Raw genomic sequence first — 144179 nt, 5'->3', positions numbered from 1 at the left:
GGGTGTGCTCTTCAGAAACTCATTTAAAGGACTCCTTTTCATTCGGTGGTCAATCTCGATGACTGGGAGTTCGTCAGTAGTTCAAAGCATCTACTGTAGGCTACAAGTAGGCTATACGCGAAACTGCCAGGATTATCTAACTCTATTGTTGCCTCCCTGATGAGGTCTGATTGCCATCGTATATCAAATTACCGTCTTCATTATAATAATTCTATGTATGCTATTAACTAGTTTTGATGGCTGCCATGTCATCTGATTGTTTTTATCGTTCTCAATACTTTCAGTTCTTCTAACTTGTAACGCTACCGTACCATTGTCTGTAAACTTGTAACAGTAGATAGCCTATTTATTGAGATTTTGTGCATTTGCAGTTTGTGTATTATTTTGTTATTTTTTGATGTTATTTCGTTGTTGTTGTTCGTTATTTGTGCATTTGCAGTTTGTGTATTATTTTGTTGTTTTGTTTTGGATATGGACAGCTTTGTCTGATGCAAATAAATTATTATTATCTCTCAAACTGTTGCAACCGTGCCAATTTTTTTTTTCAATGTAGGCTGTTGTGTTCTTAGCTCATTCAATCAGAGTTATACTGGAATTCTCTTTTATTATAAAATTGCACAACCAAGATATAGTGTGAAACCTGCAAAGTAAGCCCAAAACGAGAAGTGCCAATTAACAAAAGCAAGCGGATGAATACTAAGCAAAAGAGAAGACCTGAGAGAAACGAAAACAAAGTAGCCTACATCGTTTCAATGCAAATAATCTAAAATGCGTAACACCTCCCCAATGAAATTTATGACCACTCATAACGAAGAGGTGGTTGGCGTCTTCTCTTTGATCGCCTTAATGTTTGTTCTTGATGCGATGACGATAATGGATCGTCGGTCGCTATCGGTGTCGATGAATCCTCGGTCGCAATCGGCATCGATGGATTCTCGGTCGCAATCGGCGTCGATGGATCAGAAACCTCGTCAGCTGTCGATGAATTGGGGACCTTGTCAGTTGTCGATGACGACGTGAAAGTAGTCTCTCCTGGGTCCCCGTCTTCCGGTGAGATGTAACGCGGACGTAGCTGGTCGATGTGGCGTCTCCATATTGGACCTCGAGGGTCCACTCGAACCTGCAAACTATACGACTCCCGTGTCGCTTCACCACGAGGGCAGGAACCCACCGAGGGTTTCGGCTTTGCCTGGAACCAAAGTATAAAGCATAACAAGGATCACCAACATCGAAGTTAATTGTTTTCCGGTTTTGTTTCCGAGGCGAAGGACTCGTCGATGGTTTCGTGATCTGAGCTGAGGAAGAAAGTAAAATATCTAATTTAGTGCGTAGTTGTCGGTGGTTTAATAACTCACTGGGAGAGTAACCACTGGCATTAGGCGTACGGCGAAACTGCATCAAGAATTGAGTGGTGGCACTTTTAGGCGGTAACGACGATTTTCTCAAGGCCTGCTTGAAAGTGCGCACCAAACGCTCGGCAGCACCATTCGTAGCTGGATGGTATGGTGCTCCAGTGATGTAGACTATACCCCTAGCCTTACAATAATTTTTGAAGTCTTCTGAAGAAAACGTAGTTGCATTGTCTGAAACAATGGAGTGGGGGTATCCAAAATGGGCAAAATCCTGCTCTAAAAGATCAATAGTAGCAGACGTCGATACGGAAGAAGTTGGGTGAATAGAAAGATACTTACTATAAGCATCGGTAACAATAAGCCAATTAGAACCTAAAAAATTAATAGCGTGATCGACATGAATTCGACTCCAAGGCTTCTGTGGAGCTATCCATGGGTGGATAGGAGCCTTGCTTGGTGCAGCTTGATGCTCACCACATGTAGTAAATGTTCGGCAGAGGTCGACAATGTCCGCATCGATATTGGGCCAGTAGACTGCTGTCCTGGCCAGCTGTTTCATTGGCTGCATGCCGAAATGACCTTCGTGTAAAAGAGAAAGAATATCATTGCGGAGTTTAAAAGGAATAACTACTCTAGAACCATATAATAAACAACCATAACATGTTGTTAGAGAATCAGCAACTCTTCTAAACTGTTCGATTGGATCGTTAGAATTTGATTTCGCAGGCCATCCTTCTTGTGTAAAGCGAATAATTTTAGACAAGACTGGATCCTTGGAAGTTTCCTTGCGCAAAGTAGAAGAATCGGAATGACTAACCTGCGAATCCAACGTATCAATTGCGCAGACAATATCAACATCATCTGCACTTTCCTCCCCATCAAAAATTGTGTCATCGTTGGACGGAAGACGGCTCAAGGCGTCAGCATTTTGGTGATGCGTTGTTTTGCGATACTCTATAGTATAACTAAATTGACTCAAAAACAACGCCCGGCGTGCTAACCGGTTAGCCGCCAGCGAAGGAGTAGGTTTATCTGGACCAAAAAGTGAAAGTAAAGGCTTATGATCCGTTACCAAAATAAAATTCCTATCGTAGAGGTATTGGTAAAGTTTCTTCAAAGCGAAGATGATGGACAAAGCCTCCTTTTGGATTTGGCTGTAGTTTCTTTGAGATTTTGTCAAGATTTTCGACACATTGGCTATTGGCCTTTCGCTTCCGTCCGGGGAGCGGTGAAACAGTGTGGCGCCAATGCCCACGCTTGAAGCGTCGCATGCAATTCCTAAAGGAAGCAACGGGTTAAAGTGTACGAGAACATCGTCTGCGGAAAGAAACGTTTTTAATTTTGCAAAAGCGCATTTTTCTTTGTGTTCCCATCTCCAAGGAACACCACTCTTGGTTAAATGATATAACGGTTGCGCTACCGTAGAAAAATCTGGGGGCATAAACTTAGAATAAAATTGAACCGACCCCAGAAAAGAACGTAAGGTGCCAACATTGAACGGAGCAGGCATGTTCAGTACAGCATCGACTTTAGGACCCTTTGAAATCCCCTGTTTAGAAAGAACATGGCCTAAGTACTCGAAATTTGCCTGGGCAAATCTACATTTTTCCTTCCTACATCTAAGACCTTTCGAAGATAAACGATCGAGTAGTCGTTTAAGGTTCTGGAAATGCTCTTCCGCTGTAGCTCCACTTATCAAAATGCCATCCAGGTAGACTGCTACACCTGGAAGGTCACTAGTTAGATCATCCATTATCTTTTGGAAATGGCCTGGGGCAGAAGAGATGCCAAACGGCATAACATTTTGCAGTAAAACCCCTCTATGGGTACTTAATGCCAATATTTTTCGACTCTTTGGACCTACTCTAATCTGGTTATAAGCATCTGCCAGGTCAATCTTAGTGAATCCGTGGCCACCCCCTAGTTTACGCATTAAATCCTCTGGAAGAGGCAAAGGGTGCCTGTGAGTTTTAAGTTGTGGATTAACCGTTGAAGAATAGTCACCACAAACCCTTTGGATTTCTTACCTTCGCTAGAAGCCTTGCGAACTGGTACTACAGGAGTTGCCCCAGTCGCAAAATTGTACACTGTACAGGTGTCCAGATACCTTTTTCTATGCGTCACAATCAATGTGCAAAGCCTCGCGATGGACTGCTTTGTGTCTTCGACGAGCGTGTTGTTTTGATTGTAAAATTCTGGTGCGATGTGTTATTATCGGTTATGACCTGAAGTAACCTTTGATCGCGAATCGTTGTTATGTAACGTAGTTCTGGGACATTCTGTTGTTTTCACAATTGCCAATATCGTTTGTCATGATGTCACAAGGATGTTTACCAATGGATCTCTGATTGCGAAATCATTATTATGCAATGTATTTTCTAGAATCATTTTTCCCTACGTGTCAATCTACAGGCTTCGGCTTGTTTACGATTTAATGCAACTTGACAGAACCATGAGTCCTATGATGTAACATTACGTAACCTTCTCGAAGTTAAAAGACCGAACAAATCTTCTATAAATAGTGGTGCAATTTGTGTAATGAATTATTATGGGAGTTGTATTATGATGAGTTGATTATTATTATGAGTTGGTGATGAGAGATCATTGTTGTAGTAGTAGCAGCTGTTAATAGACGCAAAGATTATTGTTGATCGAGAGTTGAAGTATTGAATACGAGTAAAGCAAAGTTGCTGCTAATATAATTTCTGATTGAAATTAGACTCGTATGAGAAGCTGTGAGTGGATCACGTTAAACTGGATCAAAAGCCGCAAGCGTTGGAATCTATTGGTGTTTACTGTTACTTTGATTAATTGCTGGAAGTGGTGAACCATTCGTTGGAGTCCTTCAAGCGTTTTCATATATATCATTTCACTAGTAGAACTATCCGTGAATTTAATTGACTGCTTTTCGGTTTAACCCATTAAACTACGTCATTGAACCTTTCCAAGTCTTTTTCCTGGTAAGATATAGAAAGAAATCGTGACACTATGCCGGCGTCTTAGGCAAGAGCTAAGTCTTCTTGAATGGCGAAAGGCACTGGTCTGGGCTTTGAAAACACTGGTTTACAATCAGAGTTAAACTCAATCTCTAATTCGTAATCCTGAAGACAACCTAACTCAGGTTTAAATAAGTCTTCGTATTGATCACATAACTCGGAACATGATTTTTGCAAGTTAAAATCTATGTCGTTGTGCATGTAAGCATGTAAAGTACAGTAGCATGTAAAGATAAAGAAAAGAACTTATCTACCGAAATATCTAGTGCTTGAATAGCATCACGCCCTATTAAGTTAAGGTTAGGGATTTCACATACCATAAATTGAACTGTGGTCGTCTTTCCCGATTTGTTGCAGCTCGCTTCGGCAGTGAAAGATCCAATAATAGGCATCGAGTGCTTACTTACCGACTGAAAACGTAGCTGCGGAGTCTGCAAGATAGGTTTGCCTAGCTGCGACCAAACTTCAGAAGAGATGAAATTTCCCCCTGTAGCTGTATCAATCAATCAATCAATCAATGTTTTATTTGTCAGTAACAGGAACATAGGTACATGTTTGAAATATGCAATATACACAGTACAAAAGTTACACAAGTTCCCATACCGACAGGGAGACAACGAGACGACCATACGGTCTACTAGTCAATTGCCACCCTACGGAAATTACGATTTTTCCATTTAAAATAAGCTTACAAGAGAAAAAATAAAATAATTGAAACGTTCCCGCGCTTCAACAACAGCATAGGTACGCAAAAAAACATATTGATGATAACGTAGGCCAAAACACAAATATGAAGCAAGCAGAGAATAATTAAGTTTCCGAAGAAACTGACAAGTTGGTTTCCATAACATATCACTTACGATGCACTGTAGCTTTGTAAAATTAATGTTTTGATCTCTTTTTTGAAACAATGAAATGATAAGTTTTTAAGCCTACTTGGAACCTCTGACCAGAGCATTGGTCCCAATACCTGCATGGACTTCTTGCCAAATTCTGTGTTTGATCTATTTATAAAATAGTTGTTGCTTGTTTGATATCTTGTGTTATGCTGATGAATAGATGAAGCATTTGTAAATAAATCACAATACGTAGACGGATACTCATTCATATGAACTTTGTACATATGTTTTTTTATTTCAATGTTATGTATGTCTTTTAGTTTCAAGATGTTCATTTTGAAAAATAAAAAATTAGTGTGAGCATAGTAATTTTGTTTCGTAATTATTCTTATAACCTTTTTTGTAATTTTATTAAAGGATCCAGTGCACTGTCACAGGCCTTTCCCCAGCTTGAAATACAATATTGCAAATGACAGTAAATCAAAGCGTGATACACATCTTTTAAAGTGTCTGTGTTGACATAATTTCTGAGTTTAAGCAACGCCCATGAACCTTTTGCTACTTTTCCGCAAATTTTATCTATGTGATATTTCCATGTTAATTTGTTATCTATGTAAACGCCAAGGTATTTTATTTGATCTTTTTGTTGAATGCTTGTGTTACCAATGTTAATGTTAAAATTTTTTATGTGTTTTTTATTTGTTATTAGCATGTATTCAGTTTATGAGAAATTTAACGATAATCTATTAAGCTTCAACCAGTTGTAAACTTTTTGCATTTCGGCATTCACATTGTTCTGCAAATTTATTTCACATTTGTCGCTCATCGTAAGATTGGTGTCGTCAGCAAATAGTTTAACATTCATGTTTGTTGAATTTGGTAAGTTATTTATATACAGTAAGAAAAGAAGGGGTCCCAATGTCGATCCTTGGGGCACACCGCAGGTAACCTGTCTTGAGTTTGAAGAGATTCCATTGACGACCGTGTGCTGTAGACGATTGCTGATATAGCTTTTTAACAATTGTAATGGAAGGCCCCGAAAACCGTATGTTTGCAGTTTCTGTATGAGAATAGTGTGATCAACTGTGTCGAAGGCTTTAGCTAAATCAAGAAATACAGAGCAAGTTGTATCGTTATTATCTAGGTTAGTTAAGATGTTATCACAAACGTTTGACACAGCTAACGAAGTGGAATATTGTGGTCTAAATCCATACTGATGTGGAGTGATCAGGTCTTTTTTTGTTAGATAATTGTACATTTGTTCATACAGGCATTTTTCGAATATTTTGGTGAAGGGGGACAATAGTGATGTGGGCCTATAGTTGGAACAATTTTTCCTGGAACCACTTTTGAAGATTGGGGTAACTTGAGCGACCTTTAGTACATCAGGATATACACCTTTATCGATACACTGATTGAATAAGTTGGTGAGGAAAGGGGCGACTATTGGTGAGGATAGTTTGACAAATCTTATAGGTATTCCATCATGTCCTGTACTTTTAGAGACAGAAAGATTATTAAGATGTTTTAATACTTCTTCTTGATTGACAGGTTTTAGGAAAAAGGAGAATGGGACACTTTGCAATTTCAATAATGAGCCAGGAGACGGTAGAGGGATTTTAAATGCCATGGAAGGACCAATTTCTGTAAAATAATCATTAAAACAGTTACTTATTTGTGCAGGGTCAGATATTTTTTCATTGTCAGTGCTAATTATTTTTTCTGGTATTTGAGCTGTGTGCTTATGTTTGTACTTGATGATGTCATTTATGGTTTTCCATATTTTTCCAGTGTTGTGCTTGCTTTGCGTAATAAGAAAACTGTAATGCATTTTTTTTGCTTGCTCTTTGGTATGAGTAAGTACATTTCTGTACTTTTTGTATGTTGCTTGTGCAGAAGTGTTTGTTGGGTCTTTTATTTTTAAGAGATATAGTCTGTTTTTAGTTTTGATGGAGTTCAAAATTCCTTTTGTTAGCCATGGTTTGGTCTTGAGTTTTCTTTCTCTTCGAGACAACAATCGTAAAGGTGCGTGCTTGTTTAAAGTTTCATTAAAAGTGTCTATGAAATGATTAAATTTGCTATGAACTGAATCATTCCTTTCTGTGTATTGGTTGGTCAAGCTATTTTCCAGATCACAAACGAATTCATCAGCAACAAAGTTTTTCATGTTCCTTACTTTTTGTGTATATTTTTCTTGTTTTGGTTTTACAGAGTTTATCACAACTACAATCGGAAAGTGGTCAGAAACATCGTGAATAAGAACATGGCATTGAATTTTATTTGATTGGTCATTGCTGTATACATGATCGATTAAAGTTGAACTTGTGGAAGTTACACGGGTTGGAGATTGTACTAATTGATTGCAGCCAAAAGAGAGAAACGCATCACAGTATTTTTTACAGCAGAATTTTTTGTCTTTGCTAACATATCAATATTAAAATCACCACATATGTAATATTCCTTTTTGAAATTATTTAACGAATCAATGCACTCACAGAATTTGGTTTGAAACTCAATTAACTTATTTTTGGGATGCCTGTATACTACACCAACTGTGCACTGTCTACTGTTTGATAAAGTAATATCTACCCAGAGATCTTCACATTCCTGTAACCCTGTAAGTTTAAACTTAAATTATTAATTTGATTATACTTTATTGAACTGCTTACGTATAACCCGACACCACCTGCTTGTATTTTAGCATCAGTTTGTTTGTTATTAAAGTGGGCAAAATTATAGCCTTGCAAGCTAACAAAATGCAATCGATTTTCATTCAGCCAGGTTTCTGACACAGCAATAAGGTCCGGTGCTTCTTGCATTTCGACAAGCAATGATTTTAATTTTTCAAAGTTGCCAACTAGGCTTCTCATGTTTACATGTAAAATCGATAGCTGGTTCCTATTAATATTGTTAGTTAAAGAGAAGGAGTTTTTTGAATAAAAATTTTTACAATCCGCAGACATTGCAGCAAACAAAGTACAGTAGAATTCGCCTATAACGGCACCTCTAGGGGATTGCAAAAAACTGACGTTATAGCCGAATTGACGTTATAGACCAGGGGCGTGCAACTGTTTATCGCAATGGGCCACAACGTACAATTATAATGATGCTGAGGGCCAGTCTATCGAATAACACATGAATTTATATAAAAAAATTATTTAATAGAAAAGTACACACAATCAAGTTACACATTGAGTGAGTGATTAATGAGATGTCTGATATCTTCTCTGTCCAGAGATCTTGCCAATGTCAGCTTTGACGGAGGAAGTGGCAACTCGAAGTTGACTTGACAAGTGCTCATCCGTAAGCTGATTCCTGCATTTTGTCTTGAACAGCTTCATTTTTGAAAAAGAACTGCTCTCATAATGCAATGCTATCATGCTATAATAATTATCAGAGTGTTTTGCACGCTTGATATTGTACTCTTTCATTACTGCTATAGTGTTTTGACAAATCAGGCAAACAACATCTTGATTGTGTTGAACAACGAAGTAATTTATACACCACTCATTGTTGAACTTCCGCCTTTCATAATCAACCTTCCTTTTCTTACTTGTAGACATTTTTACTATGCTAAGCTTTTTGTAGAATAAATATTAATATATTCACCACACTGCACCCATAAAGTAAGATTTATGTTACTGAATTATTGCCAGAAGAACAAGGCGGTTTTCTACAACGCTTACTAATGACGCAACAATAATGCTAATGATGTAATAATGCTAAAAGTCAATAATGCTAATGATGACGTTACAAATAACAACATCCTCCGATCTAACAGTGAAAAGTATTTAAAAATAATGGGCTACTTGATAAAGAATGTGCGGCCACGTAAATGGGTACCGCGGGCCGTGCTCTGGCCCGCGGGCCGTATGTTGCACGCCTCTGTTATAGACGAACTACAGCAAACTATACCAAAACTGTCTCTTGATTAAAGAAAGAGGTGTATAATCCAGTCAGGTTTACTGTGTAGCCTACCACCAAACTGACAAAAGTCACGCAGAAAGTACAGTAAACAAAGGAATTGTTTAAAAAAAAAAAAAACCTACAGCGAAAGGTACAGGAAATTTGCGCAATACAGCTCGTTACATTCAGTAGTAGAGAAGTTAGTTGTCACGTAGAGAAGTTCATTGCACGTACGACTGTTGCTTTGAGTTGTTTTGCTGTAGAGCTGCTTTTTACACGTGATAGTTTTTCACGGGGGAAAAAAGTTAATTCAGTTAATTAGTTCGTACAGTAGCCTACTGCACGTACAACTGTTGCTTTGAGTATTGTTTAAAGGTCAGCTGTAGAGCTGCTTTTTACACGTGATTGTTTTTCATGCGGGAAAAAAGTTAATTCAGTTAATTAAAGTCCCTGCTGCGAACGACGTAGCAAAATAAAGGGAAGACATTTTGCAAGCAGCAGCAGCGCTAACTGGATTACGACTGACCGTTCGTGGTGAAGGTGATGCCTTAAAGTGACGTTATAAACGAACAAAAGACGTCTGAGGACCAATAAAGGGTGCTGTTATATGCGAATTGACGTTATAGGCGATGCTGTTGTAGCCGAACTACAATGTACGCAAAAGATAGGAATTCTGCCGGGACCGAGCGAAATGTGACGTAATAGGCGAATTGACGTTATAAACGAAGCCGTTATAGGCGAATTCTACTGTATGACCAACAGATGAATACACGACCAATAACGCAGGACACGAAAGATTACAAAATGACTTTGCAACAAAACAGATAAAAAGCAAAATCACCAACACCTGCATTTATAACTTGTAGTCAGGATAATCAAAGAATTCACTTATGTGTGACGAAATAGGACGGTGACCAACAAGCACCGAAAAAGAACAAATAACAAGTCTGGTTTAAGTGGTGTGAGAAACACTTTAGAAAATAAACAAAACACTATTATTGCGGTATGAAATATTTAATTTAGCAAGGATTTTGGAAATTGACTAAGTAATAATTTTAATTTGAAACTAGGAACTAAATTAAATTACGGTACTTTAGTTGATGAAAGGTAACTCAGGGCAAAATTCCGTCAAGCAGTGATATAGAATCAAATGAATTGTGTTAAAATGACCTGATTAAAATATGCAGCTAAAAAAGAGAATCAAGACTGGCGAGGATAATGGATATATTTACGTAGACGTAGCCTAAGTTAGTCGGTTTATGATATCGATCAATGTCGGAATACGAAATGTAAAATACGAAAAAAAAATACGAGTTCGGAAGGTGAAGATTTCAAAAATATTATTATTACGTCACAAAGGATGAAACTTAGGGGGAAAAATATTAGTCAGTCTTGACCTAGCTGTAGCTGAATCTGATTACTGTACTTCAAAATTGTGTAGAACTACAAATTAATAGAATAACAAACTAAAATTAAACAAAAAATGGAGTGGTAACGTACAATAAACTGTCCAGATTTGATCTTTTTTTTTTCTGAAATTTGATTTGTTTCCAATAAATTAACCTCTTTGGTGTTGATGGTTGAGCTTGTGCTGAAATTGGTCTTGGTTGGGTTGAAGGTTACTAACGGTTGGGTGAAAAATAATAGCTGGGTTTAGAAAATGTAAGAAAGTCAAAATGAGTCCTTTTAACTTACTTTGCTTTGTCTTCTAAACTTGAGGATTTTACTGGCAGCTGTGATTTATCTTTGTAAATGCAAAAAACAAAAAAAAACAAACAATGACTGCTGACTTGTTAGCTAGCCTAACTGAAGGTCTTTTCAAGTTTAATTATCTCTGCAACTTCCTGGCTGATTTTGATAATTTTGGTGTTGATATGACTACAATCAAATTTTCTTCTTGGTTCTTCTAGAATTAGCTTTTCTCCAGGCCTTAATTTTTTTATGAGTCTATTTTTTGATTTGGGCCTGGAGAGAGAAATTTTTGCTGCTTACTTTGAAAAGCGCGGGAACTTTTTCCAAGTTCCATTGTATCAAGTTCCATTAATCAATCAATCAATGTTTTATTTGTCAGTAACAGGAACATAGGTACATGTTTGAAATATGCAATATACACAGTACAAAAGTTACACAAGCTCCCATACCGACAGGGAGACAACGAGACGACCATACGGTCTACTAGTCAATTGCCACCCTGCGGAAATTACGATTTTGCCATTTAAAATAAGCTTACAAGAGAAAAATAATAATTGAAACGTTCCCGCGCTTCAACAACAGCATACGCACACAAAAAAACATATTGATGATAACGTAGGCCAAAACACAAAATTCCATGAAGCAAGCAGAGAATAATAAAGTTTCCGAAGCAACTGACAAGTTGGTTTCCATAACATATCACTTACGATGCACTGTAGCTTTGTAAAATTAACGTTTTGATCTCTTTTTTGAAACAATGAAATGATAAGTTTTTTAGCCTACTTGGAACCTCTGACCAGAGCATTGGTCCCAATACCTGCATGGACTTCTTGCCAAATTCTGTGTTTGATCTGTTTATAAAATAATTGTTGCCTGTTTGATATCTTGTGTTATGCTGATGAATAGATGAAGCATTTGTAAATAAATCACAATACGTAGACGGATACTCATTCATATGAACTTTGTACATATGTTTTTTTATTTCAATGTTATGTATGTCTTTTAGTTTCAAGATGTTCATTTTAAAAAATAAAAAATTAGTGTGAGCATAGTAATTTTGTTTCGTAATTATTCTTATAACCTTTTTTTGTAATTTTATTAATGGATCCAGTGCACTGTCACAGGCCTTTCCCCAGCTTGAAATACAATATTGCAAATGACAGTAAATCAAAGCGTGATACACATCTTTTAAAGTGTCTGTGTTGACATAATTTCTGAGTTTAAGCAACGCCCATGAACCTTTTGCTACTTTTCCGCAAATTTTATCTATGTGATATTTCCATGTTAATTTGTTATCTATGTAAACGCCAAGGTATTTTATTTGATCTTTTTGTTGAATGCTTGTGTTACCAATGTTAATGTTAAAATTTTTTATGTGTTTTTTATTTGTTATTAGCATGTATTCAGTTTTTGAGAAATTTAATGATAATCTATTAAGCTTCAACCAGTTGTAAACTTTTTGCATTTCGGCATTCACATTGTTCTGCAAATTTATTTCACATTTGTCGCTCATCGTAAGATTGGTGTCGTCAGCAAATAGTTTAACATTCATGTTTGTTGAATTTGGTAAGTTATTTATATACAGTAAGAAAAGAAGGGGTCCCAATGTCGATCCTTGGGGCACACCGCAGGTAACCTGTCTTGAGTTTGAAGAGATTCCATTGACGACCGTGTGCTGTAGACGATTGCTGATATAGCTTTTTAACAATTGTAATGGAAGGCCCCGAAAACCGTATGTTTGCAGTTTCTGTATGAGAATAGTGTGATCAACTGTGTCGAAGGCTTTAGCTAAATCAAGAAATACAGAGCAAGTTGTATCTTTATTATCTAGGTTAGTTAAGATGTTATCACAAACGTTTGACACAGCTAACGAAGTGGAATATTGTGGTCTAAATCCATACTGATGTGGTGTGATCAGGTCTTTTTTTGTTAGATAATTGTACATTTGTTCATACAGGCATTTTTCAAATATTTTGGTGAAGGGGGACAATAGTGATATGGGCCTATAGTTGGAACAATTTTTCCTGGAGCCACTTTTGAAGATTGGGGTAACTTGAGCGACCTTTAGTACATCAGGATATACACCTTTATCGATACACTGATTGAATAAGTTGGTGAGGAAAGGGGCGATTATTGGTGAGGATAGTTTGACAAATCTTATAGGTATTCCATCATGTCCTGTACTTTTAGAGACAGAAAGATTATTAAGATGTTTTAATACTTCTTCTTGATTGACAGGTTTTAGGAAAAAGGAGAATGGGACACTTTGCAATTTCAATAATGAGCCAGGAGACGGTAGAGGGATTTTAGATGCCATAGAAGGACCAATTTCTGTGAAATAATCATTAAAACAGTTACTTATTTGTGCAGGGTCAGATATTTTTTCATTGTCAGTGCTAATTTTCTGGTATTTGAGCTGTGTGCTTATGTTTGTACTTGATGATGTCATTTATGGTTTTCCATATTTTTCCAGTGTTGTGCTTGCTTTGCGTAATAAGAAAACTGTAGGCTAATGCATTTTTTTTGCTTGCTCTTTGGTATGAGTAAGTACATTTCTGTACTTTTTGTATGTTGCTTGTGCAGAAGTGTTTGTTGGGTCTTTTATTTTTAAGTGATATAGTCTGTTTTTAGTTTTGATGTAGTTCAAAATTCCTTTTGTTAGCCATGGTTTGGTCTTGAGTTTTCTTTCTCTTCGAGACAACAATCGTAAAGGTGCGTGCTTGTTTAAAGTGTCATTAAAAGTGTCGATGAAATGATTAAATTTGTATGAACTGAATCATTCCTTTCTGTGTATTGGTTGGTCAAGCTATTTTCCAGATCACAAACGAATTCATCAGCAACAAAGTTTTTCATGTTCCTTACTTTTTGTGTATATTTTTCTTGTTTTGGTTTTACAGAGTTTATCACAACTACAATCGGAAAGTGGTCAGAAACATCGTGAATAAGAACATGGCATTGAATTTTATTTGATTGGTCATTGCTGTATACATGATCGATTAAAGTTGAACTTGTGGAAGTTACACGGGTTGGGGATTGTACTAATTGATTGCAGCCTAAAGAGAGAAACGCATCACAGTAATTTTTTACAGCAGAATTTTTTGTCTTTGCTAACATATCAATATTAAAATCACCACATATGTAATATTGTTTTTTGAAATTATTTAACGAATCAATGCACTCACAGAATTTGGTTTGAAACTCAATTAACTTATTTTTGGGATGCCTGTATACTACACCAACTGTGCACTGTCTATTGTTTGATAAAGTAATATCTACCCAGAGATCTTCACATTCCTGTAAGTTTAGACTTAAATTATTAATTTGATTATACTTTATTGAACTGCTTACGTATAGCCCGACACCACCTGCTTGTATTTTAGCATCAGTTTGTTTGTTATTAAAGTGGACAAAATTATAGCCTTGCAAGCTAACAAAATGCAATCGATTTTCATTCAGCCAGGTTTCTGACACAGCAATAAGGTCCGGTGCTTCTTGCATTTCGACAAGCAATGATTCTAATTTTTCAAAGTTGCCAACTAGGCTTCTCATGTTTACATGTAAAATCGATAGCTGGTTCCTATTAATATTGTTAGTTAAAGAGAAGGAGTTTTTTGAATAAAAATTTTTACAATCCGCAGACATTGCCACAAACAAAGTATGACCAACCCAGATGAATACATTAAGACGGGAAAAGACTGTTCCAGACGGTTGTTCGCCTGGTCAAACGTCATATAAAAACCGTTCAAGTCTACTGAATCTTACGTCATGGAAATTCCTAAAACATGAGCCAAAATTGCACCATCGTCCGTAAGACTCGTGTCAAACCTGTTTAAACCTGTTTCAGTTGAAACCTGTTTGGACATGAAATGTTGCGTCGCGCTACTGCTGGCGTGCCTTTGAGTTATCACAAATTTTTTTGATTCATTCTCGAAGTTGTTTGTTGGAAGTCGGTCGCACATTTAACTGGTTTATTTGGTGCTTGCTAGCTGGACAAATTCTCCGTCTTTTATCCAAGTAATCTGTATCGTAGTGACAGTTTTAGAGGTGTATCGCGTTGCACCCCATTTCGATAGCCGCGGGCTAATTTTACAGAAATACACTGTTTGAAAAGAAGTTCAAGTGTGTGTTTCTTCGGTCATTATATACAGACGAACGGATTCGGGAACTTTATGTTAAAATTTTCCCACGAAGAGATTATGGTTTACCGCTGTGACCATAAAAAATAAAAGACGAGTTCTTGTCAGTTGGTAGGTCAAGAAGAAATTAAAGCAAGAAAAATAAAAGACGATTTTTGTCAGTTGGTAGGTCAAGAAGAAATTAAAGCAAAAAAAAATAAAAGACGATTTTTGTTAGCTGGTAGGCCAAGAAGCACTTGAAGGCATAAAAATAAACGACGTGTTTGTTGTCAGCTAGTGCAGAAGAACTACTTAGAAGTACAAGAAATAATAAAAGAAGATTTGTTGGTTGGTAGTCTACACTCTTACAGAAGCAAAGAAAAGTAAAGACATTTCTTCTCAGTTTGGTACTGAAGAAAAATAACTTTGACATTCATTGGCAAGAAAGAAGATTAAAAGACAATCCATCTGTGCTTGTAGATTCAAGTGGAAGAATCCAAGCAAGTTTTGTGGACTTTAGGACTTCATACTCGTACAGCTACGGTATCGTGCATTTAAATTCTTTTTTGAAACAATGAAAACTATTAATACTACAAAAAGTGCTCAATGCCAAGCAAAAAGGCAAAGCAGAGCGAATTAAATCAAATGTAGTTATTACTATCTGAAGCCTTTAAAAATTGTTTCACCTAACGGATCATCAGAAGGTCTGTAAAAACATGTAAACAGTAAAGAATCGATAATTCTGAAAAGATATTAAATATTACAACTGTAATTTATTACAGTTGTAAATTACAGTTGTAATATTTAATATCTTTTCAGAATTATCGATTCTTTACTGTTTACATGTTTTTACAGACCTTCTGATGATCCGTTAGGTGAAACAATTTGTAAAGGCTTCAGATAGTAATAACTACATTTGATTAAAATCTTTTTTGTATTTTTACGGTCTTTGCAGTTAAGTTTTTTATAACTACTGTAGCCTAATAATTTTGTGTGTTTGTGTAACTTAATTTTTTTAATTGTTAAATTTAGCCCCAACATTTAATATGTCTACACTCGGTGGCGACAAGGACTCGACCGCCGTAGACTCGACTGAGTTTAAGCCTGATGATGTTCTTTGCGGTCGGGCAGGCCATTCTGGGGAGGGACCCATTAACGATGAGGCTAAGTCAGTTCGAGAGGCCCGGCATCTTAGACGGGATATTTTGACTCAAATTGGGAAACTTTCTGTGGCCCTAGGTTCTTTGAGTGATAAGCAGGAACTGTTAATTTTTAGATCTAAGTTATCTACTTTAGAAGAGGAATTACGGCATTTCCATGCTCTTTTGACTAAAATCTTTAACTCTGCAATCTTGGCAGAACTTCGTGATAGGGTAGATCCCGAATTTAACTCGTTAAAAAATAACTTTGAACAAAAAGAAAGTGAGTTCTCAGATATGTTGGATGCTGACATACATCCTGAGGATAGCGCCTCAAATGTAAGCACTAGGATGTCTAGGACTTCGTCTCGGATAGTGGCACAAATTAACCTGCAGCTAAGACGAGAGGAGCTCCAGATACAAGCTGAGGCCGAAGCGAGAGCTGCTGAGGCTGCCGCGAGAGCTGAGGCCATTCGAGCTGAGGCTGCCGCGAGAGCTGAGGCCGAAGCGAGAGCTGCTGAGGCTGCCGCGAGAGCTGAGGCCATTCGAGCTGAGGCTGCCACGAGAGCTGAGGCCGAAGCGAGAGCTGCTGAGGCTGCCGCGAGAGCTGAGGCCATTCGAGCTGAGGCTGCCGCGAGAGCTGAGGCCGAAGCGAGAGCTGAGGCTGCCGCGAGAGCTGAGGCCATTCGAGCTGAGGCTGCCGCGAGAGCTGAGGCCGAAGCGAGAGCTGCTGAGGCTGCCGCGAGAGCTGAGGCCATTCGAGCTGAGGCTGCCGCGAGAGCTGAGGCCGAAGCGAGAGCAGCTGAGGCCGCCGCGAGAGCTGCTGAGTTCGCACTCAAAGACGCTCAGTTGAGGGCTGAACAACGTAAAGAGGTAGTTTTAGCTGAATATCGATCAGAGGTGGGCTCTCGGCGTAGCTCTAAGAAGGGCTCTTCTAGGCATTCCAGAAATGAACATCAATCGCAGTTTAATTTACATAACCTTTTCCAAACGCCCGTTCAACCTGTGAGTGGACCAGGGCAATCCACACGTTTTCCAGCTGTTTCAGGAGGTCTCGGGGCCGCGGCTAAGGGTCTTCCGAATGCTGTAGAGCCAAGGTCTGCGAATTACAACCGAACTCCTCCCCCAGAGCGTACAGGTCACGGGGCCGCCATTAGTAGTAATGCTTTGCCCCCTTCACAGTTTTCTGCGCCGCTAGGTTTTGATATCCCAGCTACACGTAATTTGGGTGGTTGTGAGAGGCGTATCGCGTCTCCTGATTTTAACGTGTGTGAGGATCGTGATCGGGCTGTGCACGTGACTGAGCCCACTCAGCCCCTTAAGGGATATAGCTTGTCTTCTCCCGCTAAATCGAGTTCTTAACAGCAGGATTGCTTTTTTGAATACCAAAATAGTAGGACGTTTTTCGATAAGGCGGCCTTGATTGGTTACGATGGTAATAATATGCCATTTATCTTCTTTAAAAATCGTGTTACGGCCTTAATGGCAGCTTCGCCCTTTAAGGGGACTCGTTTAACTTTGTTACAAGCAGCTTGTGTTAGGACAGCTGCGCAAACGATTGCTAATTTGGTTTCTGACACCCCTGGCTTGTCAGAGGAAGACAGGATAGAAATGTCGTTAGCTCGCTTGTCCCAGCGTTTTGGGGTTCGTGGAGGTCTTTTTGCAGAACCGGAAATTAGAAAGTATCGCTATGGTAGCAAATTGACTTCGACCTCTTCCAGTGATCTGAAAGAGTTTAAAGATGAATTATCGCAGTGTTTGCTTTACGCGCAAGCTTATGGTCAGCGTGACAAATTGGAAGGACGTTTTGTTTTGGATTTGGCTAAGCGACTCCCGTTTGACGCTAAGCAGCGTTATCTTGACTTTTTAGGTGATCAGTATGGTGGCACTGATGAGCCTACTATTCAGAGTTTGTTCGATTTTGTTGTACGAGAGGAAACGCGTAAGTCGACTGATTTTGCTATTATGCTAATGGGCGATTCTGGTGAGTCGCAGCATTTTAAAAAGTTTGGCAAAGGAAAATTGCCTTCATGTCCGGTTAGGCAGACGTCCGAAAAACCCCACGATGATGTGATGTCAGGGAGTTCGCAGTACTCGACTGTTGTTGGCGCACCGCGCGCTGGTGAAGCCAGACGTAAAAACCTACCGGCATGCATTTGTTGTTCGTCACGTGGTCAAGTTGAATATCATTTTTTGTCTAATTGTAAAGAATTTTTGCGCTTGACACCTAAAGATCGGAGAGATGTCATTGTGAAAGCTGGCAAATGCTTGAATTGTTTGCGCCAGCATATGGTTAAGGATTGCGTTCATGCAAATAACTGTCGTAAGTGTGGGCCTAACAACGATAGGAAACAGTATTTTCTTCTGCATGATTTTTATGTGACGTCACGTGATTCTCTGGATTCTGTTGGGAAAGATGATGCTCGTGCCAGAGTTCCTGTGCGTAATGTTAAGGTTGGAAATGTTAAAGCAGCCTTTAACCGCGTTACTGCTGCTCGTGTTTTGAATCCAATGACTGGCAAATCGAAGTTGGTGTATTGTCAGCATGATCCTGGTTCGCAGTTGACGTTTGTTTCGAGTGATTTGGTGTGTGAACTTGATCTTAAACCGTACGATAAAGCGTCGTTTAAAATGGATACCCTGGCTGGTCAGAAAGCTACTTGTGCTGACCTTGTCAAACTCAACATCCAGTCGTTAGAGACAGATGAACTGTTTTGTGATATAACTTCGGTGGTTAACCCAGCTTGGGCTGACGATGTTAAAACTTTACCGCATAAACAAGATTTAAATGGTTTCCGTCATTTTCATGACGTGAATATGTTTCATTTGAATGATTGTAGTACTGTAGATGTACTGATTGGCAACGACAACGCTTATTTGATGTGGGCAAAAGAAGAACGTGTTGATGAAAATCGTAGTGAACCGCATGCTTTACTCACTCCTCTCGGTTGGTTGGCTTGTGGTGGTAAGTCACCCTTAGAGGAAAGCGTTGCTAACGTGTGCAGAGTGCAGACGTCTTCAGAGTCGGATGTCATCTCTGGCTTTCAGCGTAAAATTGAGTCTCGTGATATGGAAATAGCAGACCTGAATAAAGTCATTCAGAATTTGACGTTGCAAAATGAAACCTGTGAATTGTCTCGCAATGATAAGTTGGCTAGAGAACTTGTCGAACCGAATATTGAGTTGAAAGATGGTCGATTTGAGATACCTGTTCCGTTGAAGGAAGACATTGATCTACCTAACAATTTTGTGTTGGCGTCAGATAGAGTTGCTGCTTTAAGGAAGAAGGCTTTAAAACAACCTGAACTTCGTGATTTCCTTACTGACACCATGAAAGATCTTAAATCAAATGGCTATATTGAGCGTACTGGTGAAGCAGGAAATGTCAAGGGATTTGAATGGTATTTACCATACTTTGTTACGTCACAATTAAAAAAGCGCATTGTTTACGAAGGCAAGTCTGAATTTCGAGGAACTTGTGTTAATGATGTAATGTTTTCGGGTCCTGACTTGTTAAACCCTCTGGTAGATGTCTTGGCTAGATTTCGGCTTGGTAGATTTGGTCTCATGGCTGATGTGACTAAATGCTTCTTTCAAATAAAGTTACCCGAGTTGATAGAATCAGCTGAATTTCACAACGCCCTGAGACAGAGAGAGATAAACTGGGAATTTATACCTCCGTATGCTCCGGCGCAAGGTGGCGCCTGGGAGGCAATGGTTAAACAATTTAAAATTGCATTTTTCACATTTTGGACTCTTCAATTCGTAAGCCCAATTTATTGAACTGCTTACGTACACAGGCAGTGCCGTTCGGATCGTGAACGAACGCCCTTTGGTACCTTTGAGTGACGACCCTAGGGATTTTACTGTCATCACCCCTGCCTCACTTTTGAGCCCATACTTAGACCCATACTGTGCTGTTGGGCAACCACATGATCGTGACCAATTAAGAAGGGATTATCGGTTCAATTTGTCACTTTCTCAGCAGTTTTGGAGTAAATGGATCGATTTTTACTTGCCAGGTCTTCAGGGCCGGAAAAAATGACTAAAAATGGCCGAGAATTTGGAGCCTGGTCAACTTGTAGTAGTAGGTTCTCTCCAGGACATTGGTAAACGTGGGAAGTATCAACTTGGGAGGGTGCATGAGGTAGTTCCACAAATTAGGAAAGAGAAGCCTGTGGTTCGTAGAGCTAAAGTTGCCGTCTGCAACTATGATGAGAGTACGGGGAAAGTGAAAGTAGACTATGTGTTGAGGGATATTTCGTGCCTCGCCCCCGTAAAGAACACCTAAGTGTTAGGGTTTGAGCCTGGTTTTGTCTGCGGTGGCCGACACTTGTCTGAGCCCAGAACAGTCGGTTATTATCGCAACCATTGTAGATAGCGTCATTTTTTGCGTGTACCTACTACCTATGGTCATGTATCGTCGTGTTTATTCTTATTGCTGTTCATTCTTTGCATGCCCTTTGTATTTGCGTATTAACTTAAACGTGAGTGATTCAAACAATTTGTGTATCATGTGTTTTTATTCATTGGCTCACAATTGTCGTCAATTCTTTTTTAGTTATGCCATGTCAGACTGTCATAACTAGGGGCCGCTATGTTCCAGACGGTTGTTCGCCTGGTCAAACGTCATATAAAAACCGTTCAAGTCTACTGAATCTTACGTCATGGAAATTCCTAAAACATGAGCCAAAATTGCACCATCGTCCGTAAGACTCGTGTCAAACCTGTTTAAACCTGTTTCAGTTGAAACCTGTTTGGACATGAAATGTTGCGTCGCGCTACTGCTGGCGTGCCTTTGAGTTATCACAAATTTTTTGATTCATTCTCGAAGTTGTTTGTTGGAAGTCGGTCGCACATTTAACTGGTTTATTTGGTGCTTGCTAGCTGGACAAATTCTCCGTCTTTTATCCAAGTAATCTGTATCGTAGTGACAGTTTTAGAGGTGTATCGCGTTGCACCCCATTTCGATAGCCGCGGGCTAATTTTACAGAAATACACTGTTTGAAAAGAAGTTCAAATGTGTGTTTCTTCGGTCATTATATACAGACAAACGGATTCGGGAACTTTATGTTAAAATTTTCCCACGAAGAGATTATGGTTTACCGCTGTGACCAAAGACTTAATAAAAATTCGAACCTCGATTTTAGGAACTGTACTCGACGAATTATGAACAGTATTTACCTCCTGTAGGTTATGTAGTTGACCTTAGAAGAATCAACTTGTGTGGTCTTTTTACGACATGCGGATTGTACATGCCCTGTAAGTTTACAGAAATGACAGACCGCGTTTTTAAATCTGCAGTTGTTAGCAAGGTGATTAGAACTACCACATCGAAGCAATTACTTTGCTTGTTTGCATTAGCACTGACCACTGGAGCTTTCTTGAAAGAATATCGTCTATCGGTGCCTTTAACTTTATGTACCACCGACGGTTCAGTGCCAAACACCGTCTCCTTAGCCACTTTGGCAGCGTCTTCAGTTTCTATGGCTATTTCAAGAGCACGTGAAAAAGTAAGATCGTCAGGTTTAATTTTAAAGAGAGCTTTAAGAACCGCTTCGTTTCCTACCGAGCACATAAAACAATTACGCAAAGCTTCATCTAAAGGATTAGTAACAGAAGAAAAGTAGCACATGGCAGCGGCTTGTCTTATTCGTGCACCCAATTCTGGAACAGTCTCACCTGGTTTCCGCTTCAAGTTGCTCCAGAAGCGAAATCGTTCACGAATAACGAAGCGCTTAAGCCTGGTCTACACTACAAAATATTTTGAGCTGAGCGTGGCTCATTCTTTGTTTATTTAACACAACGCTTCTCTCGGCAACAACGCCGCCGTCGGCCTGAAAATGTCTGGTCATCGCGAGCTTTTTTTACGCTCTGGAGAGATTCGCTTGACCAAGGTTCTGGCGCGCAAAATTTAGTTTGAGCTCAGGTCTTGGCATTTTGTGGAACTTTGGTGGAAAGGCAGTTTCAGTTTTCTGGAAGGATGGTAGGCCTACTCTGTTTCAGTTAATAGGTTAGTTTGTGTGTGTAGATAAAAATTAAAAGGTTAGGTTTAAAAAAGTCTTACATTGGCCTACTTAGCTGTTAGTTTGGTTAAGGTGGCACTTCACTAGGCTTTTGGTATGATTAAAGTTAGCCTTCCAGTTAGTATGGTAGTCCTACCTCTTAGACTGATTCAAACTATCTTGAGCTGTTGGTCAGGTTCAGGCAGCACTTCACCAGGCTTTTGGTCAAACTTGGGTTGGCCTACCTGCTAGCCTTGCATTGATTGCAGGGTTCAACTCTACTAGTTATAGGATAGCTCTAGGTCTGCAATACTATTCTGGATTATTTTCAGTTGACCTATTGCACTGTGTCAGTACAATGATGGATGCGTTTGATTGATAAGTTTAAATCATTTGAAGGCGAATTTCCAGTCAGTGACGTTGTTAGCGCTTGAATGCACACGGTCGCAAGATCAAATTTGCCAGTGTAGACAGTTTTTAGTCACTCGAGGCTGGACAATGCAGGCGTTTGCGCTTTTCAGGCTTGTAGTGTAGACCAGGCTTTAGGGTCGAACTGTGCCTTCATGTAATTCGAAATTTCCTCCATTGTAAGTTCATTGATTGGCTTTGCTGTAGACTCTTGTGCGGCCAGATTGAGGATCATCTTGTAGATGCTGGCTGACTGGTTAGTGAGGAAAACTTGAGCCTTCTTATCATCAGGAACGGATTGTGCTTTTACAAATGTGCAAAAACGGGACCAATAATCAGACCAAAGTTCTAAAGTTGAATCAAACTCACAAAATGTAGGAATAGCTTGAGATACCCGATTTTGGTTTTCCGATTCGCCAGGAATTTTGAGGGCTGAAATTAACTCCTTCAGTTGTTCTTCATGATGACGTTCTTGCTGTTGCATTTGTTGTCGCGCCTGTTCTTCTTGCTGTTGCATCTGTTGTTTTTCCAGTTCTTCTTGTTGCTGCATTTGTTGTCGCATATGTTCTAGCTGCGACTGCATTAATTCCACCACCTTTTCCACCTTGTAAATAATTGTAAAAACTAAAACTTGTAGAAATTAAAACTTGTATAGGAACCAAAACTGAACACTCTGCGTACCACCGTAAGTTTCTCGTTCAGACGTTCAGCATCCCATCCTCGTCGCCAAATAACTCTGTTGTGTTCTTAGCTCATTCAATCAGAGTTATACTGGAATTCTCTTTTATTATAAAATTGCACAACCAAGATATAGTGTGAAACCTGCAAAGTAAGCCCAAAACGAGAAGTGTCAATTCACAAAAGCAGGCGGATGAATACTAAGCAAAAGAGAAGACCTGAGGGAAACGAAAACAAAGTACATCATTTCAATGCAAATAAACTAAAATACATAACATAGGCTAATTGCTAATTTCATTTACTCTGCTTGTGTGTTAATATATGGCGCTGTTAAAACAAAATAAATTGACTTGACTCGTTCGAGGATAAAGATTTCCATAATCAATCAATCAAGCAAAAGGCAATCCGCATTTTAGCTACAAAGCTCAAAATGAAAGTAAGCCTTTGAAAATGAAAATTTTAAATCCAAGGATAAGTACCGTACAAGAAATATCTTTTTAAGCTTGCAGTTTGTACCCTTTTGTTCATTTCCCCGACAAGTCACACGACCACTGAAGTTTGTTTAAATCCAGCTGTTACTGGAAGTTACTTTGGCCTTAAGTTCAGTACCGTACGTACCGTACCTTAGAATTTTACTATTTTAGTTGTTTGAAAGGGCTGTCTTTGGGGAAGCTGGAGAAGTGTTACAGTTGCTTTGAAACAATGTACAAAACATAATGTTATAAGATTAACGGCGGTATGAAAAATAGCAACGATGTACTAGTTTAACAACAGTGATAATAATTATTGACTTAATAACATCTTTAACACAATTGAGATTTAACATAATCAAAGTAGACTAGCTAATTTAACAATGAACTTATGAAAATATGCATGAACATGTGGCTATTATTGAGCAATATGTATGCAGTGGCGTAGCCAAGGGGGGGGGGTTTTGGGGGTTACCACCCCCCCTTTGGCACGCGTGTGACGTCACGATATTGAGAATGATACTTTCAGTCTAAAAAAAAAATTGCCTAATTTTAAACAAAACTGGATTAAAAGAGCGAGTTTTGCCAATACCAAACATTCAAACATCTCAGCCAGGAATTAGCAACAAGAAAACATAGAGACTTAGCTTTATTTCCGAAAAATGCCGAAGAAAACATGATCTTATTCTTTTGCTATGCCACCGGACAGCACCATTTTACAGGAATATTCATACCCACATTTTTGTTGAAAATGTTCTCAGAATGCACCAAATTCAAAGTAATTTTTCAAAATTTTTTGGGGGAGGCCTCCCAAACTCCCCGCCGCTGGGTCGTCAAACCCCCCCTTTCAAAATTCCTGGCTACGCTACTGTATGTATGGTATACATTAAAATTAAATTGGTCAAATTAAAAAAAGTATTCAGAAGGTCAGATTAAGACCAGTTTAAAGCAGTTGGAAAAATAAACATGGCCTTGATAAATCTGGTTGAATGTGGTAGGCCTAGAAAAGTTTGAAAATCATGCATGAAGCATTAGTTAAAACATTTGGTTGTTGTTTGTATTTATGTCACAGATAGACAATTGCTGCTTTAAAAAATAGATTTTCAAGTGAAAACTCTTTTTCTAATCTACAGTTTTTTTGAGATTACATTGTAATTGCTACTTTTAATAGTTGAAATGTTTCTGAATGTGCAAAAACAGTTTTTACTGTTTTTTCTTGGCGTATTCATATATTCAGTTTCTGCTTCAGAATATGTTCCATTACTTCTGTGGAGCAACATAAAGTAGGTTCCTACAATCAATCAAGAACTGCTGTTGTTATATTTGTGTTCAAACAATAGGTCTTGTGTGTTTTTATCATTTAGACTTATTTATAGGCTATAAAAGTAATTATCATGGTAAATTTTCTGATCTTATATTCAAGTTACAGTAGACCGAGATGTTTCTCGTTTTGCTGCTGTAATACAACTTCTTTTAATGAGATGCAACTTAAAACTTATATTTTTGCAGCGATTTATCTTGCCAATACAAGCCTCAAGGACCTGGTGAGACCATTTCCTCAATATTTACAAATGAATACGTCGATTGCTTATCAAGAGGAAAGCCAGACCAAGTTTTGGTTTTTGTGTATGACAAGGTATTAAGTTAGAAGATATGCTGATTTAAATATTGAAACTTAAACACTGAATCTAGCTTTTTAATATTGCTGGTACAAAAATCACATGCACAGTTGCACACATGGCATGAGAGGAGCCCTGTGTCACAAAGAAAAATATTGACTCACCAGTTCTCTTATGTGTTAATCAGACACCAAAATATTGAAATTATCTGAGTTAGTTGTAACCTATTTTTTGAGCTTGTAACAATGTGATTTAAAGAAACAGTCATCTTTGCTCATTAATCTCTTTTGACTAAATCAAGTTATTTCTACTAAACAGGTAGTATTACAATACTATGAATATATGTGATCCAGTTAAACAATATATATCAAGTATGACATATTGCTTTATGTCTGTTTTTTAACATTATATTAAGACATTGTTTGGCAAATATGTATTTCAATGTTTACGCATATTTTTACAGTTCAGTGTAGGAGATATTTCAATCTATGGTCAATCAAATGACAATGAGGCATCTGCATTCTACAACATCAAGGTATTGCATTTCTGTTGTGTTCAATCTGCTTTTTTGCACCAAATTGGTGTAAAATAAAGTATTATTTACTTCACAATGTAAATATTAATGATCTGTTTTAGCCTGATGCTGCAAGTTCGCTGTGGTAATAGCAACTTCCACTAGCTTTCGGAGCACGGTTCCTTAGTCATGCGCTAATTGTGCTATGACGAATGGTTTTAGAGTCAGTGTGTTGATGTTTTATGCGGTTCTTTTCTTTCGCTTGAGGCTGCTGTCTGTTGAGTTTATGTGTTGTCAGGTGATGTCATTGTAAAACTTTGTCAAATTGGTTGATTAATAGAGTAGGGTACTTCTTCCCTTTTGGCACATTTGTTGATCTTTGGGCTCTGTTTACTTATGAAAATGGCCTCTTTGAAGTGCTGTTGCGATTGCATATATATGGTGTCGTTCTCTTTCGCAATGATTGTAAATTAAAAGTCGGAGAGACACTGTTGGTGATGATTAAAGATGGAACTTTTATTGGAGCTAAGGTGTTCCTTCTAGTGGGAGTGGAGTGGCCGGATCGTGCTGCTCATGTATTTTTCCCTGCACTTCTTGCATTTGATCTTGCAGACACAGTTTTTGGTTGTACACATGTCGTTTCGTAATGAGCATTGAGCAGTCTTGTAGCTGGCAAGGTTCATATTTTTGAAGGTCTTTCGGAGGGTTTTTGAGCGTCGAAATAAGCTGACTGGCATATCCAGGTCTTTGAAGACTTTCTTTACTTGACGGTCTGCATCGTCGCTCATAAAAGAAAATTCAATGTGCATTGGGCTATATGGTGTTTGGGGGGAGGGAAGGGGTATTGTCTATTTTGCTGGTGTTGTTGTCGTCAGGGTGGTTGCTTAAGAAAGTCCTTGGGATATCTGATTGCGTTCTCCTCGATTGTCTTCTTGAATTCCATCAAGTGAAAATGTCATCTGTCATTATTAAAATATCATTATTATTAATCTGATGCCAACAAAATGCCACAATTTGTGCTGCATTTTTTTCCACTACACTTTGTTTTATACCAACACCTTGATGATGATGTTTATCGACGTTTACCAACGTTTACCAATACCAATGTTTACCATGTTTACCATTTACCAATGACGTCTACCAAAAAAAGCATGTCATCTTAGCACTGTCACTTTGGTATGTGCCAGATTGGAATGGTCACATTATTGTAACGTTGTAAGACTGTGTTATTGCTTGCACAATTGGACATATATAACTTTTTGTGTGAAGTGTATTGTGCTGAGTTTAAGATTGCTTTTGACAAAACTGTATATTTGTTAATTGACAGGTGATGCTTGCACATTATGAAGTAGGCTATTGAAGTTAATGGAATATGTCTTGCTTTGTTAGCTTCCTCTACATATTGCTAATATTATATTTAATTAAATTTGCTGTTCTAGATTTCATTGCCATTTATTCACATTTATCTTTTTGATAGGTTTCTCATTTTTGTAAATTGTTATGAGGCTTACTTCTTACTTTGTTCATCACTTGTCTATGACTAGACTGTGTTGTGCTGCCTTAAACGATCCCTCAATATCAAAATAAGTATTCTAATCCTGCTCATGGCAAACCGATAAGACAAAGATGCTGTAGACTTCTTTTTTGATGCGCAACAAGTTATGTTTGTGACGCAATTGATAAACTATTTAACTTGCATTGCATGTATGTTATTTGTTTAAGCATATTAATAAACGAATGCTGATTGCCAGATTTATGAACTGTTTTGTTTAAGTTAAAAAATACCCTACAATATGTTTTTGATTTTTTTTTTCAGAAATACACATCGGAGTTCCCATCTCGTATGATATCATCCGTTCAGCCATCTGAAATTGTTGAAGATTTATTCGGACGAATGCAGCATGTGACTGATATGGCCAACATCAAAGTTATCCACCTGCCTTCATTTGACAGATCAACTCAAGCTTCCACTGCATCTGGCCTTCGACAAAATGGTGATTTTTAAATTTAATACCATTGCATCATTTTCAGCTTTTCTAGATTTTCGACTGCGAAAAGAATGAATAATCGTCAGTCAGAAGAACGTATTGACATCGTTTAGACTTTGAAAGACTATTCATACGATTCACATTAAGCAAGACGAAGCAGAGGATATGACAGTTGTCACTGCGTAAAACTATTCTGGTTTATAATTTTTTATGTTTATCATTTTGCAGACCAAAAAATTCAGGACACAATTTCGAAAATGAAGGGAAAGTATCTTGCCATTGTTACGTCAGAAAATACACCGGTATGGTATTGTAGTTACTTTGATTTTCGTGTCTTTCCATTTCGGTTGTATTGTCCCTGACAGCAAAATTCGTCATTTTTACATTGATTCAACGTCTACATGGAATAGCTCGTCAGTTTAGTTTGTTACCGAACTACATTTTTCGTTGGTAATGCAGCACAACAGATTTCAAGCTTAAAAAACGACGGAAGATACGGCAATCTATTGTTGCTGGAACCAGGCAGTCCAATTAGTTTAGAAATCTTAAAAATGCGATTTTATTGTTCAATCGAGCTCACATGGAAATCATGACCTATAAGATTTGTATATCTGATATGACCAATCTGAAGACAGGCTGCTCTAGTAGTAGTAGCCTTTCATTGAAGTCGGAGTAAACAGCATTGCTCTGCTGCGATAGAAGAAGTTAAAACTGATCGTAAAGAACTAAACTTTGACTTGGACAATTTCAATTATTTCTTCATAATCTCGATTAAAATGAATGAGACTGCAGGCCTGGCTGGAAGTCGTCTTTTTTTTAATCCAGCCAGCATATCAATCTTTTTACATTAATTTATCGCCTGTAGACACACATCGATAGAGGGTTGATTTGCTAGACTTGCTTGTGCATCAGCAAGCAACAACTCTGTAAGAATAAAACGCTACTGACGTGGCTTAAATCTAACATAACTATGTCATAAATATATTGTGGCCGCCGAACCTGTTAATTTTTTCAGGATGACAACAAGGATTTTGCCTTTGGAGAAGGCCATGGGAGGCAGCTCTTAAGTGCTGATGCGGATGAGAAAGAAAAGAACGTCACTCAGTTCATTGTAGGAAAATGCATTTTCATGAGTTTTAAAAGTGTCACATTGACGGTTGCTGAAAGATTCGTTAACAAGGCGCCAAAAAAACGCAGCAGCCCGCTGGTGTTGCAAAGACCAGTCCCTGTAGACGAAAATTGCTTGAAAAACGAATCTGCGGTGGTGTCCGGGAACGTCAGGTTTGTTCTTTACAGACAGCAAAATCCCTCATTTTTACATTGATTCCACATCTGGGTTGCGTTGATTGACAACTTATAATGAATTATTTCATAAATAAAGGATTTAAAATCCCTCAAACGAAAAATGAAGGATTTCCCTGTCTGAGTTGCGTTTATTGACGACTTTAAATATGTTCGACATCCGCCACGCCCAGGAGTTTCCTCACGGCTGAAATTTTCTGTTTGAAACTTTTCATTCTGCAAAAGTTTGTCTCACGACTCATAAAACAACTTGTTTTTACTTGTCAGACATTGTGCAGCCGATCTAAACTAATCGACAATTTTTTTGCATTGATTCAACGCCTGCAGACATTGAATCAATGTAAAAAACGGTTGATTTTCTGTCTGGGATGCTTCTTGTCAAGAATAGCAAAGTCTCCTGTTGAATGTCATATATTTTTGATTAAATTTAAATTCTAACATTTGTGTTTTGTTTAGTATGACAATGGATTTTGTTGGTGCTGATGGAGGCCCGTTTACCAAAGTGTCTGTTCAGTAAGTCCTGCTTAGCTATAGAATTGGTTATCATTCATGCGTAACAAATATGGATATGAAACGCTGTGAAAACTTTTTTTTTTAGCTCAGACTTCAGTCGAGACTTAATTTTATTAACCTTTATTGTTGAACATGAAACGCCGTTTGACCACTGTTTTTTTCTCATTGAGGCTTTGGTCGAGACTTTATAAACAGATGCTACTGTTGGATTTTAGAAATCTCCGAAAAAGGCTTTCTCCGAATTGGGATATCTCCGAATAGTAGCACACTGGAATTAACAATAATGATACAGTATAAAGTCTGCCAAACAAATAAGTAGGAAAATGACAGCAGAACCAGGCAACACATGATGCACGTTTTCTTTTCACTGATATATTTGCGGCCGACTTGAAGTAAATGCAACGCTTGTGTAATCTGTTCAAATGATTCATTGTGTCCGTTGCAGGATGCTCTTCCAGAAAGACTTTTATCCCGTTTCTGCAATGAAATGGTGGACCCTGGCCTCCGTCAACGTCAACTACACCGGGAACGCAACCTCCGGAGTTCCGAACGGAGCTCAGGACTTGTCTAACAAGACATTCCTCAACATCATAGCCGCACCGTTGGGTTACTCTTTCGCTTGTGCATCCACTGAGGGTTTGTCATACGTAGATGACATCACCAAGGCCCCTTCTAAACCTGATGCTACGGTTATACTTCACTTTGACGGCTGGCAGGTAATGCCTTGGACGATACTTGTTCTTTTTGTGGTTTGCAAGTGTGTTACTGTTAACAAAATACACACGAGTGTCGAGTGTGTTCATTAACACGGAATGGCCCGTTTCGGCGAGTCTGATTCGGCGAGTCTGATTCGGCGAGTCCGATTCGGCTAGTCCGATTCGGCAAGTTCCCTATTCGGCGAGTTTTTTAAATTTTTAAAGGAAATTATCGGGCGATTTTTTGAAAGGTTATCATTGCCGTTTTAACGTCGCTAAACGTTGAAATCGTGCAGATAAAAATAAAATGTTTGAACTATTAAATTAAAATTCGTCATGTTTATGTCGTACTTTTGAATAGTTAAAATGATTACTTTGGATCAACAAATGTGCGGATAGCTTTTATGTCTATAAGTTAGTACTTTTGAATAGTTAAAATGATTACTTTGAATCAACAAATGTGTGGACAGGATGGATTGAAAGGAAATTTTCGGGTACCGTAGCCTGGTACCGTAGCCTAGTTATCCCGACCAGCAAAAATTTGTTCCAAGAACCCAGTTAGCCTAGCAGTTCATTTTTACATTGTAGTAACAGAATGAAAAGGCTAACCAAATGTGTGGCCTACAGCTTGGATTGAAAGGAAATTATCGGGTACCGTAGCCTAGTTATACCGACTAGCAGAAATTGCCGTTTTTACATCGTTTTAACGTCGCTAAACGTTGAAATCGCATAGAAAAGAGAACTTTTGCTGACTAGGATACGTTGAAAGTGAGAAACATTCACAGAAGCCTTTCGATTTGTTCCAAGAACCCAGTTAGCCTAGCAGTTCATTTTTACATTGATTCAATGTCTGAATATTTAATAATATTCAATCGTTCGTCGTCGTTCGTATGAAGCAGAAAGTTTGTGGTCCGCCGAATGGAAGGACTTGGAGCCAACTTTTCGTCAGATTGTCAAGTGTGCGGAGGCCTGTTATTCCATTGGGAGGGGAATAGATGGGACACCCAAAGATGATGTGGTTAGCTGTTTGCTCCGTCGCACCGCACTGACAAGCAGCAGAGTCCCTTATGCCCCAGCGTGTCAAGCAAGCATTGAAGCGGCCAACTCCCGTTCTTATTCGGTTCAGTGTCACCCACTCCCTTCTCTGAAGTTCAGCACCAAGTGGGAGTGAAGAGGCAGGAGAGACACCGAATAGAACGAGGCGAGACTTTATTTTTGGCACAGTGCTCAATTCCTCGGACCAGGCATCTGACGTGCTGAAATCAGCGAGCTGAAGTTTTGCAGCATGCCTTACAAAAGGGCACCGTGATGGTAGGCGTTGTATGATTGGGACATTGAGAGTGGATACGCAATCGTGTAGTATGTGGTTGGGATCAGCACTGGCTTTATTTACCAACGAAGACACCAGCGCTTCTCTGCGTACATTAGCGGGTAGGATACCTGCCAGCACTGGAAGGTATTGCTGTGGTGTTGGTTTTAAGCATCCAGTAATAATGCGCATTGTCTCGTTCAGGCAGGCGTCTAATTTTTTGGTGTGCTTGCTGCGACACCATGCCGGAGCTGCGTATTTCGCGGCACTGTAGGCAAGCGCCAGGCCACCTATGCGGAGGGTAGATGGTTTTTCCCCCATGTTGTGCCGGCCAAGCACCTCAAAAGTTCATTGCGTGCAGTTACTTTTGCACGCAGGCCCTGGATGTGCTGCTTGTACGTCAGTTGCCTATCCAGTTTTACCCCGAGATAAGTTGGTTGACTCTTGAACGGTAACTGACAACCATTGACTTCGACCTTCAATTTCCTGTCGACTTGGTGATTATTGAGATGAAAAGTACTGACGGTAGTCTTTGTAGCACTGAGTTGCAGTCTCCACGTATTTAAGTATTCCGAAATTCTTTTCATATCTGACTCCAGTGAGTGCTCTACATTGGACCAGATTCTATTATTGGCTAGTAGGGCTAAATCGTCGGCATAACCATATTGCTTTGACTTGGTGCAGGGGAGGTCGCTGATGTAAATATTGAATAGCAGTGGTGACAAGGTTGATCCTTGAGGCACGCCGTTTTTCAAAGAGCGAGGTCGACTACTCTGTCAATCACTGGTGTAAAGTGTGAAGCGTCTATTAGAGATCATCTCCAAAATGAATCAAACTGTGTGACGGCTAGGGATAAAACGAAGAAGCTTGAGAGTCAGTCCACGATGCCATACCGTATCATAGGCTGCAGTTAGGTCAACCAGTACCAGGCCAGCTTTCTCTCGATGTTCGAATGCATCGTCAATGTCGTCAATGAGTTTCACAACTTGATAAACTGTAGATCGTCCATGACGGAAACCAGCTTGTTCCTTCGGTAGTTGAGGTTGAATGATAGGTTCAAGACGTAAAAGAAGCAGTCGTTCTAGGAGTTTAAATGGGACACAAAGGAGAGATATTGGTCTATAGCTCTTGGTGTCATCGGCAGGCTTTTTTGGTTTGAGAATAGCCATCACTGAAGCTTTACGCCATATTTTAGGGAGTTTCAATTGCTGAAAGCAAGCTGTATAGAACTTAGCTAGCCATTCTAATAGATTGGTAGGGCAATGCTTGAGAAACTCAGGAGGTATCTTATCCGGACCCTGAGATTTACCAGTCTTGATGAGTTTTATTGCATCACGCAGTTCCGTGATCTTGAAAGGAGAATCAAGATAAATGTCAGAGTTGTGTGTCGCCCAAAGCTGTTTGATCTCACGGTTGACTGCTCTGGACGATGTTGCGTCAATCTGTTTACATCTTCCATTACGAAGCACTTGTGTCGCGATGGCGTTTGCCGAGACAGGGCACCGCTTGGGAGCAGAGGTGCGTCCAGAAAGACGGTTGAATGTCTTCCATGCCAAACGACTGGAATGAGTAAAATCGATGCTTTGGACAGTTTCCTCCCAGCGCTCTCTGCGATTCTTATCAAGGTATTCCGTTAGGTTATTTGCTCTTTGAATTGATTCACTGCCAGGTTCAGTCTTTAGGAAATCATTGTACTTGTACTGACATTCTTTGTCCCAGGTAGGGATATATTGCTTTCTTCGCCCTCGTGAGATACCGGCCTTACCTGCATCTAACAGGAGTTGGCAGAATGAAGTGTAGGCTTCATTTATGTCCATGGTTGCTGGTTTTGGTAAACTGGTACATTTGCGTTCAAGATACTCCGTGAATAATGTCCAGTTGGCTTTACGGAAGTTCCATCGATTTACTGGTTTTGACTTTAGTGGCATAATGGGGTGTGCAGGGCTTATGAAAGAGGGTCGGTGTTGGGATTTAGGAAAAGGGTCTAAAACAACTCTGCAAGGGAAGGAGCCATTGAGCTTAACAAATGCAAGGTCAGGGTTTGAAGTAGTTCCCCATCTACTAGAATAAAAACTGTCGGGTTGTTTTGGGTCGTAGAGCAATTTAGCGTTAATTATGGAAGCCCAGTTCTCTAGTGTAGAGCCGTCACTATTGGTGGTAGCATAACTCCATTCCGTGCTGTGCGAGTTAAAGTCACCAGCATAATACTTGGTGAGTCATAACAGTGAATAGAATCGGCCAATAGTTTGGTCGAGGGTGGTTTATAAACGTTAACCACTGTGATATTGTCAACTTTTGTAGCAGCCCACTCTATTTCATCAGATTCCTTGCTGGAGGCGAGGGAAAGCCATGTCGCAGAGCTATGCACAAAAGTAGCAATTCCGTGAATAGCGCTATGGGTGTAGGCGGCCAGTTCATAACCAGTGATTTTAAGTCTGGAAGAATCCACTGCGTGTGTTCCTTGTAGTAGGATAACAGTGGCGTTGGCAGTTGTGTTGATCAGATGTTCAATGACCGAAATTTTGGCTGATGTTAGACCTTCTACATTTAGCTGTAGCAGCGTGATGCCTTCCCTTACGGTGTTAGAATATACCTGCCCTAACACGGGCACATGCTCAGGGGAGGCGTCACGCTTATCAGACTTCTTTGTCTGTGACCTGCAATTTTTGCAGTTTCTGCTTCTGATTGTCGTCATTAGCCTGAAAAAGTTTCCAGTTACCAGGATTCACCACGCGGAGGTAGACCACATGAATCCCATGAATTCAATCGTTGAATTTGCAGAAGGCGTCGTTGGATTTTCAAAAACTCGCCGAAAAAGGCTCTCGCTGAATCGGACTAGCCGAATCGGACTCGCCGAATAGTAGCAGACCCCATTATCATAGCCTACTATTTTAACCGCAGTACTACCAAGTTATCTCTTGCAAACAACAACAAAGTGATCTATCACAAGTTGTTCGTGGACGTTGGCAGTTCCAGTACATGCATCTTTTGTTCATCACAATCTTTTTGATGCATTTTCACAGCAAGTAATTTTAAACGCCATGGGTTTTGTATTGTGACAATTCATCATCAGAAAGCGAGAAAGGCACATTTGCTTTTGGATTACCAATCCAATTAATTATCACACTATAACGTTTTTTAACGAAAATTTTGATTTTATTGCAGGTTCAACCGTTTCAAATGCTACCAAACACCACTTTCGGTAAAGCTGTTGATTGTGTAGGTTGGTACACGGAGCCTATAATCAGCGGCCTACTTGTCAGCCTCCTACTGGTTACCATACTGGCCTATGGCATTTGTATGGCATCCACTGTCAATACAATGGACAGATTTGACAATCCGAAAGGGAAGACTCTTATAGTTCAGCAAGATGCGAATTAAAAGTTTTTGTTGTTGTTGACTTTTTCTTTTCTTTCCTGTTAACGTTAAATAACGCGTAGTGTCAGATACAAAAGTTATGTAATTTAATGTTGTGAAGATGTGATTTGTTATTCAGTGCTGTTTTGACGTCTGCAGTTGCAGACGTTGAATCAATTTAAAAAATAACGGATCTTGCTGTCCGGGATTGAGCATCTTGATATAAGCCGTCCACGTCTGTTGTCAAAACCACTCTCTCAACAACCCGGCGAAAACATAACCGTTCAGTCAGTCACCTGAAACTGTTTTCATACTTTAACATCACCGCACAGCGGCGTCATCTAGCGGTGTTAAAAAGTCGTCAAAATGAAACAGCACACCAATGACCATCTCCCACAGGCATTTGGAAACAAGTTTTCGACTACCAAAAAGTGCTGCCTAAGACACGGCATGGACAGCATATGGCTCTCTGAGCATAGACCAGTGATGAAGTCCAAGGGGTTGTCAGAGTGAATAGTAGACATGTTACACTGAATGATTTCAAGAAATTCTTTTAAAATTTCAACGAAAACGCTGGTTGGTTTTGAATCTTTATCCTAGGACTGACAAAGCCTTGATTGATTATTCCTGGTAGTTTCACATCTTTGTATAGGCTTTTGACGCAGGGCCGGTTACCGAGATTGACAGAGTGAAGTTTTCGATTGTTGAAATGTTGTTGCCGGGGAATTATTTCATCCATTAGATGTCGGTGAGAACGTACTGATGGGGCACACAAATCTGGTATTCATGCTTGCTTATTGTGTTGCAAGTTTTATACTGGAAATAGTGCTAATATTTATCTAGTCGTAAACATCAATTTAACAGTATATTAATGGTCTTCATGCAAATGGTAAATATTCTCATTCCAATGCCGAAAAACTCTCCGGCTGTTAAGAGAATTGGACGGGTTGAACTCTTGTTGTTAATTATTTTATCGTGATGCTGTATTTTATGGAATTGTTCTTTAATGATAAAAAATCTGATACACGTATTTGAAAAGTCCGTTAGAGATACAACACATATCTCAATTCCTGTACGCAAAAACTTACACCAGCGTATTCAACTAAGAAAGAGGCCTCTCTAAGTACGATGGCATTATCCATTGTCAGTATTTGATGACATTGTCACTTATAGAAACAAGAATCACTGGCTTTTAACTTTCGCATTATTGGTGTTTTACATTATTGAGATAGGGAAGAAGGAAGCGAAAGATTACGAGGTCAGCTTCCACCCCTACTTCAATTTGATGTTAATCTTTTCACCTTCGCACGTCCACTACTATTCTGTGTTTTGTTTATGTTATTCGTACGCGGCTAAAATGTACTGTTGGTGTGGTACCTTGCTGATTTCATAGTTTGCAGGGTATAGCATCGGCAGGGGTGGGCACGGGTTGCTTTTAGACCCTGGCCCGGGATGCTTTTGTGGCATAGAACCTTCCAAGGGGTCTTGGACTGGAAGAAACCACCGTATGTTGTCGTTGGAGTGCGTTGTCAAACAACCCATTTGTTTCGGGACACAGCTTCTCCTTTTGGACGAAAATCATCAATTTCACCTTTTTCCTTGATGATTTTACTTAGTATTCTCCTCTAGTTTTTTTTTAAAATGGGTTTTGTTTGATAGTTGTTTTGACTTGGGGCCCCGTGTATGGGCCATGCTCACATGTAATTTTGATTAGAAAATGAAATAGTCTTTTGATTTTCTGGTGTAATGTTCATCGCTCTAACAGTTGTTAAGTAAGCTTTCTGTCTTTAAACATGTTTCCAACATGAAGTTTAAATTGTGTTGTTGAATTGGTAAAGGCGATGTTCCAAACCATGAAAATAAATCCACAATATTATGTTTTTGCTCACTGGAGTAATCATCCTGACAGTACGAACTTCTTAAAATAGAAAATTGTTATTCAAGCTTGTCGTCCATGCTTAGCGTTTTCTGAAACATTATAAATTGTTATCTGTGGTACTCGGGTTTCCAATTGGTGAAGGGATTGTTCAAGTTTCCAGTAACTCATGAGCTTTTTGCATATGGAATTGTACAATTTCACCCACACGGGAAATCGTGTGAATATTCGGACATTTCAGGACAGGTAATATCGTTTTCTGTCCGAATTCTAGGCCACTTTGCAACCCTAACCATTCCACGCAGCAGCGGACCGACTGCCATTTTAACGATAAGCTTTAAAGTTTAAAATGTAGAGTCATTGTAGAGTCAGGCTGCTGTTCAACAGTACTCTCCTTTTTCTGCATCCACGTGATACAAACACAGCTGCAGCAATAGTAAGCCTATATGAAGGACGGAATACAGTTTCTATTTCTCTTTTACACTGTTGAGGTCTGCGCAGGCCTGACGTGTTGTTGATGGAATGGGCCCTTCATAGCGATAAGGTAATTTATCCGATGCAAAAATAGTGGCTGGTATCCTCTCCCCATCACACCTTGCAGCTTTTTGTGCAATATTAATACTGTTCCCAGCCAGCAAATCAGTCCTTTTTATGTTGATTCAACGTCTGCAAACGTTGAATGTTAACCAATGTTAAAAAGAACTGATTTACTGGATGAGTTGTTTTTAATTTCATCCTGGTATGTATGAGATATTATGGAAATTGTTGCATAATGGTAATAAATGTCTTTGAACATTCATGCAATTATAACTTTAGCTGACAACTAGGCTAAACAGCGGGAGTTTTTTTGTAATTTTGAACTGCTTCTGCTGGTGAAAGTTTAATTAGGCAATCAAAGTGCGGGGAAGCTAGCTAGCACTTGGGAACAAAACAAGTTACTTTGTGCAGACTGCAAGTTTAGCTTGAACTCATGTTTATCTGGATTCTCTGTGATCGATCTACTGCCAGTTTTGTAAATTGAGACTGTCAGGATCAAATAACGTGCTTCGGCGGTGTTCAGTTGACTGGACGTTTCAATATTTACTTTCGATTTTGTGGCATCGGCAACAACAGTCAGCTTTCACAGTGTTGGTAATTTTGATAAAGTGTGGTTGCACACTGCACAGACTGTTGACATGTCATATAAAGATAGGCTGCTCTAGTTATCTTTACAAATTTTCTTATTAAATTTCGCAGTTTGGCATTTCATGAGCTCTAGCGTATAGTGGATGGTTCCCTATTTCTTTTTTGAGCTGAACAAAGTCGCCGGACTCTTGGTCTGGGAGCACAAATAAACTTTGTATCAAGTGAGCGAGACATTAGAAAGCTTGAAAAGCACAAACACTTCGGCGCGGTGAGTGACTTATTGTATTTTCAGTTTAAATAAGATTTTGCGTGACAACAGGCGACACAAAGTAAACGTGCTTTCACGACAGCAGTAACATCAGCAATATGTTGAAAATGAATCTGTGATACTGTTCCATTTAATTTTTCTACAAATAAGTGACGAGACATGGCACAAAGCAAGAATTAACGATCGAACTTCAACGGAATTGAAAGTTCTGACAGATCGCAAGTTTGGTGCTTTAGCCATCTTTTGTGAGCTGCGGCTCAATGCGACAGATAGAGCAATTAGATTTTAGAAAAAAAAGATTATACAAAAGCAAAAGAAGTGACAAACAACAATACAAACCTAAAAGTACAGTAGCCAGTCCAGCACAAGCGCGTTGTCGATACGCAACAAAAAGAGCATACAATAAAAAAAAATGGAGTTACCGATCCAGTGGATATTGAACAGCTTATATTATAAGCTCAGTGCAATTATAACCACACTATACATTATACAAGCTTTACAGCGGCTGCGCAAACCATTAGATGTTCTGTTTTAACTAAACATAAGTAAATTCTTGACCGTGAGGAAAAGTTTTATCAAACTGGGATCCGAGATTTATGGAATGTATTCTTGCGACGTCCATGTCGTCTTTGATTCTAGAAGAATTCAGTAATTTTGTCTTATTTTTTTGAGCTCTGAAAGAACTTCTCAGTCGTTGTAAAGGTGACTTTGGTGTCTCAGACGCAGCAGCAGCAGTGGTCAAAAATCGCTCCATGGCTTCTGAGCCTGGATCATATTCTTTCGTGGCAACGTTCGGGAGAGTGGGTGATGTTGGAAGTAGGTCTAGTTCAGGATGAATCTGTTTCTTGCTTTTGTCTTCTTGTATCTTAGGATATTGATCTCTCGTATTCTTTTTCGATGCAGACGGCTTTACTTTGTTCTCTTTTGATTCATGTGTGTTCTTTTTTGATTTCGAATCTTTGCATTTTGACTTAGCAGCCGATAATGTATCACCAGAAGAAAGGTCGGCTGTAGTTTTGTTTTTAGCTCCTGCTGATGCAGATCGGGATTTATGTTCCTTGGACATATGCGCATCTTTCTTCCCTTCAGCTGTAGTGCTCCGAGTGTGTTTTTCTCGCTTTCCCAACAAACTTGCTTTTATCATCGCCACTGTCGATTTGTGACTTCGTGTTGGCGACCGTTTTTGCTCGGTTGCGCCACCTCTCGGAAGCATATTATCACCAATTTTTTCTCGACTCGACGCCTGCTTATGACCAAGAACGTTACTGCTGGTCTTAACCTGCAAAAAGTAAAGCTTATTGAAAAACAAATACAGTAATATAATAGCAGAGTAGAAGAGCTGGTCTGAAACATACATTTTTCAAAGGACAACTACAATGCTGACTACAAAACAGGGGTCACCCAGACAAGATGTTACAAACAAATGGCAATGCCTTGTGAATGCATGGCACAATTAGAAAAAATTCCAAACACTCAAATAACTACTCTGATACGTCTTGGGCTGCCCGGGCTGTTCGAACAAGAATATTTTGACCCAAAAAGACTGTTTCGATGCAAACCTCAGCTGTCATGGTTTTGCATTGTAAAAAAAATTCTAGTTGAAGAACGTCGTTTTATATCGAACAATGGCATTTGTTTCGAACTTTTGCTACTTTTGCATATACTTTGCATATACTTTTGTGCACTACGTCACCAAAGTAAACACAATGCAACCACAATACCAACTGCATTCATCAATATGTGCATTCTTACCTTGATGTCATCGTTAATCGTCAGGTCTGCAGGCCGATCTATCATGTATTGATGAATTGCGCTTGATGAGCTTGATTTCTTATGATGAGGTTTAAGCTGGCCAAGATCGTTTGGCTTCACTGGTCTAAAAAAATTATCCACTTCAATAAAGTGATAAAATACTGGTTTGATGCAGCCTAAAGCTGTGTTGTTTCTAAAAAATGCAAACTGCAGATATTGCAAATACTTTCGTGATTTACTTAAAATGCGTACATGCGTATTCGAATGACCAACCACCTTACCACTTAAAAATACATGGACGAGAGAAGCAAAGTCACTACTAGTCAAAGAAAATCGGTTAGTGCTCGAAAAATTCCTGGGATAATAGAAAATTGTCCCTTCATTGGTCTCCATTGAACCGTTAAGTGCTTGAAAGATTAAACAGGTGCAAATTCATTCATAATATCAAAGCTGTGTCTTGTGGGCTAAATTTTTGTACAAAAAACGTTTTGTGAACACAGAGAGAACTGTTGTTACCCATGAAACAGGGCCATAACTTTTTTCAAATAGGCTACTTTGCTCATTCAACGATATTTAAGTTTGGATAAAGACAGCTCACACACACGAACAAAAATGTTCGACACAGTCATGAATGACAATCTTTACCTTGTTGATGACAGTTGTAAGTATGAAGATTGCTGGTAGTCTTCTTTTGTGTGCCTTGCATTGTTGTTTGACACCTGTAATCAAGATAAAAAGTCGTGCAAACTGTGAGACTTAAACAACACGCTGTTTTTGCTGTTTATACTGTACAAGTGATCCAATGGTTAACATTTACTGACAAGGTATAATTTTAACCGGCCAAAAGCAAAGAAATTTCATCGGTATGAAAGAATACAACAGGTGTGCGAAAAGTAACTTAATGGAACTAATATGAAAGCATTTCTAATGTAGGGGTACTGTTCATTTTAGAACATACCGTACTTAAAACAATAGCAAACGTTTCATTTTAGATATTTGCTAAATCATTGCTTGTTATACCTTCACGTCTTGTTGTATTTTGTTGTTGTTTTTGTTGCTTGGAAACGTGTTTTGAAGCCCTCCAATCACATCTGCCATTCTATCTGATCGGTTGAACGGGACAGGAACACATTCCAAATTTTGTCCATGATCGGAAGAAAATGGAAAGTTCATCTTGTCAGAAGACGCTTGGCGGCGTCTCTCTTTTCCGTTGGCTGCGTATGTGTTTTTCTTAGGAATTTCACTAAAAAGTAGTTCTGTACTTTTGAAAGGTTGTTTTTTCCAAATATTATGGTTTAAATTGTTTTCTTCAAGCACTGCATAACTTCTTTGTTGGTCGTCTGTTGTGGTAATCGTAGTTATGTCTTTCTTTTTCTGCTCTGACATGCGATGGAAGGACGGAATGTGTATACCAGCTGAATTAACACCACCCGATCCTGGCTTCAAGATACAATTGCGCTCATATTCCAAGCTATTTGGCATAAACTCCTTCAAAAATCTTTGTTTGTTTGAAATAAAACTTGTTGGTAAAGACACACGACGCTGAAGTTCACACGCAGTGGTTCCGTCATTGGGGAAATCGTCTTGTGTACAAGAAACAGGCGAAGATTTTGTCGCTAGAGAAGCGGAACTACCAGATAAAACTGGCGTAAAGGCTGATCTAGCTTTCGATGATATTTTAAGTCCATTTAATGAGCTTACTGGAACTTCAGGAGGTCCAGTATCACAAGAAACACCTGGAAGAGATGGCTTCGGACGAATCAACGGCGCTTGAAAAGCATCGTTTGTCAACTCTTGAGAACCAAGTTCCGCTTCTGAAAGAAGGCTGATGCGTGAACTTCTTAGTTGTGGTGGGTTTTCATTCACTGCAGAAGGAGATTGTGGAAGAGTTTGAGGAGGAAAAGGTTGTTCTGCATAAGATGAGGAGCCAGTTTTGTGATCTTTTAATCGGTCAGTTGCGCTATTGCTTGAAGCTTTGAGTTTCGTTTTTCTCAGAGAGCTTGATACAGGCTTGACTATCTTAGACAATTTCATGTCAACTTCTCCATCAAATATTTCTTTTGAAACCGTAGCTGCAGATGGAGAAACAGAATAACTGCTGGAAGAAGTTGATTTTGAAAGACGGTTAGAAACAGAAGATGAAAGATACTTGGGATTGTTTGGAATGTTAAGTTTATTAAAAGATTTGTCACAAGCGTTAGGACTGTCTATACTTCCCATTGCATCCTTTAAATCAAAAATTTGAAACTCAGTCATCATCCGCATGGACCTTCGCCGAACCATCGACGACTCATCAGCGTCTGCCGTTTCGCTTGCATTGTCTAACGCTGACGACGATGAATTCTCAACTGCAACTGAAAATTTTTCTCGTAGTAATTTCTTAGTATTTGTCGTCTTTTGAAATCTCGTGGACACATCCGAAGGCTTTGAAACTTGTCCAGTGTAATAGAATATAGGACCTTCTTTGCTTTCGGAATTCGGTGTATACTGCTTGATGGAACTCACTCCAAGCTTGACTCGACTTTGGACAGGGGACCCTGTGTCATTACTTGTTTGAGAAGAACGCTTAATAATGGAGAGACATGTTGGAGGCGTGGGACGAACCGAACGCGAGTGCTCTTCAGCTCTGTTCTCATTTTTCTTCATTTCTTTAACAGTACTCTTGCTGGATTGCAATTCTGTAAGCCTACTTGCCTCCTGAAAATGTTGTTCATTTAGCAATTGTTGGTTCTCAGTGAGCACTTTAGTAGTTTCTTCAGGTTTGACCTTCTTTGATAGGCAAACCTGATTCGAAGGAGTTGCTTTGTCGGGTTTGTCAATCAATGTGAATACTGTGCGTTGTTTTGGAACTGGACGGTGACGTATTTGTGGATCTTCACTTTCACCATTGCTGGTCATCAGAGCTTTAGGAACAACTGTGCTCTGTGGTTCATTGTTTTTGATGACGATACTGGGGCCATCATATGATTTCATCTTCTCTATTTTTGGTAGTTGGAACGACGCTTTAGCGTGGTCTTGGCTGTTTGAAGTCCCCATTAGTGAGCTCTCATCATTAATATCCTTTAGTGATCCACCATCATTGCAAGAGTATGCTTGTTTGGTTTTAGTTTCAATAAATAGTGGCAAAATCGTGGGTGACATAATTACTATGTTGGGTGATTTCCCAGATTCACACGAATCAGTTAAGCCATCTTCTGCCGCTGATGAGTCTTTTTTTACTTCCGGCTCACTTTCTTGCTGGACAGGTGATTCGCTGATTGGTGATGCTGGTGTAACTGCCTGAGAACCCAGATCTCGACCTTGTTTTTCACGTGGAGATGTAATCGAAGACCCTTGGTATCCGGAGTCGATACTGCATTCACTTATATGCAGAGCTGCATTGGATTTGCTGAGAACAGGAAGGATACGAAGCTGGTCATTATAACCTTTAGATCTATTATTGTCGCTTTCGGAGGAAGACTTAACAGATTTGTTTGGGTGTTTATTACTCGATTGGGTGTGTGGAAGAGACATTGTAGATATGGGACCCCCTGTGTTAGCAGAAAAAGCATTGTTCTTGTTACTAGCGCAGAAAGGATCAGATGTGGGACGTTCGTTTGTCTTGCTTCGTTTGACAATATTGTTGTCTGAATCCATGGCAGGTTTAGGAGGTTGTGGAGTCCTCAGTCGGGCGTCCATGACGTTTTCGTAACTTGGAAGGATCCGGGAAGGTATTTTTTCGGACTTGTCTTGTGACGAAGGAGTCGTTGATTGGGAAGCGGTGGTTTCGCCTTCAGGGTTGACTTTTGTTAAGCTGCCATTTTTTGCTACAGGTAACCTGCCAACAAAAACAATATAAAATGAAAGTTGATACATTGATTAAACTTTACACAAAAGTAAGCAAACCGATCAGCTAGAACAAATAAGTTACATTAGTTTAACGTCATAGATCCTTTTTTTTTTTATCGAAGTCAAAAATAAAAAATAGACATGTCAACAAACCTAACATGGCTCAGTGAAGAATTATTTGCAGAATTGTGATTGGTTGACTTCTCAATAAACGTTCTGTAGGTGGTTTCAGGACTTGTTGTGTTTCCTTCATTCATTCGAGTGATTATTCTCAGATCATGAAACATCTTTTCCATATGATCTTTATATAGAAGCGTAGTCGAACGCAGAGCAAGCTGAAACAATTACAAAATCAATGATCATTAAATAAGTAAAATGTTAAGCTGCCAGCTTAACCATTTTGAATTAAATTTTTTTCCACTTCATCCATCGAAGTGTAATACTATATTCAACTAATTCTTAAAAATAGTTTTGTGAACACTTTTGGTTAAAGTTTTTTTCTACTTCAATCGAAGAGTGAAAGTAATTTTTAAAATAGTTTTGGGAAAAAACAAATTCTTACTCATCAAGCTAGCTAGAATCATAACAACAAAAAACTGATCATTCAACGGGTTATAATGTTTCGTTACTTGCTTCAACAAAGACCCAAAAACAACAGGAAATAGCAGATAAGCCATTGGATTTTCACGCTTTCAGCCATTTCCTTTTTAGCCGTTATTTGACTCTTTGAATTGCTATTTTAAGTTAAGCATAAGATCTTTGAATTTTTTTTAACAATTTTTAGATCGTCTACAGACTGTGATGAAATCTGATAAAACTAAAAAGACCGAAGTGATTAATTTTCAGTAAAAAGACGTTAAACAATAAAAACTTTGCAAGTGTATAAACAGAGAAGTTGAACCTGGACAATCCCAGACCACAAAATCCGTCATTTTTACATTGATTCAACGGCAGACGTTGAATCAATGTAAAAATGACGGATTTTACAACCTAGGGAGCTTTCTGCCACTTTCATTACCATTACATAACAAGCGTGGGAATCTTGGACAATGACAATATAAAACCCCCATACAGACATGAGACGGTCGCTGACCTACTTAAGTAAATAAACATCTTGACAAATGCTTTTATGGAACAATAACAGGCTTCCGTCGGAAAACTTTGAGTAAGTCCATTGCTCAAAGAAAACAGCATCTCATGTTTTTAAAACCTTTGTGGAATTTTTTAGCAGTTTAAAGTTTTGCCAATTCATATAGTTTGTTTAGCTCGAAATGGAATCAAAAGTTGATGCTGCCATGATAAAAATATATTGAACCGTCATAATATTGTCATCATATTGAACCGTCATAACCATCTATTTAAAATAGAATTTTTATGCATGTTGATAATGCCGGAGTTTGCTTTATTTGTTCGTTTTACGTATTTTTCAAATTTTCTTTTTTACATGTGCTAGCTGAAGATGCTATTACTATAGCGAAATCGATTCTTACGTAATAAATAACACTAAGAGGTTAGATTGTTGTGCAAATGCCAGCATTCGATGAATGCAAAATAGCAGTAGGGGAAGGCGGGGCAAGTTGGGCAGGTTTTTTTAAAATCTATTTTTTTTTTTATTTCACTAACTTTTTCGAAGACTCAAGTATTGCTTTTCAAAAACATGCTAATAAGCCAAGTTTTTAGACAAAAACTGGTTGGTTTTATTTATTATTTTGCACTGTATTCAAGTTTAAGTAACGATTGCACAACTTGCCCCGGATTATTTTTCCGGGGCAAGTTGTGCAGCACCATGGGGCAAGCTGTGTAGCACCATGGGGTAAGTTGAGCAACAACAATCGTTCGTTTTGACTAGGGAAAAGTTGAGCAACATATTACGGCCAGCAAAAGTACAGACAATTTAACAAATCAGCTATTTTTACATTCATTCACTAGTCATTTTTTACATTCATTCACGTGGAAGACTTTGAAACTATGTAAAAATGGCTAATAGGCTAGAACGTTTGTAAATTAACAAAGGCGGTTTACAGGAACAGTTGCACAACTTGCCCCGTCATCAATTGCACAATTTGCCCCATTCACACTTTTTTTAAAGAACGAAACATTTCAAGAAAACTAACAAATGTACGAAACAATTTTACTTGCGAAAATACAACTAGATCATATGTCTACTGACCCCTACTGCTAAAGTTTGACTAGTTCTACTGTGCATCCAAAAAATCAAAATTTTGTTTGCATCCGAATTTAGATCCTAACACCTAAACACCTTATATCGTTGATCAAGCCTAACCTGCCCAAAAAACTAATAACTGCGATTCACGTGCTTCAAAAGCATTATAGGTAAAATATAATAATGGCGTTAAAGATTCATTACGTTATTTATTTCCTTTCAAACGGGGACTTGCACAACTTGCCCAGTTGCACAACTTGCCCCGCCTTCCCCTACCGTCATACTGATAAATATGTTTACAGTAGTTTTTGTAACTCTATTTGAGGTCTCAATGTTTGCAAATGTAACTGGCATTGCTCTCTCTTTAGCAAACAAAATCTGTAGCACGCTAACACAAATCGTCGATTTTGCAGCGATCAGGGTGAGTGTGCTCAAAAGATTTTCCAATGTGGTTGAAATTTATGATTAGAATTGACAGAGCAACTCATTTTTTGTGGCTTTGATAAAAGGCAAAGTAATAAATTTAAATCACAAAACCGAAACACTAATAAACGTTTTGCTGAGTCGTAAACTGCAACTGTTTCATGTGATGTTCAATTCAGAAGAATGATTTTGCATTTATTTTGCAATTTGCAACAATCGCATAAACAACTTTCTCAAAAGCTACGACCTTTGATAACAAAACAAATTAAGTGAATCAGCTTGAAGCGGCGCTACATACAATGCCACACCAATTAGAGTTTGAGGCGCAATCAATAAAACATCATTGCAATACAGGAATAAATAATTGCTGTCTTTTGCCAAGACAGAATCATCTTATTTTTGTTTTCAAACGTCAATGCAATGCTAATACTAATAGACATTGGCTGCCTTGGTACACTTGCAGTGAAACAAACTCATCGATCCTTACGGTTGATCGCACATTCAAAAGAGTAATACATACTTTCAAGTAAAAACTTTGCAAAGAGTTGACGACTACATGCAGCTGCATGTTTCGATCAAATTGTTCGTTCAGGCTTCCAGCGACATGTTTAACTTTTGTTGCCTCTAAACTATTTTCGTGGGAATTGAACTCGGCAAAAATGTGGTTTGCACCAAAAAGTTGGTCACGTTAGCTTTCTCTTACATTGACATATAAAAGACGTAACTAATTCTATCAATGATCAGATCTGATTGATTGTTCGTTCAAGTAAATACAGCTTGTGAAATAGACCACCAAACAAGTTTATTTTTGACCTGCGCTGGCGACAAGCTCTGGGGAGAAAATCTTTTAGAGCTCAATTAGTATCTTTCCCTATTTCCTTATCAGGACTTTTCTGAGTTACATGATTGATTTTAATTATTCGCATACGCATGGTGCCTTTCCGTTCTTAACATAATTTTGTATGTTTTTCAACAAATATTCTATTGTCCAAAAGACGCTCAACTGAAAAGAGTGCTGAAAAAGCAAAACACAACCAACAGTAACCTTTTGGTTAAATTGAATAACGCAGGAAATTGTTTGGCCTGTAACTCAATTAAGACTATAACAATGTTACTTCAAGCTTTCTAGTACAATTCCCGAAAAAACTTTACATTGTGATTACGTTACAAGTCGTTACCACACATTTTCAGTGTTTACAAAATGCATTGAACCATAAATAAAGTGATTGTTTGTGGCACAACACTATCAGTTGTCATAAATCAAGTAAATTGGAGACTGACGTACATATTGGATACGACCAGACGTTACGTAACCAAACACAAAAAATCTTCCACACGCAAAACCTCAATTGCATTGGACATGAATAGCCTATAACCTTGGTTCCTAAATGCAACCTTGAAAGACTACTTTTTTATTGAAAAAAAAAAAAAAAAACTCTGAAGAGCTTGATTGTTGAAAAACTGAGCCAATCGGTGAAAAAAGATCAAAATGCAGAAATAAACGCGAATGTTTCTAAAACTAACTGATTGTCAAGTGGTAAGCCATTACATAACACTCTTCTTTTCTGATTGGCTTCATGATCATATTTTTATTTTTACTGTTGAAAAAAATAATTAAACCCACGAAATATAGGCTACTCATGTATTATGTCGAGTTGGTAGAGCAGTTTGAGATTTTTTAACCTGCCAAACACAACCAAGCGTTGTTTATTATTGTACTGTTGAAAAAAAAATTACGAAGACCAAATGATGTGACTTGTAACAGGTCATGCCTAAGCTAGTCAAATTCTAACCTTGATTTAATGTTTGCAGACATTAAATCAATAAAAATGACCGATCTTTTTAGCTAGATCGTAACGAATTTGTTGCGATTCTGCCCAAAAGTTCTTGGTTTTAATTTTATTTTTAAGAGGACTTTACAAGTAAAATCTTTATGCTGTGGCTTCGATTACGTGAAATAAGTTTTGAACGGGCCCATGCAAGATATAGATGGAAAACTACGTCACACATTGGGAACGTCATACTGCAAGTGAATGACTTTAACCTAACTAACAATTTAGACATTTTTACATTGATTTAACGACTGCAGATGTGAACCAATATGAAAAGAAATGGTTTGCAAGCTGAGGAGGGACTGTTGTTTATCGAATCGGCGATCCAGATCGATCCGTTTATGCTTTCAGAAAGAGGATTGTGCGATCAATAAGTTTGATTGATTTAAACTTTAAATAATAATAAAATCGATTGAAACGCATCGTTTCAACCGTTACTTAAGAACAAAATAACGTTTACATTTATAGCTTCTAATCCCAGTCAGGCAGCCACCATCGGTGACTACTGATTGATTTTCAGTCTTTTCTATTTTAAAAATCTTGTTTTGTCGCCTAATTTCTTTTAAAGCTTCTCCCACATAATAAATCAGTTGTTTTTTACATCGATTCAACGTCGAATCAATGTAAAAAACAACTGATTTGTTGTATAGGATACTCTGACGCCGAGTTTGACACAACGAGTTAAATTAAATTTCGAAATCATGTATTCTCGTATTTTTAAATAGATAAATAGACTGCCATCGCAGCCATGATTGGCATGTCAAAAACTACCAATAAAAAGTGTTTAAGTCAATAAAGATGGTACTGCTATTTTGCATTCATCAAATGCTGGCACCAATTTTTTGCACATTTGCTTGGGCAAGCACCTTGAATGGAAGATGTTGACTTCATTGAAACGTAAAGTTTTGAACATGGTATTTTTTGTAAGCTTTGTTTAGTGCCGAGAAATATTCATAAGCCACCGTACTGTCCAGTGTAGGTAGAACTATGCAATTTAAATCTTAAATTACTACAATTATGGGCTATAAATTCCGCTCTCCGACTAAGTAGCCCACTCAGTAAGAGCTCCAATGAAGTTTGAAATATTGTGCAAGACTGTGCAAATCAAACAAACTCATTTGCGAAATTGTAAAATCAAAATCGGTTTTAAGAAGACTGAAGGCAGTTAGAGAAGCTTGTGGAAATTGTTGTTAAGTGACAGAAACTGTAAACACAAATGCAAAATGCTTAAACAAAAATCTATAAATTCAGGAGCACATGTCAATGCATGGCGCTTCTTAAATTTGTGTACGCAAGAACGGGTAAACGGTTTCTAATTTAACCTGTCAATAAATATTGAAAGAGAACTTTGCTTGGCTTGAAAATTAGACTTGCGAGATTAGAACGGAATTTTTAAACTGATAAAGTTATACCAGATCAAGTTTTTATCTTAATAATACACAACAAATTCCTAATTCCAAGCGTTGTGGCGTCAAGTTGAGCCCAATATCTTGTGTTTACCAAACACAATATTTTTCCGTATTAGGTCAGGTAGGAAGTAAGCTTGTACGTGGTTTAGCAACACATCGCTTAATCGCTTTCAATCTGTACGTCCATCACATCAACGATGCGTTAAGACTACGGATAAACCATTAGGTAAAAATAGCACCAAATTCTTTAGTTTTGCATGGAATTCAGCTGCATTGATTGGAATTCTTAAATTCTAAATTACGAAACAGTATGTCAAACAACTTGATACCAACCAGAAGCCTGAAAGTTTTTCGTTTAACTGAAACGACGACTAGTTAAACAGCGGATAGTCACACCGTGGATTAACAAGCAATGTCTTCTCTGTATTGAGAATATTTCAGTCATTCATTTTAATTTCAGCATTTCGTTTCACATTTTTTGTTTGAAAAAATTGCCAAATAAAACGCTTTAATTACACGCGCGTAGCTATAAAAACTAATCTTGTTTTCTGCAAAAGCTTGATATGTCGTTATTCAGCCATTTCTTATCGGATAATCGCCGCCGAAGCCATATAATCAGCTCCAAAGTACTAAACACGCCTCATAAAATTAGATGGCAATTTCGTGGTAACGACTTCAGCACTGACTTTTCAAGAAGCACCCGAGACAAACTACTCAGCGATTTCGTTCAGAAGAACTTTTCGTGTTTGTCCGAGCAAGCGGTAATCTTCCCTGACTTTCATGTTCAAGTGTGAGAATCAAAGTAATTGTATCATTTAGAAGACCTCCCACATTTGGCATTAGGTAATGGAAGGCATTGATTGGTCATGCGGCGCCAAATGAGGTACATAAAACATGTTAAAATTCTTTCAAAAGCTTTAAGCAAAGTTAAAAACCAGTTTTTTTATCACTGAGTTTTGTTGATTTTAAGCGTTTACATCATTGGTTATTTTAAAAGAAAGAAAAACTTATCGTCTTCTTTTTCTTCGTGTGAGCCTCTGGGGCCGAGGGTCTATCTTTTTACCACCCCAGATTCACGATGTTCCCGGACTACACTGGAAGGTGCTTGCCAAATAACTGATATGTTTGTGTTGTTCAAGTTATTACTTTGGAAATATAAATGACCTTTAAGATGTTGTTGCAAAATCTTCATGCAAGATCTCGCAAAAAATATTTTTTCCAACTGAAAAAAGCCGTTTTATTTTTGAGTGGCTTGTTTAGATGTTAGGGAACGTTAACTGAAATATTTTTACTGTAGAACATGAACAAACAAGTTTGCAATGTCTGGAAATACATAAATAACCCAGCGAACATTAAACTACAACAAAGTAAAGTTCCATAAATAGCCTACCTTACGCAGATTGAATCAATTAGCCTTTTATCACATCCACTTGTTTTTTCCAAAAAAGAGTAGGCTGAGTTAATTTTACAGGAAATGTGCATAAAAGTTCAAAAACAGGAAAAACGGACTGAGCTACTTATAGATCATTCTTTTAAGTTGCAAAAGGTGATGATACCTAACGCAGTTTACTGTTGAAGGCCAAAACTATAAATGAGCGGTAAACGTGAATATTAGTGACATGGGAACTCGAGTTACATTTAAAGGAAGTTACGTCAATTTTGGTCTGGATTGAAAATGTTATGGGTGAGTGAGGGTGAAGGCAAATTCCCTTTATCTTTCTGACTGTCTGGCAAAGCGATGACATAGTCGCAGTGCCACCCATTTTAACCTCACCCTAGGGTTAACTGAATGGCGCCGTGTGAAATCCGACACAATATTATCAAAGCAAAGAGATCAAGACTTTTTGTGAAAACAGAGCTTGTTTGTCTTTGATAGTAACAAGCTAAATCTGTATATTCAGAAATATTCTTGAAGCTAGACCCAATTCAAAATTGCTATCCTTCTTGCTGCACTTACTTCGAGTTTGATTTTACAAAATGTGCATCATTGCAGTTAAACAATTGTATGTTTATTTGACATTTCTGACAGGTTTATTGACATTACCACTAACAGACTGTGATGAAATGGTCTAGGGCTCTAGGAAGCCAGAGATGGCGGCTCTAGGTCGACAAGTAGTTTTCATTCAGAACTTTTGCAGATAAATTTAAAACTAAAACGACAAGCCGTATATAGCATTCTCTGGCGTCGTGCGTGTGGCGCCAATCGCTTTAACCAAGTGTTTGTGTCAAAATATACAAAGTTTCAACGCAGCCATGAGTTCATATCCGATTTTTAAGTTTTGTGATTTACCGGTAGGCTTTCTATTCAAGTTGTACAATTGTTTGTTTTCAGTTAACGTTAGCCTACGTTGCATTAATGTCAAAACGGCAAAAATATGCTGTATATACCAGCAATATAATCGTAGAAGGAGTAACGCTACAAACAATTCTTCAAATAGTAAAACATCCCGCAATTCATGCATATCGCCGTTTTCTTGTAGAAAATATCACTGAAAAGCTTCAAGACCACTAACTGGAACGCAAAAGCGGATAACTTGGATTGGTTAGGGTCACTGCGATGTCGCTCTCAAATTGTAATTAAATTATCATTTTCATGTTGAGTACATTTCTAAAAGCGTCCTACGACGTTAAAGTGATGTAAAAGTGGAAGTGTTTGCTAGCTGCTCCGATACTCATTGTTCTTAGCAGGCATGATAGACCTGAAGATTAGGCAGCGGTTGGGCAGTGAAAATTATACCGACACTCTTGATCGAATTGCTTTCAAATGAAGTTTTGCGAGGAAACGTTTTGTAAAAATTCACTATGCCATGTAGTCAAACCCGCTTAATAGGATTACATGGAAAACATCGCAGATTTGCTCGACTGAAAGAGAGATGTCACACATTGTATGTGCAGAACACTGGTACAAGATTGCATAGAAAAGTAGATTTGAAACCAACGAAATGCGGCCGGCTTGGACGAATATCCAATTAAACTTAGGCCCATCAAGTGAAGTTAACAGTATGTTTATTTCTGGAAATTGTGAAAAGGAGTTATCTTTATCAAAGTCCTCAGCAAATTATCCTAGACCAACTTGGAAGATGAGTAGTAAGTCATAATAAAAGGAATAAAATGGTCCATGAATGGTCTTGTTACTTTCGTGTCATAGTCTACCTATTGAAGACAAAATGTCAATGCATCTGTGCATATTATTCCTCCAATTGCTGAAGCTTGTGGTATTACAAAACTTCATGCTAAAACGACCATTTGGCATCACCTGTGGTTGTAGCCTGTAGCACATATTTAATGATCAGCAATGTTAGTAAGGACCATGGCGGACGTGATCTCTTGTTCTGCGGATGTGTTTCAAATTTGGTTTTCAGCTTACAGTAATTGTGCAGCTAATGAGCTTTCGAAGCAGCCATTAATCATTGCATCTTTAGTAAACAATTTCAGACAGTTTTGCTTCTTTTCAATGAATCAAAAGCTTTTAAATCAAGCTAAAATGATTGAAAGAATTCTAAGTGAATAGATATGTGTGTGTGTTCAACATTTTAAGGTTTGCAACCCCACTAAGCGATGAGGCCGCTTTCATTAAAAGTTTTTCGCAAGTCTCGGCCTACAAGCAACAAGGTTGCTCGGCAAAGAGTGTGAATGCACAACTGTAGAGTCCCATAACCCCAAAGTCATGTAAAAAACATATCTAGTTTTCATCCACTAATTCAGAATTGGCGCTTTGTTTTGCAAATTAACAAAAAACGTTTAGAAGCAAGAGAAGCTAAAAGTAGTCCAAGTTGAAAATTGAACCAAGTGACGTTGAAACATAATTAGCATTTTTTTTTAATTATCCCTTATAAAGGTTTTAACACTCCGCGCACCATTGCTAATTAGCAAGTCTGCAAAACTGTATTGTTCAGTGTAAACTCTTTTATAGATACAGTATTATAGAGCAAGTATTGATTGAATGAAAATATAAAGTTTGCATGCACCTGCAGACATTAAATTTAAAATGTGACAAAATCAGTACAAACCAAACAGGGTTAAGAAAGCAAACGCAATTTTAAAGGTTTGAAATGAAAGCACACAGAATTTTTGATCAGCTTTGGGAGTGTTGTAACATGTATTTTAGTTTTGACCTCTAGCTTCAATTACTGACATTTTATTTGAAGTTTTAGGTCATTCTCAGTAAGTGGCAGTTGTGAAATAAATAAAACCTTAAACCCGGGTCCTGTGAAACTACTAATTTTCACTCTCAAAAAAAATACCATTCCCTTCATATTTGTAGTTATATCGCGGAAAAAGGAAATTCTTTAGCTGTAAATATTTCCTTATCCAGTAAGTTTGACATTCAAAATACTTTAAAAAAATTTGCAAATTTTTTCTGCAAACTGAAGAAGAGGACTATCTCTCTTAAAATGGTCAAAACGAATTTGCGTTTGAAGAAGTAGCAAAAATTATACGCAACATTACTAAACATTTTGGCAGTCGACGTAATGCAGCTATTATTCTATTATTCTAATATTATTAATTTAATTCAGCTTTAATTCAATTTTTAAATCAGCTATTAGCTATTATTCTAATTTGCAAACAAACCTATTCACCTCAGGACAAGCATTTTCTAAAACACTTAAGAACCTTGAAACGAGTATGTTAAAACACTTTAAATACTTGTGAATTGCAATGAAAACTGAAAAAATAACAACTCACCATTTCTTCTCTTAACTTTTGAATGTGAGAATTGAGTTTTTCAACAGATGGCGTCTTGGTGTAGATTTCTGGGTCGCTGGATACGCTGTGATGATATTTTGAGTCCATTCGATCTTCAACAACACAATCAGAAGGCTCGTGGCAGTTTTGCAATGGGTGGTTAAGGCACTGAGCGTGCAGCAAAGAATTGTTTGTATGGACTTCACTGTTAGTCATTTGCCTGAATTTTAGCTGCGATTGATTTTCGCCATTGATGAGATGATTATTACTGCCTGCGATACGGTCAAAAGTAAAATTAGCTGAGCCTGAGCGATCTTCAAAATGATTGCTGACATTCTCCTCGTTTCTGAACGAATATAATTGCTTTGCCTCGGCTTGGCGGCAATGTTCAATAGCGAGATCAACTTGACTCATGCGTTCGGTGGCCGATCTTGGCTGCTGAGTGCAAACTCTATTGTTTTGTCTTGGGTCGTGATACGAAGGTAAAAATACATCTGAACTAGTCGGATTTATTCTTTCTATGCAAGCAGTGTTTGAAGAAGCGGAGTGTGGTTTGTCGTTGCAACAAAGTCGTGATGCATGGTCACTGGACGGCTTAAACGATGAGCAAAAAGGATATTTTTCATACATTTCACTTTGGTTCAGTCCATAACCCTGAATCGGGTATTCGTTTTGTGCTGCCGATTCGTACCAATCTGCGTCAGAGTGAAGAGATTGGTTGAAGCAATGTGGACCACCACTGTCCTGCAAAGCAAAGTGATTACCTTTACTGTGTGGGTTGTTTTCTCCATGGCAAAGCTCTCTGCCTGTAATATTTATAAGCTTCTGTTGCGTTTCTTGGTTGTGAATTAAATAATTGCCACAGGAATGAAACCCGTTGTCAAATGGCGGCGACTGGGCTTCTTGCAAAACCCATTTCTTCATGTTCCTGTTGGCCGCATAACTTTCGCCTTTGGGTTGAGACTCAGTACTATTACTGTTTTGAGCCCAGCAATGTCTATTGAAGTTTTGACTTTGTTGTTGGTACCCACCCTCGGGATAACAGTCGTTCGCATAATGACCATTCACATCGCTTGGTGAATTAAGCTGAACGTGTTTCGCTGCAGGCATCTTGTGGAAGGGGGGGGTTTGAAAGAAAAATTCGAACTCAAAACCAATGAAAATGTGTTCTGGAAAATGCAATGTTTTGTTACTGAGTCTTTGGAAATGCTTGGTTCTACAGAGACGACGTAACGACTTTTGGTAGTGATCAAATTACACGCAGTGGAAAACAGCACATGCTTAATAGTTACAAATTTATAAAATGTGAAAAAACCTGTAAAATAACTTTGTATTTGAATGGTTAAGTGTTTGTGGTTGCGGTGATCTAATACCGCTTTGTGACTAAATATTTTATCAGCATTTTCAATGGCAATCCATTTCGGCAGCTGCTGCTGGCCAACGGTAAAGCGCATAGGTTCACCATGACTCACCAACGTCAATTCGATCATTTGTTATGTTACGGCAACATCATTTGAAAACGCTTCATAAACGATTAAAATGTAGGAATGTGGCCGGAACGCTTGTGACACACAGTCATATTTTGCAGCAAGTTAAATTAGCAAACATTTCTAATGGTAAAGAAATCTTCTAAGAGACCTTCTTCAAGTACACGCAACTATTGTAACAAAAACTTTGTTTGATCATTGCATGGAGCAATAAAACAACGTCATGTTCTTACGTTTGTTTAAAACTATCATTTTTCAGCGAACATACCACCAAAAATTAACGAATTTAAAGCTTTCCTCTTCGTACTGCCTTGCACATTCGTGTTATTTTCGTGTCACTAAACAATTAGACACGTCATTGACTCACCAGCGGCATAATCTGCTATTTTCTAAACTGGTTTAAATGCCCAAAGTGCAGAGTTAATACGGAAATGCTCTCCTTTATGGCAAACGAATATGCTATATTTTCCTGTACAGGTTCACAGCCACTTTATAACGTTTTTTTTCTTCTCATACTGAATTACTAAACCTCAACATCAACAAGACATCGCTGAAATCGATAGTTTGCTACGAATTAGGCTAATCAAAAACTGTTTAACATCTAGCAACTGAAATTGGAAAATAAGTCATTGCTGCCATTTACCGTAATTACATCTCTAAAAGTCAATTTTGTCGCACTATGAGCGCCAAAAAGTTCTTACATTGTATGAAAGCAATTAATTCGCAATTTGCTGCACCGAGGTTGATCGATTTAAAATTTATTATAAACTTAAATGAGGTTAAAGCACAAATTAATTTGTGCTCAACATCACCGAAAAGCGCCAGCTAAATTAAGCAGTAAATAATTTATATCAATCACATTGCAAGAAGAACACAAAACTTAAAAAGATTGCAATGGCTGAAAACTCACACCTGACTAGCAACATCTCTTGAGCTGTTTTTTCTATGCTGCTTTTCTTACAAGTGTTGATGCCTGCAACGAACGCTCTGTATTTACATGGCGATAACCTTTTTTCTGCGCTGTTTTGAACTGATTCAAAGGAGACAATACTTTTGTTTGCTCTCTGACTGCATTGGAAGCACAGTATTACAAGTAAATGGCATTTTCTCGCACTGATTCGAAGCAATGAAACGATTGATCGATTGTCCAATTGAAGACCTGCGTTGAAAAACTACCTAGGCTATATCACATTTGTGGAAATTGAGTTAGTACCAAAAATAAGTGGTCAATGCCTGTACCCGTGCAAAATTTGATTTGAAAAACTACTTAATTTTGCTTAGTAAGAATTTTAACTTGTTTCCTCTCAGCAGTCGCATTTTGGTCTCAGATAGTTCTTCAAGTCAGGTTTTCAATTGTGAGACACTTTGAACCGCTTGAGCAAGGTCTCGACTTTATCGACATAATCGAACTTTCGTATTAGTGATATATTCTCTGTAGCCTAATTAACAACGAGGTTTTATTTATTTATTTTTTGTTATGATTAGTTGGGCTTGAAAGATCTTCTGCGGTTTTTAGTGTTTTAGTTAAACACATTAAATTCTTAAATCGTGCAATTACATTTCCTGTGCCAGCGCCTATGTCAAATTCACTTGCGGTTTTAGAAGTAACGGAAAAATCACGCAATGACGTAATACTCCAAAATCAAAAGTCTAGGCCAGTAAATAAGACGATTTTAATATTTTGTCCTGATCAAATCAACTAAAAGTAGATAACTTTCAGTTTTAAAATTTGCACAGAGAAGTCCATTTTATGCAAGTTACAAGCTTGTGCCAACAAAATACAGATTTTGCTTTTTTCAATTAAGCTTTTATTTGCGAAATGTTCTAGTGGTGAGTTTAAAGTGCCTCTGACAGGTTGGACCCAAGTATAGCAACTTTGCTAAGCATTTTCTAGCGCAGAATTATGCTTAGCGAACTTTTTAATCTTAACCTCGAAGATCGACTGGGTAGGGCGAAATTTATACAAAACGACAGTTCCGCAGCGCCACCACAGGCGAAACTCCATCTTTTACTGCTCTGGGACGACTTTGGTGGTATTACGTCATCCTGGGTGGGCGTCGTTAGCGACGAATAAAACAAATGCTTTCTAGATGTAATTGGTGGATCACAGTTTGGTCGGAGTTGGTACAAGCGGTTGCTTTTTTCAAAGATTTATTGTTTTTTGCAGTTTAATAAAACTGTACTGGATACGTTCCTACAAAACCTAAAATATACTTGAAGTGAAAAATGAAGAAATCGTACGAATCATCATTCATATTTAATTCATCATCATTCATCACTATTCATCAATAAATAAAAGTTCTCTCTCTCTCTCTCTCTCTCTCTCTCTCATAATGTGCCTTAGTTGGCCATTGAAATCCGGTGTAACGGCCATCTGGACTTTAAAATTGTTTCGGATTCGCCAAACAATGCATGACGGCAGCACAATCCGATTGTTGCTTCCGAGAGCACCACCTTGTAGTATCCACTCCAATACATGCCTGTAAGCGACTAATTACCGATACTGTCTGCAAGGAAATAAAATCACTTTGTTTAGTGTGCATTCTTTAGCGTTTAGAGTATTTTTAGCCTAATGTAGCATCCTTACTCTTTCGATAGGTCTCCGTTTTCTCCTTTCGGTTTATTGCTTTTTCTCCAGTTCTTCCTGCTCCTCATAAAAAAAGTCCTCAGAACTGCAGGATGTAAGTGTGCCTCAAAATCGGTCAAATTGGTGACACAGCTAGATGCGTCTTTCTTCAAAAGTGCTTTCGTCTGTGGCACTTCATGGCAACATACACATTCATTGGGCTGGGACATAGACTCGCACTTGTGGCAAACGCACCACCTACAGTTCCCAGCACGCCACTCATTGCTGAGAAGATCCAAATCGGTTTGGTGGTGTTAACAAAATCATCTCCATTGAAATGAAGAGAACATATACGACTAGTTTTGTATGGTCCATCCCACTTTCGAACACTTGAAAAAAACTTTGACTATTTTCTTCTCTATTTTCTTCTTCTTTTGACTATTATCTTAAATAAAAAGAAGTAGCGTGGTTGATTTAACGTTGAACTAATTGGACGAAGAAGATGAAGAAGCAGAGCACATGCTTTAATTTATTGATGAAGTGTAACTGTAAGGAAAATTAACATAAAATAGTTTGGTTTCCAAACTAATTATGAAACTTGGAGAAAAAGAAGAAATTTAAAAGAAAGCATTACCATCTGTTATGCCACGACCGAGAAGGGACAGTTGTGTAGTTACTGGTATACATTTACATACAGTATCGCTTAAGATTTGTCGTCACCTTTTCGGTCGAGTCCAACCATAGTGTCCAACCCCTATGATTATTATCACCAAAGATTTAAGTTTGAAGATAAGTGAATCAAATATGAAGTTAATAGCTGACACCAAACCTTCTCTTTAAACTTCAAGGTTAGAAAACTTTTTAGGGTTTTAAGTTTGAAGTTATAAAAAGCAATTCTCAACGAGTCTGAATGTGACAAATTTAGTAGTAGCCTACATTAACAAACTGCTTTAATAAAAACCATCACTCTTTGCCCACGCAACTTCATCATAATTTATAATCTGCACGAGCAAGCTACTTACTGAATGGAATTTTTAGATTTTATTGAAGATTCACTCATATTAAGCCAATGCAGGTTGCAGAAACACTTTTACAGTGGAAATAACCGCATTTTTTTGCAGATTTAAGAACCCATATAGGCTACTGTTAAACCACCAAATTGCACATTTCAGATCAATAAACAGCAGCCAAGGACATCCTTTCCAAAAGAAAGCAATATGCAGTGTTTTGCCACATGAAAGTTGTGGTTAGTCTTTCAAGACAAACACTTTCTGCGGCAGCCCAGTTAATTTTTGCAATGATGCAAAGGTAATATGACAAAAACCGTAATACCAATCAAAGTGAAGCAAAATCAATAATTAGATGTCCCATATCTCATTCCCACAAAGCAAATCAGTCTTTTTTTACATTGATTCAACGTCTGCAGACGTTGAAATTGCTGTAATTGAAGATGACAGATAAGTCCAACTGATGAGACCAACGACAACTAGTGACGGCCTCTTTGAAAGTGGACGTCGATTGACACGAAATTGAAGAATGGTCTCCACCACAGAAGACAAAAACATAAACTAGACACAAACACCACCTCACACATTATTTCAACTATTCACCATAAAAATCGCTACCTCAAAAACCTGGCGGTTTAGATGAATATCTTCGACAGGCTTTTATTATATCAAAAGTACATTTATTAAAAATAAAACTGACATACTCAATATAAACTGATTGTCCTACTTTGGTATCATGCACGTTATAATGTCCGCGTTTTGTTGCTTCTACCTTTTTCTAGACCTCTGCTCTGTTTGGCATATGTTGTTTTTTTTTCGTTGTGATGGTCAGAAGAAGAAGTTCTTCAGAAACAAAAACAAACTGAACTGAACAGTGTCAATCACATTCCTTGCGGACAACAAAGCTTCGGCTAAAACTGATTCTGCAATCATATACAATTTTACTATTTATTTAGGTTTGATTTATGGAGGCCTAGCTATGCAGTCACTTTCTACTTTGCATTGATTGGTGCTATTGCTGCAGCAAGGTTTCTGTATTGATTTTCAGCACAAACATCAAACAAACAACTTATTCGGAGGGCAACAGGGTCCAATCTACTATAATCGCAATAACCAATAAGTGATAATGATATTTAAACTTTGATGATTACAGAATGAAGCCAAGTGCTGAGTCTGATCCAGTTTAAACGACATGATGACAAGTAGGCTCTTTAACCTGGAAGAGTAAAGTGTTGAGAACGTTTTGAGAACATTAGAAATCTGCTACTGTCTGTTCGCTTCAAAATAAAAATAGCGTTCAACAACAGCAATAATAGTAATGAATAACGATAATAAGATAATTAATCAGTGCATTGATCATTGATGCTTCTGAATTCTAACAGATCAGTTTCGATGGAAATGTTTCATCGTAAAAGTTGAAACGAATCACCAGATTTTAACTTCAAGAATCACATTACGTTCCACACACCAAATCAGTCTTTTTTTAGATTGATTCAACGTCTGCTGTAAAAATCAACCGATTTGCTGTGTAGGAAAATGTTTTTTTTTTTACAAACAGAACATTTGAAACCAATGATTTTCCAAATTGCAACTCAGCCGGAAGAAAGCCTTAAAACGTGAAACTTTCAGTTTTTTAATCACTTTAAAAATCCACTAATCATTCAGCACAGGCCCGGATTTAGGGGGGGGCAGAGGGGGCATGTGCCCCGGGCCCCCCGACTTTTGAAGGGCCCCCCTACGTGGAAAAAATGTAAGTTTGTGTTATTTTTTTCCTTTCAGCCTTTAAGGACTCTGCAAATTGGTGTGTAGTGCTGGAGTAATGCTATTGTAGACGTGGAGGTGGCTTTTCGCGCCGAAGGCGCGAAAAATTTTTTACAGGGGGGCCCCCCGATCTAAAAGTGCCCCGGGCCCCCCATCAGCTAAATCCGGCCCTGATTCAGCAAGCAATCCTTTTACGAATTAATTGTTGCATGATATGTTGATGAACCACTTGTCGTTTCAGATTACTAACTTTGTAATATGCTGCTTGAGACTCAGATTTAACAATAATTACAAGCTACTGCACTTTCATCGCTTCTATACAACAACATAGTAAGCTCTTGAATTAGTTGCGTTCATTTTGCCTGAAATCATGCTAGGCACTTGATGTAATCATATAAATGACTTTTGAGTTCTTCCTTGTTATTCCTTGTTATATGTTATTCCTGAAGAGGACATCGTGTGATGTCGAAAACGTTCGATATTTAATTGTTGCGTAGTTTTGTGTTTTTTGTAAATATATAATAATCTTTAATATGTTAAACTTAATAACGTTGCTCGGCTTCGTATGCCTATGGTTCAACTTTTGAGTTCGCTTGATAAAACTTAAAGAAGATATTTCAAAACATATTTTTAGTAATAATGTCACAAAAAGTTTGTTGAAATCTGTTTTTCAAGTGACCAGGTTGTTTCCATGTCATTTGCAAAATAGGTACGCTGGTACGGTATGTAGGGTATTACCCTATTGCGATGCTGAGACGTATTACAACTCACTTAGGTTAGGGCTCAAATATGGCGTCAAAAAGCAAAAGCTGTTACGATTATAGTAACGTTGCACTGCCTCAAATGCGATTTTGGACAAAAGTTTCTTGAAATATGATTTTGCTGAATGTTAACTTGTAATCGATATTGAAGATATGCGAAAGAACGTTGCGTTCAAAATGCAAGTAGTGCTTCTTTGATAAAACAACACATTTTGAAGCGCCGAGAAAAACAAGACCCTTTGACTGCTAACAACCCAGACAGCAAATCAACCGTCTGCAAACGTTGAATCAATGTAAAAAGCGGTTGATTTGTTGTTTGGAACTAACGAGAGCACCAACCCATCCAGCAAATCAGTTTTTTCACACTGAATCATCATACACGTCTGCGGACGTTCAACTGATTTAAAAAAAAAATGATTTGCTGGCTTGGGGGCTGCACGTTGCACTTACTTATACGAATGGATTGTTGAGCATATTATGGTTGCAGGTAAGTTCACGATCAAATAGTCAACTCCGTGAAAAGCGCAAAGGCCAAATACTTTCGGCTTATATATCATAAGCCAGCATAAGGACAGTGTCATAAACAGAGCGACTTAATCTCTTTAATCACAAAAAAAAACGCACTTAACAAACCTTGCTAAAGTTTGCCGCTTTAACTCAGGAAAATGACACGTTTTCGTCACGGTATAACCGCTACTTACGTCACGAGTGACGTAAAATCCGTTTCCGCGGGTCGCTAATGCAACAAATAGCGCTTTGCACTTCACTGTCGTTCCTTATAAGGGCTCAAATCTATTTTAGTGGAGGTACCCGCAGAAAAGTGGATTACTTCTTTCGGAAAAGCTTCCCAAATTGAATCAAGCACTTTATAAAGTAAATCAAATTAATTCTAAATCCTTGCTTAAAATTTAAACACGGTGTTTCTGTTCATTTCAAGCTAGTAAAATGCAGCAATCATTATTTGGTGTTTTGTGTTGTATATACAATTATACATATGCGATAGTTATCAGCTCAATTGCTTTGTGATGCTTTATTAAAAAAATTTTAAGCTTTGTACTGACAAAAAGTTTGTTTCTTCATGAGGGCACTTCGTTCTTTTGTCCTAGCTAAACCCAAAAACAAAAAGAGTTTTTATTTATTTAAATGATTTTACAAGAACTTCAGTAAGGTTTGACATCTTTACAACATTACATCAGTGATTCCAGATAATGTTCCAAAAATCAACCTTTCCAAGAGGCTTTTGTTGAGCATGTAATTTTTTCAGTTTTGTTTAAGTGATTCTACAAAATGAAATTGATTTTGATTGTTGCTCGCAGAAAAGCTGTGGTCACAAAGACATTATCACGTAGGCTGATATTCAGCTGCTGCTTGAAAATCGTCATTACCCAAGCAGCAAAATCCGTCATTTTTTCACTCAGAGACGTCTGAGACGTTGAATCAATGTAAAAATGACGGATGTTGCTGTCTGGGTAACTTTTTACAGTATTGCGTTCGCTCAGTTGTTCGCAGTAGCACTCTGGCAAGGGTAAAAATTTGTTTTGTGTTTAGAACGACTGTTACAAACAGTTTACCTACTGTAGATTATGGATATGAATATAATATGACACATTATGTATACATTATGTCAAAGCTTCAACAAAATTAATTTTAATTCAGCGACACCTGCCACTACTTCAACTTAAGTGCTTGATTGCTGTTTATGTCAAAGTGAGTAAGGCACTCTTTCAAATGGGTAATTCTCACAGTAATCTACTAAATGACCGTAATGATGGCTTGTAGATTTATATAGCATAGCCTGAAATTTTATCTTCAGTGAATATAAAAACATTCGCACTTTTGAAATCTGCAAAGTACCTTTTGTATTAAGGCCTTTGTTATTTCTCCCTGCGCAGAAAAACTGTAGGCTACTGATTGACTCCTACTGTACTTTAATGCACTTCTGTGCGGAGAAAAGATTTTAAATTAAAACGTTCAGCCTTGGTTCAGCAAATGCAAAAATACAAAGAGTCATGTGATTGAATTCTTCAAATGATTTTCAGAATAAGTGATTGCCAGGCGTCAGTGAATAAAGAACGGCCAAAAATTACTAGTTCCAGATGGCAGTTTTGTATTAAAATCATACAATCACTTCTTGAAATGGCTGGTATGGTTCGAAAGTATTTGCATAAGACAATCCACGTATTTTGAAAATATATTTCAAAAGTTAGACCAAGCTAATTCTACCTATTGGTATATTCTACTGGTAGCCTATACAAAAACACACGACCGACTGTATTTTCAAGAAAAAGGGAAAGGCCTTCCCTCATCAGTGGGCTACCACAGGCTGAAAATGATGATGATGAATTCTACTTAATTATTTAATAGGTTGAGTTTCGCTTTTAGCAGCAAAAAGTTTCGCTTTTTACTTATCTACTTTAGCATATTTTCAGCATATAGTATCTTTCCAACTCCAATCTTTGAATTCGTGTTGTCCAGCCATTGAGTAAGAAGTAAGAATAGGCCTAATCCTGAAATCTTCTCACAATTTTGAGCAAACCAAATAGTCTTAAAACTTTTAAAAGGCATTCAGTGAGTGAATGGATCCAAGGTAATGTAGGCTACTCGGCTGCACCCAGTGACGTACGCAAAGAAGGGTTTGGGAGTTAAAAACCCCAACTGAGATTGAGATTTGAAATTTTTGTATTATTTTATGGCTTATCATGGCTTTATTTAAATGTATCGCTCTCTATTTTTCTTAGTTTTTATAAAATCAAGTTTTGTAAACACGTATTTGTGCTGTGATGCAGCAATTATAGCCAAGAAACTATCTGTGAGGAACAAAAAAGGAAATAATTGAGTAGCTGGCATCAAAATTTCTAAATTTTTTGCTTGCTTTTTTTATTTACAGTATAAGTTTAGTACAGCAGTGCTTGAAGCTAAACTGTAGGCTAGGCCAATTGGGGACCCAGGCTCACCACCAGCTCTTGAATAACCGGTCAGTGTTTCGCTGATAGCTAACTTAATTTTTAATAGACGACGATTTCCAAATTCCTCCGTTTGATTGGACATTTCCTAGGCCCTAGCATGAGTAACTTTAATGTTACGTTGAAACGTTTTTCAAACAATGTTTTGTTTCATTTTGATGGAAAAAATATTTTATCTTCTTTGATTTCGTGATATCAGCAGCTTGGTTTCGTTATGCGTTGAAAAGAAATATGAAATGCCAATGCATGACAGTCGTAGGCTACAAGGTAGATAGCGTCAAGACAAAAATGTGTGGGATTGCGTAAAAACTGTTCATTTTTAGATAAACTGACTGCTTTCACTCAGGGGTGTTTCAAACAAGACACAGCTTATTTCAAATTTGTTTTATTTGATAAATAAATAATAATTAATCGGAAGGTTCGTAGAGATTTTTATCATCTTTAACCCATCTTTTTCTGCCCCAAAGTAAAAGCAAAGCACGGCAACGAGTATTTTAAATTCCTTTTTGCTACAACAGGTAGCTTAATCTTAACGTAACTCAAATGAAAAATGTCTTCGTACTTCACAGGAAACACCGGCCAAATTTGGAATCAACAGTGGATTGCATTCACGATATAGGCTAGATTGCATATTTGCATTAACTAACAAACTTTTAACAAAAGAAAACGTACGCTAATATTTGTCAAGCTTTCTCGACCATCTTGTAGCCCTAATCATCAGCACAATGACAAGTGCACGTTTACTGACCTGTCATAGGCCCACTTTCGTTTCATTTGTGAAATTAATTAAAGTATTACCATAAATTACTACCATGTGAAATAAATATTGGTTACGATTAGAAAGGTCTCATGAATTTTTTTCGAACCCCCCTCATGAAAAATTCCTGCGTACCCCACTGGCTGCAACTCTACACGGCTACATTAGCACTGTCTGCTTTGTAAAGAGCTGAGAAGCAATGCATGACTTTGTCTGAGATAGATACAATGCTATGTTGAACAAAAACTATTATTATTATCATTAGACTATTTTGTCTTTTTAGAGTCAAATTATTTCACCGATTGCGCTTTGCTTCTCTAATTTCTAGTATACGTGTAAAGTAATTGTTAAATTTCCATCTAGCACAGAATTGAAAGTTTTTTTTATAACAGTTGCAGCTTTATAACTTAAGGTACAAAATCTTCGCTTTTCATTTTAGTTTCGAAAAGATTTAATTTGTGCAAAATAAAGTAATAAAACATTTTGGCAAGCCACACTGCACACGAACAGTTGCATAATGAAAAGAAAATTATTGATGGCCACGTTTATAAAAACACAATAAACAGAACTTTAAACATAAGGTACGCACTGTATGACCGCCCTGGGCGGGGATTTATGTGTTTTTGTTGTTATTTTTGCTAGCTTTAAAGTAGGCATGTTCAATCACACAGTGGATGAAAATGTGGAGTGAATGCAAAAACCGCTGTCATAAAACCACGTTTCTTGTTCTTTTCATCTTAAAAACATTTAAAAACATCAGTAACATAGGCTTAGGTTACAAACATGAATTAGGATCCTGCTTCAAAACAATATTTAAGGATTTTAGCAATTCATATCCTGGCCTGTTTGTTGAAACGACTTGTTTTTAACATATCCTGCTCGCTGATTCATACAATATTCACAAAGCCTCTTTTCTTAGAGGTGTGAAAAGATGTTTTGATGTGAAAGGACTTGTTGAGGTGAGAATAAGGGTATACAGCAAATGATAAATATTATTATTTAAAAAGGCAGTCGTCATATGCCGGAAATGAGCCAAAACATGTTATGATATGGTGAAAATTTATTACAATGTCGAATGTACAACTTGTGAACGTTTTTATTAATTTTCACATTTTTTTACTCACACCGGTCAGTTACAAATAAACATTCACGATGTAGTCTTCGCCTACGTGCTTCAGCCTACCATTGATCTGAACCACAAATTGTAGGTCGTGGATTGCATGGAAGGTCACGTTACACTTTTTAGGACAGCGTTTCAGCAGATGTGATATTAAAGAGCTTGTTTATAAATTGAACACATATTATCTTTTAATACGCCCAATCGTTGTAGGCTAGTATTTTTCCTTGCACTTTTTTCATAATTTGTTTTACTGAAGCCTTACAAAACTATTCTTCACAAAAACTTTGCAAATGATAAGGTGTAGTTAGTTGGTTTGGTTTGATTGTGAATGTTTATCCTCGGTCCTGGTAGTTTCGCATACTTGTAGAGGCTCTTGACACAGAGCCGGTTACCGAGACTGACAAAGTGAAGTTTCCGATTGTTGAAGTGTTGTTGCTGAAGAATTATTCCATCCGTTAGGTGCCGCTGAATGGAGAGCAGTCCTGAAATGCGTTGCTCAAGCGCACACCCCGAGAGCCGCGTGATCTTGAGCCGGGCGCGTAACCATTGAGCTAACCGGGTGGACTAACTGAGCTAGTGTTCACAGCTGATGTGTTGGCAACTTTTTGTTACATATTTCTCTCGCAGCACCGACAACGACATGAAATATGAAGGAGACTTACTATGGAAAAGTTACTAGAGTAGGCTAGTTTTTATTGTCAGTGTTCGCGTTTGACTCGAACCACTTCAGTGCGTTGATAGCATTCTGACGTTTAAAACACTCGTTTGAATTATCAAGTAAACAACAAAACAAGAAGGCCTAAGTAAAACAAGCAAAAGGCTGCTGCTGCTTCTTCAGGAGGACTACCTGGAAGCACAAGAAAACGAAAAAAATGAAATTAATTTACCGTTGACCGGTAAAATCAACTGTGAAAATGTGCATATCATTTAAAACAAGAACTTTTTAACTTCTTTTTTTAAAATGACTTTCCACACTCACAGTGCACATTTTTACAATTGATTTTACAGGTTTGACTGAGTTTTATGTTTTCATCTACTTGTGTTTTTCCAGACGCTGAAGAGGCAGCTTTTACGATCGCAAAAGCTTTATCAATGATTTTTACAATTTAGTTTAATTTTAATCACTTGCTAATTGTTATGTATAATTGTTCGGTTGCATACTAAGGGAAGGATCTTTGTGCAGCTCTTCATGCTCCTTAAGTTCTGTTCTGTTTATCGATTTTAAGAGACAACAGTGCCTACTTTATCATTGAGACAGCACACATTGTTCTGTGGTTAATTAAGTCCTGTTTAAATTTCCAGAATTATGTCTCCTTCGATACCTCAGTTGGTAGAGCGGTGGACTGTAGCGGTATAGACCCCAGAAATCCATAGGTCACTGGTTCGAATCCGGTTCGAAGGATGTTTTTATTCTTTTATATTCTCAGAATATAATTGTGTGAAGAATGATAAATGGCGTGTGAGAACAATCAACTGAGTCTTAAGGCATCAACAGTTTCTTGGAATGCTTTATCTTGTATATGCACGAGTTCAGTTTTTCAAAATGAGATCTTTAGCGTCATCAAACGATTGTAATTATTTCAAAATTTGACCGCAAGAATGTGATAGATCTAACGCAAGTCACGTTTCAGCAGTGGTGAAAAACTGAGGCCAATTACTTCAAATGGGTGAGAATCAAAATTTCTGCGGTAATTTTAAGAGGCTGTTATGTTGTAGGTTTGTTAGGCATGCTCCAGAAAAAATGGGTTTGAAAATATATTTCAATCAAGCAATGCTTACAATTTTGGATGTGTAGAACTGTCAGAGCATAACTTTCTAGATTTTGCAGCTGGAAGACACAACACTTCAGCTACTTTTCTACCAACGTGTCACTGTGTCTGTGAGCACAATTTTTCTGCTTTAGCATTTTTAAAATTGAAATATTCGGAATTATTATTTCAATCTTGAGTATGATATTCAAGTTCCTCAGCCAAAAAGTGCAGTTTACAAAACTTTGAACATAATTAAGCAGTATGTAAATAATAATTCGCACTGAGCTTCAACGTGATCGCATAGCAACCTATTGTTAGAAAAACAATTTCTTTTTTTTAATTGTTTTTTTAATGATTTTGCAACCTTACAAGAGGATTTTTTCTTCCTCATGCGAATTTTCGATTATTTTCTTTTGGTTATGGTAATGAAATAGTTGTTTGTGCAAGTGCAAACTTTTTCCATTTCTAAAGCTTTGTAGTAACAGCACCTTTAATAGTAGGGTATCCCTGATGAGCAAAGACTTGGATAAAGTTTGCCGATCACGCAATCCCTGCGTTTCAATAACATCAAATACTTCAGCAAACTACAAAATACCAACAAAAACTTGCATTTTTGTTCATTTATTGCACTTTGAATTACATCCACTCAGACGAGCGTTCAATTGCCTATTTTTGTTCATCTTCCTACACCAGATGCAAATATCAGGACGTCACACACGTCTCCAAGAAAAAGACTTTGTGGTAGGCTTCATAAAATCCTCTCTCGGATATCAGAGCCTACTTTCTTTCTACGTTTAACTTTGAGGGTAGCCACTTTAACAAGTCGAAATTCTGCCACTAAACCTGACTAGAATGAAACCGCCAACCAATCATAAGCTACGGTTTAAGTGACGTAAAAAATGGCGAAAAGAAGATGATAAAAAGCAAATTAAGTGATGGATTTATTTTCTCTGGTTGGCTTAGGGGTTAGGGTTAGGGCTAGAAAGTAGTCATTTCATTGACGCGGGTTCGATTCCCACCACTGCTATTGCTCTTTTTCTTCTGTAATTACCAAATAAAGTTCAAAACAAGCATTAACTCTCTGGATGAGTGCTAGAAGGGTCACAATTGGACGGTAGCTTCTTATAACATGTTCTGATTGGTTGGCGGTTGCATTGTAGTCATTCGCAGTGGCAGAATTTCGACTTGTTAAAGTGGCTACCAACTTTGAGACTCTTCACGTGCGTAGCTGCTACAGTACTCTCTCTGTTGTTTTAAACACTCAATTGCACTTGCCAAGTTTATTTAGAGTTACGACTGACTTACAATAGGTTTTTAGAAAAGAGTAATTCAACGTCTCCTTCGATAGCTCAGTTGGTAGAGCGGTGGACTGTAGTGGTATGAATCCCAGAAATCCATAGGTCACTGGTTCGAATCCGGTTCGAAGGATGCTTTTATTCTTTTTATTCTTTTTATTTTTAAAATATAATTCTGTGAAGAATGATAAATAGCGTGTGAGAACAATCAACAGAGTCTCGAGGCGTCAACAGTTTCTTTTCTAGATCCAGCTTGGGAAGATCTGCTCATACCCCGATGAGCAGTTTCTTTGAATGCTTTATCTTATATGTTCACGAGTTCAGTTTTATCAAAGTGAGTTCTTTAGCGCCATCAAACGATTATAATTATTTCAAAATTTGACCGCAAGAATGTGATAGATCTAACGCAAGTCACGTTTCAGCAGTGGTGAAAAAACTGAGGCCAATTACTTCAAATGGGTGAGAATCAAAATTTCTGCGGTAATTTTAAGAGGCTGTTATGTTGTAGGTTTGTTAGGCATGCTCCAGAAAAAATGGGTTTGAAAATATATTTCAATCAAGCAATGCTTACAATTTTGGATGTGTAGGACTGTCAGAGCATAACTTTCTAGATTTTGCAGCTGGAAGACACAACATTTCAGCTACTTTTCTAACAACGTGTCACTCAGTCACTGTGTCTGTGAGCACAATTTTTCTGCTTTAGCATTTTTAAAATTGAAATATTCGGAATTATTATTTCGATCTTGAGTATGATATTCAAGTTCCTCAGCTAAAAAGTGCAGTTTACAAAACTTTGGACATAGTTAAGCAGTAGGCTATGTAAATAATAATTCGCACTGAGCTTCAATGTGATCGGATAGCAACCTATTGTTAGAAAAACAATTTCTTTTTTTAATTGTTCTTTTAATAATTTTGCAACCTTACAAGAGGATTTTTTCTTCCTCATGCGAATTTTCGATTATTTTCTTTTGGTTATGGTAATGAAATATAGTTGTTTGTGCAAGTGCAAACTTTTCCCGTGTTTAAAGCATATAAGTAGATATGCAGAGTTGGGTAAGCATAAGTGAACTTTCTCAAAACTTTGTAGTAACAGCATCTTTAACAGTAGGGCATCCGTGATGACTAAAGACAAAGCTAAAGTTTGCCGATCACGGCAATTGCCGGTGCGTTTCAATAACATCAAATGCTTCAGCAAACTACAAAATGCCAACAAAAACTTGCATTTTTGTTTATTTATTGCACATTGCATTAGCCTACATCCACTGAGACGAGCGTTCAATTTGCCTATTTTTGTTGGTCTTCCTACACCAGATGCTTGTTTTTGTTTTTTGTTTTATTATCTTTATCCTGCATTGCAGGAAAGCGGACTTGAGCGCTATGCATCGGTGTACGCCTTCCGACGTACACCTGACCCACGCTGCAGCCGACTGCAATGTCTGTTTCCGGTTGTCTACTCTACTTATGACTGAAATTTGGTACTACCCATTACTCGAAATCGATCACTGAGTAGAGCAATTATCGTAAAGTTTCTTGCCCAGAGAAACAACAGCAAGTGCGGGTGGCTGGAGTCGAACATGCAGGCTCTCGACTGCGAGCCCAACGCGCTAACCACACTGCCACTCGGCCAAATACCATGACGTCACACACGTCTCCAAGAGAAAGACTTTGTGGTAGGCTACATAAAATCCTCTCTCGGATATCACAGCCTACTTTCTTACTACGTTTAACTTTGAGACTCTTCACGTGCGTAGCTGCTACAGTACTCTCTCTGTTGTTTTAAACACTCAATTGCACTTGCCAAGTTTATTTAGAGTTATGAGTGACTTACAATAGGTTTTTAGAAAGGAGGAATTCAACATCTCCTTCGATAGCTCAGTTGGTAGAGCGGTGGACTGTAGTGGAAACAATCCCAGTAATCCATAGGTCACTGGTTCGAATCCGGTTCGAAGGATCTTTTTATTTTCTTTAGAAATATAATTCTGTAAAGAAAGATAACAGCGTACGGGCCAAGCGTTCAGTGTTTGCAAAATGAGTTCTTTAGCGCTGTCGCACGATTGCGGTCAATTCAAAACTTGACCATAAGAAAGTGATATACTTGACACAAGTCACGTTTCAGCAGTGGTAGGAAAACTGGGGTAGCCTAAATTACCCCATATGGTTTAAAATATAAATTTATGCGGTTAATTTTGCGAGGTTGTTGTGTTGAAGATTTGTTAGGCATACTCCAAAGAAAACTAGTTTGAAAATATATTTAAATCAAACAATTAGGCTTAAAAATGTTGATGTGTAGGACTGTCAGAGCATAACTTTGTAGATGTAAGCAGAGTTTGTCTGCTTTTGTATTCTTAAAATCAAAATATTCGCAATTGTTTCGATTCTGAAGGTGAAATTATAGCCTATCTACACTGTAAAGTAAGCAACGATCATATTGCTAAAAGCGAACCTCAAGCCATTGCATATTAAAGTTGTTCAGCCAAAAAATGCAGTTCACAAAACTTTGGACAAAAGTAATCAGTAAATCGACCAGTGGATCGACCATTATTCGGACTGAGCTTCAGTGTGATCGAATAGTAGGTTATTTTGAGAAAACAGAATTTGTTTTTTTATTATTTCTTTCGATGACTTCACAGCCTCATTTCTTTTCCAAACAAAGATTGTTTCTTCTGTAGCCTGCACAAATTTTCGATTATTTTCTGTTGATAATGTATTGAAATATAGTTGTTTGTGCAACTGTAAATTTTCCCCATTCCCAAAGCATATAAATAAATATACAGAGTTGTGTAAGCATAAGTGAACGTTCGCACAACTTTGTAGTAACAGCATCTCTAATAGTAGGCCATCCGTGATGAGCAAAAACACAGGCCAAGCTAAAGTTTGCCGATTGGATCCACTCAGACGAGCGATCAATTTGCTTACTTTTGTTCGTCTTCCTACACCAAATGAAATTATCATGACGTCACACACCTCTCCAAGAGAACTACCGCTCCTTCGAATTTAATACTTTCCTTACTACGTTCAACTTTGAGACACTTGGTGTAGGCTGCAATTATAGGCTACATTGTATATACAGTAGATGCTACTCTGTTGTTTTAAATGCTCAATTGTGCTTGCCAAGTTTATTTAGTACTACCACTGATATGTACTAGTTTTTCAAAAGAAGTAATTGAACATATCCTTCGATAGCTCAGTTGGTAGAGCGGTGGACTGTAGTGGAATAAACCCTAGAAATCCATAGGTCACTGGTTCGAATCCGGTTCGAAGGATATTGTTTTTATGGCCAGTGAAATTGCTTCAATTGAACTTTTCTGGAGAATTTATCTTTTGTCCCAATGAACAACTATCGGATTTGACATATTTACGTAAATTATAATTCAATGCAATAAATAAAACGGATTCAAAATATTTATAGATCAAAACTAAACAATATTTCCAACCTGTTTTACACACCATTGATTCCTCATCAGGAAAAATAACAATATCTATGTAACTACAATATCTATGTAACTACAATATCTATGTAACTACAATATCTATGTAACTATCTATATATCTATGTAACTGTGCTTTCTGTTGTTTAATAACGTAGTTAATAACGTAGTTAATAACGTAAGTAGTTAATAACGTAGTAGTTAATAACGTAGTTATTAAACAACAGAAAGCACATAAAACTGACTTTACTGGCTGTGTATGTGTAAGATCGGATTAATGTAAACAGTAAACACCTACACATCATTGTGTTTCTTTGAAATCACCCCCTTAAGGCTACTTGCTGAATTCGCCCTATTTTGAACGCAGTGTATGTAGCCTTGTGTCGTGTTTTCACGCTTCCAAAAGAAGTAACTTAGAATTGACGCAAAGTGTTTTTCCTGTTGTTAGAAAAACTAAAAATAGTTTGGAAACTATTGCAGCTGTTAGAACATCACTTCCTTTTATTCACAATCATAACAGCCTAATATTTGTTAGTTTACTTTATGCCATAGTTATATGGATATAGTCACTTCAATACAATTAGGTTATCAACCTATCAGTAACACAATCAACGCGGTTCAAACAAAGATTACAAACTGGTAGAAATCGCATTTTGTAATTTCGGCATACCATTAAGTGTTTTTCCAAAACACATAGTTGGGTGCTCCTGAGAGGTGTCGAACCGACGTCCTTGGAATGTCAAGCAGACTCTTTCATTACTTGGCGACGCATCCAGCATCTTACATTGATGAGACTCTATTGGTTGAAATGTGAACTCATATTATCAAGATTATGTAAAGCTGATGTTGTTCTACAGTACGCCTACTATACAACTGCTTTCTAAAATAAACGCAATAGCTCAGTGGTTCCTAACCTTTTTTTTTATCCGGTGGACCCTTTTAGTCGATATTTAAATCCAACCCCCCCCCCCCCCCATAAATTTAGTTTGTTAAATACTCGTTTACATTATTATTTTAATCTAAGTCCTGGAAGACAAAGTAAACTTTTACTAGCAATAAGCTTTTTAGCCTGTAATATTCCTTTTCATTCTAAAATTATTTAATTAATGAAGAACGTTGCTGAAAAGTATTTTATTCAAAGAATACATTCAAAATATAAGAGTCAATGCATTTAACAGTCTGTGTGAAGCTTGTGATTTTTTTGTTTCGACGACTCATGAATGTGGTGGAAGAGTATTGGAAAGAGCACAAAGAATATCATTCTTCATGTCTAATCTGTTTTGTTTTCATTTGCAAGAGTTGAAAACCTGATTCGCATAAATAAGTGGAAGCAAACAGAAGGATACTTCGAATAGCTTTCTCTGCCATTTTGGGATAGGAATTACACATTAATGGCCAAAATCCAGTGATTGATTTTTCTTTGAATTAATCTCTTGCGTAAGAATCCGTTTTGAGTTCTAAAAATTCATCCTGCAATTTATTGGGAACTTTTTCCATCAACAATGTGAACAAATTTCGTATTAAATCAAGCTCATCTTCATAAATTTCAGGAAAATATCAAATGAATTCCAGTTCTATTGCTGTGAGATGTTGCAAAATCAATTCTTCTTCCAACTCTGGAAGAACTTGTTCAACAACCAGCACCGATGATAATTCTTTAAATATGTTCAATTTTTCATTCTAACTTTTCTCTTTCAATTATCATTATCAAGCTTTCTGGTGAAAGCTTTCAAAGCATCTTTGAATGCTGAGCGGTACTGGCATCTGCTCCTGGAAGGGCCACCCAAGCCAGGCTGGTCGAAAGGTAGAGGTGATACAAAATGTAGTCCCCCGCAACCAGGAAAGCAGAGCCTTCTAGTACCTTACGATAATCTTTTAATGACAGTGACATAAATCAATCACTCTCTTCCAACCTGCCTTGAACCAGCATGGGAGCAGTAGGCCTGCAGCTTGTAAATTCACATGGTGTCAATCTGTCAATGGCTCATGGATACAGATAACCCATATTGATGCGCAATCTGTTTTAAACGGAGATGGCGATTGAATAAGATATACCGTACCTTATATTGGTGTTTTTCCTTTGCATTTTCAGATTTAGTTTATTCAATGGACCAAACATATCAACCAAATAAGCAAGGAATCTAATCCACCTGTCATCATTCAGCAATGAAACAAATTCCAATTTTATTTAAAGGTTAAAAAATAATTTAAGCTTGTCTCTGAGCTCAAACACTCGCTTGGTTATGTTTCCTCTTGAAAGCCGTCGAGTAGTTGTATGAAAAAGAAGTAGGCCTACGTAGCCTAATGGTTTGCATCCATGTCAGTGTACAGTTGCTTAAATAATCGGGAGTTAATCTAATAATAATCTCCTTTTTAACGCTCTAGTTTAGGCCAACTTACTAGGCTTAAAAAGGTTTACAGTCCTAAAACCAAATTCTCCCTTGAAAATTACAAAATCCCCCCTGATGGGAAATTCCTCCCCGGTTGGGAACCACTGCAATAGCTCTTGTCATTTGCAGTTAGACGTTCATCGCTTTCCCAACTAAAAATTGCTTTTTACCACATTTGCAAGGAAAAAGAAACTCATGTTGGTATACCCGTCGTCGTCGATTTGGTCTTGACCAGTTTTCTGTGACGCTCAGTGACTACGACGTGTGACCAGTGGCGTAGCCAGGAATTTTGAAAGAGGGGGCTTTGACGGCGTGTTCGCCAAAGGCGACACCCAGCGGCGGGGAGTCTGTGGGGCCTCCCCAGAAAATTTTAAAAAATTACTTTAAATTTGGTGCATTCTGAGAGCATTTTCAACAAAAATGTGGGTATGAATATTCCTGTAACATGGTGCTGTCCGGTGGCATAGCAAAAAGATAAAATCATGTTTTCTTCGGCATTTTTCGGAAATAAAGCTAAGTCTCTATGTTTTCTTGTTGCTAATTCCTGGATGAGATATTTGAATGTTTGGTATTGGAAAAACTCGCTCTTTTAATGCAGTTTCGTTTAAAATTAGGCAAACTTTGTTTTAGAGACATAGAGACTGAAAGTATCATTTTCAATATCGTGACGTCACACGCGTGCCAAAGGGGGGTTGTAACTGCCAAAACCCTCCTCCCTTGGCTACGCCACTGCGTGTGACACCTAATATCTAGAATGACATAGATGTTATTTAGGCAAAGCGAATATTATTTCGACGAAACGCGATTCTCAGTTAAAAGATTGCAACGTGTTTGAACGGTGCTTGTTTGAATCGTCTGATAGCTCAGTTGGTAAGCGCGTGACTTTCTGAACGAAGAAGCTTCAAGATCAAGCCGTGCTGGTTCGACTCTCTGGGTGTGCGCTTCAGTAACGCATTCTAAGGACTGCTCTCCATTTAGTGTCACCTCTCCATTTAGTTTAGTGTTGGGAGCAGCTGACTAGACGACCAAATGGTCTTTCGCTGCTCCTGGTTAATCAGATTGAATTTGTTAACACTGAGCGTACTTATGCTTTCCTCTATATTTATGAGCTGTTTGTTATTGTGATGTAAGCTTATTGTGTATCGTACTATTATAGAATCTGATTGGCAAATAAAGTTATTTCTCTCTCTCTCACCTAATGGACGGAATAATTCCCCGACAATAAAATTTCAACAATTTGAAAACTTCACACTGTCAATCTCCGTAAGCCACCTTGCGTCAAAAGCCTCTGCAAGTATGCTAAACTATCAGGAATAACCTATCAAGGCTTTGTCAGTCCGAGAATACAGATTCAAAACCAACAAGTCATTCCGTCCGTTGTTTTAGAAAAATGTCAACTAATAATGCCAAGTTTATTTTAAGCTTGTTTAATGTTTAGTGCTACATTAAGGACCTTTCCAAATTAATTTAAACACGTCACCTTCTATAGCTCAGTTGGTAGAGCGGTAGACTAAAGTGGTATAGATCCCAGAAATTCGTAGGTCATTGGTTCAAATCCGGTTCGAAGGAAGCTTTTGGATGCTGCCCTTTTTCTTGCGTTTGAGGCCGCCGCAGATCATGTTGTTACATCCAGGCGCAGCAGCCAATGGATTTCGTGTTTATCGAGGGTTGTGAGGTCGACATATCTGTTTTGGATGTTACTGTTATGTAAATTGCTTTTGTTGGCATCAGTTCATTAATTTGTCAGCTGTCGAAAAATCAAAGCTAACAAGCTAAGCATGAAATGTAAATAGTCTACCAAATGCGGCTCCGTTTCAGCTGTCTTTCCATCATTTGGCCATGCAGCTGCTGTTCAGAGTGTGTATTGTAATATACTTCAACTGAAAGTTTGTTTTTCAAATGGTCTTAATCAATTAATTTTTTTGTACAAAATCTGCCCTACGAATTATTGCTTATACAGTAAACTTGTCCTCGGCGGAGGAAAATGCCAATTAGTACTTTACCTTACAAAAGAAACTCAGTGGCCCGAGAAATGTAGTCTATTGTTCTATTCATGATAAGTTTTATATGTAGGCCAGGTCTATCTACTGTAATTGGAGCTGGTTAATCTGAGCTGTCGCAACACGTCTCGATGTCATGTTAGATTTTCAAAGAGTTGTAGAAAGTAAGTGATGGAGTTTGCAATATCGCATCGGTAATGACTAATGAGATATGATAGTGGCAAGAATGAATGAATGGAGAAAGTTATGACTAGGTGGATATTTCGACTAAAGGAAGGAGAATTTTTGAATTGGAAAAACTTTTAGATTGGAGGTTAGCTTGCGCTGGAGTCCAGTAGTCTTTAGTTATATTCAATTTACTGTATGTGTATACTGATGTATCATATATTGTATCATATCGATGACGTGGAGCTACAAGTAATGTCGTCATTTCTGTCGTAAACTTATGCGATTAAACTGCAATGCGTAACTCTGACAACTTATACACTAGCTCACTGTAGCACAACCAAAATGGAGCATAGGTGATTTCATACTAATCGCTTCTTATATTTGTAAATTTCAAGTAGGCCTATGCAAATTCATTAAGTTTGTATTCAGATCCGAGTTTCTAAATATTCCCAAGTCTAAACTTTAGTTTGAAGTGTTCAACCTCACTGTCTTGCGAGTTTGAGTTTTGCAATTTTCTATTACTTCCACTCATGTTCCACTTTATCTTCTGCAAGATGTAGATGGAGACGAAAGTTTCTGAATCAGCCATGAAAGTTTACAGCAATATTGCAAGCGGTGCGAACCGATTTTAAAAATTGTATGCACCGTTGTCACAACAAACGAATAGAAGCTTTTCTCTCTCCCTCCAGTAAGCCCAAACTTAAACCTCAGTATTTTGACTAAAGAAGTACTTTGAAGTAACACATGTACTCTATAGATTTATAATATTTTTCTCATCACTACCTGTATCTTCTCGATGTCTGCTGAGGGGCAGAGTGGTGAAAACGTCTGCACGACATTCGAAAGGACGGTGGTTCGACAACGCTCCAGAGCACGCGGTTGTGTCTCTTCAAAACATTGAATTACATGCCAGAATAATGGAATCAGCTGACACATTGACTAGGCGTCCTTTTGATGCTTCCAGTTCTTTGTTCTGTAATTGCTTCTGTAATCGCAGTTTACTGTAGGTCTATGTTGTCGAAATGGACGCAAAATAAAAACTAATTATTATTCTTATTCGTTTCCTTCTAGATTCTTGTAGCTTTCCTATTGAAATGAAATATCGTTTGATAAATAGGTCGAGTTGTACTTTGCAACATGTTAGCCAGGCGTCAGCCATGACCATACTCATGCACATCGCATTTTCTTTCTTCAGCCACGATGTGTTTTTACAACTTTTTAACTGAACGACAGCTTTACAACAGGCTTAGCCTACTTTCAGACAGAATAAAATCAAATCCAGTTTTCGAGTTTCTTTTACACTGACTTGGAAATGAAATCTCTTGTTTGGTTTAACAATCAGATCAAGGTTTGGCCGCTAATGACCTTTTCACTATTTTATGCTATAGTCTTAGAACACGAAAATCAAGTGCTAGTAGAGTTCTAACTTTTTTAGTGTTTGTTACAATTTTTATTGAATTTACCCAACTTATAACAAGTTTTGAGTTTTATTTGGAATAAGTTAGGCAATGAGGTGATTAGTTTACCAAAATAGCCTGTACAAGTGGGAAGGCAATTTGATCATAAGATTATATTTAAGCTTATTTTTCGTTTTCCAGCTTTGCGGGATGTCGCTGTTGGGACAGAATTGATTGGGACAAAAAAATATGCAGCAGTGAGCAGTCCTGGTATCACTCGTTAGCGAACTCAGATGTTACCACGGAGTAAACTCATTTTTTAATCATAAATCGATTTCGCTATCACAGCATCCTCAGTACGGAAGTTAGTAATAGTATGATCATACATATCAAGGCTCTTGACATGATCATACTGAGGATGCTGTGATAGCGAAATTGATTTATGATTAAAAAGTGAGGCTGGTAAACAGTTAGTTGCGTTGAGTAACAAGGCTTGTAGCCTGCTAATGATTCGATACAGTCAACCGGTTCAAGTGAACAGTTTGCTGGGTTGGTTCGCAAAAATCTGCGAAGAAGACATTTAGGTCATAATAGCTCAATAAGCTTTTACCCTTTTTATGTCAATGTTAACGATTCAGAATGCTTTCAGGATTTTACCGCAGTTGAACCCGACTATTAACTTCACCTTTTTGTTTGGATCCTGGTGAGTTTCCAGCTCACTTGCAGCTGAAGTAAGTTAAACTTTACTAAGACGCTGAATGCCGAACCCGACAGCAACATCTTTCCCTCATGCCTTTTTATCAGCAGTTGGATAAAACAAAATTGATTTGGGAAAGCAGATAACCTATAATACGTAACCTAACAACCTATTAGCTGACCATGTCGTTTTTGAATGCCCCATTTTGCAAGGCGCTAAATGGAATACATGGCATAGCAGTACTGGACGAAGTTACACTCACTTGGCTCTCCATAACCTGCCCTGAATTCTGAACAATCCTGTCCCACACGAAAGAACACGACCTGTGACATGAATGCTTTTTAAGTTATTGCGACCGTGCCATATTTAAAGCTGATTGCGCTGCTTTGGTATCATGCACAATTGCACATGCATGCACTAATATGAAATAACCTGCTATTGGCTACGCATTGTCGTAATCTTTTGATCATTATTCATAAGCAGGTTCAAGTGTGAATGATAGTAGTTTTTATAATTGGTTATTGTTACAGACTGAGTAGAGTAGGTATTTTTGAAAGTAGGCCTACTATACCTAAACATCCATCAGCTGTTCGCAAAAATTGGAATTGAGCCACCGAATACAACGCAAGCTTAACCAAGAATCACAATAGAAACTTTTTCACCACCAGGCTTACGCCGGATATTTCCTTTGATGACTTCCAATGCGACTACACAAATTTCACAAAGTAAGCTATACTCGCTGCATGAGCATTCGAATTTGGCATTTCTTGCAGAGATGTACGTATACGCCGCAAATTCTACGCCGTAGACTTGTGGCGTAGACTTTTTGTTTACGCTAACGCTTACGGCCACATTTTTTTGGGTAGTTGTCGCTTGAGGCTACGCCATAAAGTTTTCGCGTTTTTTTAGCGTAGGCTATAGCGTCAACGTATCCTTTTTAATGTCTTAGCTGTTGTTTGCATTTTTTTCATCAAATTTTCCAAATTTTGGATAAGTTGAAAGGATGTTTTCAATGGGCAAAGTCTGCAGGGGTCACCAACCTTTTTTGCATGCGGGCTACTTTAGCACTAAGGAGAGCTGTGGCGGGCCGCGCTAATAAAATTTTAGGTAGTTTTACTCTTATGCTAGAAAAGAACGCATTTCGTACCAAGTATTCAGAGTTACATGTTACTGCCATGTTTACAAACAACGCTACTGCCGAGCCAAATCCCTTTACAACACTTCTGACTTCTTTAACAATGCCTAATAAACGAGGCCACTTGTTTTGCACACTTGTAGCGAGGCGAGCGGTTTCATCAGAATGATCATCGCCAAGCAAAAGTAGTGTCGTCACTTCGCTTCACAAAAGATATCTTGCCATTAACAGTTTCAGTAAACAAGGAAATGTTTGACACATCGCAATACAGGCAACAATAGTGACCTGCAAACATATCCGTGAAAAATAGGCTCCAATAACAGGGAGAAAGAAACCAGGCACCATGAAACAAATGCTTGTGGAAATCACCGAAAAAACGTTTCTATCGTAACTCATGAACAGTGTTCCCTCTAAAAAAGCAATGAATTGGTTTTTCATCCTTTTCGTGAGAGTCTATAAAACCGCCTTTCTTTGATTATTAGACAACTGTCACTTGCGGTGCTTATCAGGATGGCAAGAATTGTTGATTAACAACATTTTGCAGTACTAAGCTAAATATTTTCATAATACAACCAGAAAAAGTCTTTAAATTTAAATATAATATTCTGCCAATTTATTATAAATTGAGTTGGCACACTGACCTATTTTTCCAACAAAAACTTACATAAACGGAACACTGCTCATGAAACACAATAACGGTGAAACCCACAATAGTATTTACATGACATTTACCAACTTAAAATAAGCAACCCTATACTCACAGACAATTTAGAAATTCGAAAACAGACGTTTTAATGAACCACTGGAACAGTGTGGCTGGACATCGCATTGGAATAACTTTAAGCGACCCCCACCTAGGCAAGAAGTACAATCTGATTAGTCGGTCGGTGGAATCGTATGCAAAGCGAAAATATGCTTCCCGGAAAGTATTTTTTGCCTTCATGCTCTTTAACTCCTCAAGAAATGTATTTTTGGATATACTTGTACGCTGATACCTTCCGCGGCCGCACATAACAGCGTGGCGGGCCGCATGCGGCCCGGGGGCCGCCAGTTGGTGACCCTTGGGCAAAGATGTATTGAAACCAAAACGAAGAAAAATGTCAGATGAACACTTTCAGATGCTTGTGTTTCTTCAAGGAAATTCAAAATAAAACTTGTTTGTTTCGAGTGGTTTATACCGTGTGAATGTTTGGCACCTAGCAAACAAAATAAGTTTACACTAGCGTATGCGCTGACGCTGACGCCGCCAACTTTTTTACAAGTTACGTTGACGCATACGGCGTATGGTTTTTTGAACGTTTGCGTTTATGCCGAAGGCGTCAATATTTTTTGTATACGATTAAGTCACTGATTTCTTGTTTACAGAAACTCAAGGATTTGACTAGCTGTTCGTGACTTTAGACTAGGGCTGTGGAGTCAGGTTAAGAATATACGACTCCAACTCTTTGGTTTATAACTGAAACTGGCCGATCCCTATTCTGGCTTCAGTGTTGTCAGATATTTGAGGGTTGCCAGATTTCTTTAATTTTTGTCCTTTTTTTTGATTTTTTTGAAATATAATTTCTCTGAAGTTGTGATCGAAATTGCAAGGGTAACTTTTACAAAAACTTACAAGAACAAACACTTTTATTTTCTGGTAAAGATAAAGAGAACAAGAAACAATGTTGAAAAAAAGCCTGAGTTGGTCTGCCTTGTGCCAACGACTTTAAACACTCCGATTCCACAGCCCTGCTTAAATTAAGACAACAAGTAGATTGATGCAAGCTTGGTGCAAACTGGGTTCCAATTCAATATTTAGATTTTGATTGATTGAATATTTATCCTCGGACTGGGAAAGCTTCTTGCAGAGCATAATCTTGGCAGTTTCACATACTTGTAGAGGCGTTGAATCACTGACGCAGGCCGGGTCGCAAATTTTTTCCCACGAACTTTTTGTCTCATTTGCATATTTCTGTAAGTGTAGCCTAGTCATTACTGGTTACCGCGAGGCGCGGGTAACTGTTTTTACCGATTCATTTTTTTCGCGCGGTTTTCAAAGTCAGCAGCCGATTTTCGCCCTCCAGGTCCAAATCTAAACATTGAACTGGAAAGATAACGTAGCTTGGAGACACACCTAGTCTAGTCAAGTTTAATCAAGTTGAAAAAAGAAATTGATTCTGGTCATTCTAACAGTAAGATTTTCCGAATTGATTAAGAATTAACCTTAACCCTAAGAATTAACCCTCGCCCTACTTTTTTTGAAAAGCTTTTGTCCACCGCAAAAATTAATTTAAAGGAAAAAAAATTGACTTCGATAGGCATCGAACCGTTGTCCTCACAAACATAAGGCAAAAGATGAAACCACTCAACCAAACACGCCAACGAAAAATGTTGGCATTCACATTGTATTAACACAAACTCTATGCGAAGTAACACAAAGTTTGTGGTAAAAAAATAATCGCGCCCGGTCACCGAGATTGAAACAATGAAGTTTTCCAATCGTTGGGATCTTGTTGCAGGGAAATTATTCCATCCATTAGATGCCACTGAATGGAGAGCAGCAGTGCCGGTCTTTGGGGTGTGCAAACCGTGCGATCGCACAGGGCCTGCAAATTAGGGGGCCAGCAATTTACTCAGAAAATGAAGTAATTTTGTCATTTTCAATATTCATATCCAAATTTTTGTTGAACATGCTCTCAGAATGCACCAAATTCAAAATAATTTTTCAAAATTTTTTGGGGGAGCCCCCCCAGACCTCTTCCGCTAAGTACCGCTTTCGGCGAACACACCGTCAGGCTTCGCCCGCCGGCCGTCAAACCCCTCCTCCCCTTCCCTTTCAAAATACTCAGCTACGCTACTCAATTGGATCATTTGTCATTGGGGTCCGCAAAGCATATTCTGCGCAGGGCCCGAAATACTCTAAGACCGGCACTGAGAGCAGTCTTTAGGATTCGTTGCTCAAATGCACACCCCGAGAGTCAAACCAACGCCGCTTAATCTTGAAACTTCTTCTTTCCAGAGGTCACGCGCTAACCAACTGAGCTATTGGATCTTTTTGTTGCGGATCCTGTCGATGGGTTGGACAGTTTTGTTCTTATCGTTTTTCAGTTTCAAAGCCTTTCATACGTTCTAAATTCAAATTTAAATATGAGTGAAAAAATGAAAATACAAGCACTTTGAATGCGTTCCTACAATCCAAAATGACCCATCGGAGCTCTTGTCAACATAAAGCTACTTTGATTTTATCTAATATTTAGAATTGATTGATGGAGTACACAAATCGTACCAAACCGTAAAAGAAAAAGTCATAAATACATTTAAAAATGACTACATCAGTAGGTAAAAAGTTTATGCAACCCTTTTGTTCCATTCAATACTCTTAAAATCAAGATGGCGTCAGTGGATGTTTTAGTTACATTCCAAATTTTCCTGAATCGCAACAACTATGTGTGGCTAAAGTAGAAAAATAGTTTGTCAATAAGTGATTATAACTGGTTTACTCAATAACGTTTGTGCAGTCTCATTTGAAACAACAACAACAGAAAACACTTTGATAGAAGATGAGGCAAATTACATCTTATTTTCAATTGGAGGAGGCATACTTCTTATTCTTTTTGGTCTAGTTTTGAAGAAGAAAATCAAAAAATGCAGAAAAAGGTACATTCACGTAATGCTACATATGGTTTGTAGGCTAATATTAATTATAATATTTGCAACAGTTATTGTTTGTAATATTAATATTTATTGTTTATAACTATTTATTGTCTGTAATATAATACTTTGTAATATTGATCGTTAAAATGGCCAGTGGCGGATCCCATGGGGGGGGGGGGACGATCAACCCCACCTAAACACAGAAAAGTAACTTTATTCACGGTGTATTTGAAAGGTCGGATTAATATACTGTAGACTTACACATCATGGTATTATGTTGAAATCACCCCCCCCCCCCCTAAGCAAGGTTGTAATGGATAGCTGTCCGGGTACACAAATAGCTACCCGAGTGGGCTGGGTTTGTTATAAAAAAACTGTTTTTTTAAAAGAGCGTGACCAGATCTACAAAACTAGTGTTGCCAGATGAGAAATTCTGCTCCAATTTGAGAAAAGTTTAAAGCTGTTCCAGAAAAATTTCATGACAACACCTGTGACGAACAAATCTTTTTTTCAAAACTTTCAAAAGTGTTTTCAACAACTCATCAAATAAATACTGCAAAGTTTGCGTGTTCATCGGGATTGGTATGTTTTCTAGCATTTGTTTTGTTACAACTATTGCTGGAAAAGAAAAAAACAAAAAACATTGAATTCTTGTTATATCTAGTTAGTTTAGAACCAACTTTTAATTCTCGGTACATTTAGCCTAGAAGCAACAACTCACTGCCAAAGAGCATTATTTTTCACATGAAGGCATGTTGCCTAAATCTTATTCTTAAAACAATAAACAAATTCCGCAAACACTTTTTTTTCAGCTATAGTTTTACGTGATAAAACCAATTTTTGCCCTTTTAGGGCTGTTCTATACAAACTTCAAGTCGAAACGAAATCCTTTTTAAGGATTTTTGTTCCGAAACGAAATCAAGATAAATAATTCCACGACGAAACAGAATTAAAACAAGGAATTTCAATTCGAAACGAAACAAAATATTTCGAAGTATTTTGCTTCACACAGTCCTCGTGCGAATTCACACTTTGACTTTTTGAAGATGATTTTTTGGTATGATGCATGACTTTTTGGCACTTTTAAATTTACAAATTTTTGTATATTTCGTTTCGAACGCAGATCGAAACGAAATGGCGTAGGTTTCGAAATGAAATGAAATAAAATTCTTCACTCAGAAATTATTTCTAAACGAAACGAAATTAACACATTTCGCTTCGAAACAAATGAAAAAATTTCGAAATATTTTTGTTTTGAACAGCCTTACTATATATATTACTATTTTTACCGATCAGCCCGTTTTTGCCCATACGTATCCGGGCGCGCTGAATTTTATTTAAAAGATGGGTATTTCTACAACCCTGCCCTTAAGGCGACTTGCTGGATCCGCCTTTGAAAATAGCAATACCGACATGACAAGTAACTTAATCTGTTAGTTTGTTTGGCCTAGCAGTATTGGTTTCATGAATTTGTAACGTGTATCGACAGTATAATGCGGGTAAATTTTTCATATTTTACTAAAACAGTTTAGCCTAATTCATTTGATTTTATAATAGTAACAACTAACAAGTGTAGGCTAGTACACAACCCATTTCTGAAATACAGGATTTAACCAAACATTTATGGTCTATTTCTGTCGTCAGTCGTATTGCAGGCTACTTTACGATTGTTGATATATTTAAGACAAATAAGGTTGCTTCGAACTTGTGTTTGATTGTACACCGACGTGTTGAGGCCTGCCATAACCTATGTTCTTATCGATTTATAGCAGCTTTTTCAATTAAACCCAAATTAACTTTTGCGAGTTTTTTGTTTCAGCGTGATGTCATTGTGTACTGTAGCCTACAACATGCGTTTTAGCAAAAAAAAAAATCCAAATTTTGTTGCCCTTGTCTCGCTAAGGCCGCTTTTGTTTGATACCCGTTTGCGAGGTCTCGCGCGCATCCAGCCGTGACGCTGTACGCTGTGACGTCACAAGATACATATAGTCGTGACGCTGTACGCAATACTGCATCAGATATAAGATGATGCATAAAGATGATGCAACTGAAGAAATATCTGATGCAGTATTTTGAAGTAATGCAAAAATCGTCATAAATCAAGTCTGGTCTTAAACTTTTCGCCACGACTATATGTATCTTGTGACGTCACAGCGTACAGCGTCACGGCTGGATGCGCGCGAGACCTCGCAAACGGGTATCAAACAAAAGCGGCCTTAGCGAGACAAGGGCAACAAAATTTGGATTTTTTTTTGCTAAAACGCATGTTGTACACAATGACATCACGCTGAAACAACAAACTCGCAAAAGCTAATTTGGGTTTCCCCGCCTTTTAAGCTTAACGTAATTGTTTATGCAAAAAACATCTTGAGACCATAACGCGCTTTTAGTAAGCTAAATTGTGCAGATGAAACGTTTGAGCATCAGCCTACGCATGACAGCGTTAATGGCAAATATTTTCCATACAATCCATAGTAGCTGAAAGATTTTGCTTTCATAAACCTGAGGCTATTTAAGTTTTTTTCAACATGGGTGACAATGCAGTTTATCTCTCGATCGGTCTCTTTACGGTACTGTATTAGTTTCAGTGAAAGTAACGGAAGTCCTGGTACAGCCACTAGTCTTTCTCATGCCAACAGCAATACCCCTACAAGTAAGTAAAACTTTGTACAAGCAATTAATTTTTACGCAAAGAGCACATCATATTTTCAGTGTTAGGCGCAGAGTTGCTAGTTCCTTTTCATACTAATTTCGTTAATTTTGACTGCAATTTAAAGACACCAAATTGTAAAGCTGTTCATGTTTGAAAAAAATAAACAAAGCTGTTTTTGCAGGTTTTGTTGGTACTACAGTGTAGCTCCACACTCTATTAGCTTCAAGATGCACACTGCGATGGCATAATTTAAAACATAATGGCGACAATGGATTGCATAGTTACATTTTCTAAGACAATGAAACTTTGCCTCTATGTTTACCGCAAACAAAGTTATCAATATGCTTGGTGACTTTTCTTCAAGCAGGATCTGTTAATCACTGATGCAACCAGGCCCGGATTTAGGGGGGGCAGAGGGGGCAGAGGGGGCAGTTGCCCCGGGCCCCCCGACTTTTGAAGGGCCCCCCTATGTGGAAAAAAAGGTGATTTTGTGCTATTTTTTTCCTTTTGGCCTTTAAAGTTTCTGCAAAATGCTGTGCAGTACTGGACTGATACTACTGTATACGTAGAGATGGTTTTTCGCGCCGTAGGCGCGAAGAATTTTTTTGCACGGGGGCCCCCCGATCTAAAAGTGCCCCGGGCCCTCCATCAGCTAAATCCGGCCCTGGATGCAACCAAATGGCTGTTAATCACCAAGATAATTTTCGTGTAGGCTACTGTTGATATTTACAAAGACGTTTTTATTCGCATAAACGTGACCTTTGATAACCTAGCTAGCCAAACTCATCCTTTTTACATTGTATCAACGTGTGCAGACGAATTAACAGTCTTGCTACAACTCTATTTGTCACCTCGAAAACTTGAAATGATCTTAGTGACCCACGGTGATTACATGTCACAAGATTAGTTTTCAAAGCAATTCACTCGTGATTAAATGACTGTAGGCTTGTTGCTCAATAAATAGCAAGGCTAGCGTCAGCTACTTCAATGTAGGAAACTGTCATGTCTTCTGACATGCTGTCGTGTGGTGTGATCTACTGTCATACGTCAACGTCATGCACCTATACAATCATAGCCGTACGAGACCAAACCATAGAACGTAAATTTGCCCAAATGTGCACGCTTTTGTAGAAATTGCCCAAATATAATGTATGCGGTGCATGATAACAGTGAAAAACTAACATAACAAGATCACTAGCAGTGGCGTAGCCAGTAATTTTGAAAGGGGGGGTTTTGACGGCGTGTTTCGGTTATGGCGACATCCAGCAGCGGGGGGTCTGGGGGACCTCCCCCAGAAAATTTTGAAAAATTACTTTGAATTTGGTGCATTCTGAGAGTATTTTCAACAAAAATATGGTTATGAATATTCCTGTATAATGGTACTGTGCGGTGGCATAGCAAAAGGATAAGATCATGTTTTCTTCGGCATTTTTCGGAAATAAAGCTACAATTTTCTATGTTTTCTTGTTGTTAATTCCTGGCTGAGATATTTGAATGTTTGGTAATGGCAAAACTCGCTCTTTGCAATACCTACCCACCCCCCTGGCTACGCCACTGATCACCAGCTAGCTAGAATTTCGTACCAAAGTAATCAAGATAGAACAACTGAATTCATCTTTGAAGATACCTTGCTTGTGCATTGCTCGATGCTTCTGCACTTTGGCATGGTAAGTAGGAGTAACAAATATTGTTTTACACACCACAAATAATAAACAACGCCACTTAAATATTCAGCTGTGATGTCATAAAAGACTCAAAAAATAAACATTGCAGGAAACCGGCTCAGGGGGACCATGCAGATTCAGAAAAAAGTACATAACAATAGAGAAATTATAATTAAATGTAATAAAACACAGACATACTACTTCTGTTCAAATAAACTTTTTTCAATCAAGTAGTTTTGACGATACGAATTTTAGTACAAAAATAAAAAGGTCTGGCAGCACTACTTCTAAAAATATAGTTAGGCTAGGTAATTTAATGACAAAAATAACTAAGCTTGATATATTCTAAGTTTGCATACAGACGGTGACGTAGGATTCAAAGAACCCAATTAGCCTAGCAGTACGTATTTACATTGATTCAATGTCTGAATATTGAATAATATTCAATCATCGGATTTGCAGAAGGCGTCGTTGGATTTTCAAAAATTCGCCGAATAGGAAACTCGCCGAAAAAGGCTCTCGCCGAATAGTAGCAGAATCTTTTATAAAAGTAACCAAACAAAGCTAAGCAACACCTTAACATTACTTTTAACAGGTATAACATGTTTTTGTTAAATGTTGTGGTGTTGCTTAGCTATGTTCGTTTGTGGTTGAAAAAGTACTGTGACCTCCCCACTCGAATTGTTTTATAAAAGTATTTACCAGATTTATATAAATTCATATTTTGTAGATCCCCAAATCAAGATGATGCATTTATGGATATTATGAAAAAAATTAAAGACTTTGTAAATGTTGATGCCGAGGCAACTGCATCATGCCAATTTGGGCAGTTTTATAAATAGACTATGATCAGATACTGCAATTTCATATTTTTTTGTTGCCCAAATCTAAACGATATAGTTATGTAAATAGGAAAATTAATGAATTTGTTCATTTTGGGGAAACTGCCTCACGCTAATTTGGGCAGTTGCATAAACAGACTAATCAGTTTCATCAAATAATTTCATGTTTTCAGTTGCCCAAATCAACACGATGCATTTGTGAAAATTAATAAAATTAGCTATAAAGCAAATTTTGCGTTTTGATTTGGGCAGTTTCACAAAAGTATTAGAGACATATTTTGGTGGTTGCCCAAATTGGCATGATGCAGTTGGTTAGATGCAGTTGGTTAAATGCATTTCGTACTGCAGTTTGATCACCATGCAATACAATATATCAATATGGGTGTGCCAAATGAAAATTTTGCGGCACATTTCTTGTGCAAATAAGAGGCTGTACTTAGTTTGATAGGTAAAAGATATTAATTTATAGTTTTTCTTAATTTATGCAATTTTGTAGCGCTTTATATAGCAATTTTTGCCCTAATAATTTCAAGATTTTGCCCGAATTCGCGATGTTTTGAAACAACAGGGGGGGCGGCTGCCCCCCCTGCCCCCCTGGCTCGTACGGCTATGTATACAATGCAATATAAAAATAAGAGTAGGCCATTAGTTAAGATGATTACTCGTCAACATGTGAAGGAATTGATTGCATGCTTTTTTACTAGTTTTGAACGAGTTGCTGTAGCGTCTTGTCGTATGAAATCAATAAAGTAATCGATAACAAGATTTTGAATGTGATCTAAAGATTCAGATATTTCTCTTGATTTGCGTTTTTAATCATAAAGGACCAGTGTAAAAACACAACTGCTCTCTGATCGAATACATTCATTTGTAAAGTTGAGAACAAAACATTGGTATTTTTACATTAATTTTGTATTGTTGCCATTGTATAATTTCATTTACTATTGTCATACTGTGGTTTTGGGAAAAACTCAAAACATTTTTGATAGCTTGAATGCAATTTAAAAACGCTTGTATTTGTGACAGGCTAATTTGGCTGCGTCACACTTATGCAGGGCAGCGTTGTTCAATCCTACCTTTTTATCAGCGTTTCGTCTCTTAGTTCTCATTATTAAGTTCTCATTCTAAGACGCAACAAACATTTTGTAATCAGAAATGCAAACGCGAAGTATCAAATCTTTGTAGGCCTACTCGAACTCTGAAACTAAAATCTCCGATTTCGAAAAATATACTTCTCAGATTCACGTTGAATAAAACTCCTGAACTCAAAGAACAAAATCTTGAAACTCGATGGCAAAGAATAGAGCTCCAAAATATAAACTCGAAAAAAAATCCTTTATTTTAAATTGAAGAGAAAAGTCTCTGAGTTTGAAAAATATACTTTTTGTATTCATGCTTGAAGAATAAAACTCCTAAACTCAAAGACCAAAATTTTTATTGTTGAAGGCAAAGAATAAAACCCCCGAATTTTATCTCGAAAATTAAAACTCATTTTTTGGTGTAACCTGTCTAGATATACGCCGGTGGTTGCAGTAGACGGTAAGACAAAGAACCCAATCTCTGTCAACCTTCAAACACGCCTTTAAGTGTCCTGCCGAAGACACAACCGCATGCTCGTGAGCGGTGTCGAGCTGGCGACCCTTTTGAGTGCGTACAAGGAATCTAATTTTAACCACTCGGACATGCATCCTTTATTTGAAGTTGAAAAGTAAAGTCTTTGAATTTGAAATCGAAGCACGAGATTCTTGAACTAAAACTCGAATAATGAAATCAATTTTTTTGAACTCAAACTTGAAAGATAAACTTTTTGGTACTTAGTTTTCAGTTAAAATTACTGTCCGTGGCAGATTCATAAATAACAGATTTGGCGCTAAACTATTTTTACATTCATTGTTCCACCTCACAATATATTTGCATACACAGCATGTTATTGTGCCAGCGTTACAGCAATAGCAACCGAACATGGGATGTACCAGGAAACAGTAAAAGACTATTCAGATAATGAGACAGCTAGTTCTGTTTAGAGTGTTACATTATTATACGCTGAACTTAAAAGTTTTTATTTATTCATCTACAAATTTTCACTTGTCACAAAATGGCTTTAAAAGATTTAGCTTATTTAAAAGTTGCTTGCCATAGATTTTTATCACTAAAATTGAAGGCTAGGCCATGGCCTCCTCTAGCTCTAGTAGTTCACCATGGGTAGGCTACTGAGGAAGTCATATTTGGTGCAACTTTTTGCATACCGTGCATTAGATTGTGTAGTAGAAATTACTTTAATTCTATGTCAGATATTTAAAATTTGTTGTTGACATGAGCATTGTCAAGCAGTTAACTTACAAACCTACGGGATACATTATTTAAGTTTAATTAGTTACGGTAGTACCAAGTAAAATTTAAAGGTGGAAATGTTTCTGTAAATAAAGAATGTTTTTTCGACAAATAATCTTCACACCAATATAAGTTGAAAGCCAAGGGATGTATTTTTTTTGGCTTAATGATTTACCTTGCTGGATTCATTAGTTTCTTTAGAAACCTACAATGCGGTAGTTGTTATACTAGTACGTTGGTTGAACTTGGTCTTATCTCTTATGAAACAGACTTTTAAATGTGATTGTGGAGAGTCACGCAGTAGCCAATTTCGGTACTATTGTGGTTTTCGACCTTGCACTCAACGATGATGGTATCAACAGTTTTTTTTGGCGTAGCAGTTACAGATGCTTGTGAGGGCTTAATCGTATTTGATGGCGAGGGAGCCAACTCTTTGGCATGTAGTCGATCCAGATTCATTCAAGTAAGTCCAATCCTGCAGATAGTGGCTTCGAGAGGGGAGCAACTCTCCCTTCTTCGCTGGCATAAAATTGTCAAAAAAACGTGTAATTTTTCATTTTTGCCGAAGGGCCATTTTACTACTAAAAAAAATGTAGCATACCAACTGAATAATTAGACAAAAATCTTGAATGAAGTGCGTGGTTCTAAGTATTTTTCGATCAGTGTAGTCAGTGGCGGATTTAGGGCAAAATTGTAGGGGGCGCCAAAGAAGTATGGCACAACCTCGCCGCAAATGGCTTGGGAAATTTTTTTGCGTTTTTATCGATAAAATTGCCTATCTAAGTCAGGTAGGCTACCAGTCATTCCCACATCACAAATCAACACCACAAGTGTGACAATCAGTTGTAAAGTTGAGGCAATGCCATAATGCCGCTCGTGGCAATTAAAAGCAATAACGAACGTGAAATGATAATTTAGGTATTTTCCACTAAAACTTTAGGCTATACAACAGTGATTGCTCCAAGTGAATGAAAAGGGGTAACTACCAAAATCTATTTCAATAAATCACCAACCTAGAGTGGCTGAAGATCACTGATGCATAACCCAAAAAATTGCACTATAAAAAACATTCAAACGGTGAGGCCTAAGTGTACTTAGTACAAGTGAGTGGTACTCAGTTAAGATATTGCGAATAAAAAAATAATTCAAACATGAACAAAGCGCTTGCAGCAATAAGAGTCTACTATTTCTATTTTGTAGAATAAGCGAAATCGGGCCTGTGCCCTATCAGCAAAACAAAATATTGTGAACTGACAATGATGCAATTGAGCAAAAGAACAATACGATTAAACTACTCATGCTGATAATGTTGCAAAAACGTCTCAATACGCAACTGTAACAACGTATAACAATGACATTAGATTTCCTCAAACAAGTAATTCGATCACAAAACATGTTTTGAATAAAATACGTAATAAATTTAGCAGAGATGTGTTCAAGACCAGATCCAGCTTTTGTGTCCAAAAGGTTGATGTATGGCATTCCATTCTATCTCTCTGCCTAAACTGCCATAAAATCTGGATTGCTACCATGCATTATATTATTTAAACTTGAGTTTAAAAAAGTTTCTTTTTATGTATAGGCCTTCACAAGTTTCTCGAAAAACAAAATGGAATTAGCCGATCTATCAACGTTAAATAATAAAACACAGTTTTGTTCATAACAACAGTTTTCTGTCTCCTTTTGCGAACTCGTCTAAGATTTCGTCTGACGTAACCGATGCATCTTTGTTGCAGTATGTGATCAATAAACTAGACATCCTTTCTTCACGCATGCAGCTACGTATTTTTGTTTTTAGCAATTTCAGGGCGGAAAACGATCTTTCAGCTGAGCAAGGCGAAATTGGAATGGTAGAAAAAAATTTCAATAATGCATGCACTGTAGGGAAATGTAATGAGTTGCACAGCGAAAAAGAGTTTAGAGCCGTTTCTGATCGATCAGTCAATCGTGAACAAGTCGTTTTCCACAGTTTGAGCTCATCACTGAAATTTCCCCCAAGGCATGGGCGCCGATCCCTATAGGACAGCGGGGACATGTCCCCACCATCTCTTTACATTATTTTTACAATAAAGGGAAAATTATTAACCGAAAGTCACAATTTTGATAGTCAGACGTTTAAAATCTATTGAAAGGAGGGGACAACATTTGTGTTTTATGCGAGGAAACCCCGACCATTATAGTAGAAATGTTTCTTATGCGGGGAAACCCTGGTGCAATTCGCAAATTGTATTTGTTTCGTTACGACAGGGCCATTAGCGCACGCTTGGGTTATTAGCGGCCTTGTCTGTCATTCAGTGTCTGGAACGTTTTAACAAAGCCTTGCAGGGTTGCACGGTGACTGTGGCTGGCATGCTTGAAGGTGCTGAACTTTGTAGTGCTGAACTCCACCATCTACGCAGTGAAGAAGAATTTCATCGTGTCTTTGTAAATGCTGAGAGGCTAATGGAGGATTGCAACCTTGAGTTATTGAAATTGTCACGTCCTAAAAATATCCCAAATCGTCTTCAGCATGAACATGGCCATGGTCAACCTCCTCAACTTCAAACACCAGAGACGAAATATTGGTCAGAATATTTTGGAGTCATTGACAGCGCGCAGCAAAATCTTACTGATTATTTCAAGTCGACCAACCATGAGCACTACAAAATTCTACAAGAATTCTACAAGAACTCATTAGTGGAAAGCTACAATCACATGTGGTAGACGATTATCATGACTTCTCTGACACAGAGCCCCTTGCACAAGAACTATGCTTCCTTCGAAAGCAGTAGATTGCAGTGGAAAGTCGGTGGAAGATGTTCGAATGATATTCAAGAAGATGCCATCCGCTGTTCGGAAAATGTTTCCGCAAGTGGACCTTTTCGTGCGACTTTTGCTCATTTCACCAGCCAACTCGTGTTCAGCTGAACGGTCATTTTCAACTTTGCGACGTGTCAAAATTTGGTTACGATCTAACATGACACAGAAACAGCTAAATCATGTAATGTTTTGCCAAGTGCACAACAAAGTTTTGAATTCGATCAACCTCTATGACCTCTTCAAGAATTTCGTTTTTAATTTGCCGAAGCCTCGTTGCCGAGTGTTTGGACGTCTGCTGTCCAATGCTGACATTGACAATTAAAACATATATATATAGCCTACATCGCATTAGACTTGTATCTACTGTTTTTGTTTGTTTGTCAGAACAAAGCCCCGATCTTTTTAGCTCGCTTGGCTCGTAATCCCTTCCTACCTTTCCTAGTAACCTAGATGTTCCCACCAATTTTAGAGAGCGATCGGTGCCCATGGGTTGGGCTCAACAAAACGCCAAAAGCTTTGGGCTATTTCTTTCATTTTCTCTATTAAACGAACAAAGTCGTCTCCATTTATATTGGAAATATTAACAGGCAATAGTTTACAGAAGTCAAGTGCAGATTTGCTGTGAGAATTAAATCGAAAGTTAAGCTGAAGGTGATGAAAGGTCATTGTTACGCACACAATAAAAGGTTATTAGCGGTTAGTAGGTCTACTTGCTGAGACTAAACATCACGCATTGTTTTACGTTAGTAAAATGGAAATTTACAAGTTAAAGTATAGCATAAAAAGAAAATTTGCATGCAGACATAAAAAAATAAATTGGAATTTTAGGGGGCGCCGCGGCGCCCCGGCGCCCCGGCGTCATAAGTAAATCCGCCCCTGAGTGTAGTGTAGATTCTACTCCAGGTGTTTCTCATAAAAAAATCATTCTTGGGTTAAGGCAGGCTATGTTAAATTGCTTCAAGACGTAAAATATGCTGTTGTTACTGATTTTTCTAGCCTATCACTGAAGGGTTTCTGTTGTTTGATAATTTCAACTTGAGAACTGGTGCTGCTTTAGAATTTAGATAATCGTTTACTATTTTTGTTTGACCAACTGAACCTTTACTTTAAAAATAGCTTGAACAGGCATATGGATATATGATAATGGATCCAACATGTCTGAGAAGGTGAAACGTGTCCAAGTGAGATCAAAAGATGTAAACCTTTCCTGCCTATGGACGTCATTGCTTAGATCTGGTTGAAGTTTATAGCGTACAGTGTTGCTCAGGTCAGAGGTGGGCACCCGCTACTTTTAAAGTAGCGCGCTACCCGCTACCGCTACTTGGATCAAAATAGCGCGCGCTACCGCTACCCGCTACCAATTTACAAAAGTAGCGCGCTATCCGCTACCGCCACTCGGACCAAAGTAGCGCGCGCTACCGCTACTTCTTCAGCTACTTTTGTCTAAAATGACACTACGAAACACTCTTCAAGTCCCTAATGACGCAAAAATGACCTTGAAAACGAATGTTATCATTTGTTTACATTGTCATTTTAACGTCGTTATAGAAACACATTCTAAGGGAAATTTATTGTTACGCAACTTTTAAAAACACGAGCATTTCAATATGAGAGTCATTGAGTCCTGCCCGCTTTGGCTTTAAGCACATCTTTTCCAACAGAGAAAAGTCTCTCCACTGCAGCACTGGAAGAAATGGGGGTGTTGTATTTAATGAACAGATGTTTTAACTCGGTATTCGAAAAGCTCAAGGACTTGCTCCTGTCCGAAAAAAAGGCGTCCACAATTGCTGTTTCCTTCTGCACCGACGTTTCACGGGATGGCACCAACATACCAAAAAATTCATCCTAGGAGTCATGATTGGTGTTGGTGTCACTCTTCTAAGTATCAACCTGGCTTGATGTCTCTCGCAACAGTCGAATTACATCTGTCTTGACTTTTTCTCGCAGTGCGTCAGCATCATCCGTGGAAACGAAGTGCAGAAATTGTAGCCACGACGTCTTGAAGGAGGGATGAAGACATGATGCCATAACGCATTTCATGTCGTTGAAGCACTTGTTGAATCGTTTCTTCACCCCTTCAAGGACTTTCACTCTCAACTCCTCACAGCTCACAAGATCACTGATCTCGGTCAACTTCTTCGCGCATATTGTAATGGTTGGAAGCAAGACTCCGTAATACGCCTTGGACTCGCCCTGGAGAATGTCTAAAGCCTCGCAGATAAGCTTCATCACACGGAGATATTCGCCGAAGTAGTTGACGTCAGCTAGAAATAAATGAGCTGTTTAGAAATAAGACAAACTACGTTGTAACTTCAAAGTTGTAAGCAAAACAAACCACACAAAATTACCCTGTTACCCTACGAAATTACCCTACCTACGAAGTTACCCTACGAAATTACAAAATTACCCTAAGAAAATTTTATCAGCAACAAATATCTTAGCTAACCATTTGTCAACAGTTTTACTTTAACCAATACCATAAAACCTTATTTTTGGACATCTCAGCATAGGTGATGACTGATGAGGCCATGCTAACTGCATGTAGTCTATATTCTATAAACCATATAGCCTACAACTTTACTTCCGCTATTATTAAAATTAAAATGAACATTATCAATTTCATACCTTGATCGCAGCTCCACACCAGAAAACGAGATTCCCAAAAGACCGAAACTTTGCAACCAAACCGATCATATAGGATTATTTATAAGCTAAGTTATATAATATAACTGCTTGACCACGCCAGTGTTGCGAAAAAAACGAGTATTTTTTTACTTTAAATTAAAAAGTAGCGGGTAGCGGGAGTGCGATTGAAAAAAAGTAGCGCCTCTCCCGCTACCGCTACTTTGGAAAAAAAAATAGCGCCGCTACTGCAGCCGCTACTCCAACTAAAAAGTAGCGCGCTACTGCCCACCTCTGGCTCAGGTGTCATATCAGCTGAGCAACCAATTAAAGGCTTTTTCCCAAAATACTTCAGACTAGCTGCACTTTAGTAACCTTTTGTTTAGTCTGGAAAACTTTGCCCATCTGGACTGGAAACAATTAAGAACAATGTCAATCTCAGCCCAAAGGCTTTGATAAGATTAATTTACAGTTAATAAATTGATAAGCGGTGGACTCAATATAAACAAACTAATTTTCACAAAAAACAGTTCTTTGATAGGCTACAGAAATCCGTAACAGCAATAGATTTTACGGCTTGAAGCAGTTCAACTTAGCCTACAACACATGAATGAAACCTACTTTCAACGAGTCAGTTCAATTTTAAACAGCTAAAGAAAATCAACATTGGTCTACCATGGCCACCTAAAGATATGGCCTGATTTGTCACATTTTGCAGAAATTACCAGGTTTTTCTAACTTTGGGCGAACGTTTAAATATTTTTTTCTAAAAATTAGATTTTTGAGCTTTCTTTATTCTTTTCCCCAGATGACACAATAGGTTTTAACATCCTCACATGTTGAAAAACAAAGAAAATTTGATTTCGAAGATTTTAGTCAGACTGTTAATTTTCAATAACAGTCTGATTTTGCGTTTTTCAACTTACCTTTTCTCATTTGCTATTGTTTCCCCAAGGCAACAAAAAAGTTTTATGTCATTAGGAAACCGCAAAAAGTAAAAACATCTCAAAAAATGTCAGTCAAGCACTAGCAGTAGCTGTAATCAAAATCTGCAAAATGTGACAAATCAGGCCGCATCTCCAGGTGGCCATGGGTCTACTAAATCAAGGGTGGGGACCTCATCCCTGTGTTGAAATTATTAGTTAATCTCATTCAACTCGAATCAACTAGACCAGGGGTCACCAACTGGCGGCCCGCGGGCCGCATGGGACCCGCCACGCTGTTATGTGGGGCGGCGGAAGGTATCAGCGCACGAGTATAACCAAAAATACTTTTCTTGAGGAGTTAAAGAGCATGAAGGCAAAAATACTTTTCGAGAAACATATTTTTGCTTTGCATACGATTCTACCGACCGACCAATCAGATTGTAGTTCTAGGTAGGGGCCGTTTAAAGTTATTCCAATGCGATGTCCAGCCACACTGTCCCAGTGGTTGATTGAAACGTCTGTTTTCGAATTTCGAAAATGTCTGTGAGCATAGGGTTAATAAGCGTAGCCAGGGGGGGAGGCGAAAGGGGCCATGGTCCCTCCCAAATTTTCAAAGTTTAGATTCTGAAGTTGAGCCCTTTGTTGAAAATATAATAAAATTTTTTGAAATTTATATCGTTTTCCAAGACATCTGGTTATTAACACACCCCAGGTTTTGTTTTAGACACACAGAAAGACACCAAGAAAATTTTGCAAATCTTAAATCGCGCAAAGTTTACGCGATTTATGTTTCTTTTAACTAATCTGTGGAAGCAATTTCAGAATGGCTTACTCTGTTGGGTTTTTGTGTAGTTTTTGAGTTTTTGTGTAGCTGAGTTTTTTTTGGTGTTCTGTAATTTTAGCCGCAGTTTTTGGCCGTTCGTGTGTAAGAGCTACTTTTAATAAGTTAATAGCTGTTTATCTGCTAATAAATTTCATACAAATATTACCCTAAAAGTGTTTCCAGAAAGCGCTAAAATCCATTATTTAAGTGTAATTTTGCAAAATTTTCCGGGGGAGCATGCCCTCGGACCCCCTACAATACGCGTGCCTACGGCACGCTCTAACCCCCCACCACTTTCATTGCTTCTCTTGCTCAACCCACCAGGATACGCCACTGCACATCAGGTGGCGATGTCATCAAACTCTTTGTCGTTCTTCAATTCATCAAATATTTGCCCCTCCCAAATTTTTTTTCTGGCTACGCCACTGATAGGGTTGCTTATTTTAAGTTTGTAACTGTCCTGTAAACACTAGTGTGCGTTTCACCGTTATTGGGTTTCACGAGCAGTGTTCCTTTATACAAGTTTTTGTTGACAAAATAGGTCGGTGTGCCAACTAAATTTGCAATAAATTGGAAAAATATTATATATAAATTTAAAGACTTTTTCTGGTATTATGAACATAATTAGCTTAGTACTGCAAAATGTTGTTAATCAACAATTCTTGCCATGCTAATAAGCATCGCAAGTGACATTTGTCTAATAATCAAGGAAAGACGGTTTTATAGACTCTCACAAAAAGGATGAAAAACCAACTCATTGCTTTTTTAGAGGGAACACTGTTCATGAGTTACGATAGAAACATTTTTCAATGATTTCCACAAGCGTTTGTTTCATGGTGCCTGGTTTCTTTCTCTCTGTTATTGGAGCCTATTTTTCGCTGATATGTTTACTAAAACTTTTAATGGCAAGATATCTTTTGTGAAGCGAAGTGACAACACCACTCTTGCTTCCCGATGAATATTCTGATGAAACCGCTCGCCTCGCTATAAGTGCGCAAAACAAGTGGCCTCGTTTATTAGGCAATGTTAAAGAAGCAATGTTATAAGAATTCTTCCATGACTGACAAAAAAGTAACGAATTTTAAAACAAAACTGGACAAATTCTACCGTGCTTAAGTTTTTTCAGGAATATAGTCAGTTAACGTTGAAGATAAAATGAAGTTGAAAACTTTTGAAAGTAATCATGCTGTGGAAATCTTAGCAATGTTGAACAATGACCGCATGAGTACGAAACACTATTGTGATATCACCATAACTGCTGGAGATGATATCTTCGCTGGACACGAGTGTATTGTTGGCGTGTTCTCAAGGTTTTTCTGTAAAATGTTCTCAATCCAGATGAAGGAAAGGTATGAAAGAAAAGGAAATATTCAAGGAGTGAGCAAAGAGACACTTGAATCTGTGTTAAGTTTTATCTACACTTGTAACATCACAATCACTAGTGAAAATGTGTTCAACTTAATAGAAGCAGCCGACTACATGGATATTCCTTACATAAAAAAATTTTGTACAGAGTTTTTGTTAGAGGAAATCGATATAACAAACTGTTTATCCATTCGATCATACTCAAAATTGTACAATCTTGAAAAACTTGTAAACAAATCAGATTTTATAATTTCAAACAATTTTGAATGTTTAATCAAGGAAAAAGAGTTCAATGAATTAAATTATCAAGACATCAAAGAAATAATACAAATGGAACATAAACCAGTGAATTCTGAGGAAGCTGTTTACTATGGAATGATTCAGTGGATCAAGCATGATATTGGGAAGCGTAAGCAATATCTGGCAGAGCTTTTTAGTTCGTTGAAACTCGACAATTTTTCTGAAGATTTTTTGGAAGATATTGTCAGCTTTGAAGAATTGATTGTGAATAGCTATGAATGCAGCAAAATGTGTTTTAAATCTGTACATTCTAGTTTTGAAACGCAACATTACACTCAAGAAATTATTGCTCAACAACAAAATGCAGAACAATGCTTTATTGGATTTGTAGGGAAAAAAGTTCGGAAATACGACGTTTTAAAAAAAGAAGCAAATGATTTGCCAAATACAATGCTGTATCATAATAATGGATCAGCAGTATGTCACAACAGAAAAGTTTACGTCATAAGTGGCCATAATACCAACGCCATGGAAAGGTTAGATCTGAACAACGAAGCGTCAGGTTGGACACGATTAGCTTTTACACACGTTGCGAGGAAAGCTAGTGCTTCTGTTGTTTCCGATGGCTGCATTTACAACTGGGGTGGATTGGTTTCTCAGGGAGTAGATGCTTTATCATGTGGGCAACGCTATAACATTGAAAGAAATAGGTGGAACTGGGTTGATGACATGAATGAAGGACGTTCTCACTTTGCCTTGGTTTCAACTGGAGGAGGAATGTATGCAATCGGTGGTTGGAATAATCGTTTTTTAAACACTGTTGCACATCATGATCCTCGTCAGAAAGGTTGGAATATTGTTCCTTCAATGAATGTTGCAAGAAGTAATTCCTCAAGTGTTGTTCTCAATGATCAAATATATGCGATTGGAGGATACAATGCAGATGGAAATCTTAAATCGGTTGAACTGTTTGACCCGCGCAACCAAACTTGGTGTTACTCCACTTCCAGTATTGCAAAAATGAATCATGCCAGATCAAATCACGGAGCTTTTTCTTTAAACGGGAAAATATATGTCGCTGGAGGAAGATCAAATGTAATAGAAGTTTACGACTCAGAAGAAAATACATGGAACACTGAAATAAACGTACCAGAATTTGAAAACCTTCGATTACTAGTGAATACTTAGTTGATATATGTTTGCAAAGTTTTAATTTTACGCACAATGAAATTGTTTGAGTAGGTTTACACGTTCACATTTTAAGGCCATTTCTGCTTCAAAAAAAAAAGGTGCTTGGTTTTACTCGTATATGTAAGGATGTAACTGATAGAAAGCCAAAAGAAACCTGTTATCTGCCAGGATAAATACAAGTAGGCCTCGGCCACTTTTTGTATAAAAATTTAGATTAAAAATGCTGTTCATACGATTGTGGTCCTGTGGGCCTCTTTAAACTATATTTTTCTGCAGCAACGGTAATTTTGTAAGATTTTACAGATTTTTGTGAACATGTATCAAACAATTGTTGTGATGAGCGAACATGTCAATCATAAACAAACACAGACGAGCAACACAACAACATTTAACATTATAACAATCAAAATATAAACTATTGAACGTTTTCAGCTACACATATAGCCCTTATTAAGCCAAAAAGAAAATATTATATTGCATAAGAAGTACTTAAAAAACATACAATATAATCAAAATAGGATATGATCTAAACATGTGGTTCTCAAACTTTTTCAAATAATTGTTGAACGTCCCCTTGCGATTTTTTCAGCGACTCACGGTTCATCAAAAACTTAATGCAAATTAGCGCAAAAATTGTAAATAATAATATATTTGCTACATGCAATTAAATAGGCAAACGCCAATAAAATGGGTGCACCTGCTTGGGCGTTATCAGTTCTATGTTAGGTTCTGTTTGGTTCAATATGATCTTGATATTATGCATTACATCCAACACGTTTTGAGCTAGGTATCAATGCGACATTGACTTCATTGAAATGTTTTCCGATAGCTCAGATATTCTCCTACTCACAGTGTCGTTTGACAGAGACACTTGCTTCAGCTTTTGAGTTTCAGATTCTCCCAAAACGTTTGATACAATAACTTGGCAACAAGGCAAGATCAGTTGTTCTCCGCTGGTGTGAGGCTTCTTAGCGATAGCTATTTTTCTTGCAACTTTGTAGGAGGCCCTTAACCCTGCACTATTTTCCTTTCATTGATCACTAGTGCTATCAAATCTTGACTTAACTAAACTATTAGCTTGTCTTTTAAAAAAAAATCTGCATCTTTGTTTTAATAATCTGGATGATGCGATGTGTTACCAAATGTCTTTTCAGCTTGCTAGGTTTTAGAGCAGAACTTGCTAAAAGTTAACAGCATAGCACGCACTGCTGCGGCTTTTTTTCTCCTCCAGAATGTATCACAGTGAAACCAAATTGAACATGGGAATCATTGAATCTTTATTATTTTCGAGGCTGAGCCATTTTCGTTTTTGTACTCAAATTTAAGTTAAAAATTAAATTAGTAAAGTTTAAAAGTTATTAATTTTTGGCTAATTTGACTAAGGCTAAAAAAGCTAAAAGTTCGGAAAGGCATACGATTCAAAACTTAAATCAGCAGAAATAACCAGCCTTAATCAACTTTGCCTAACTCCTTTTTAGTCAAGTATATTTCGTAATTCTGTTCTTGATCTGGTAAACACGAGTGTTGTAGGAGTACGTAACCACTATGCACTCCTTGATGTCACAAAGGCGATAGAAACGAAACAAAGGCTATCACAATGAAACGAAAGGCCAGGCTTAAAAAACTGTGTGCAGGGATGCCAAGCCAGCTTACTAAAATCTATCTTGTAACTTTGGTTTGGAAAATAAGTTGCCTGAAAATTTTTACAATTTTTTTTTCTTCGGGATCGTGTTAATTTTTTTGGAAGGTGCTTCGCGGTCCCAGAAAATTGTCTCGCGGACTCCAAAAGGACCGCAGACCCCAGTTTGAGAACCGCTGATCTAAACAATTGACACAACTGCTTATCTTGCTCACATGAAATGAAAACTGGATCACGCAGCACAACGGGTCGAGTATTTGGAAGACAAAAAATCAGTTGTGCAGAGAGGAAACGTCTCATACAGTAGCCTAGTACGCAAGATGGACAGAAGCACGAGACAATTGCACAAACAAAGCACACGTGACAAATAGCGTCACGTGTTGTGCTTTGTTTGTGCAAGTGTCTAGTGTTGCGATTTTTGTCTATATTGCGTACTAGGCTACTGTATGGAATGTTTCCTCTCTGAACAATTAATTTTTTGTCTTTCCAATACTCGACCCTTTGTGCTGCTTAATCCAGTTTTCATTTCAAGCAAGATAAGCAGTTGTGTCTATTGTTTAGATTATATCCTATTTTGATTACATTGTATGTTTTTTAAAGGCCTACTACATGAAATTTTCAAACAGGAATTAAGCATTAAAATGAGTAAACTGAACATTCAAGAATACATTTCAAAAAAAATTACCGAAAAAAAAAATGTTTTCAATGGCGCTGGTAAGGCCCAAAGTCCAATGTTTCATTTATTTTCATTTTTTTCAAAATGACCAAAAAGTGCAAACACTGCTCGAGAATACGTCACTAAAGACAGCAACAACAAAAGCCACGTTACCACATCTGATGTTTTGAGCAAACTGTCTGATGTTTTGATGTTGAAATGTGTTGTTTTGATGTACATACATACATAGCCTACAGTCAAATCGCCCGCGGTAACAATTATTGCGCGATTGGCTGATTGCTATAGTCTGTAGTGACGTAACTGTACAGTCGCACGCTTCGCTGCTCAGGCCAATTTCGTTTTGAAAGCTCTGACAAAAGCACGCGCGCAATGGTGGTCAGACCGCAATGGGGCAAAATTTTATTGAAAATCGTTTTATGGTAGCATGTTAAACACAAAGAACGTGGAAAATCGCTAAGTCAGGTTTTTCCTGTACTACCCCTTTAAGTACTTCTTATACAATATAATATTTTCTTTTAGGCTTAATAAGAGCTATATGTGTAGACGAAAACGTTTGCTTTGTTTATTTATTTTTTGTTATAATGTTAAATGTTGTGGTGTTGCTCAGCTATGTTTGTTTATGGATGAAAAAAGTAACCTCTCTACCGAAATTGCACTAAACACATCAAGTCTCCCAAACTATTCAAATACAGTTAAAACCAAAATTTCCATTACAAAATGTCCCCCTGGAAATATTTATCTCAGTATTCTTCCAAAAAAATCTTCCAAAGAAACAACTCTTTGTGTGAGCATCACCAGGGTGCATTTTTTTTTAAAAGGAGCTTTACCAGGGTAGGTATAGCCTACTCCGGAGAGATTTGTTTCCAAAGATAAAAGAGTGTTAATTTATTTCATAAAAATACAAGTTATATACAGATCGTTGATGTTTATTAGTAGACCTATGCTAATTTGTGGAAAGCATTGCTTAAATGAAATCCATTTAGTTGTTTAATTGTTGCCAATGAATCGTTTGCATTGGACAATGTAGCCTACTACCAGTGATGGGCATTATCGGCGATAATTTACCGGCGATAATTTACCGGCGATAATTTACCGGCGATAATTTACCGGCGATAATTATCGGCGATAACTTACCGGCGATAATTATCGGCGATAAATTTTTATCGCCTATCGTTATCGCTCAACTATTTTTTCAGTTATCGTTTATCATTATCGCCAAAGGCAATATTTGATTATCGCCGATAATCGCCGATAAAGTTTATTTCGAATCAACACACAAGTGGAAAGACCATGAAAAGTAATATTTTTACTAGCCACCTACTTAATGAAACTAAAATTGAAACCAGTTCTTCTTCAGTGCCTAAAGTGTGTGTGCACAGGTCGTTGTCAGGGGAGGGGGCACGCCCTTCTTGTGTTTTCTATTTCTCGTTGGAAGTGTTAGTTTTTAGTAATTGTCGTAAAAAAATAAAATCTCTCTCGTCAAAACATGAAACTTACTGTTTTAAGTGCATTAAATCTTTAGATGAGTAGATTAACTAAAATTGCAAGAACTTGCTTTGAGACGTGCGGTTACGCCACAAACTCAGTTCAAAAGACAAAATTCACACACAATAACAACACAGGATCGGTTATAGACTGTAAGATCGATTTTTTTCTAGCTTGGCGATATAACTGTAACAGGGATATCTAGAGAAGGGGATATGAAGGCTCGCAGCGATTGCCTTATTCTCATGACACTACCAGGGCGGTGGTTTGCAGTGCTTTAAACATGTGGTTCTTTTTAAATCGTAGAAAGTTTTGTAGTGCAGCTGGTACAATGAGCTACAGAAGACAGTTAGCAAATGTTACGTAGAGCATATTTAAAGAATACTTGTTTACAAAGACAGTTGAAAAGTTACCAGTAAGCTGTTTTTTAACAAAGCCTGTGCAGTAGGCAGGGCCGGATTAAGGTTTTGATGGACCTGGGGCTGTATCGAAATCTGAGGCCTATATTTCATTCCCCTCATTGTAGGCTACGGTACCAATCACAATTAAAATGAAATAACAAAAATTATAACCGAAGTGCAGTATAGCTTATTTAGCCTACTTATTAAACACATTCAAATGCATGTTTTTTGGATTTAGACAAAGCTAAGCTGTTAATAACATTATCGGTGTCTATTTGTTTCAAAATTTTTCTGGTCCATGAATGAACGCAGTTGATTCTTTTCTCTTTTAAGCACTAAAAATGAGCGCTTGCTCGAACAATGAGAAGTCATCAGACAAAGATACATTCTTATTAGGCCCTACAACAGATACGTTAAGAAATGCATACATAAACTCATTTCCATTGATGAATCTAAACATTTGAGTTTCTTTGCTGCATTCGCTGTTAAAATAGCGTTGTTTTAGCAGTGCAGAAAAATGAATCATGTCATCAGGCAGTGATTCTTCTAGAATCTAGATCCTCTGGATATTAGTGAAGCAATGTTTTAGCACTCTCTTCAATTTTACAGTTTAATTCCGCCCGAAATGAAAATCTTATTTGAAGACGATCGTATGCTGCAATTCGAGATTTTATACACAAAATAATTTGGTGAATGATTGGCAAATATGAGTCTACTTTGAATCTGCTCGATGGATCAAGTGATGTGTCTTCAGATCCACCTTCGCCATACTTTTCTTCTCTTCTTTCTTGAAATTTCTTCAATATAATGATGATAGCCACTAATACTCTACCCTTTTCTTCGAATTCTTAAAATTAGGATCTTAATGTTTGAACAAAAATCATGTAGACCCTGAAGCAAATTTGTTGCCTTATTCAAAGTAATTTTGCTATCCTGCAGCGCCCGACTAGTTTCATGAAAAACTATGACATCATAAATTCTGCTTATAAGTAGCCTACCGTACATTAATTTGTAAGTGAGATGTCTGCGTGAGTTAAAACCAGAGATAAAGTTGTAGAGCACGCTAGGTCTCGTGCCCCCTTGGAAATTAGCTGACGCCCCCTGGGGAGGCGTGCCCTCTGGTTAAGAACCACTGGTTTACACAGTTAGCATTCGTTCTAGGATTTTCGTCCTCTATTCTTTCGATCCTGCTAATAAGTACTATGTCAGTTGCTCTTAGTAAATTGTTATCGGTGGGCCTATTTTTTTTTGGTGGGCCTGGGGCTGCAGCCCCATCAGCCCCCGCCTTAATCCGGCCCTGGCAGTAGGCTAGATTTAAAGCAAGTATATGGGTAGTTGAATTACAACAAGCAACCATGAACATTGAACATGCTGTGAATATCCAGGCCTGATGCTAATAGCGCAATGCGAGTTATCATAACAAGATTTATTAAACTACTATCGGTGTCAACTGCTAATTGTCATTTTACGATAAGCACAGATTATTTACGATAAACAAAAGCCCTTCTATTGTCAGACGTAATAAAAGCCTTCATATCCCTTCTTTAGATATCCCTGAACTGTAAGCCAAAAATAATAACCAAATGCGTAAGTGCCATTGAACTTAAAAAGTTAACCCATTTGTGCCGAAAGTGAAAGTACTTAAAAAAATTTTCGGAAAATTTAAATATTGCATAATTATGACCTAAAAAACATATCACAATTATTTTTTTCCTAATTGTGTTTGTACTTTTTGAGAAAAAAGCCGTCCTATATATAGGACGCTAGACAAATCCGTTATCAAATTTCACAAGTTTCTTGTGCGTCAAAGTGATAAATGCAGTGGCGTACCTATCCAAAATGGCGCCTATGGCAAAGTTTAAACGTGCGCCCTTTTTAACAAATTAAGTTAAAAATTGTATACAAGTCTTTTATGAACAAATCACGAAGAAAGTAGATGTGTTATTGCCATTTTATTATGTTCAAAGGCAGTCACGTGAGATTGTTTCGTCGTGCAAGTTTTGTTCTCTCTGCGGAGCTAATCAATTTGATAGAATGGTGCGCTTTGTGCCTTTTTTCCAAGTTATTTCCCACATAAAAACTAGTTAACGCGTCTTCCCCTTTCTTTTTCATCTGACACTGTGTAGGCTATACTGTAGCCTACTACCAAGTGAATTATTGGACATAATCAGACATAAGTTTGTTATGACCTTCTAGTTAGTAGGCTACTGTTTGCTAATGTCGTTGGTTTGTCGTATGTATCGTTAATGTTAGGCTAATCGTTTGCTAGTGTGTCATACTCATACTGGTCTTGTTTTAAATACAGATTAGGCCCTACCGCTACAAACCAACTACGGTAAAGCGCGTCAATCTACTTGTTTCCAAACGAAGGGTTGCAGCCTATTGTGGTATAATCCTCGATTGACCGTGGCCGCAATAAAATGCAGGCTATTCCGCCTAAACAACAAAATAAACAAAACTTCTCAGCAAATGAAATCATTGTATAAAATATTCATAAGGACCATAACATCTACAAATAGGCACATTATAATACGGTAGCATTGGCTGTGTTAATGCAACCGGCGGTGACCGACCTGAAGATACGGGTATTTTTGTCGGATGACTGTGGACAAAAAAAAAACGACCCAAGTCCGGTAGATTTTTTCAAAAACTAATATTAATTAATTTAATTTGTCGCTGACATTTGTTGGCATGTCGGCGGTTTTGTGACCGTTAATTGGGTTGTATGCTAACTTGAGATTGAAGAAACTGATAGCGAATCATTCCCAATATTGATGTGTTCTACTACGAATTGCGTTTATTTTATCCGTTTGATAACTTGAGGAAGTTAGGTAAAAGTACGGTACCGTATATTCATAAAGCACAGCTTGTGAATGAACCCCAAAACTTCAGACTGCTAAGTGCTAGCAAGCGCCAGCACAAAACGTAAAAATAAATCATAGCCTGCCTAGCCTAATTCTTGGTATCAAAATTTCATATAATAATGCTTGTATGCTTAATAACACTTTAATGTTAATATCTTCCTAGAACAAACTGAGTGCTCTGGTCAGGCCAAATTGAAGTCAATTCTGGTGCTACTTCTAAGCTTCAACTAATAGCGAATTCCAATTGTTGCTGATACTGAACGCAAAATGAGCCAGGAGAGATAGGCCTACAATGTTGCTTTTGCAACGCCACAATTCCATTGTTTAACAATGGGCGGCTACAGTAAAAGAGAGACTCCTTTTTGATCTTTGTATTGTATTGGGCGCAAAATAGATTTTGAAGAAAGTGTAAGTGACAAATTTTAATTTTTACCAACTGATTTTTGCGCCCCTATCAATGTGGCGCCCATGGTTCGAGCCATGCCTGCCATACCCTAGGTACGCTACTGGATAAATGGGAAATGTCTTGTTCATGTCTTGTCATGTCATTATTGTCATCGACCATTTTATTGAAATGAAAGTTCAAAAAATATGAAGATGAAAATTAGCAAAGTAACACAACATCACTGAAACAAGTCATTGCGGAATATGATATTGCTTGAAGCATTTGACATGCAGACCGACATCACATTTTTTGCATCTTGTAGTAGTTTTTGCATGACAATAGGTGCAGCGAGTTGCGTGGCAAAATTATGCTAAATACAGTATAACCTTTCTCATTTACCTATGCGACATAGCCTACCTCAATCGAATATTTTTATTCCCACCAATACAGTGCCTATATTGTAATTCATATCTCAACAACTCAGCGTTCTGTTATTGATTTAATGATGGTGTTCACAAAGAAAACAAAAAAAAATTATCTGAAATTATTAGTAAATTATGATAATTATGTTATTGTTCTACAACAAACACGACTAATTTGACAAGCTTGATGGATTTCATAGTATGCATATTTTTACTACCAATAACGCTTAAAGTGCCTCTGACAGGTAAATAAATTCGCTAAATTTACCTAAGATACCAAAAAGATTACACTAACAAACTTCCCTGACCAGCAAATCGTAAAAAATATCAACAGGCTACTAAGTTACACGCTTGCAAACTTTCGTTACATCGGCGAATCTGGCACTCATTCAATTGCGAAAATAAAAACGGCAACACCGCTGTGACGTCACAGTAAGCGGGAAGGATACATTCTTTCTCTGTGATGACTTGGTAAAGTATGGTACGGATACCGCTAAACGTGAATGTGTGGGGCTCTGTTGGTCTAAAGCATGTGCAAATTAAGAATTACCGAAATAAAAAAGTGAAGTTATTATTACTATCAGGTTTCGATCAAATAGGTTGAGTTTACTTTTATCAAACAGCATCTCAATTCAATTGAAATTGCAGTTTCATAGGGCTACAATTTTCATACTTTTTTATTTGTCCTAATCTGGCTATAGCCATTTGCAGTGTAACAACAGTATCTCACAAACAGTACCTTTAATTTATGGTTGAGGCAATGCCTACAAATTGCTGTTTATTTGACATTGTCAGTGACAAAGACCGGGTGCTTTCTTTTCACACTTTCCCACAAAACAAGGTGCTGAGAAGAAAATGGTCAAAGTTTTCTTCAAGTGTTCGAAAGTGGGATGGGCCATACAAATCTAGTCGTATATGTTCTCTTCACTTCACTGAAGATGATTTTGTTAATACCACTCAAGTAAAAATGCCTACAGGCATGTGTTGGAGTGGATACTCCAAGGTGATGCTCTCGGAAGCAACAATCGGATTGTGATGCCGTCATGCATTGTTTGGCGAATCCGAAACAATTTTCCAGATCCAGATGGCCGTTACACCGGATTTCAATGGCCAACTGAAGACACATTATGAGAGAGAGAAAGAGAACTTTTATTTATTTTTAAATAGTGATGATGAATTAAATATGAATGATGATTCGTACGATTTCTTCATTTTTCACTTCAAGTATATTTTAGGTTTTGTAGGAACGTATCAGTAGGCCTACAGTTTTATTAAACTGCAAAAAACAATAAATCTTCGAAAAAAGCAACCGCTTGTACCAACTCCGACCAAACTGTGATCCACCAATTACATCTAGGAAACGTTTGTTTCATCCGTTGCGAACGACGCCCACTTAGGATGACGTAATACCACCAAAGTCGTCCCAGAGCAGTGAAATATGGAGTTTCGCCTATAGTGGCGCTGCGGAGCAGTCGTTTGATTAAATTACGCCCTAACCAGTCGAGCTACGAGGTTAAGATTAAAAAGTTCGCTAAGTATAGGCCTAATTCTGCGCTAGGAAATGCTTTAAAAAGTTACTATACTTAGATCCAACCTGTCAGTGGCACTTTAAGATTACTAATAAATTTTCAAGCATTGTGCGTTTTTTGGAATTTTTTCAATTATTGCTGACTTTGCTGTAAACAGCTCTTTAAGCAGAAAGCAAAATACAAAGTTTGGAATTTCTTATGGTATTTTCATTTGATTTAATTATTTTGCCTACTGCACGTAAGCGGCAGTGTAACTCAATTGATAAAAGCATCCAACTGGTATCTGAAGGTATAATTATAAGCACGGCGCTTACCTCAGTGGTTTGATTCTGGATCAAGAGGTTGAAGATTCGATACCCACTGCCGCTGTTGCGATTCTATTCATGCATAACTTACAAAAAGTTTTGTCTCTTTACAGTATATTATGTTCGATTTTTCGTCATGTTGATGAAAACAGTTCGTGCTGCATGGGATTGGGCAGCGCTAATCAAAAAAAAAAAAATTATTGTTATCGGACATTATCAGCGATAATTTTATCGTTTATCGTTATCGCTTAACTTTTTTTTGATTTATCGTTTATTGTTATCGCTTTAGGCATTTTTCGTTTATCGATTATCGTTATCGCTTAACTGAAAAATGAGTTATCGCGCCCAACACTGCCTACTACTGTAGTAAAATTGTGTTTGAACAACGTATTAATCGAGCGTAATGGAATCACATCAACATCATTTAGAAACAGCACCAAAACCGTTTGACGTCATTAATGCCAAGATAGGCAAAGTAGGCCATTGTCAGATGACTTCCATTTAGATAGTTTGCTTTGACGACGATAGGGGCTGAAGCAATTAGATTTTTTGTGCCAGGCATATCAACTTTGGTGTGATCCCGGGGTTGAATCAATCTTGGTCTGGCAGCTCATCGAGAGCCAAATCAAGCATGGGAATTCCATGACCTTGCTTGCCTGACCGACTTCGCGGTGCTTGCAAGTTTGCACACGACGTCAACGTGTCTACCCAGGTCGTGCAATTCAGTGGAGGAATACTGTGCTCCCGCGTGGGAACGATGTGCAGTTGTGCACACACTGAAAAAGTTGACATTTTATTACGAGAGTCAATGCGCACAATCACCGTAGCGCTCCAGTACAATGGCTACCCACGATGAGCGGAATTTCCAAACCACAGTTGAGAAAAGAAGAAATCACAGCCAAGCTAAATAATAGATTTCAAGAAGCTGGCAGTAGGCCTACTTGGAGTAACTAGCCATTACAAAATATAATCCAACAAAACACAAACACAAATCGACTAAAATCACGTCATCCTTTTTACAACCAAGAACTATGATCTAAATCATAAATGGAAAGAATATTGAACAAAAAATCGACCATGTGGTAGAGACATTATCGACGATCCAACGCTACCCTCCCAGGTTGCTCGACATGCAATAACAGGGGATGGATCACTTATAAGTAGGGCCCGCAAAAGTCGATAGTCAAAATTGTTAAGGACCTCGCCTGCCCATAAATCAAAGAATAAAGTTGTTTTCAGCACCTAAGGGACTGTTTCTAAAAAGTTTATAGGTCAAAATAAAGTCAAAATTGACAATAAAGTCAAAATTTTCGATAAAGTCAAAATTTGTCAAATTATGGCTTTTGACCAACTTTTTGTGTTTCTTGAGAGTAAGTTTTGTCAAAATCCTCGTGGAAGCATTGTAAATCAGGAACTGCGAAACAATTAAATCATATTAACCCATAAAAGCAGGAAATATGTCCCAATGCCTACTTGGATCAGCAGTAACTTTTATCGCAAATTGTCCATTGTTTATCCATTGTTACGTATTTAAATAATTCTTATAAAATACTTCCTCTTCACAAACGTGGCCTTTTCGAAGATGAACAGTTTGGATTTTAGGAATAGCTTACTGACATTCTGCAATACAAAAATGCCTAAGCAAGCTAAATCGTCTCCAGCAAAAGTTAGATAGATTTGTCGATTGTCGAGATTTTCCTGATGAATTTAGTGCAACTCCCGGGGGTGATTTAAGGTGCAATTTTTGCGAGTTTATAGTGAAGTGCGATAAAAAGTATTTTGTTGAAAGCCATAGGAAAAGTAAGCGCCATCAAGCTGGATTGGAGCGGCAACAAGCATTGCAACCAAAGCAAACTTTTATTTAACAAGCCCCTTTTATTGAACACGTTTAGGTCTGAAATCGACAAAATATTATGTTTGGGTAACTGGTATCAATTCAAGGAAGAACTGTGGCCTCTACAAATAAGCAATTTTGTTAGGTCAAAATAAAGTCAAAACTTGATAAAAATAAAATCAAAAAAAATTTTTTTAGGTCAAAATAAAAATGGCCCTACTTGTAAGTTAATAAAATTTTATTCCGTCATGCCCGAACTTCAACCACTCTTCATGGATTACAGTTGTACTGATGAAGAAATGTAGACTGGTATCCTAATGAATATCTGAAATAAGCTTACATGTGCTTACCAATTGCATTCTTTTACAGTACATTTAATTTCTGATGAAACTGAATCGAAACTTAACATTCAGCCCAAATTACAATACCAAATACAAATGCTTTCAAAATTGATGATGCTACATTTCAAATTCCAAGAATGTACTTCAAAATATAACACTATAGCCTACAAACTTCTTAAGCTAGTAAAATGTTGAAAACTCATGGTAAAAGTTGATTTGTCCAAATAACTAGCCAGTACCCAGCAGGCTTTAGAATCCTACCCGCGAAGAGATGTAGCCTGCATGCTAGCGAATAAGCTTCCCTTTGCTCGCCAATTGTGCCCTTTTACACTTACTTTTTTCAAATGTTGAATTGAAACCTATCATTCAGCCCAAATTGCAATAACTTACCACATGCCATAGTTTCTAAAACGATGATAATACATTTCACATTCATTAGAATATATCAGTATCTCATAAATTATAACAATTATGTAAAGTTTGTTAACTTGTGATATGTCGAAACATCATGGTAAGATTGATTTTCCCAAGTAACTGGAAATCTTTGCCCAAATTCGGAACATTTTTTTCATCGAGGAAGCAATCGCCTCCCCCTCACTTGCCCCTCTTTTTCCTACGGCTATGAACCGGGCTACTGTGTGAGTGAAACCTATTCACTGTCGTTAGATTGATAGCAAATTGTACAAGGTTTTGGAGAACTTCTCAAATGTTGTAATAATATGGAAAGTTTGGCATCCTTGGTACAAAACAAAAATATAACCCGGACAGCCACTTCATCTGGTCCAGATTTTTACCAGATCTGGACCAGGTAAAGTGACTGTTTGGAAAGTTCGTTATTAAATTTAAAGACTCAAGAAAAATTGACTTTGCTCTCATTTCGATTGCTTCTATTGCAAAGATTGAATTACATTTTTATCTGACATTTAAAAGCCAACTATTGCTTTAGTTAGCCATCTGACAACAACTACTAAAAAACTAACCTATAAATAGCATGCTGAATCACATCACAGATGGTAGGCTATTTAAGTGGCTAAAAATCGATAGATTCTTTTTCATGACAGTGTAACAGACAAGACGCCTTTCAACACGTGAAAAATCTTACCAAGCATCCACTTGAAGTTGTGCAAGCGTTTTTATTGCCTTTCAAGATACCGATAACGCACTAAATTAGCATTTTTGTTCATTTAGCAATCTGAGTGGGATTTTAACTTTTAAGTAGTATCACTACCATTAAAGACTAAAATTTGGTAAAATTCGGCCAATTGTCGCAAAATCTTATAATAGAACAATGAGACAATGATTAGAAACAGATAAACCCAAATTGAACAAGCAAAACTAATAGATGTATGATCTTCTAAAAATAGCAACCAACCATAAAATTGAACATTAAATAAATAGCACAGAGTGAACCGCGGCAGATGCACAAGATAACTATCAAACTACAGTATGCTGAAAAAGGAAACAGTAAGCAACTTTTAATAACAACAAGATAGCGTCAAAACATTATTTCAAACAAATGTCACCATATTTAAAAATTTCTAAAAGCTTTCAGTGTTTCCATCGATAAACATGATTATTTTATGTGCTACAGAGGAGCGGTAGTATTGTGTAGTCGGAGGACTTTTAGTGTGTACGAAGTCGGAGTCGGCCAGTTATGAACCAAGGAGTCGTGTATATTTTTGACCACTTCTACAAAGCTCAAATTAACCTTAAAGTCTTTTAAGACCGCTGAGGGTAAAAAATAAATCCAAGTAAAGTAAATCCATTTAACCATCCAAAGAATCATGTGACAGGTTACCATGATTTGTTTCGAAATCATTATCAACAAAAATGCGTTTAAAAATCAAAGAAATTTCGTTTTTAATGTCTTTGTCAGCCATAACATTCATAAGCGGAAAAGTAAAATATTGCAAGGCAAATGACAAACAGACTACAGTTCTCAGAGAAAAATAATCACTTCCTTGATAAATTTCTTGTTGAGTGACCAATAAAACTTCTAGTATCGTAACAGGAACAATGAGAAGTGTGAAGAGAAGAAGAGTTATAGCAATGTTGGTAAGAGCTTTAGTATTTAGCTGGAAAAGTGCTTTGCGTCTTGAAACCTTTCTTCGCAATGATCTTTGAATCTTTGTTGATCTGCGTTTGGAATGCTTGAAACGTTTTGGTCGTTCTACAATGCAAAAATTACCACACATAAAAATGCATAAACCGTAAGCTGTACACCACACCAAAAGTTTCATTGGACTACAAAGCTTTAGAAAAAACAAGTCTATCAAAATAAATGCCAAAGTTCAGATAAAAAACATTGTTGAGTGAAGTAGCATAAAAGGTTTGGAAAAAAATACAATAGTTTTTGAAAATCTTTATCCGTCACTTGCGAAGATGGAAACTTTGTAACAAAACACAAATATATTAACTGAGGAAATGCAATGACGTTCAAGATTTAAAAGTATAGCTTATATGTTGGTTAGCCTACAACTGCTTGTGCAGTGCAACGTAACCAGTGATGGGATTTGGCCGGTTCGCGCAAACCGTTTCCTAAAAATAAAAAAAATTGCAGAACCGGTTCCTGGCTAACTTTTTCGAGTGGACCTTATACTTTATAATCAGTAATCACCGAATGTAAGATGTGATTGAGAAAGAAAAAAAAGAGCCAGATGTGGTTCATTTTAGTAAAAGCGAACCGGTTGCGAACTACTGTATAGATTGATTTCGACCACTGCTTGTAGTATCCAGGCTTACAGCACCCGGTGGTTGAAGATTTAGATTAAGTGGACGGGAAGGCAAGGAAAGCCAATCTTCGTGTCCACCTTTAGGCATGCCTTTAAGTCTCCATCCACAGACACAGCCGCATGCTCTTGAGCGGTGTTGAACCGGCGTCCTTTCGACTGCCTTTCCAGGGTTCTCACCACTCGGCTATGCAGCCGACAAATTCTACTACTGAACATAACTTACAAGTATGCAATGTACAGTACACCCTATACTAAAGTTGTGTCAAGATTATTCTTGTCTTACCTTGGTTTTGACGTATGAGAGAGGACAGTTGAATCGTTTGGCTATTCTTGTTTTTATAGTTTATTTTTTCAACAGTTAGTTCTCTTTCGATTGAAAAAGGCAAAGACTTATCTTTAGAAGTTGTAGCAATTGAAGTAGTGGACATCCAACGTGCTGTACCATCTTTATTTAAGGTTAGTTCATCCCGAAAAATTACATTGGCAGCAACAATGCTCTTCTTCCTTTGTGGTTCGAAGAAGTCGCTATCTAAGGAAATAGAATCACTGCGAGAGTATTTTCTTTTCCGATTTTCTGATACTTTTTCTTCAGGTTCAAACTGTTCCAAAGCAGATGTAGGAAAGTGGCGCTTCGCTAAAAGGCTTCCTTTTCGTCCCGCGACAGTAGCTATTGGTTCATCTGTAGAGTCGTCTTTGTTCACTGCGTGTGTTAACAAAATATGATCATAATAAGAAGTAAAATTAAGTTTGCACTTTATTGCAAAAACGCTTTCAAAAACAGTTAATCCTAACTATCTCATCGTTACATATACTAGAAAATAACGGTGTCCGACAAATTGTTCGTAAGCAATTGTTCGTAAAGCAATTGTTCGTAAGCAATTGTTCGTAAAACAATTGTTCGTAAAGTTAATTCTTCCTAAAGCATTTTTTCGTGCATGCAGTTAAAATTTGATGTATACGAAGAAATGCTTTACGAAGAATTGTATTAGGAATTTCATTTTACGAAAAACAGTTTATGAACAATTGCTTTACGAACAATTGCTGACGAACAATTGCTTTACGAACAATTGCTTACGAACAATTTGCCTATAACCGAAAATAACTTAGTGTGCATGTTAATGAAATTGAAATAATTTCATTTATTGAGTCTTTTATGAAAGAAAATAGTGCCTTTTTCATTTTTTTGGAATTGTTTACTTTATGTTTTGTAAAAAGTTTTGTTCATTTGACAAGTGCATAATATAAAGTTTAATGTGTTTTAAAAATTGTCTGTCACCAGGTTATTTTGTTTGTATATTCAGTGATTAGATGGCGCAACGGATTACGCGTTTGCATTCCAATGGTGCAGACTTGGTTTGGCACCCGGTGGATCGTCCCTCAAGGTTAATTAAAGGGACTTTCTAATTAAGGAAGCTTGTCTGATAAGTCTTCTTATCCTTTTCTAAGACTTCTTTTAACATACAAATTTTTTAAGCGTATTTGATTTTCTTTTCAAAGGATTAAAAATTGTTCTTTACAAAAACCAAACGATAACACCAAAAGATCTCAGCCAACCGGACGGCATCAACAAAAAACTGAAGTGAATTCAAATAAAACAGTGCAACGATACTGGCTCTACCTTTGAGAAGGCGCCTTCCCGCAGGTAAAGCGCTAACGAATTAGGTGACGCGTGCGCAGAAACACTTAAGCAAATGAGCCCCCGGAACACCCCGCTAAAGCTGGTTGTTGATAAACACCGCTCATTTCTACAGAAAGACGGCCGAGAGAAAGGAACTGGTCAATCAACACTATACTGTAATTAGTGCTAAAGGTTTAGTGCGATGAGAACCTTGTCTTTTTATTTTCTGAAGCTCAGTAGCCTAAATGAGTATGGGACCACTTTTGGTCCCGTAGCATTATGATTTCCACCATTACCTTTACAATGTTGTGCGGCAGTAGAGGATCTCGCGCTCCATGCTGTGGGAATAAGTCGTCCGGATATTCCAGACTTTTCTTTAAATGTTCCCAATGCAATTGGAACAATCTTTCGTTTTTTAGATGCACTGAGACAGGCAATCATCAACAATCCTAAAATAGTGTGAGAGTATTTTTAAAAACTTATAGCCCATGGTTGTAAACAAGTATGACGCCGGGCTATCCATTAAGTTTTATATTTGTAATGTATGCTAGTATTGTAATGGACATTGTACCAATCAATCAAACTATCCATCAATTTTTATGACATAGTATGTTTCACAGCATTATAATGCAATACGAAAACATCACGACCTGAAGGAATTGTGCTGAGACAAGTTTACCAAGGAAACTGCGTGGTGGCTTGGTGATAAAGCGCCCGATTTTGTACACGAAGAAACCTCAAGACCAAGCGGTGCTGGTTCGGCTCTTAGGGTGTATGCTTGAGCAGTGCATTTCAAGATTTTTCTCCATTTAGCTCACCTTGTGGATAGATTAATTCACAGAAAACAACACTTCATCAACAAGAGAAAACTTTATTCTGTCAATCTTGGTGACCGTGTCAACAGTTCAATGTCTTTGCAGTCACAGTCTATACAAGTAAGCAAAACTGCCAAGAATAACATATCAGAGGCTTTGTTAATCCGAGAATGAAGATTCAAGCCAGCCAACAAAGAACAAGAATGTTTTGTCTGCACGATGGCAGTAGTGGTAACAATAATTTGTAATTCTTGCAGTTGCTAATACTGTAGTTACAACTGCTGCATCAAATTGTAAAATTCTAGCAAAGTATAAATTTTTCAATTGCTCAAAATTCCGAATTTTGTTATAATTGTAATCCTTGATGAACAAAGCTGATAATTTCCTTTTCAAGACCCATAATTTATGGGCCATGCAAACCAAAAGATTTCGAAAGTATTCTTTGCTTTAAACTAATTCAAACTAAGCCCGTTTGCGCACAAGACAAACATAGGATTAAAATAGCTTATTGTCGCTATGGCTTATTTTTTTTAAATAATTAATTAATGGTTCATAAGCAACAGCTTGGAAACATATGTGGAATTGCTTTTCCGTTTCATGCAGGCTATTGCGAGGTAACTTCATAAAGGATTAAAAAAAAAAAAAACATTAGCGTGACAAATTAATTTACCGTAGTCCATATAGGCTACTGTACTGTGTGATAACAAAACAGACCTATAGACCTAATCTACTAGCTTTGTGTCTGAATGATAACTGCCACAATGTTACAATTTTGTTAGCTTACATAATAGGAGTTTTCAAACTTTTGACTAATCACCTGCACTGGCAGTTGCCATTATCAGCCACATGAAGCCGAATGAGTAGATTGCGTCTGTAATGAGTAGAACTCTTCCTCTGACAGTAGTTGGGTTGAATGCACATAAGGGTGTGTTGTGTAATGCTGTGTATGCCCAATCACTTGTATCGGTTGCACCAAATGGTGACGCAGCAAATGTAAGTGCTACAAGGAAGTTCCACAACGAAATAAAAGTACAGAGTATACATCTTCTGTGTGTGGTATAAATCATAGGCTTCCATATTAAAACATATCTGAAAAGGAAAAGTAGCCTATTGTAGAAGCATTCAGTGTTTTCCTTATAAATGATTGCATGGGTGATATAACCAGGGCCGTTGAGAGGATAATTTGGGCCTTTTGTACCAATGAGACTCTGGGGCCCCAAATCAGGACACATTTTAGAAAAATGCACTGTATCCAAAAAATACATGGTGGTTTTTTCAAGTTTTCTGGCCACTTGAAAAGGTTAGGGGTTCCTAAAATTATCCGGGTCCAAAAGTACTCCCTTGGACTTTCCTGTCAACGCTACTGGAGGATGCCTATTTGGCCTATTTTAGTCAAGTGTTATTTGACCCCATCACGCAGTAGTTTTCATTAGAAGTTTTAACAGCTGAATTAGTAACAGTCATGGGCCTGCAACTTTCGGAACGGTTGAAATTCGTGCAAAAATGTTATTGTAAGATCTGGCTGTAAACAAATGAAGAGCCCAGTTCCAAAACCGCTTAGGCGCCACTTTTACCAAAATTGAGTTTAGAGTGTCATTAGGTAGAGTATTACCATAGGTACCTACTATCCATTCCTTTTTTTCCAAAACCTTCTTTTTCTGCTTCAAATTCGACACTAAATATTGCGTTTTCTTCCAAAACCGCTTACGCGCCATCACACTTTGTTTCCAAAACCACTTGTATCCACAATTAACCAATCATATTAAGCCATTGTATCACGTGACATATCGCTGATTGTTAAACCATTTTCGTCATCGTTTCGTGATAAGCAGCAGTGTTGCCATTTGGTAAATTTCACTACCAAATTCGAGATTTGGCAGAATTTTACGTTGTTTGGCAGTAAAATTTTGAGTTGGCAGAATTTTGGAAAGCATTTTTGGTGAGTTGACAGTCAGTCTCTGGTCAGTTTGACAAAATTTGAAATGTGTTTGGTAGTTTGAAGCATCTACTATCTGGCAACATTGATAAGCACTGTTGTAGGCTTGCAGCCTATTGTTGCAGTTACCAACGGTGCTTAGACTGCTTAGTAGCCTACTTGAGCTTTATAACTGTGTTTTTTTGCTTTGTTTAAAGTGGATTTGGATTGTGGTGATGAATTAGTGGTGGTCAGCTTGGAAAAATGGTTTCAAAAATTGGTTTCTTTCATTCTGGCAATTTTTATTCTCCAGTTTATTTCCAAAACCGCTTATATCCACATTTCTAATTTTATAAAAAGGCGATTCTAAGCATTCTAATATTCCTTAGATCTGGACAAACGTCATGGCTCAATTCAGTAGGTAGTTATACATCGTTAGACATCAAAAGCGCATTACATTTACCAAGCGAAACTGGCATAAACGTTTTTCGTGGTTTTCTCGAAATCACCGAAAGTGGATGTAAGCGGTTTTGGAAACAAGCTCTTCAAATTTAAATGATCAATCAGAAGTTCCGACGCATGATCCGATTTGTTCAACTATGGTTTATTCCTGGGCAAACTGCTTGATATGTGTTTTTGATATAGAACGTGGTTTCGACGTTAAAGTTAAACTACGTCAACTTTGCATTTAAGCACAGACATTTTCAAAAGATTATAATTATTGTATTTAAGTTATTTTGGCAGCCGATTGTAGCATCGAATAGACAGCGATAGACACGTGTTTCGCCCATGAGGCTGGGCTCATCAGTATCGCACCGTATTCTTGCCACTTGAGTAATCGACCGCCGCTTTACCAGTCAGTTTAACTCTTATCTTTGTGGAAAGAAAGAGCCAACAAAACCAGCAGGTGCCAGGGGTAGGTCAATGTGAAGAAAGGCGTTCTTCCCGGCTATCAGCACAAGGCTGATTACTCACTAGCACAGCGAGCTGCAGTGACGCTTCGCTAACCAGAACGGTGTAGCTTCCACGCCAGCCATTGAGACCTCCAATTAATTGGAGGTCTCAATGGCTGGCGTGGAAGCTACACCGTTCTGGTTAAGGTCTCAATGGCTGGCGTGGAAGCTACACCGTTCTGGTTAGCGAAGCGTCACTGCAGCTCGCTGTGCTAGTGAGTAATCAGCCTTGTGCTGATAGCCGGGAAGAACGCCTTTCTTCACATTATTGTATTTGTTAAGCTTACTAAAGTTGTCAATTTAAAAGTTTTGTTAAGTGGTAGGATTGTTGTTGCAGTTTTTTTAACATAATATTTTTTACGTCTCTCTGAGTCTTTCTTGATGACCTTGTAGTGGAATTGTACCACGCACAGTTAAGTTCGTGCTCAGGCGACAAATTTAATGCTCCGTTTGACCGAGAGCTGAACCTATGGCAAGAGTTAGGCTATATTGCTCCAGGCAAGCGTATCCCTGGATGAAATGCAAAGTCACAGAAAAATTTTATATTTTTTAGAACTCATCACTTTTAACAAAACATTTCCCACCAATAGCAGTAATACTTCAATACCAAGAACTTCAAGAAAATTTCTTGCCAAACAATATCCTTGCACTGAAATTGTAATAATTTTAGAAAATATTGTTGGCGGAATGCATACGTTTTGTAATGTTGTAAAAATTTATTCCATCAAGTGGACCTCGAAACAAGTTTTCTTTCGTAGCTGAGCCATTCTATCCATGACAGAGCGTTAACATTTTGTAGTTATAGACCTCTTTAGATTAAAACAGTTTAAAAAAAGGAAAATAAAGCGTTAAAGTTAAATGTCCATCTAGAATTGTCTTTTGTATTGATCTGACACAAGCCCACACCCAATGACTATACCTGTTTGGCCAATTTTTTGTCTTTCTTTTAAATTATTTTTTTTTAGTATTGGTGCAATTTATAGCCTACCACAAGGTTTAACAAAAAACCTGTCCGGACACTTCTAATACATCGTTTTAAAGAGACCTTACGTTACATACCTGTCAACGTACGCTAGGCACAGACTCGATGTGGACGCTCTGTGCAAAAACGAAGACATAATCCCAAAGAACTGACAAAAATACTTGTCTCCATCTGCTAAAGACACTAACTCTTTATTTGCCACCACGGCAAGCATACAAGGTAGAACAACCAAACTTGCCGTGAGAGTGTACACACACAAAACAGTCAAAGAGCGATAATAGTTTCTGTTTCTCAACCGGTATATGGCAGTAAGGATGATAATGTTGCAGAAGACAGTGATAATAATCATGATAATGAGGAAGGCTGATAATAAAGCTTCCAACACAGATCTGTTTACCATGATACCGATGACAACACTTGGTGTTCGTATTCCAGCCGAAATCAACTTTATTAAAGAACAGTTGCTCACTCATCAAATTACCAATTAAATTCGTCTGTCCAAAAAGAAAACAGTTCAATTACATGTTTAAAACTTTATCTCTAAACTCTTACTATCTATAACGCATTTGATAAAAATATATTGTTAAGTCGGGAAAAGCGTAAAATGTCTAAGTATTGCGTTTGATATGATACAATGCCTTCTTTAACACTATTTTTTTACTTCCTTGGAAGCAGCGTTTAAATAAATTTTTTACTGCAGAAAAATGAAACCAAAATGAAACCTTGTTTTGGACATTTTTTTTCTATTGGAGTCTTGTACTTTTAAACGTACATTGCCACAGCTACACCGTCATTATTGTAAGAGATATCTTGCATAATTATAAACACGCTTATGTTCATCTGCTGCTTCAAAACCTGACTTTACGTTCGTCAGACTTCATATTTTTGTTGAAAATCTCAACATCAAGTCGTGCGTCTACTTTTAGCAGACGGCAGTTTCCGCTGAAAGAAAGCAAATGGATGAAGACAAAGATGTTTTGTCAATTTCTCTGCTGATATAGAAATAGTCAATGATAGTGAAGCCATGTGCATCTGGTTAGTGATATGGATCGATTTGCTGTTTGTACTGTAAAACAGCAAATCAATCTCTAATAAAAGCAACACTCTCATCCTTTTAAATGAATAGCTATTGACCATAAACTAAACCTAGCCTACTTCATTTGCTGTATTGTAGAACAAAATTTAATTTTTTTGTTAAAAGTATTTTGGGAAATGGCAAATTTTTAATTATGTTTATGTTTAAAACAAGGGAAAAAATCAATAGGGCTGTACTGTAGTACACTTATCCTAACTACTAAATCAAATATAGTTATTACTCTCTAAACCCTTGATAGCCTGTTTCACCCTAAAAGGAGGATCATCAGAAGGGTTTCTATTTGGAACATTCTATTTGAATAAAAACTTTCTGATGATCCCCCTTTTAGGGTGAAACAGGATGTCAGGGGTTTTTTAGACTCTTTAGACTTTAGAGAGTAATAACTATATTTGATTTAATTCGCGCTGCTTGGCTTTTTGCTTGGCATTGAGCACTTTTTGTAGCATTAAGTAGTATTTATTGTTTCCTCTAACTATTACGGTACGCATGTGACTATAGTTATAAAACCAAAATTGTGTGATTGAATTTCTTCTTAACTTGTGAAATGCAAAGTCGTTTGCCAACTCCATTTTGAGTTGAATTAGTAATCCTTAATTTCTTTCAGGTATTTCAAATAAGACCTAGACCAGGGCTTCCCAAACTTTCTCAGTTCGTGACCGACTTTTATTATATTTTTTATGCCGCCCACAATGAGATGCTATGACCAAACGAATAAAAAACAAATTGATATGTGAGAAAAACAACGTATCCTTACGCTATCAATGCAAAACTTGAGCTTGCATATTGGATATTATTAGCCAATCAGATCAAATCGAGGCTTGACACGAGACATGCTCACAGGCAGTGGCGGCTCGTGTCATGGTGCTGCAGCCCCACGGTCTTTTCAAAAATTGGGACTAGGGGAAAAATTTTTCAAAAAAGGGCACTTTTAGCGCGGGGTTATGTTAAAAAGGGCACTTTTCGCGCGTAAATGATGGAAAAAGGTATTTTTTCCAGAGCGTAAAACAAAACATGCAAGCTTAAAAATGTAGATTTCTCAGGCAAATTGTGGGAAAAAGACATATTATACTTAGACTAAACGTTTGAGACCGATAATTGATTCCTATATTTATACCCGCTCACAATATTTTATAAGTAATAATGTAATAAAATTTAATCTAGCAACATTTAGTTGCAGAGGTCTCTTGTAATAAAGTAAAAAGAAACAACTATGTGATAATATGTGAAATACAACAGACTGCTAAGATATTATCAGAGATATTATAATGAGTTGAATCTTTGCAAAATTAGATGATTCTAAAGAGCTGATATTTTATTTTGATGAAAATCAGGAAACAAACTTCGGTAATTCAGACATTTACAATTTCACACAAAATTTGAGGTAGGCTACTCACAAGTCACAACACAAATTGATAATTAATCTGCTTGACTGGAACATTAAGGATATTATAAGTAAGGTCAAAGGTAGGCTCATAAGTTTGTTTGTTTGTTTATCTTTATCCTGCATTGCGGGAAAGCGGACTTGAGCGCTATGCATCGGTGTACGCCTTCCGACATACACCTGACCCACGCTACAGCCGACGGCAATGTCTGTTTCCGGTTGTCTACTCTACTTATGACTTAAATTTGGTACTACCCATTACTCGAAATCGATCACTAGGTAGAGGCAATTATCGTAAAGTTTCTTGCCCAGAGAAACAACAGCAATTGCAGGTGGCTGGAGTCGAACATGCAGGCTCTCGACTGCGAGCCCAACGCGCTAACCACTCGGCCACGGCTGCCGTTCTAAATGTATGCCGAAGCTTTCCATTTAGCTGTTCATTCTTTAACTTGGATCTAACTTAAACAACAATTAAGTCTTAAAAATTGCCAACCTAGTTTCAAACTAGGGGGGCAAGCAAAGGAATTAAGTGGGCAATTGCCCACCTACTTTATATGTGAAAAGATGCTATGGCCCCACCTGAAAGAAAGAGAAGAGGGAAAATATGTTTTACTCTGTGTTTGTCCGACCCGGTTGCTTTTTTCGCTTAAGAATTGTGGATCGAAAATTAAAATATTAAAAGTTTCGTTTGGCAACACCGATTTTGGGCAAACTGCTCTGCAGCCCGAGATTTTGGATTTCAAGCGCTCTGATTGGCTAAAAATTGTCCTTGAAGCTCCACCTCTTTTGGTATTTTACAACAATTTTTAAATCTGTTGGGGCTGCATAGAAAACAGCCCCATCTAACCGAATAACTTTACAGACTTTTTAAAGTTAGTTTTTACTTCGCAGAGTAGCGATGAGCCATGAATGTAGAAGTGTTAGGGCATCTCAAAATCACTTGAACCTTGTATGCAACGGACTAAGCTCAATACTAGTAAAGTTTGTCTCCAAAGCAGTACTGTTAGTTTTTTTTATATACCCCTTAGGTAAACATCAACTTTTCAACAAAGTTTGAATGCATTTTTTCAAAAGTTGGGGTAAAAACATGCTCAGAACGCAACAAATTTAATGCAATTTTTTTAATTTTTTTGGGGGGGAGAGACCCCCCAGCGAAAAGTTTGCAGCCCCGACGCTCACAAACAGCACCAGCCGCCACTGCTCACAGATCATGAAAGCGCTAAGAGTGTCAGTTTCATTCTGTTTCCAGCCTTTGATTCAGTTATCGTTAGGAGAAAGTAGGATAATATTGGTCAGTTGGTAATATGGTCCTCCCTTGTTTGGCGTATTTGAAAAGGGCTTGGGCTCACGGTTCCTGATCAACTTGAAAGAAAACTTGACGACAAAGAAAGAAACGCAAGTTTGGGGGAAATTTTGTTTGCGTGAATGCAGCAGCGTGGTGATTGGGTTTTGATGAGAGTAGTTATAATTTTTGCTTCAACGCAAATAAGTTGCAATGTTGTAACTAAGTAAATTATTATGTGTTGTTATTGTATGTTATGGTATTGCATGTATTGTTATTGTGCAGTGTTGTTAGAAAGTAAATTAAACGAAAGTTTCGCCGTCGCCAGCTTGGTCTATCTAAGGGGTAATGGTAGGGAAATAGTCATTTCGATGGCGCAGGTTCGATTCCCACCCCTGCTATTACTCTTTTGATCTTGTATTTACCAAACAAAGTTCAAAGCAAGAATAAACTCTTTGGCTGAGTGCTAGCAGGCTCACAATGCTGCAATCAGCTGGTTCATAGCAAAAATAATTGTCCTACGTTAAAGTGTGTACAGGTCAAAGTAGCCCATCTGCTGCAGCGACTTATACAGATTACAAATACGCTCACTGTCGAGAACCAAAAAGCAGAGCTTTTTTACACGATAGTGGTTTTGCTTTACTTTCGAACAGCAGAAATTACAAGCATTAACTAAATATTTGGCGTGCTTCTTTTATGTCACTTTGATTCCACATTCCATTAGTTTTTATGTTTCTCGGACTAAGATTCCATACCCACTTTTTTGTTGGAACTCTCCAGTTCGTTCCATAATTCATTTCAATGTATTTCTTAGGATTACATGGCACTCGTATATTCATACTTAAAAACTCAGTCCAGCAAAGTGTGTAGATAGGCAATCTATATTTATATTTTTGGCCATTAGACTTCATTCCACCTAGCCAAAAATGATCTATTTCTTTGTACACAAAGAATATATCTAGTTTAATACCGGTACCATTTTTTCGAAAGCTATATTCAAGGCTGTCATGTAATTTTCCATACTTGATCTTCAACAGTAAACCTGCTTTTTGCATCTCATCAATGATGTTTTCATTATAATTATGTATTAGAATCTCGAAGTCGACGTCTTTTGTATATGGAATGATGTCACATTGTCTGTACCAACCTAAACAGCTTCCGCCGCTTAAAGTAAACGGGACATTTAGCTTGTCCAAGACCGATTTTGCTTGCACAATCAGTTCTTTGGCTTTGATTTTAAATTCTTTGTTTTGAGGCGTTAACGATTTTTCATACTTTTCTTTGTATTTTCTTGCTCTTTTGTAATCGCATTCTATAAACTGGGAATTTTCATATTCCTCCAAAAATATTGTAACATTCCAGGGAATGTGTATTTCTTGTCTGCTTGTGTTAAAACGGAAAATATTAATAAATTTAGTCTTGTCAAAAGCTTGTGCATGTTTCATAAGCTTTTTGTCGATCTTTCCTGTGATGTTTACTCCATCTGTTAAAGCAGGTGCTAAAGATTTTTCAATGATTTTCCATCCCTTTGGGTTTATTGGGCCAATCCACATGGAACTATTCAATCGTTCATGTAATAAAGCAACATGAATGACATGGTTGGTGCTGGCTATCCAGAAGTGAGTTGGTATGACCTGAGCACGATCATGATCTGAAATTCTTGGATCAACATCCATGGATAAATGCACAATATAGCCATGAGATTTAAGATCTTCCATAATTGTTTGGTATTTATCTTCGAAATTATTAGCTTCGAGCGCAAATGTTATTAATTTATTATTATTACAACGAAAGTTGTGCGAAATCGTTTGCAGATCGACACAATTGCCCACGAGATTTTCTTGAAGTTGACTTAGCTCCGATAAAACATCTTTGTCCAAAAGAAAAAGCGGAACTTTGTGTTTTTGAAAAACAGAAGGAAAAGTATCTAAGCAGCTTTTCAATGCAGTAACAACTGATTTTCTAGCGATCACTTGAGGTTCTTGAAAAAGTGAAAAAAATGTTAGACGCAAGCTACATAGCAAACTTGTTGGAAAGATGCCGATGGTCACTTCACTTTCACTGTTAGAAACAGTAAGAATTGCAAGAAAACTTGTAGAAGCAATACACACAACATAAAACACGTGCAGTAGTCTTTTTAGGTAAAGTTGCTTCATTTTCTTTATCACTTAATTCTGAAAAGAAAACAAACATTAGCTTTGTTACTACAAAGGGGCCCTGCAGGCCTAAATAAAAATAAAAGATGTTACCATGGCAACACCAGTGCTGTCATACTACTGTATCATTAGCAAACACAATATCAAAGATCTTTAAAACAGGCACATAGCCGTAAGAAATTGGGGTAAGGAGAGAGTCGCAACCCCGCTACTAAAAAATGTCCAGTTATTAGGGCAAATTGTAAATTGTTGCATTTTAAATGTATTTTTGCAGACAAAATTTCGGAAAGTTTTGTTTGCACTACCATAATGTTTTATTCTCCTACGGTTGTGAGTAGGCACTGTTGTAAATGTATGAAAATCGTCGTCCACATAAAACTCATGAGGTAAGCTTGGATTCTAGTGGAAGCTATGCAGTGAAGACATTTGATTGGAAGCGAAGCTGAAACATCAGACATGAGAAGTTGTATATCAGATAAAGAATTTCGTTCCAGGAAATTTCGTTCCAGGAAAAATGGGCGAATGCCCCCCCTGCCCTCAATTTTTCTGCAGATGGAGGGGCAGGGGGGGCAATGGTGCCTTTTTAAAGTCACGTAAGCTACTGCACATTTTGCAACATAACAATTTCTGCTATTCGCTTTTAGTCTAATTATAATCTTTCATTTTTGCCTCAAAATAATATTTACGGCACAGAATTTTGCAACACAGTACAGGCCTTAAAACTCGTTTCTTTTTCGGCAGCCATCGTGGCCTACCGGGAACTCCTTCTCGGCGGCCAAATCTGTGCGCTTGGAGGCCAAAATACAAAATAAAAATAACGATAGCACAAGTAAATAGAATTAAACTTGCAACAATGCTAAAATGATCACTTCGCGTTGTTGAAGTCTGGGCCCGGGCGACGTCCTACAATAGAATCGTTGCACCACGCAATAACTGCTTTATCGGGATTGCAATCCAGTACTGCGGGACCATCTAACGACACTCGCACGAGTGTCTCCAATGTGGCTGATTTTAAAGAAGTTCGCCACTCCCTTAGAATTCTTTTTAGCAACGAAAAACAACGTTCGACATGTGTTGACGATGATGGCAAGGTAATAAAATAAGTATTTCAATGATGTGAAGGACATTACCGGTACTAAAAGAAGCATAATTTTTGCAAAATATGATCAAAAAATGTTTTTTCCCTCGGATGTCAACTAACCTAGTTCTCCTTTTTAACAACGATTCAATGTCCGACAACATTGAATCGACATAAAAACGACAATATTGCCAGCCAATGTGAATTAGCACTTCGGATTACGACTGTGTTAAAATAAACGTCGGGAATTACAAACAAGACTTACAGCGCTGGTGATCGCAGATGGATATATTCCATCAATAACAAATATTCCCGCACAATGCAACAGTGGCGATTATGACGCGCTGACCTAATTTTGCGTCACTCATTGATACTACATATTTTCGACAGTTAATCCACGATCATTCTATTGCGAAATAATTGGCTAGAAGAGACCGGCGGCCAAACTTGGCCGGTGAGGTAGCACCGGCGGTCATTCAAACACTACTTAGCGGCCATGGCCGCCGGCTGCTTTAAGGCTTGACAGTAGGTTACATCATTATAACATAGCATGATGCCCTTCTTTGTATACCGAACACTTGTAGTTGTAGGCTATCATTACTCAGTAAAAATTGAGCTGATAGATTAGCATTATCGCTATATCTTATAACTTGAAAAAAAATTGGCCTTTTAGTAAACAAAAGTGCCCTTTTTTCGTAATCTTGCCCCTCCAGTCAAAAATCGTTCCGGCGCCCCTGGCTGAAGACGTAATCCACACAATCGGTCTGCTTAAAACCGTCGATTCATGCTAAAGCACACCAGGGTACCAGCCTCGAATCGTTTTAATGAAAAAATAAATTTGCTTTCAAAGTATTTTCAGTCTCAAACATTAAGTGTAAAAATGATAAAATTCTCCAAAAGTTGCAAAGAGACATGCTGTGTTGTAACAATGAGGTTTTTCATCTTTAGTCAAAAGTCAATGAAGCAAAATAAAATTGGTAAAGTTACACTTAAGGCAGTATGTTTCCCAACCTTTTTCGAGCCGTTACCCAAATAAATTCAATTCAATTTATTTTTCATTGCTGGCGCGAACATGTAAATACACGAATTTCGCACCAACAAAAGGAAAAGATGACAAAACCGAAATTTAAAATATGCGTCAATAAAACACTGTTTGGAAAACACCATCTTAAAATGCACAGCCACCAAACCTAGAAAAGAGACAAAATAAAACTTTTATTTCGGTTGTAATTCGTAAAAATAGGCCTATACAATCAACACTCGCAAGTGTAGCAAGGGCAACTTAAAGTTTACAATATATAGCCTACAAAAGAAATTCAAAAAGTGACAAGTTTCCTGAAGTTTTCACCTTGAGTCTCGAATTCCAAAACTTAGTTGTGATGTCATAAAAGACGCAGCAAAGTAAAAGTTACAGGAAACCGGCTCAGCAGTGTGACCATGCGAATACAGAAAAAAAGTTAAAAAAAATATTTAATTTATATGGCAAAACCAAAAGGTTTAAAATAGGAATAAAACAGCGCTTGAAAATCAATATCTTTAATTTGCACAGCCACCAAATCTAGAAAAATGATAGAAAAAAAGTGTGAAAACAAGCCTACAATTATGTACAATTAACACAAGCTTGCAAGTACAACAAGGGCAATTTAAACTTTACTTACACACAAAGGAAATTCAAAAGTGCCAAGTTTCCTGAACTTTTCACTTTGCAAATCTTTAAAGACATTTTAAAAAATTAAATGTTATGTCATAAAAGTCTTAGCAAGGTTAAAATTACAAGCCGGCTTAGTGTGACCACACAATTTAGAAAAATAAATAAATATATACAGATGCAATTACATACAGACATACTGTACTATTTGTTTCGATGAATTTTGATTCATCACAATCAGTTTAAATTTGATTTCTAAAGGATTTACAAAAATCAAGTAAATTTTTGGCAAAAGGTCTGGCAGCACTGCTTTTTGAACATGCAGTTAGGCTGATGCACAGATTCGGGACAATGAGATAAATTTAAACAAAACAAAAAAGAGTTCCAACATACAAAAATTTATAGTCCTGTCTTAATTCTTTTTCTTCTAAATTTTGGGTTCAAATAAATAAGTTTCTTGACTTGAGTAGAGCATCAAGCCTGGGCTACAATAGAAAATCCTCGAGTCTTGGTTGAGATGCAAAATGAAAGTTGGGCCAACTACCGTGGTTAAAAAATTTAGGAGAGCAAAAATGCTGTCTTGCAAATTTTCTTTACTTTGCTTTCTTTACCAATTCGCCTGGTTGTGGAGATCTAACATATCTATAAAACAAAAAAGGCTGCCGATTTCACTAATCTTATACGGCACCTTGCCTAAATCCACGCTTCTTTGAATTGCGTTTTCTTTTCGAGTTTTTCACTGATTCCTTTTATCTTGGTACCAAAATGACCAAAAATAAATTTTCTACTGAATTTTCCTCAAAATGGGATGTCTCCAGGCCTAATTATTTTGTTGAGTTCAATTTTTACATTTGGACTTGTAGAACAAACAACTGACTGCTGGTTCTAAAAAGCGCGGGAAAAATAAACATATAATTAAATATAATAAAATACAGTTTCTGTTCAAACCTTGGTCAATCAATTCCAGTTTCAATTTTCAATGAGCTGCCACTGGTGGCACCTATTGTTAATTGTTTGGTAGTGCAGCTTGCACTACAAAACAAAAAACTTTACAAGGTAACCAGGATTGCCAGACTGAAATTTGTAAAAAAGGCCAAACTCACCAAGAAAAAAGGCCAACTTAAGGCCAAATAGGTAGAAAAAAGGCCAAAAATAAGCCAAACTCAAACAAGATAAAATAGGCATTGTAATCACGGTTGCCAGACTATGAAAAGGTTTTAATGCAAAACAATACAAAAAAAGGCCAAAACAAGGAAAATATTAGATAAAAAAGGCCAAATGGACAGGCTATTTACCTGTTTATATTAAAAATAATGAAATATACATAATTACATATATTTAACAAATTTACTTATATTTTATTGGATTATTGAAGAATTTCTTCTAAATAGTTGGTTTATTCATTTTCTGATGAAATATACAAATTTTCATTGTTGCAGGCCTGTAGCCAGCCGGGGGCCAGGGGGGACTCGACCCCCCTGAAAAAAATTTTGCCCCCCCCCCCCTGACAAAATCCCAACGTTCTCGAGCAACAGCTACAATTATAATGATTTTGCCCATTTTTCCCGTTTTTTCTTTTTTCGGCCCCCTAAAAAAAGTTGGCCACCCTTGCTGTGCGGTCTGGGTACGGCCTTGCACTGTTGTGCAAATCAATCATACTTGGGGTGCACTTGAAGTCTTTGCAACGCATTTTGTGGTCCAACAGGTGAGAACGAATTCTTATGACAACTTCCAATCGTTGAATTTGTGTTCTGTTTCTAGGCTTTGTTTTTACAGCAGTAACTAGTGAAAATATTACCATGATAATGATACTTCACCACATCACAATGTGATCAATTGAGCGAATAGATGCATGGCACGCTATGGTTAAACTTAGATCAATTTCTGCTATTTTTTCTGAATCAGTGACTTCATGGACAAATTTAGTGAGAGAACTTTAAGAGGAGTTTGGTATTTTATTTAGGTGTTTCTTGGTTTTTTCATCTGTAGAAATGTTGCTTAGTTTTGGCAATATATTCACTTTGCACATTACACAGTACTCGGCTGGCAAACCGACGGTGGTGTTAGACTACCGATCGATTGAAACGTGAACACGTTACGTTTCTGTATAGGCTAGGCTCAGTGCCGGATTAACCATTAGGCAAAGTAGGCACGTGCCTACAAGGCCAGTCAAAAATCCAGGCCACTTTAAAATCAGTAAAAATTTAGTCATGTTAAAATTTACAATCAACACGTTTTATGTGATCATCGACCAACTGAATGCACTACAGAAACGTATTGATGCATAGGCTATTCCATGGTGCTGCAGAGGTTTGGAGTTTTGACTGAGTACGACTCCATGTCTGTAGACATCGATGTTGCTTTTGCAGGTCTGGTTGGTGTGTATTCAAAGGACCTGTCTTCCGACTTCCCATCATAATTTCGTCAGTTTATGTGCTGATATAAAGAGCCAAGACGCGATGAAACAACAGCAACAGGAAGTGCCCAGAAGATATTTAAAATGCTGCACACTACTGGTGTTTATAATGCATTTCCGAACACTGAAATAGCACTTAGAATGTACTTGTCTGTAATGGCTACGAATTCCTCGGGGGAACGCTCGTTTTCACAATTGAAACGAATTAAAGACGTTAAACGATCAACAATGTGTCAACAACGTCTTAGTACACTGGCACTTTTGTGTATTAAAAGCGATCTACTCCGTAAGATTGACCTCCAAAAACTAGTTAACGAGTTTTCAATCGCAAAAACGCGCAAAGGTGCTATATTTAGTTAGGCATATGACCAAGTTTTTGCACGGTACCCTGTGTTATAGTTGCAACCATAGGCGTAGCCAGGGGGGCGAAAGGGGCCATGCCCCCCCAAAATTTTCAAAGTTTGGATTCCGAAGTTAACCCCTTTGTGGAAAATATAATATAATTTGTATAAATTTCTATCGTTATCCAAGTCATCTGGCTATTAACACCCCCCAGGACTAGTTTTAGACACACAGAAAGACACCAATAAATTTTGCAAATCGTAAATCGCGCAAAGTTTACGCGATTTACGCTTCTTTTAACTAATCTGTGGAAGCAATTTCAGAATCGCTTGCTCTGTTGGGTTTTTGTGTAGCTGAGTTTTTTGTGTTCTCTAATTTTAGCCGCAGTTTTTGCTCGTTCGTGTGTAACAGCTACCTTTAATAAGCTAATAGCTGTTTATTTGCTAATAAATTTCATACAAATATTACCCTGAAAGTGTTTCCAGAAAGAGCTATAATCCATTATTTGAGTGCAATTTTGCAAAAATTTTCCGGGGGAGCATGCCCCCATACCCCCCTAGAATGCGCGTGCCTTCGGCACGCTCTAACCCCCCACCACCTTTATTGCTTCCCTTGCTTAACCCACCAGGATACGCCACTGCACATAAGGTGGCGATGACTTAAATCAAACACTTTGTCGTTCTCTCCAATTTATCAAATATTTGCCCCCCCCAAAATTTTTTTCTTGCAACGCCACTGGTTGCAACAACGATCTTTGTGGCAATCGTTTGGCAACACTGATAATTCTAATTTTTTTAGTTGGCAACCCTGATTTTCGGGCCACTTATAAAATGTGCCTACAGGCCAGCAGACCCTTAATCCGGCACTGGCTAGGCTACCTACTTTTGAGCGTTGACATTATAATTCCAAAATAATATCTATAATATTCATATTTATCGATATTTTATGACTTGTAGGCTACCGGATTTTAATAAATTGTAGCAAAAATAATTCTGAAAGTAGCCCAAAAGGTAGCAAGTATAAAAGGATTGTAGCGGATGAGTTTTAATCCGATACAGTGGTGACATGTGGCACCACTGGCTGCCTTAGCGGGTGTTCCAGACAATGGTTTACCTATTCAAACGTCATATAAAAACCGTTCAAGTCTACTGAATATTATGTCATGGAAGTTGCTAGAAAATGTGCCAAAATTGCACATCGACATAAGACTTGTGTCAAACCTGTTTGGGCCTGTTTGGGCCTGTTTAAACAGGAAATATTACATCAGCTTTAAACACCTGTTGGAATGACTTCATAATTGTCTTTCATTATTGCGTCACAGTACTGCATACGTGAATTTGAGATATTGCTATCTATTCTGGTCATTCGTAAAATGATTGTTTGAAAGTTGGCCGCACATTTAACTGTTGGCTTAGTGCTTGCTAGCTGGACAAAAGTTCCGTCTTTTATCCAAGTAATTTGTATTGTAGTGACAGTTTTTAGGTGTACGGCGTTGCACTAGTCATTTCGATAGCCGCGGGCTAATTTTACTGGAATACATTTTTGAATAGACGTTTCGAAAGTGTGTTTATTTTTGGGTCATTGCATGCAGACGAACGGATTCGGGAATCTTATGTTACAATTTTCCCACGAAGAGATTATGGTTTACCGCTGTGACCATAAAAAATAAAAGACGATTCTCTGTCTAGTGTTTGGCACAGAAGCACTTAGAAGCAAAAAATAAAAGATGTCGCTTGTTAGCTGGTGGGCCAAGAAGAACTTGAAGCAAGAAAAAAATAAAAGACGAAGTTAGTTAGTTGGTAGGCCAAGAAGCACTTAGAAGCAAAGAAATAATAGAAGAAGATCTTATTGGTTGGTAGTCTAAAGAAGCAAAGAAAATTAAAGACATTTCTTCTCGGTAGGCAACTGAAGAACTTTAAGCTAAAAAGTAAAGACATTTCTTCTCAGTTTGGTACAGAAGAAAAATAACTTTGACATTTATTGGCAAGAAAGAAGATTAAAGGCAATCCATCTGTGCTTGAAGATTCAAGTGGAAGAATCCAAGCAAGTTTTGTGGACGTTTGGACTTCACATACTCGTACAGCTACGGTATCGTGCATTTAAATTCTTTTTTGTATTTTTACGGTCTTTGCAGTTAAGTTTTTTATAACTACTTATATTTTGTGTGTTTGTGTAACTTAATTTCTTAATTGTTAAATTTAGCCCTAACATTTAATATGTCTACACTCGGTGGTGACAGGGACTCGACCGCCGTAGACTCGACTGAGTTTAAGCCTGATGATGTTCTTTGCGGTCGGGCAGGCCATTCTGGGGAGGGACCCATTAACGATGAGGCTAAGTCAGTTCGAGAGGCCCGGCATCTTAGACGGGATATTTTGACTCAAATTGGGAAACTTTCTGTAGCCCTAGGTTCTTTGAGTGATAAGCAGGAACTGTTAATTTTTCGATCTAACTTATCTACTTTAGAAGAGGAATTAAGGCATTTCCATGCTCTTTTGAGTAAAATCTTTAACTCTGCAATCTTGGCAGAACTTCGTGATAGGGTAGATCCCAAATTTAACTCGTTAAAAAATAACTTCGAACAAAAAGAAAGTGAGTTCTCAGATAGGTTGGATGCTGACATACATCCTGAGGATAGCGCCTCAAATGTAAGCACTAGGATGTCTGAGAGCTCGTCACGGATAGTTGCACAAATTAACCTACAGTTAAGACGAGAGGAGCTCCAGATCCAAGCTGACGCCGAAGCAAGAGCTGCTGAGGCCATCGCGAGAGCTGAGGCCATACGAGCTGAGGCTGCTGCGAGAGCTGCTGAGGCCGTACGAGCTGAGGCCATCGCGAGAGCTGAGGCCGAAGCGAGAGCTGCTGAGGCCGCCGCGAAAGCTGAAGCTAGAGCTGCTGAGTTCGCACTCAAAGACGCTCAGTTGAGGGCCGAACAACGTAAAGAGGTAGTTTTAGCTGAATATCGTTCTGAGTTGGGCTCCCGGCGTAGCTCTAGGAAGGGCTCTTCTAGGCATTCCAGAAGTGAACATCAATCGCAGTTTAATTTACCTAACCTTTTCCAGACGCCTGTTCAATCTGTAAGTGGACCTGTACAATCCACATGTTTTCCAGCTGTTTCAGGAGGTCTCGGGGCCGCGGCTAAGGGTCTTCCGAAGGCTGTAGAGCCAAGGTCTGCAAATTACAACCGAACTCCTCCCCCAGAGCGTACAGGTCACGGGGCCGCCATTAGCAGTAATGCTTTGCCCCCTTCAAAGTTTTCTGCGCCGCTAGTTGCTGATCGCCCAGCTACACGTAATTTGGGTGGTTGTGAGAGGCGTATCGTGTCTCCTGATTTTAACGTGTTTGAGGATCGTGATCGGGCTGTGCATGTGACTGAGCCCACTCAGCCCCTTAAGGGATATAGCTTGTCTTCTCCCGCTAAATCGAGTTCTCAACAGCAGGATTGCTTTTTTGAATACCAAAATAGTAGGACGTTCTTCGATAAGGCGGCCTTGATTGGTTACGATGGTAATAATATGCCATTTGTCTTCTTTAAAAATCGTGTTACGGCCTTGATGGCAGCTTCGCCCTTTAAGGGAACTCGTTTGACTTTGTTGCAAGCAGCTTGTGTTAGAACAGCTGCGCAAACGATTGCTAATTTGGTTTCCGACACTCCTGGCTTGTCAGAGGAAGACAGGATAGAAATGTCGTTAGCTCGCTTGTCCCAACGTTTTGGAGTTCGTGAAGGTCTTTTCGCAGAACCAGAAATTAGAAAGTATCGCTATGGTAGCAAATTGACTTCGACCTCTTCCAGTGATTTGAAAGAGTTTAAAGATGAATTGTCGCAGTGTTTGCTTTACGCGAAAGCTTATGGTCAGCGTGATAAATTAGAAGGACGTTTTGTTTTGGATTTGGCTAAGCGACTCCCGTTTGACGCTAAGCAGCGTTATCTTGACTTTTTAGGTGATCAGTATGGTAGCACTGAGGAACCTACTTTTCAGAGTTTGTTTGATTTTGTAGTACGGGAGGAAACACGCAAGTCGACTGATTTTAGCATTATGCTAATGGGCGATTCTGGTGAGTCGCAGCATTTTAAAAAGTTTGGCAAAGGAAAACTGCCTTCATGTCCGGTTAGGCAGACGTCTGTAAAACCCCATGATAATGTCATGTCAGGAAGTTCGCAGTACTCGACTGCTGTTGGCGCACCGCGCGGTGGTGAGGCTAGACGTAAAGACCTGCCGGCATGTTTTTGTTGTTCGTCACGTGGTCAAGTTGAATATCATTTTTTGTCTAATTGTAAAGAATTTTTGCGCTTGACACCTAAAGATCGGAGAGATGTCATTGTGAAAGCTGGCAAATGCTTGAATTGTTTGCGCCAGCATATGGTTAGAGACTGTAATCATGCAAATAACTGTCGTAAGTGTGGACCTACCAACGATAGGAAACACTATTTTCTTCTGCATGATTTTTATCTGACGTCACGTGATTCTCTGGATTTGGTCGGTAAAGATGAGGCTGGTGCCAGAGTTCCTGTGCGTAATGTTAAGATTGGAAATGTTAAAGCAGCCTTTAACCGCGTTACTGCTGCTCGTGTTTTGAATCCAATGACTGGCAAATCGAAGTTGGTGTATTGTCAGCATGATCCTGGTTCGCAGTTGACGTTTGTTTCGAGTGATTTGGTGTGCGAACTTGGTCTTAAACCGTATGATAAAGCGTCGTTTAAAATGGATACTCTGGCTGGTCAGAAACCTACTTGTGCTGAACTTGTTAAACTCAACATTCAGTCGTTAGAGACGAATGAACTGTTTTGTGATATAACTTCGGTGGTTAACCCAGCTTGGGCTGACGATGTTAAGACTTTACCACATAAGCAGGATTTAAGTAGTTTCCGTCATTTTCATGACGTGAATATGTTTCATTTGAATGATTGTAGTACTGTAGATGTACTGATTGGCAACGACAACGCTTATTTGATGTGGGCAAAAGAAGAACGTGTTGGTGAAAATCGCAGTGAACCGCATGCTTTACTCACTCCTCTCGGTTGGTTGGCTTGTGGTGGTAAGTCACCCTTAGTTGAAAGCGTTGCTAAAGTGTGCAGAGTGCAGACGTCTTCAGAGTCGAATGTCATCTCTGGCTTTCAGCGTAAAATTGAGTCTCGTGATATGGAAATAGCAGACCTGAATAAAGTCATTCAGGATTTGACTTTGCAAAATGAAACCTGTGAATTGTCTCGCAATGATATTTTGGCTAGAGAACTTGTCGAACCGAATATTGAGTTGAAAGATGGTCGATTTGAGATACCTGTTCCGTTGAAGGAAGATATTGATCTACCTAACAATTTTGTGTTGGCGTCAGATAGAGCTGCTGCTTTAAGAAAGAAAGCTTTAAAACAACCTGAACTTCGTGATTTCCTTACTGACACCATGAAAGATCTTAAATCTAATGGCTATATTGAGCGTGCGGGTGAAGCAGGAAATGTCAAGGGATTTGAATGGTATTTACCATACTTTGTGACGTCACAATTAAAAAAGCGCATTGTTTACGATGGCAAGTTTGAATTTCGAGGAACTTGTGTTAATGATGTAATGTTTTCGGGTCCTGACTTGTTAAACCCTCTGGTAGATGTCTTGGCTAGATTTCGGCTTGGTAGATTTGGTCTCATGGCTGATGTGACTAAATGCTTCTTTCAAATAATGTTACCTGAGTCGCAAAGGGATTTGTTTCGTATATTGTGGTTTGAAGATGATGACCTTGAAAATGGTAGGATGGTACCATTTCGTTTTTGTGTACACCCTTGGGGAATAAAGAGTAGCCCGTATATCGCTTGCTTGGCTATAAAGAAAATGATCGAGCAGAATCCCAGCAGTGCTGGTGAATTGACTCTCTGCAATATTGCAAATAATATGTACATGGATGATTTTATATTTTCGGCTGATAGCTTAGAGGAAGCTCAGCAAATCACTCATGAATCAATTGCTTTGTTTGATAGCCGTGGGTTTAAACTTGTTAAGTGGAGTGCTAACAAGGAGGCTATGATTGTCTTGTCAAATTTGGATAATGAGATGCTTTCACCTTTGATTCGTGACATTGACTTTCAGACTGAAAATATGACTTTGCCATCAGCGAAGACATTGGGTTGTGTGTGGCAAACCGAGTCTGACGAGATGCGTATCGCATGTTCCTTAACTGTTTGAAGGTTGGGGGGGGGCTGTCAATTCAACTTTTTTGCATCAACAGTTGTATCTCTAAAACCACTGAGGCTGCGACTATGAGATTTCTTGACTTTTCCTAACTTTCATTCACCTCTATTGAGCTGAAATTTTGAGCGAATAAAGGTTATAAATTGAGAGATATAAGGCATTTCTCAGCACATCCTCTGAAATATTTCATATTCTATTGTTCAAAATTTTCCCACCAGCTGGATGAAAGTAATTAATTTGGCCCATGTCTCGTTAATCCTAACTGCTTCACAGCGTGAAGGAAATTGACAGTATGCGTGGACCTTTTGTTCTCACCACGGCTTATAAGCGACGTCGATACAAGAAAAGCTTCAACTTTGATACGATGAGTTACCGTCGCTTGCGGTTGAAATTGCGTAAAATTAAACATAAGACTTGGTGCCAATGCATCTAGAGCGAGAATAGTTTTTCGCAGACAATTATGTCCTTTCAATCAAACAAAGCATAGGCTACAACGTTATTGCCTACTATAGAAGCTGCTCTGTAACATATTATGATTTTGGTTTCAAATCTTTCCTTTTGTCCGACACACTATCAAAAGCAGAAAAGGCGTAAATGTAGTAAAAACGAAGAATTCTGGCATGCGGAATGTGTTGATGTTGACGACCATGCAACCTCTATTGGGGATTACCAAGGATGACGGCAAAAAGAAGCCAGGCTTGTATAAGCTTTACGACTTCACAAAGGGTGGCACCGATATCATCGACCAAAGGATGGGTTGGTTCATTCACGTGCAAAGCGAAGTCCCCACGGTGGACAACTACTGCGTTTGCTTATTGAGAAGGTGCCAAAGCCACAAAAAATAAACTACCAAAAAACCGTGGCCAATGTCAATGCTGTGAAAAGCCTTTATGCCCTGCACATTCCATACGAGTATGTCAAGTTTGCTTTTGCGCAGAATAAACTATTTGAATGATTGCGGTTTTATAAACTTTGGCTTCAACCACAGCCTAAATAAAACGCGGAGCTCAATGAGAGATTTTCCTTTTTTCCTTTTATTAGACAGATAGCTATTTTTACGTTGATTCAACATATCAAGACGTTGAATACTTTTAAACATGTGCGGTTTTGCAATTAGATTGCTTATCAAAATCATCTATCCTTTTTTGTATAAAAAGTGGGTCATAAAACTAATCGTAATACTCGATGTAAAATTCAGCATTTTTATATGCTGAAACAGTATTGTATTCATATTTTATAAATCCATTTTCTATTTAGAAAATATCAATATAATGCGGTTTGAGCATAGCTGAATTTTAGCACGGATACAACGACTGATTTTATGACTTTTATACAAACAAGGACAGAAGAGAAGTAATCTAATTGCAAACCCGCGCATGTTTACATCGTCTTGCAATGTTGAATCCACGTCGAAATGATTGTATTAGCGTTGTATTCAATTTCTCGTATTATCGAACTGTAAATGTGCAGCCACTTGTAATTTCAATGTGCCTCATTGCATATTCTTAAATATTTCTGAATTTGTGTGTACATAACCTGACAGAACACAGGTTGCTTTACCATTGAATCAAGTTGAAAAACGTTGCTGCAAGAGCCTTGTGCCAATTGCTGCAGTCCGGCATTGCTGTAACCAAATCAAAATACTTATCAATATTTTGCTGCCAAACTGACATTTTTATCGCATAAACGCCCATTAGGCAAAAAAAAAGGCAGCTAATTCTTTGTAAAGTATTTCTCCAGGTTCACAATGATTTGACGCATAATAAATACTACTTTGAATAAATCTAAATATTGTTTGGATTTTAGTGTGTGGCATATGAATCTTAGAGAGCTTATTGAATCCACAAGAAAATGACCCGAGGCATTACAGATTTTCCTTTTGATGAAAAGCGTTGTGACGTTCTGTTAATTAATGAACCGTAACTGTTTTATTTTGAATTTCTTTCTGACTTCTGTTTATGTAAAGCATCATCGACTTTATCGGGTAATCTTACTCCTAGTACTAGCCTTGTATGTAGCCGAGTTCACATTGAACTTACATTGAGAGACGCTGTTGCAACTACAATACATTGCATTTAAACCGCTTTTTTTGTTGCATGATCTTCCATTCGTTTCGTGGATTACATAATAGTATTTGATAAACGCCACCCTGCTTCTTCAGCTGGTCTACATTTGTTAATAAAGCGTAGGAGTTGCTGTTCTTGGAACCGAGGTCACAAGATCATAATCCAAATTGGTGTGACACGCGTTCAGAAATCTCATTACTGCATGTAATTGATGAAGCATTGTTCTTTTAGTCAAGAAGCGAGCTTTATTTTGAGCGTGGGAAAAGTTATTATTTTGCATGAAAAATATAGATTCAAATTGAGATTATGTAAAAAAAATTTAATCACAACATGGCAATGCATGTTCTTCATTACTCTACCAAAAAATAATGTGTAAACTCACGCTACAATTGCTTTAATCGCAAAATAATCCAAAAGTCATAAGTCACCTCAACATTTCAACGTCTATGAGCAGTTCTAAAATTCACATAGGTTTAATTTTCGGATATGCTCAGCGTGAATAATTTTACAAAGTGAATCCCAAAGTTTGAAGCCGTACCTTAAAAAATAACAGAGATATCACTCCTAAAGCATAAGAAGAATCGACAGCCCCCCCCCAAACTGAGCAAGACTCCAGGGAGCCCAACCTCGTAAGGGTTAAAGCCCTTAGCTAAACACACGCGCCGAAGTATGCTCAGTCAGCTTGGACAAAATTTTGATCCGCTAGGCTTTGGAGCACCATTTTTTCTAAAAGCACGCCTTATACTTCAGCAATTGGCGATAGACAAGTTTGATTGGGACACCGAGGTCCCTGATAGCTTTGTTAAAGAGTGGGAGTCGTGGCTTCGCTCTTTGGACCTGCTTAAGGATTTTTCGTTACCGAGATGGTATTTTGCGAACTCTGGTGTGTGCAGTCCGGATGATATTGTTTCATATCAATTGCATGGGTTTAGTGATGCTTCGAATCAAGCTTTCTCTTCTGTTGTTTACTTACGTAGACTGGTTAACGGAGTTCCGAGTGTGTCTTTCGTTCTGGGTAAATCTACCATTGTTGTAAAAAATCAGTTTTCTTGGCCGATAGCTAGGAAAGAGCTTGTTGCCACTTTGAATACAGCAAGACTCGTGAAGCAGGCCTACAAGGCATTGAAGCTGCCCGACTGCAGTAAGTATTTTTGGTGTGATTCTCGGACTGTGTTGCAGTGGGTAAAAAACCCTGATTTACGTTTGAATAAGTTTATTACGCGTCGAGTTGAGCATATTTTATTGTTGTCTGGAGCCCAGGATTGGCGTTTTTGCCCTACCGATATAAACCCAGCTGATGTTGGCACAAGGCCAAATCTTATTACAAAGAAAGAGTTTCGAGAGTTGTGGTTAAATGGTTCTAGTCTTCTCTATCAGTGTGAAGAAATTCCATCTGTAGAAAACCCCACTCCAGTAGCCTACCTGTCCATAGCCTATATCTTCGTGACGAAGAGGGGTCGCTTGACGTTGGACAGGGTGGCCTTTACAGATTGATCGAGGCCGCACCTTCTTTGTATGTTATGAAAAAGAGAATTGCTTATTTGGTTGCTTTTGTTGAATTTTTGTGCTGTAAAACGAGAAAGCGTAGCTTTATGAAGCCAAAACTG

The 144179-nt window shown here is 37.8% G+C and overlaps 4 protein-coding genes and 4 non-coding genes across 9 annotated transcripts; 7 read left to right on the top strand and 1 right to left on the bottom strand.

Annotated features, from left to right (window-relative positions):
* The first annotated feature begins 24738 nt into the window (after positions 1-24738).
* On the top strand, positions 24739-37566 carry LOC145778104 (V-type proton ATPase subunit S1-like). Its single transcript, XM_082589518.1, has 9 exons — positions 24739-24883; positions 25110-25236; positions 25683-25754; positions 27550-27727; positions 27950-28023; positions 28737-29002; positions 29480-29536; positions 29982-30252; positions 34706-37566. Exons 1-9 carry the CDS (start codon positions 24777-24779, stop codon positions 34919-34921), a joined length of 1368 nt encoding a protein of 455 aa, XP_082445644.1. The 5' UTR covers positions 24739-24776; the 3' UTR covers positions 34922-37566.
* Positions 37567-38168: 602 nt separating this feature from the next.
* Positions 38169-55370, bottom strand: LOC145779060 (uncharacterized). The gene is made up of 6 exons (XM_082590635.1): positions 54261-55370; positions 43900-44081; positions 40939-43735; positions 40564-40637; positions 39919-40042; positions 38169-39445 (listed from the first exon to the last, which is right to left on the bottom strand). The coding sequence occupies exons 1-6, from the start codon at positions 55368-55370 to the stop codon at positions 38702-38704; spliced, it is 5031 nt and encodes a 1676-aa protein (XP_082446761.1). The 3' UTR covers positions 38169-38701.
* A 12624-nt stretch (positions 55371-67994) lies between these two features.
* Trnay-gua (transfer RNA tyrosine (anticodon GUA)) lies at positions 67995-68084 on the top strand. Its single transcript is given in 2 exon segments — positions 67995-68031; positions 68049-68084. It is a non-coding gene; the product is annotated as a tRNA-Tyr (tRNA).
* Positions 68085-69771: 1687 nt separating this feature from the next.
* Trnay-gua (transfer RNA tyrosine (anticodon GUA)) lies at positions 69772-69861 on the top strand. Its single transcript is given in 2 exon segments — positions 69772-69808; positions 69826-69861. It is a non-coding gene; the product is annotated as a tRNA-Tyr (tRNA).
* A 1728-nt stretch (positions 69862-71589) lies between these two features.
* Positions 71590-71679, top strand: Trnay-gua (transfer RNA tyrosine (anticodon GUA)). Its single transcript is given in 2 exon segments — positions 71590-71626; positions 71644-71679. It is a non-coding gene; the product is annotated as a tRNA-Tyr (tRNA).
* Positions 71680-72901: 1222 nt separating this feature from the next.
* Positions 72902-72991, top strand: Trnay-gua (transfer RNA tyrosine (anticodon GUA)). The gene is given in 2 exon segments: positions 72902-72938; positions 72956-72991. It is a non-coding gene; the product is annotated as a tRNA-Tyr (tRNA).
* A 7402-nt stretch (positions 72992-80393) lies between these two features.
* On the top strand, positions 80394-87507 carry LOC145778045 (uncharacterized). Of its 2 annotated transcripts, XM_082589445.1 has the most exons (5): positions 80459-80533; positions 83942-83999; positions 84441-84579; positions 87159-87229; positions 87411-87507. In XM_082589445.1, the coding sequence occupies exons 1-5, from the start codon at positions 80510-80512 to the stop codon at positions 87431-87433; spliced, it is 315 nt and encodes a 104-aa protein (XP_082445571.1). In that variant the 5' UTR covers positions 80459-80509; the 3' UTR covers positions 87434-87507. The 2 variants fall into 2 exon arrangements, with proteins under 2 accessions (XP_082445572.1, XP_082445571.1); XM_082589446.1 differs by lacking the exon at positions 83942-83999 and having other exon boundaries at positions 80394-80533.
* A 12884-nt stretch (positions 87508-100391) lies between these two features.
* On the top strand, positions 100392-102029 carry LOC145779059 (kelch-like protein 12). The gene has a single exon (XM_082590634.1). The coding sequence runs from the start codon at positions 100392-100394 to the stop codon at positions 102027-102029; it is 1638 nt and encodes a 545-aa protein (XP_082446760.1).
* Positions 102030-144179: the final 42150 nt, after the last annotated feature.

Source organism: Aplidium turbinatum, chromosome 10, assembly GCF_918807975.1.
Source record: "Aplidium turbinatum chromosome 10, kaAplTurb1.1, whole genome shotgun sequence".
Lineage (NCBI taxonomy): Eukaryota > Metazoa > Chordata > Ascidiacea > Aplousobranchia > Polyclinidae > Aplidium > Aplidium turbinatum.
The sequence above is the reverse complement of the archived record's forward strand: the minus strand, read 5'-3'. Positions and strand labels throughout refer to the sequence as shown.

Bases quoted from the DNA above. Each gene is read 5' to 3' on its own strand.
- LOC145778104 (XM_082589518.1), top strand. From the start codon at position 24,777: ATGTTTCTGAATGTGCAAAAACAGTTTTTACTGTTTTTTCTTGGCGTA. The intron at 24,884-25,109 runs GTAGGTTCCTAC...ATATTTTTGCAG, and splicing joins CTTCTGTGGAGCAACATAAA to CGATTTATCTTGCCAATACA. The intron at 25,755-27,549 runs GTATTGCATTTC...TTTTTTTTTCAG, and splicing joins CTGCATTCTACAACATCAAG to AAATACACATCGGAGTTCCC.
- LOC145779060 (XM_082590635.1), bottom strand. From the start codon at position 55,370: ATGCCTGCAGCGAAACACGTTCAGCTTAATTCACCAAGCGATGTGAAT. The intron at 43,736-43,899 runs GTTTGTTGACAT...TTTTGTTGGCAG, and splicing joins TCTTCACTGAGCCATGTTAG to GTTACCTGTAGCAAAAAATG. The intron at 39,446-39,918 runs GTAAGAATGCAC...TACTTTTTGCAG, and splicing joins CGATTAACGATGACATCAAG to GTTAAGACCAGCAGTAACGT.
- LOC145778045 (XM_082589445.1), top strand. From the start codon at position 80,510: ATGCGACTACACAAATTTCACAAA. The intron at 84,580-87,158 runs GTACATTCACGT...GTACTGTATTAG, and splicing joins ATCAAAAAATGCAGAAAAAG to TTTCAGTGAAAGTAACGGAA. The intron at 87,230-87,410 runs GTAAGTAAAACT...CTGTTTTTGCAG, and splicing joins CAACAGCAATACCCCTACAA to GTTTTGTTGGTACTACAGTG.
- LOC145779059 (XM_082590634.1), top strand. From the start codon at position 100,392: ATGAAGTTGAAAACTTTTGAAAGTAATCATGCTGTGGAAATCTTAGCA.